This window comes from Phyllostomus hastatus, unplaced genomic scaffold, assembly GCF_019186645.2.
Source record: "Phyllostomus hastatus isolate PE091 unplaced genomic scaffold, TTU_PhHast_1.1 phas_contig_1, whole genome shotgun sequence".
NCBI lineage: Eukaryota > Metazoa > Chordata > Mammalia > Chiroptera > Phyllostomidae > Phyllostomus > Phyllostomus hastatus.
Window position 1 is genome coordinate 31,459,179 of NW_025333498.1, and position 125,507 is coordinate 31,584,685.

Consider the following 125,507-nt stretch of genomic DNA (forward strand, 5'->3'; position numbering starts at 1 on the left):
TATTGGGTTGGCCAAAAAGCCCTTTAGTTTTTTCCATAAAATAAAAGACACATTTTTCATTTTCACCAATAACTTTATTGATTTGGGTATTTTGAGGATGTTGGCTATCTCCTGCGTGTTGTTCTCAGTTAATGTCTCCATTTGGTCCCTGTGAACTGCAGCTGGTCTACTCGACTGTGGAGCTTTGCCCAGAGAGAAATCTCCAGCAAGAAACCTCACAAACCACTTTTGACACATTTGATTAGTCCCAGCGCCGTCTCCATACACTGCACAAATCTTTTTTTACGTTTCCGTTGTGTTTTTACCTTTCTTGAAATAATAAAACATAATATTCTGAAAATGTTGCTTATTTTCTTCCATCTTCAAAATTAAAATGGCTACACAAAAATTCACCAATTTTGATAAGTATTTTTAAATGCACACTGATATGACAGCTGTCACAGTACAATCTACACAATTGTTTCTAATGAAGTTAAAGACAGCTAAGCTCTACTAGTACCATCTTATGGAAAAAACTAAACAAACTTTTTAGCCAACCCAACAGAAATATATTCCCCCATCACCAATCTGTACACTAGTCACAACTAATTTCCTAGTCTATCCTCCTTTAGGGTTTTTGCATATGCTGCTTGCTTTGCCTGGAGTGTGCCCTCCTTTACTTTCCATAAACTTTACCATAAGTAAAGTTTCACTAGGTTAACTACTAGTCATCAGTTGAAGCTCAGTTCAAATATCAACTGCCTGGGGAAACCATTCCCTACATTTCCCCATCTGAGTATAGGCTAGCTAGACCCTTCATATAGGGAAAAGTATGGGTGCTTCTTAAGGGATCCATTCAAAGGAAGATCTTATAAGGGAAATATTCTTCTTTGTCTAGGGTTCTGCTCAGCTGGTTCCTGGGATAGAAGGGACTAATTCACATGAATAAGAGAAAACCCTTAAAGATGTCACAAACGAAAGCTGGGTTAATGACATGGGTTCAGCACAAAAGTCTAGTGGAGAGGAACTGATTTGGGTAAGTGAGTGACTTTAGCTGGAACTCCCTCAGATGCAGCCTTTGTAGCCCAGTGATTCTGATTACACTGTAAAGAATAAGGACTTGATTTTTGAGCTGCATACTTTTTTTCAATGTGAAACACGTTCCACTGGACCTATACCAGCAGGGGCCTGAAGTGTGGGAAAAGCACAGTACCTCCAAAACAGAAAGCACCAGCAATAGTGGACCAGCTTAGAGTTTTGAAAAGATACCAATTCTGGTGATGTTTGCACAATTCTATAAATTTACTTAAAAAATTATTGAACTGTACACCTAGAGTGTGTGAATTTATACCTCAGTGAGGGAGTAGAAAGTATCAAAAATGATATCAATTCTTATCCCCACTCTTCAGTCAGCTGTGGTAGAACCCCTGGAGGTAGGGCTTAGCCATCGATAGGTGTTAAACGCTCCCAAGGAAATTTTAGAAATATCTAACAAAGGTATATAGGCATTTTCCTTTCTGACCCAGTAATCCTGTTTCTAGGGAATTATTCTGAGGACACACCTCCAGGAATACAAATCACATATGCACAATGTATTTTCATTGGAACATTGTTTGTAAATGCAAACTATGGGAAACTGTCTAAATGCCCACACACAGGAGAGTGGTTGAATAAACTATGGTATATCCACACAATAAAGAGCATATGTAGCTATAAAAGAAAATAAGGAAGAATATCCCAAACCAACATATAGGGGTATCCAGGATATACTTCGACGTGAAAAAAAGCAAAGTGCCAAAATTTGTCTATAGCATGGTGCTCTTCAAGTAAATATAAAGGAAATACAAGAAAATATGCATATATTTGCTTATTTATGCAAAAAAGAATATGGCAAGGATAAGTTAGAAACTAGTGTGACTGGTTACCCACAAAAGTGAGTGAGAATGGGCAGAAGGCATGTGGTGTCACTACTTTAAGCACACCTCTTGTACAGTTCTGAGTTTAGAACCAAGTACTATTTTAGATATTAAAAATAGATAATGTTAACCAGGAAGTGTGAGGATCAAAATGAAATATAAATGATAACCAATGAATTTAACTGTACTAAAAATGGATACCACAACCATAACAAATGGGATTAAAAAATAATAAACTTAAGCAATATTGGAAAACAGTATTTTGAATACATTCTACATGGCTGAAAACAAAAGAACTGCACACAAATCTTGCACTCTTCTGAGTAAGTTTGTTTTTCACAGAGATATATATTAATAATCCTGCAAGTACTTTATGCATATTATAAATTTTAGTAAATAAATCAATCAATTGTGTATAATGAGAGCCAATGTATCACTGTCAGAGAAAGGAGTTCCAACATAGGAAAGAGGGAGGCCAGAATGACCTCAATGGTTTACAGTGGAAATTATTTGTTTCAACTACTTGTGTCTATCTATCTGTCCATCTATTTGCAAACATGTACATCTGTATCTATTTGTGTACACATAGCTCTCTATATGTATATATAAATAGATATAGATGTGCACATATTTGTGTATGTACACATGTACATAATTTTTCTCTTTGTTCACTTGGAAGCATTGGCACCCCAGTAGCAATGAGTATACCTAATACCTAGAACTCAAATTCTAAGTACCACTTTTCAGTAGAATGGCTGATTCCAGGGCTGTGCAGAAAGTACAATATAAACCTAGATCATCTTGTGCCAGAAAGTAAGTGTTCAATAAATGATGAGAGCGTACTGAGAAGATTGGACACTCACCTGCAGTAGCCTGCAAGTGCCAAAGCTGGGACAATTTGGACAACAAAACAATATTATTGGATTATAAGCAATAGAAAAAAATAAATAACTGAGTCTGTACTGATAAAAACAGATAGCTGACTAAATAAATAACTATAGGAGAAAGGACTGCTTTTCTTCATAGTAGAATCCCAGTGAGTAAATGTAAAAGGAATGGTTGAAATATAAAACCACTACTGGGCAAATACAATTATAGTCATTGTTCTAAGGAAGATTCGGTGAATGCCAAACTTAGTGGGCAAAAGTATAATTACAAACAAGATATTTGTATAATCTCAGAATATTTTACCATAAAGTACCACTTTCAAAGAGAAAGTAGTACCTTTACAGTGAAGAAACTTAGCAGACACTAATTGGACGAAATGATCAAGGTCATTGCCCATAATGCAACACACTGACATCGTGGGCTTCCTGATAGGACACACTGCAAAGGGCATGGCCACTGTCCTGTGGTGTTCTTGCCATAGATATGTAACTTCCATTTAATCATGATGGAACGTCAGACAAACCAAACTCAAAAACGTTCTACAAAACAACTGACCAGTACCCTTCAAAAGTGTCAAGGTCGTGAAAAACAAAGTAAGATTGGGAAACAGTACCAGATTGGAAGAGAGTGAGGAGACATGAGGAGTAAATGCCATGTGGGATCCTGGATTATGTTCTGTTTGGGGCTTGAGGGAAGCCCTCTGGAGAGCTTGGCAGGATTTTATGCTATTAGAAGAGGTGATTGCTTGAGTAAGTAAAGAGATGAGGGCAAATGAATAATGAAGTGATGTGAGTCATCCAGTTTAAGAATGCTCTTTGTATCACCATGTACTTGGCCAGTGTAGCATTTATCAAATTATAATCATATGTCTGTCCCCCCCCCGGGAATGTAAATTTTGCGAACACACAGATAAGTGCCACACCTATCTCAGGTCCCACTCTGCCACTTTCAAACACACTGGTCAGTTTCCTCTGTGAACTGTGGCATTTATCTTTGCTCCCTTTCATTTTGCACTTACGTGCTACAATCTGGACTAGAAGGAATAGGCTGTAACTCTCTAGATCCAAGACCTGATATAAAACCATGTAGTAGTTCACTTGGTGAAAGTTTCTTAATGTTGACCACTAGGACCGAGATCTCCAGAAAGTTCCTGGAGGAGGTGCCTCCTGAGTTAGCCCTGGGGAGGGAGAGAGGATTTTAATTAGTGGGCATTGGGTCTTTAACCCTTCTCAATGGGGGCTGTGTGGATGGCAGAACAAGGAGTTCTGGAAAACACAGCAATAGTGGGTGTGGGTTGGGCTGAGGTGGGGAAACCAACACAGGACATGTAAGTACCTGCTGTAACCTGAGATGGCCTAAAACTAGAAATAGAAATTCATGTGTTATATTTAAATTAATTTCTCAGTGTAGCCTCCTCAGCAAAATATTCCAGGAAGAGAATTGGAATTGGCTAATGTTCAGGTATCTTCAAAATGAATTACAAACAAAATGGAGGCGCCTCAAAAGCAAAACGTTTTCTGGCATTTCCCAGGTCACGGCAAGGAGCCCTTACTCTCTGCTCAGGCCTGCACCTGTTTGCAGATCCAGGTGAGAAAACGACAATCGCCGTCCTGTCAGAACTCTCCACCGGGGAGTTTCCCCGGTTTGGCTGGCTGTTGATGGGAGCATCCTGCCCTCTGCTGGATTTGGCAGAAAAAGTGAATTTGCACTGCCGGCTAAGGAATTAATAAAGGTTGAAAGTTTTTGGTTTTATCTGAAAATAAATATTTGTGTTTGGGTTGGAGAGGTCTAATTAACCAGGAAATGCATCTCCTAAGTAACATGTGGATTCTTAGGGGATTTCTAGTGTCCAGGGAAAAATATTGTTGTGTGCCATACATATATTTCTTGCTCAGTAAACATGGTGCAAAATATACAGTGTCAGCATTTTTTAAAAATATAAAGAATCAAAGCTGCATCTCTAATGATTTTTAAAATTTTCACTTACAAACTTGGGGTACTGATTGCTGGCATTTATATATTAATTCTGCAAGATAAGAAATTTCTTTGAGACTCAGTTTCTTCATCATACCAACCCTAAAAGGTTACTGTGAGGATCAAATGAGCTGATAATATATGTGAAAACACTTCCCTGCACCCATTAAAAGTGTGAGGTTTTGAACATGTATGCTATGCATGGGTTCACAGAGGAGTATACTCACACAGAGTACACATAAGAAGTTACAGAAAAGTACAGAGCCACACTCTTCAATTATTGACTTTCTGAAATGTATTTTGGATAAATTTAGGAAACAAATATCAATAGTTAAAATTTAGAGAATGAAAGGAACTTTCCTAAACATATTGAAAGAAAGCAGGGTGATATTAAAATCATTTTTGTAAGAAGCTCTAGAGATAGAACAACTTTTTCCCTGAGTAATATTTATTTTTGACTGCCTATTATTACATTCTGTATGACTTATAAGAATGTCTGTATTTGCCACTTTCAAAAAGATGAAAATGCTAAAAATAAATTTTTAGGATAGTCTTTCACAGCAATCCAATCCCTCCCCCCACCCTTTCCTCTTTACTCTAGGTTCTTCCCCATCCCTCTCTTCTGTTCTCCTCTCTGATTTGAAACCAGACCTAAGTAGTATCAATTAGCACTGCCATTGTTATCATGTCTCATTTAGCAATTCAGTATGTTTCCTGTTTTTATTACATACAATTGGAGTAGAATATGGTCCCAGCTCTTGAGTTATTGGCCACTGGAACAGTGAAAAGCCGAATGACAATGGTGTTGGTGTAAATGTAGTAGCTCTTTATTTTAAAAAAATAGATGTTTTTAACTTAATAATTTATTTAATTGCCTTTATTCCCTTCTTAGCAGCTCTGCTGAATAAGGGGTTCTAAACATCCCAATTTTGTGCTTTCAGCTGCAGAGTAAACCCAAGTGTTGTCCATCGTCTGGCCAGCCTCAGTGAGCGCTATATTGATGTTTCATAGAAAATTGAACAACAAAGATTTGAAACTAGTTGTTGAAGATACAAAGGAATAAGATGTGATCATTGTATGAGAGATATTAGGCTTCAGTTAGATACCTATATAAATAAATATGTGATAGGCTAGTGGTGTGGAAATTGGAGAAGAAATAACCAGAAGATGGCATCTGACCTTGAAGAATGAAACATTTTCCAGGGGGACAAAACGTGTGTGCCTGTGTGTGCATGTGCGTTTATGGGGGACGGTGTTGGAGTGAGTGGGAACAGCCTTCAAGGCAGAGGGTACCAGATAAGCATGATATAGTAAAAATTCTGAAAATATGTGGAGGCTAGAGTAATAGGGAGGTGAGGCTGAGGCTGGAAAGGTAGTTTGGGGCCAAATGAAGACGCTGTTTAACTGATAAGATACAGAGCTTGAGTTTCCTTGGGTATGTGTGTTAACCAATACACTTGAGTGGCGAATCAGTATTATACCTCTATTATATTCTGTTTAGTCAGGGATGTATTTATTAAGGAGGGAAGTTGGACTTTAGGTGTGGTGTAATTCTCCAGGACATTTAAAATATGGGCAAATTTCTGAGTGAAAACTGCAGCAGCCTCTATGTTTGGTCCAAACTGGGTTGGGTTACTGGCTCCCAGAACAGACTAGAATCCTTATCTAGCATCTTTAAAACATAACAGCTTAAATCCCTCTTGATTCATCAGAAAGTCATGCAGTTTTACAAAGCAGTCACCAGCTTGGTCCAGTTAGTTGTAAATAACTCTAAAATATCTGGAGCCCATTGCCTAAGGGGAAGGATGTAGAAATGGCATAAGTCACTTTCTACATCTGACCTGACATTTTGTCCAGAAAGTAAAGAAGAGGTCAGAAAAAGACCTGTGGATAAAAGCTCTCTACTTCATCAAATATGCTTGCTCAGTGATTAATCATTTTTAAAGCCAGATTATTTATATAAAGTGCTTGGCATGTTATTTCTGATCTTAACTCTCCTTGTCCACCTCTAGTAATTCTATAAACATTTAAAGAGAAATGATTGCTCACAATAAAGCTTTGTTTATAGCATCTTAAAAGAAAGCACTTTGAATTGATGTTCCTCAATTTCTATCATTGTAATGAGAGTTACAGGTAATTTAAAAAATTGTTTTTGTATGTTTGCTCAGTACTTAGCACAGTATGGATATTCTGAAGAATGGAGCACATTCCATTAAATGATATGGGGTAAGAAAAAGTGTGAATGAGTGTAATAAGTAGTGTAGCCAAGTGCGTAGTGCCCTGACGAGGAGAGTAAGTGGGCATGGACTAGTGTGAGAGCATGTGAGAGCACAGACCTTGCATGTCTCGTCTGCTCTTCTTCCTTCAGTATCCAGCACATAGTAGGTGTTCAATAAATACCTGAGGAATTACAAAACAATGCATAGACTCGCTTCCCTAGTGACTTTGCTTGCAGTGGTTATCTGAAGGGCACAGTAAATTAATAATTGCTCTAAAACTACTTGGTCTCATGAGTTAATGTTTGCTAAGTGCTTGGGGAAAAAAAGGTGTTTGTTTTTTTTTTTTTTTGGCACCATATCATGTTTGCAGTGGCACACAAATGACTCCTTCTTTTCTTCCTCCAGCTGCCAGCACTGTGCCCTCCCCCAGCTCCATGCTGGGCCAGGATCTCCCACAGGGCAGCCACCCTGCTCTTACTGCCTTCTCTCAGTCACCTCCAGCCCTGCAGTAGAGGTAAGGACAAAGCACACGCCAGGCAGACTTCTTTAAGGCCTCTCAAAAAATTCTAGGGAAATGGAATTTAGGTTGAGCTTAATGACTCTTAGAGTGACTGTGTATAGAGGGATGCAAGTTCTTGGCCAGGCATGGAAGAAGCTGTTGTACAGGCAGGCTGATAGGTGAGGACACACCAAACTAGATTCCAAAGAGGAGATGGAGGCTGTTACATAGATGATTGGGAGGATGTGCCAAAGCAGCTGGTTTCTAAAGTGTATATGGTGTGTACACATAATATAAACCTCGACTATAACTGGCAGAAACTACTGTAATTTTGTTAGAAGGAACTTGTAAGGTAAGCTAGATTTCCTCTCTATGGGTAAAAATTTTAAATATTATGATTACATTCTCTACAATTTTTAAAATATCTGGTGATAGCAAATAAAGGGGTTCTATATTACAACAGATAATCATAGGCTGCACTTTTTCCAATGTATTTATTATTATAAAAATTGCCCTTATTTTTAGGAACTCAATAATTAAATAGTTTAAATGTGATTTGGAAAACAAAAACTGGTTTTTTATTAAGAATTGCTGTTCTTTATGCACAAATTCAATAATTTTTTTCCTTTTGAGGTCATATTAGCTTTCAACTGGTTGTGCATAATAAATATCTCACAGTAATACATAGAGAGCTGGCTTCAGGCGCAGCATCATTAGAATGAATATCGGTGGCAGATCTTGTCTTTAAGGCAGGAGCGTGTCATATTTTCCACAACTTTGAAGTGACTTGTTTCCCGAACCTAACCATGAGGTTTTATGTGTGTGGAAACTTTTTCACGATGCACTTTTATGTGCTTATTGCTCTACGTGTGGCAAATTTGCTGTCTCTGTAAACTGTTTCTAGGGACTGGCAATGAATGGTATGTGGACACAAGCTAACATGGTCTTCTGTTAAAATGATAGACCATGTAAATGATGCCTGTTTTGCTTCAAAGAAAAAAACTCAGGTAAGTTTAGGTTGAGCCGAACAGAGGAAGTTAGCTAAGTCTTACGTTTGTTAAAAAAGAAATTATGGAAGGAACCCTCCTTCCAATTAAATTGCACTAGTTATTAATCTGAAAACAAAATCAAGCCTAATAAAATTTGTAGTTAGACTATAGTAAGCTGTACTTGAAATTATGAAAGCTTAGTGTCCCCATAAATGCCACACATGAAATATTTATTTGGAAGTGGCTCCAAATAAAAAATGGTTTGTTTTTCCACTTGATTCATTACAGAATGGAGAACCCTGATTTTTCCATTTGGATAGAGCTTGTGAATCACATAGGCACTATTGAATTTTTGTTGGTTTTTCTCTTTTATTTGTCAGGTGTTTGGTACCAGACAGTTTGTCCATGCCCTCCTGCACTAAATACATGGGAGCCTCCTTCAGGAAAGAGGAGCAGGGCAGCATGATTTAGAGTGAGATTGAATTTCCTTTGCAGAAGGTCAGTGTCCCGTTGCATTACAGGGGCCGTAAATTCACTTAGGACAGAAGAAGCAAAACCTCACATGCTCTGGTTTGGTGACTAGGAATCATTGCCGGCGATTTGCCAACCAAAGTTAGTCTATGGTAAGTGTGGGTTTGCAATGTGCGGGTTGATTCTCATTCTGTGTTGTTATTTTCTTTGATGTGGGAGAGTGGAGGATGTGAAGAAGTTTTAATATAGTGCCATATATTATGATGAATAAAATATTAAGGAAATTATTGCTAGGAATTCTTTATTCAAGTGTTTCAATAGTAAGCTGGTTGGCTCTTAGGGTTCTCCCCCGAAGTGTGCAGGACTTCCACTCATGTTTTTATTGTAGTTACTCTTGGTACTAGAACTCTTCCATTTTTTTCTTATATCATATGGTCAGGGGATTTGATAATGGGCATGCCTTCTATCAAGTCAAATGCTGAGTTTGTGACATCCAGACAATTTTTGATAATAACCAGAAAGGTCCAATAAATACAGGAGTGTGATATCATTGCAAGGAGAAAGGAAAAGACACTGGTCGAGAAAGTTAAAGGTTCTTAGTAAAAAGGAAAAAACAGGGAATTGGTGACAAGCGAAGTTTAAATGGTTTCCGCAGTAAGGCTCAAATGTGATATTCTACTGGAGACAGGTAAGACAGCCCATGGAAATTTACTCTGTGTGTGTGCATGCATGTGTGTGGATGTGTGACAGAGAAATGATTTTTGTTCTTTATCTGTATCTATACCAACCTTTCTAAGAACAGGAATCGTGTCCTTCCAACTCTGCATCACCTGCTAATAGACAATTGATAAATATTTATTGGTTGGAAAGGTATCTTTTTTTGTAGCTGCTACCAAACAAGTCCAGCAAACTAGTTGCTTTGATGTGCTTTCTGTGAGATAGGCCTGAACACGGTGATGAGAGCTCAGCCAGAGACAGCTCAAGCTTAATCAAATAATTTGCTGCCGAAGGCAAGCTGTGCGCGTATCACAGAGTATTTCCTCAAATCCTTGTCGTGGCAGAGTCACAGTTTTGGGTGAGACCACCAGGGGTCAGGGCATTGTTTTCAGAAAAGCTTTATGAAAGGACACTTTTGGTGTCAAAGAGATCAAAACAAAATAAAACAGGGCAGCAGAGCTCAAACTTTGAAGCAGGAGTAGTGCTCAAGGACTGGCTCCCGGGTCTTCTCTCTAGTGATTCTGATTCAGGAGGTGGGGGGTGTCCCTGGAAATCTTTATTTTGTAAAAGCTACAGTTGTTGGAAGACCTCACTTTTGGGGAAAAAAATGTGTGGTGTTTTTCTAGCTTGTTTATCTCATTAGAGGACTGTAGGCTCAGAATCCACCAGGAGCCTGGCTCTGAGACTCAAAGAAGCTTTGATGGAGAGACAGTGCCTGTCGCACAGACCTGGGTTTGGATTCCCTGTGGCTTTGCACAAAGTCCTTTTCTGCTCTAAGATTCCAGTTCCTCCTTTTCAAAAGAGGAGAACCTTATTGCCTACCTCATAGGACTTATGAAAATAATGAATACAAAGCACTTAGCAGAGTGGTGTATAATAAAGCACTTAGCGAATGTTAGCTCAAGGTGGGGCACAAGGGGAAATGTCCATGATAAGCCCTCTGTAAAGCCCCCAATAAAAGTTTGGGGCAGACAGAGACAAGGAGTGACTAACCAGAAGGTTAGTTTTTAGATATGGGGGTGCAGGTCCAGTGTCTGAAGGTAAGTCTTAGACTGGAAGATGAAACAACATGAGGGAGGGAGACACGCCTGGGATAATGAATAACCCAGATGGTATACTTAATTGGAATTATAATTGACTCCCAAATAGTACTTAATACTATTTGGGAATCAATTAAATCAAGAGTTTAATTGATTTTCCTCATGGAAACTATGATGAGAACTTCTAGAAGGGAACAAAGTAGAATGTATCAAATTTGGCGATTGGTTCACATTGTTGCCGGAGGCGATAGGATTCTTCCACAGTATCGCAGGAAATGCATTTCAGGGATACATGCGTAGGAGGGTTTAGGGTATAGTGGCAAGATTTACTGGAGCTAAGACAAAAGACGGCCCTCAGGTACACCATGTGCAATGTCTCATCCATGACCAGGTGGCTCAGCTCTGTCTCACTGTGGAAGAAGTCCAGATTCTGAGGCCGCAGACCCACACTTGTCCCCAGCAAGCCCAGAAAGACAGCCAGGATCTAGAGCTTCCCTGCCATTAGCCTGGCATCCGAAACTCCAGTAGTCTAGCACTGTCACTGTTTCCATGCCACCTGGCCTGTGCCACTGCTAAAGAGTGAGCAAGCGTGGGTGCTATCCAGACTGGCCTTTGTTGAGCTTTGATTATATTTCCTTGGGCTTGGGAGAGAGCAGCCTTTCTTGAAAACTCTCCAATCTCTTTCCAGGGTTTTTGCAGGCTAGTGTATGTGCCCTTCCCCCATCTAGTCTCCTTCCTGGATCTTCCCAGGCTAGTGCTCTTATCCTATTTGATCTTTCCCCCAAGTTTGCCTCCTCCCCTTGTGGCCAGGGTTTTGGCTTCTACTGCACATGCCTCATAGTAAAAGGCCCTCTTCCTGTGCCACCTTGGCTTCCACTGTGCACGTCTCTGCAGAGGAATTTCCCCCTCACTGTTTATCCCGCTCTCTCCCATTCTTCCTGGAAATCTGGGGAAAGGCTGGCTGTTCCCCTGGGGAGAATGGAAAGCCGGTTGGTCCTTCCTGCCAACAAAAGGGTTAGTGTTCCTTTGGTGGAGCACACGGTTAATCCATGGAGGGTCTGCAAGGATACCCTTCCCTAGTTAATCCAGCTTAATTAGCTGTCTGGCTCCTTTCTCTTTTATTAATATCTAACTGACTGCCTACTAACAATATCTGCTACCCACCCTACATGGAATGAGAGAAATATGGTCGAGGGAGGAATGCAATAGGGACCATGATTCAAATAGACTATAATTAAATGAAATCCTTGTCTGGTAATTCAGTGTAATGTTGGGTTGTACTGGATCAGCTGGCTGATTTGTATGTGGCTGTTGTCACGTGCTCTTCCAAGATGAGCAGAGGAAATAGGACTGACACCTTAGCTGCCTTCCTTAAAAGATAAAGATGAAGTTGAGCAGCACTTAACTGTATGCTGCAACTGAAAGAGTCCACAATGTAGAGATGTGGAAATATGAAGGACGAGTTGTGGAGAGGTGGGATCAGACTGTCTCCTGCAAATCATTTCATTTCTTTGCTCTTTGCTTTCCTAAGTCACCTTCCAGTGATACATTGTGGTGAAGTATGGAAAGTAGGCTGAGTCCCAGCCCTTATATTTTTCTCACCTGGGAAGTAGTCACTAAACTGTGATACCTAAGCAAGGCCAAATGCCAACTGTTATGAAGAATTTTGTTTAACCTGAACTATGAATGTTTTAGTGTTGTGATTTTTTTTTGTTTTACATAAGCCCCAGTTTCAACTTAACTATGTTTTTACCAGTGCTGCCAATTCTCTGGTAAATAACCATGACAATAGATGGTAATTATAAATAAATGGTAAAAAAAATAGCTGATAATAGTAACCACCATTTTTAAGCACCTATAATCTGGTAGGTATTGTGGGGGCTAAAAATATTAATGCTTTTCTTTCTACCTTCTAAATTCTTCTGGCTGGACTAATTGTCAAATTAACAGAAACAGAATAACAGGAAAAATCTCAGTTTTAATACATGCACATGGAGAATTCACATAGGCTTAAAAATTCCAAAGATAGTGAGGTAATATGGGGTATATAAGATGTTTTGGGCAAAGGAGAATGGAGGCGGGTGGGATGGGGTCTTGTTTCAGAAGTGAGAATTGGCAAATTGGGACATATATGTTCAGGAAAACCCTTGCTAGGCAACTCAGAAGCAATGGGACATGGAGGGCATCTAGCTAATAGGCACTTGCCTGAAGGCTTCCTTCTTATTTTGATTATTAGTATTTTTATTCCGAAGAAAATTGTATTTTTAAAAAAGATTTTAATATTTATTTTTAGAGAGAGGGCAAGGGAGGGAGAAAGAGAGGGAGAGGAACATTGATGTGAGAGAGAAACATTGATCAGTTGTCTCTCCTACTCATCCCGACTAGGGACAGAACCGACCCGAAACCCAGCCGTGGGCCCTGATGGGGAATTAAACCAACAATCCTTTGCTTTGCAGGATGGCACCCAAGTAATTGAGCCACACCAGTCAGGGCTGAAGCTTTTCTATTTACCATACTTCATTCAAATTAAGCTGAGGCAAACACCCTAAGCTCCTCTTTCTGGAACAGGCTTTTCTGTCTGAATCTCTTGGGTAGGAAAGGGGTAGGGTCAAAGGTTCTCTCTGAGTCCTTCTTCTCAACAAACAACAGCTTACAAAAACAACAGCCCAAAAAGTCACATTTCATTTGTAATCCTTATACTAACTAACCTTGTTAAGAGACATTGCTGTGGCCCTTTTCCATGAGGATTTTGTGAGGTTACAGAGGTAGCAAATAGGAGAGTCAGGATTTGAATCCAGGCCTTCCTAATTCCTAAACCCATGTTTCTCCTCCTTTAGTATACCATCAGTCTGCTGTGCTGAGTGCGTTTGTAAGAATCTCGTATAGTTTGCTCTTTGATGCAGGGTTTGCTACACTGTTAATCAAAAATAAATGCATTGTGTCCTCCTCCTTCACTTTTCACTTGTGACTATTTTAGTGGAGTACTTTTTCCCAACAGTGATATCATATTATTTTGTTTACTTTGAGTAGTGCGTTTACTGACTAGTTTGTACTTGCCTGGGCTTATGAATGAAAGTAACATTTTTTTTTCTTCTCCAAACTACTTAAGCTTTGTCAAATTTCCCTTTTCCCTAGATATATACAATGATCTTTTGGCCATTTTTTTTCTATAGAAAAACAAAAACAAAAGCACAACTAACTCTGTGTTACAATAACTCAATTTCAATTTGTTTTAAACTATCTTATCCGACATCCTAGGCTACATATAAGATTTTGGGATCAGAAGGATAAGGGTAATGTCCCTGGGGTATATCGAATATCTTTCTCTCCCTCTTCTAGGCTGTTACTGTCTGGGAAGACTGAGGCAGGGAGAAAGGAGAAATAAAGACAGGTTTCTCACATTTAACAGTGCTTCCTCTGTGTAAGATTTAGACTCTTTCCTGGGTCACATGACTGGCAGGCTGAGGTCCGAGTGTTCTCAGCACCCTGGGGTATTCCCCAGGCACAGTCATTAATGTGAAAGATCCAGCCCAGAAAGATCTTATTCACAGAACATCCCCAGCCTCCTACATGAGGTCTGCTCATTCGCCAGCCCTCTGGCCTCAGTTGTGGAATGCCGCAGGAAAACACAAATGGAACCACTGTAGCCTGAGTTCACTTGGCCGAGGACTCAGTTTGTGGGTTGTCCCACCTAGGGTTGTGGCCTCTTTTCCATGTCTCTTTTTTCTACTCAGTTCAGACAGGTATAGGGGTTGGACTGTTAAAGCTGCTGTGTATGAAGAGGTTGAAGCTGGAAAAGAAAAGGTGGTGTTCTTGTCGTATAGGTACCCAACCTGGCTTTAAGAATGGCTCTCTTGGCAGCCTCTGTACTTGGCTTGGTGGTGACAGGCATGTCTTTGGGGAGTGGAAGAAAAACCTGCAGCATCACTCCTTTCCACCCTCACCAAGGCCACCCCTCAGCATTGCCAGTTTCCCAGTTCCCTTCCCCACTCCAGCCTTCCCTATAGACTCCATTGGGGTAGGGAAGGCACAGGCTGGGTGACAGTTGAGAGCAGCAGAACCTCTCCCCGTCCCTTAGTAAGTCTTGAAAGAGGTGGCTGCTCCAGTTGTTAGTTTGGTAGCTTCTTTATCCCAGTCTTGGAGCCCTAACGTGCAATTTGAGGTTTACAGGAAAACTTGTACATAATAGACTATTAAGATAATGAGAAGACAAGCCACAGACTGAGGGAAAACACTTGCAAAAGACATATCTGATAAAAGACTGTCAAAAGTTGTCAAAAATATATTTGTCAAAGCTTGAAAGCAACCAAGGTGTCCTTCAGTAGGTGAAGAGATAATTGTGGAGCCTCCAAACAATGGAATATTATTCAGCACTAAAAATAAATAGGCTATCAAGCCATGAAAAGACATGAAAGAATCTAAAATGCATATTAGTAAGTGAAAGAAACCAATTTGAAAAATCGACATACTGTATGATTCCAAACTTTATGGCACCCTGGAAAAGGCAAAACTACAGAGACTATGAAGAGAACAGTGGTTGCCAAGGGTTAGGAAGAGGGAGGGGTGAGTAGGTGGAGTACGATTTTTCAGTGCAGTGAAACTAGTCTGTATGATATGACAGTGGTCCATACATGTCATAATATGCTTGTCAAACCCATAGAATATACAACAGCAAAAGTGAACCCTAACATAAACCATGGACTTGGATGGTAATGATGTGTCAATTATAAAACACCCACTGGTGTGAGAGGTTGTTGGTGGGGGAGGCTGTGCCTGTGTGGGAGTGAGAAGTGTACGAAAACTCAGTCCTTTTTTCCATTGTGCTGTGATCCTAAAGCTGCTCTAAAAAATAAAGTCTATTAGAAATTAATTTGTATTATGAATATTATAAAAAGTCAAATGTAGCCAAAATAGAGAACTGCTTTCTAAATGGATAACACATTACTTCACTTTTGTATGCGACTGAATAACATTTTGTTATATGACTCCATCCCTCAGACAGGGATTTCCTGGCAAATGATAGGTGCTGTTTAGTCTTCTATCTCTTGTCTGTATCTTATACTCGTAGATACTGGTCCTGAGATGACTAGGCAGCAGCCTCTTCCCGGAAGCCTTCTCCTTGATAATGGAGCTCCCTCAGGCTGCATGAACTCTGCACCACAGTTCTGTTGTGGATGATGTAACCCTGCAGTGACTCATTACTACCTAAAAAACAGCAGTCCCCCGAAGTTGTGATTCTGTTTTCTTAGAACACTCTTTTCTGTGTTCACAACTTTAGTTCATCTTTAGACCAGGTCTAAGAAACAGAGGGAGACGTAATTGAAGCTGGCAAATTAAGAGATGGTAGAGTTCTGAGAAATTGAGCTACTTGAGTAAAACTGACATTTATTTATTATGTTATTCTTTCACATGTAGCCACAAACACCCATTCTGGGCCTTGGTGTCTCAGACTACCTACATGTCAAAACAAGAGGTTTTGCACAGCTAACAAAGAGTTAATATTGGGTAACTTTCTACCCAAGTGTTAAGAACATGTATCTCTGGGTGATGGTGTGGGAAAAAAGGGCCACATGTGAAACCCAACAGGCTGAAGGGAGGCCTGAGTGGCAGCCCCACAAACTCAGAGACGGAAAGTAACCACATAGGATAGTCTGAAATGAAAACTCTAACTAGAAGCAGTTCATGGCAGGTAGTCATGTCCTAGGCCTGTATTTTTCCCTAACAAAGGCCAGTCTTCATCTTAACTGAGGCTGTCTGTTGTCTTTTTGTGTCTACACAAAGGTGACACACCTCTTTGGAATGTCCAATTTCTTTTTTCAAGATCCCTCAAAGCATGGGCACCACGCCAGGGGGAGCCAAAAATCCCTTCATTGTGATTGTTGTGTTAATCGTTGACTATTAACTATCCTATACTCACCTATGTAAAAGAAGTACGTGTCTATCATTTTACCTTTTATCCAATCCCTAAGGTTTTCTCACTCTTGTGTCCTCCTGCCTCCCTAATATATGACCAGTGGGTTTCATGGAACTCACATCTCCTCTTTTGATTGTAATGTATAAAATAAAGTGCTAAACTGCCATTTTTCAGATCATTATCTCAACCGGTTGAGGTTTTGCTTCCTGGTGGTAATTGTCGTCAGTTTGGCTCAAATAAACTCATGAAAATTCTCTACAGGTTTGAATGTTTCTTATGTTGACAATGGGTTATAGGTAATTTTAAATTATTTTTATGCATTTTCTGCAAAATGTTTTTATAGTTGACATGTACTTTTTATCACCAGAAAAAAATCTATTTTCATATGAAAATGAAGATTACCTGAAAGAAAAACAATAAAATGTTTATGAAAATCTTGAAAGATTAGATTATAAGGACTTACCCTACTGACATAGAATAATGACAACAAAAATAATAATTAATGAACACTTCTGTGGTAGTTTCTACATGCCGAGTACTCTTCTAAGCTCTTTATTTAATTAACCAATTTAATCTTCATAACAATCTCACAATGGAAGTAATATTGGTATGCCCATTTCACAGATAAGGAAACTGAGTCACAGAGAGGCCATAACTAGCCCATCGTTAGAAAGCTAGTAAGGGGTAGATGTGAAATCTGAAAACATGTGCTCTGGTTCTAGGATAGAAGTCTTAATCATTCTACTGGGTTGCAAAGAACCATAATAGTAAGCACAACACAGTACTAGTTGGAAATTAGAGCTATTGTAATAAAAATAAATAAGCTGGCAATAGAAACTAGATTATAGAAAAGTTTAATAAGATAAATGATGCACCATAAATCAGTGAGACAGAGGGTGGTAATTTTATAATGTTATTTGGGGAAATTTATTATTCAGATAAAAAAAAAATTCAGGTTAGTGCTTTGTCCCCCATGAAAATAATTACCCATTTTACTCCAAGTAGATTGAAGAGTTAAATATAAATAGTTAAACCAAAATAACTCACAAGAAATATAGATGAATATTTATCTGATCTCTGGATGGAAAAGAAAATTCTGAATTTAAAAATAATTAAGGAAATCACAGAGAAAAAGATTGATGGATAAAATCAAAAAAGTTCTGTATGTCATAAACAAAATGAAAAGATAACAATGAACACATTTAAGAAATTTTGAAAAAATAAAGTAGTTTTCAAAGATAAAAAATCTGACTTTAAAAATACATGTATGTAAAAAAATCACAAAAAAGGAAAACGAAGTTGTTACCAAAATATGAAAATATCCTCTTTTATAGTATGAGAAAGACAAATTTTCAAAAATTCAAATCAAAATAAAAATAAGGTAACATTTCACACAGAGCACATATTAACAAACATTTTTAACTGGTAATAAAGATTGTCAGGAGTTCTGCAAGATCAATGATTTCTTGTACAACCTTTCTGCAAATAATTTAGCAATACCCATCAAGAGCCTTAAAAGCAGCCATTTTTTCAAACCAAAAATATTTTTATATAAGAATGGAATCTAAGAAAACATGGACAAAGATCTATGTTCAATATTCATTACACAATTATTTCTAATAATGAAATGTTAGAAACAACTTAATATTTAATAAAATTAAATTAGTTCCCAATAACTAGAAAAGATGGTACAGCTAGCTATAGGATGGGCTATTACATCACAATTAAAATCATGTCGTGAGTAGTTCTCAGTGAGAAAATAAAGTGGTTATTAGATATCAGTTTAACTGGTACAGTAGAGCATACACAGTAACTTAAGCATAATTGTCTCATTTAGTTAAAATTTGAATAAAAAAAAAGGTCATTTGCCATGACCAGAAAGGTCATGGCAAATGTTCATAATGGCTATTGGTGGTGGAGGGGGTCTCTATATTTTATAAACTGCCTAAAACAAACAGATAATAATTGGGAAAAAATGTATATCAAATAAAAAATAAAAGAAAGAATACAAGGGGCCAAATAGAAACTAAAAAGTCAGGTCATTGAAAATGGTGAGGAGCACATGGATACAATCTCCTACCTGAAATGATGGCAAAGCCAAGTGGAGCTTGGCTAAACTAAAGCAAACTAAAATATTAGAACAATTAATGCTCTTGAATGGTACCTTCAAAGCATTAGCGTCAATAGAAGAATTAAAAGGACAGACCTTTGCTTCTTGCTAGATTTGGGAGAGATACCCCTGAGAAATGTTGATAAAAGCCAGTGTTTTTCTGAAAGAAACCAGTTCCATGCCCAAACTCACCTTTTTACAGATGTCACACAGATGTTCAGCACCACCTGTAAAATGTCTGGTTAAGTAAGATGTTTTCAAAGGAATGAGTCTTGGAATTCAGCCTCTAGCATTTTCTCCTTACTTTGTTTAAGTCTGTGAACTTTCCAATTAGTGCTGCAGTATCAGTTTTGGGGAGTAGGGGAAGCAGCAACAAAAGTAAATGTAATTTGTTAATTAGCTGTTGCTTGTATTTTCCTATAGTCTAAACATACAGAAGTTTTCAACTCTTCCTAACTTTGTTTGAATTGGACTTCCTAAAATGTCTTAGAGGAGTTTGAAGCTCAAATTATTTTCTTTAACTGCTTTTCTCCCCTGGGAAGTTGGATGCATTTATCTCTAGCTTATAGGATCTGCTCCATGGCCAGGAGAATCCATTTTCCCACATTTTCAGTTCTCATGTGAACCTCTCTGGTTTGTAGTTAAACGGTTCCAGAGTCCAGCCCTTACATGACTGATCTCAGCATGCTGGATCCCCAGTCCACACCATCAAGTTTATGCTTTCACTCCTTTCCCATTCCTCTGAGCTGTCTCCCTGACCTCCCCGGCACTAGCCTTCCTACCACCACCTAATTCCATATTCCAGCAGTGAGTGACCTCTTAGTAGGGAAGCATGGTAGAAAACAACACTTTTCTTTCCTTCCTTTTTGGGAGGTATTAATGTATTTTGGTTAAAATATGAACATAATGTTTTATGTCTAATACACTTGGACAGAAACAAAGTAATTAAAGTTGTATTTTCCATTGAGTCATCACTGAGCTGTTTTAGGCAGAGAGGAACATGTTCTTTCCCCCTCAGTCTCAGTAAGATTCCATGGGGTTCTCCATCTGCCCAGGAGATGCGATCTGGCTGTTGTTGGATCCACAAAACACGGCATCACTGAGTCCCAGGGCTTTAATCATCATGGCATATGCATTGTGTTGCTGCTGTGCTCTGCTGAGCCAAGCGGATGATGCATATGAATTCACACTCCTCCACTCTCACCTTTTGTCTCCCATCTCCACTTTCTCCCTGAAGGCAGTTTTGGCTGCCACCACATACTATACCCCAAATGCCAAATTTTCAAATGCAAATGTTGTTGTTCCTATTTACAGGAACATCTTGTCACTTGGGCCAGTTCATCTTTCAGTGGGTACATACCTACTGGTAGTACAGCTATGAGTTTGCTGCTTTATAAATATAAAAGTCACAACCAGAATTGTGAAATGCTAATTTAAAATTGGAAGGTCCACAGGTAGGCTCAAATGCCTCGGGAGTCACCGAGTCTCTTTAGAAGTGTGGAGCTGTACCAACCTGGGATTTTACTCTTTGTCACATGAGCCCTTCTGTTCCCCCCTGGAATCCCTGCTGCTGTGAACCTCTACTGCAAACCTTGCCACCATTGTCTCCATCTCTAGCATTCATTCATTCATTCATTCATTCAGCAAATACAGAGAGAGCACCAACCAGGCCGGGCACTCTGTTAGGTGCTAGAGACATAAGTGAAAAAGAGGAAAGAGATGCTGCCCCAAGGGAGCTTACATTCTATTGGAAACTACAGAAAAGAGAGAGCCAGTTACAACATGGCTCTACCAATACTATCCTTACTTCTACTGCTAAGGCTACTACTACTAGTATCACTACTACTTCTACTGCTACTATTATCACCGCCACTGCCACCGCTACTGCTACTACTTATACTACTACCACTACTATTTGTTGTTGTTCTAGTACTAGTACTTCTACTACTGCCATAACTACTATTGTTACTTCTACAGCTATTACAACTGCTATAACTTCTACTACCACCATTTCCCCTCCTCCTCTTACCACTACTACTAATGCTTATTTTTGGGGGATGCTATATTCTGGGCACTGTCCCAGGCATTTTTTCATATCTTTAAAGCAACTCTGAGCAAACAAACATGTTGTCTACATTTTACAGGTGAGTTTACTGAGGTTCATAGAGTTTAAGAAACTTTGGGTCATTGAATATTATTCTTAAGGTATGGCATGCATTAAAAACTAATATATGAAATCTGGTAATTTGTGACAGCATGGATGGACCTGGAGAGTATTATGTTAAGTAAAATAAGTCAGTGAGAGAAAGACAAATACCACATGATTTCACTTATATGTGGAGTCTAAAGAACAATATACACAAACAAACAAAACAGAAACAAACTCATAGATGGTTGCCAGAGGGGATGGGCATTGGGGAACTGGTGAAAAAGGTGAAGAGATTAAGAAGTACAGATTTGTACTTACAAAATAGTCGTGAGGATATAAAGTACAGCATAGGGAATACAGTCAATAATATTGTAATAGCTTTGCGTGGTGCCAGTTGGGTACTAGAAATATTGGGGGAAACACTTTGTAAACTATATGGTTGTCTAACTACTGTGCATACACCTGAAACCAATACAACATATCCATCCTTAGGGCTCCACCTTTATGACTTAATTACCTCCCAAAGGCCTCATATCCAAATACCATCACATTGTGTATTAAGATGTCAATATATATATTTTAGGGTCTTCCTGATGGCAAGTGAGTCCCATGTAGAAGAAACCCAGTTTGTCAGACTCCACAGTCAGCAATCAGTGAGGAGCACTGAATGCTCCGTCCTGGGGCAGCAGTGTCACTAGGCATTAGTTTTCTGTTTTGTTTTGCTTTGTTTTGATTTTGTTTGTACTGTCGGATGAGTATTGGTTGTTATGGGCTTAGAGCCATTAATTGGCCAAAAAAGAAAAAAAAGAAAGAAAATAATCTGAAATACTGTAGTTGAAACTACCCCTTTTGGGGACAGAGAGAGAGGTGCTTGGATTCTCAGATTAGCATTAACATCAGCACTTCCTATGTAACCTGCAAATATACTGATGCTTTGGCATGCTCAAAAGTTTTATTATTTTTTTAAAAACTCATTTTTAATGAAAAATTTTAAACTTGTAAGAATATATAAAATAATAAAGACTACAAAAAAACAAATTGAAATTTTTATTCTCCATGCTAGGTAAGGGGGTATGTGTGAGTGTGAGCGCCTTCGCACATATTTAGGGTGCTTTGGCAGATGGATAAGAAAGTGTAGACTAACTCTACACTTAGAGTTAGTTACAGCATGTGTCCAATCAGTTCAAGATCACTGAAGAGGCACTTGTAGTGGTAGCAAAAGAGGTATGGCCTGGGAGACTGAGAATACAAGGTGTATTTAGCCACGAACCATGGGTTGTGGGGTTCTGTTTCTTGTTTTTGAAATAAGGTAATGTCACCTTCAGTGAACTTTGTCTTTTTCTTCAGCTTTACTGAGATATGACTGACAAATAAAGTTGTAAGATATTTAACTTTATTTAAATATTTAAGATATTTAAAGTGTATTATGTGATTATTTGATACATGTATACTTTGTGGAAGTATCCCCCTCATTGATTTAACACATCTATCACCTCACATATTTACCTCTCTTTTTGTTTTCAGTGAGGACATTTAAGTTCTACCCTACTGGCAAATTTCAGTTACATGATACAGTGTTATCAGCTATAGTCACATGTTATACATTAGGTCCTCAGATCTTATTCATTTTATACTGAGTAGCCTTCTTGTTGAAGCAACCCTTTTGCTAAAGGCTTGTGATAAATGGGTACTACAAGATATCAGAGAGAATCATTGGCTCATTGTTATCTGAACATGGCTTTCCACTTTCTTTTACCAAATGTTGCTGTAGGCAGAGACAATGGGGAAAAAACAAACAAACAGAACATAGTCTGGAGGAAGGCTGGGGGTGACTACTGCATGAGATAAACCTTGTGCACATTTTTTTTTCTGGTGGCTTGAACCAGCTTTCAGAACTCCCAGCTAAGTGTTGTCACAAAATCTTCATAGATAAATTTTTCCCCTTCAAAACTTTCTTATAGAGCTAATTTAGGAATGCTTCATATCCCTATACTATTCTGCCTAATGTATCAGGGAGAATTTTGAGTATGCAATTTGTACAGACCACACTTTATATTCATTACAATTCCCATGAACATTTGTTTATATTCACTACATTATGATAGAATCAGCAGGTTTTGTTATTTAGTCAATCTCTTGGTTTATTTACTCTCACCCAGTTTGTACCCAAAGGGATTTAAAATGGCTAAATTTTAGTGGAATTCAGCAAGTTAGCTCTTGACCACATTTAGCATGATTTCTCTTGTGCTTGGAAGGCTTTTACCTTTTTTTTGTGTCCAATTCACTGTAAGCAGAGAGAGTTCTCTTTGATTTGAGAGGCTGGTAACATCTCTAAGTTAAATAAAGGAAATGGAGCTATAAAATTTTTCCTGAAATGCCTGAAATTTTGATGAGGTGAAACTCCTGGTTTGTAAGAAAAAAAAAGTCAAGTATAGCTACCTTTAAGGAGCTGAAATGATATTTCATGTGTCTCTAAGATACCTGAGTGAATTAAACCAAACAGGAAAAAACAGAAGTCCCTGAGTCAGAGAGGAACTGCTCATTGCTCATTTGACTTTGCAAGCAGAATGATGAAGCCATTACACTGAAATGTACAAAACTTAAGCTAACTTATATCTCAGTTCTGAAGTGTTATGGTTATGCTCCCGCATCATGAATCCCATTGCAACCTTACCTTACCCATTTCCTTTAGACCATGCCAACCCTTCATATCTCTAGAACTAGATCATGCTTTTATCAACTTTTTAGATTATGGGGCACTTTGGGAAAGACAGCCCCACCCCATCTTTCGAATGATGTGCCCCATTCTGTATAATTTGAATAAGAAAAGTGATGTGAGAACAAATGGAAAGATCAGCCTGCCTTTGACATAATTGAGCAATGCCTCCTATGGCTGGCAGTCATCTGTAATATGCAGACCACTGTCACACCCAATGAAAGTCATGAAGGGGAAGCAGAATGAGGAAGTGGGCGGGAAGTTTTTAATTTAGTGGTCTTGTAACATTTTGGAAAATGTAAGTCAGTGTGGTATTTGCAGAAGTTTTCACAATGTTTTCAAAGATGTCGTTTACCGTCTCTTGCAACTTCACCTAAAAATGCTGGTTCCTTTTAATCCTTTAATGTAAGAAGAAGGGAGAATGTTTCTCATCCAAACGCAACAGTCCACATGGGTCCCCAGTCCACATGCCATGCCAGTGCTCAGCAGCTTGGGGTTTCTTAGATATTTTAATTAACATTTATTGTGTGCTTAGTATTTGTCAAGTACTTCTACAGTACTTTAACTTTCACAGAAACCTTATGAGGTTGGTACTGTGTTTATATAGCTATGAAAATAGGCACAGAGGGAGAAAACACAGCTATTGTCCATCGTTTGGGCCATACTGCCTCATGGAGAATGCCTTATGTGGTGCCTGCAGCACTTTTTTTTAGCTCTTTCTCTCTTATTTTATAATTATTTTTAGAAATTTAAATGATTTTGAAGTTACAGAAATACGTGGGTAATGTAGGGTTAAAACATACCAAAAAAGAGACCGAAAGAAGTCTTCTTCCCTTAAACTCAAGGACTACTCCACAGAGGTGGAACTAGTATACATTTTTAATATATTTAGAAATCCTCTATGTATAAACAGTGTATCTATATGTATGTATATTGAATACGTATTTATTTTAGTTTGTGGATCTCTTAAGGAACTTATGTTGTACCTTGATGTATTATAGTCATTTGCAAAAATGACTGTACTCATTTATCTGAATTGACTGCAAGCTCTCTGAGGTCTTGCTATCTATACTGTTCTGGTTATTTGTTATTAAGTAACAAATGATCCCAAGACTTAGTGGCTTAAACTAATGAGGAAATTTATTTTGCTCAAACATCTCATCTTTCCACTCAGCGTCAGCTGGTGGTTCAGATGCTGGGGCCAGCCTCCTCTGAAGGCTCATTTGCTCACATGTGAGGTGTTTGGTGCTGTTCTCAGCTAGGCCCTTGAGTGGGACAGAGACTAGAGCACCTATGCATGGTCTTTCCATGTAGCTGCTTGGCTTCCTCAGAGTATGGTGGCTGAGTTCCAAGCATCCCAATGATACTGGGCAGAAGCTCTACTGCTTTTTAGAACTTACCCTTGGATGTCACATGGTATCATTTCTGCAGTGGTCACAGACTTATTGAGACTCAGGGGGAGAAGGTATATCCTGACTCTTGAAAATGACATTATTAAGAAGAGCGTGTGGGTGGGGCTATATTGATGAGGCCATCTTTGGAAAATACTATTTGCCACAAGTATTTTATTATCTTAGGCTCATCCCTCTACTGTTTAGACCAGGATTTTCAGCCTTTTTCATCCCATGGCACACATACTAATTACTCAAAATCTATATAATATATATTAAAAAATATTTTTGCTGATCTGACAAAAAGTAGGAATAATTTTGATTCATTCACACTGGATGACTGTTGTTGTGTTGGCTGTTGTCATTTTTTATTTGACAGTCTAAAGGAAAAAAGATCAGTGCCCCTGATGAAATAGTCAGGTATTGCATGTTTTAAAAATCCTTGCAGAGCACCAGTTGAAAATTGCTGATTGCTGATCTAGACCTTTATCTCATAGCTTCATATGCAGTAAATGCTCAATTAATGTCCAGGAAATTAAATTGTTGGATCAGGATTAGGTGGAGGAAGCTATCTGCTGAGTTGGGCTAACAAGGGAGGGAAGGTAGTGGCTCATGCTTGGGACGATGTTGCACGTTAACTCAAAAACAAGATCTAGGTGTAAAAGCTCACTGGGAACAATTGCTAGGAGTGACTAAAAATACTATTTCTAAAATAATTCCCCTGGGGTAGCTAGCAGATGCCTTGAGCTTTCTTCTTTGTCCAAGAGGTTTCTGAGAAGTGCCATTTTGATAGTGAAGGGGAAATGGGCTGGTACCATGCTGAGTTTCAGGTTAGCAGGTGCTTTGCACTGAATCTTCTAAGAACCACAGTCAGTGTGTCAAGTCCTTCCCTTTCTGGTGAAACTCACCTGAATTGCTCCCATATCTTTACTGCATGTTTGGCAGTGGTTAAATTATTACGAAGGTGACACTCTGGGTAGAAACGATGAGGGTGGAGTATGAAGGCTGAATCTTAGATTTTATGGGAATGAATTTAATAGGTGCTTATAAGAGCAGGGCCTGAAAAACTGGTAGTTTTGATGTTGGTTCTCTGGTATTGAGAATAGGGCTGTAGCACGAGCTAAGGTTTGTGCTGAAGAACACAAAACAAAGCAAAGCATAAGAGAAAGGTGGAGAGAGAATTAAAGGCCCTGTTCACAAAATTCATTTCAGAACCCATTCCTGTTATATCTCGTTCTTTTTTGGTTTCTCTGTGTTCTCCCTTGTATTGATCTTCATATTTTCTCACTTGGTTTCCTCGGTCAGTTCTCAACCTCCTCGGCTCACTAGGCATCGATTAAAACACGTGTGCTTACGTGGCACTGCATCACTTCAACCTGATAACCCTGAATCAGCCTGGGAATCCTACCAGCCTGTGAATAATCTCCACCACACCCCCACTTCATCCCCTGCAGCATGGACTCGGACAATGGCAATGCACATACGCTTGGTCTCCCTTCACAGTGGTTTTAACTGGGGCATTTGACTCCAAGGGCTCTGCTTTTCTTCCCATTTTGCCCTTGATAGAGTTAGAGCACAGTCATTAAGGTTCAGTGATGATGTGTTTATAGGGTTTAAAACCAAAGATACAATTTTAAAAGAACTTGTGTGCTCATATTTAAGTATTTGGAAAACTTCTATCAAAGAAACAAGGTCAATATCTTTGGCTAAATATTTCTGGCTACTGTCACATTGCCTATACTGAATTCTCCATCCAAGTGGGTATTCATAGTGTTGCTTGAATCCATTTTCCCCTGAATTTAGTTTATTATTTTTAACATTTAAACTGTTTTAAATCATTACTTTTGAATAGGACATCAAAGGCCAACCTTTAGCTGCGTACTCATCACTGTCCACATGCTTTCCCTTCTGATAAGATTCACTGGTAAAGTATGACATCACAGTAACCATTGGGGGTTGTCTGATACAGGAAGAGGAAGCAGCTGAAATGTGAATTTCATGGCAGCCTTTGGTGCTGAGGTCAGATTCTTTTACTGGACATAGGTCTGAAGGGATTGTCAGACAGTTACCTAGTGGAGTTCAAGGAGTACATTTAGTGTCATTTTCCCAATTGTCGATTTTGGAAAGCTACAGAATCTTGGGATTTGTTGAGCTGTCCTAGCAAATGGCTTCTGCAGTGTGGGTAAGATTTTCTAATGTGATTTAATTTTTGGACCTCAGAGTTTGAACACTGTTTGCTGGAGCTTGACTTCAGCCGTGGCAGTGAAATAGCTTTTTGCCATCACTGCCTGTGACATCTTCATCTTTCCTGTTGCCCTGGATGGTTCAGCATCATCAACTCCCTCTCCCAGTTTTCCTTACACCTAGCAGTCACAAAGTCCAATTGCTGATCCATCTCCAGTGCTTCTGGATTTTACTCTTTCCCTCCCTCATCCCGCACTGACATTGCTTTATTTTAAGCCTTTATTGTCTAAGATTATGGCATTAGTTGAACTGGGCGTTAGCTCTCTCCCTTACAGTTATGTTATAATCCACTACTGAATCAAGTTTGCTAAAATTTTCATTTAATTAACTTATGTCTCTGCTAAAATAATTAGTGACTACCCTTTGATTACTTTTTAAATTTAAGTTTACTTTTATTAAACTTGTTGGGGTGACATTGGTTAATAAAATTATATAGGCTTCAAGTGTATAATTATATGATACATCCTCTGTATATTGCATTGTGTGTCCCCCACCCAAAGTCAAATCTTCTTCTATTAGCTTGAATTCAACCCTTTGAACCAGCCCCAGTAAGGTGCTCGGTAGTTACCTATTGCTAAGCAGCCTACACTCCTGAAATACCAGGATTTTATCAATCTCTGATCAGTTTTCTCCTATTGATGACTCTCCTTATACTCTCATTCACATGTGAACTGTTAATTCTTCTGTGGCTGCCATATCTGTTCAAATTATACTGATCAATGGCAACTCTTATCCCAATCTCAAAAAGTAATCAATCTCTGTGTTCTATCTTCTTGAAGTGTTTTGTGCCATTTCTGTACTCTGTGGAAGTGGGCATGTTGATCTTTTACTAGACTTGAACAGGCATGAGATTTTAATAACTTCAATATCTCTGTCCCTTAGCCTAGAGCCAGATATTATAGTAGGCCTTTGGTAAAAGTTGTTGTTTCAAATTTTATTTTTCAGATTCTCTCTGGGAAGAAGTTAAATTTAACTTAGACCCGGAACTCAAGTTTTTCTGTATATGAAGTTTGTAAAGCAGCTAGTGTGGTGAAAGTGTCTAATTACTCTGATGTATTTTCTAAGTAAAAAATGTGATTTATTGAAGGGTATTTAGGAGATAAAATTGTCAGAGGACATTAGAACGATTTCCTTAAAAATTGGAGGCACAGTGATTACTCTTGTGTATTAGACCTTATCAACTCTAACAACTCATGTAGACATAAATGCTACATATATAGGAATGCCAATGGTTGTTTACCCAATGTGTTGACATGAGAATTTTTTTAATCAATAGTTGATTGGCTTTGTTGCCTTTATTTTTTCTTTTGATTTTCAAGGGCAATAAAAGAAATAGTCAAAACATATTTATGACTCATTTTCAATGAATGAGAGCAATAATATTTCCCCCTACTTTTAAATTAAAATTTAAAATGATAAATTTATACAAAATTGGAAAAGTTTTTCTCCTCCTTTTCCTTTTTTTGTTGTTCAAGTACAGTTGTCTCCATTTCCCCCCACCTCTACCCCTCACCCTATTCATCCCCACCTCCCACCCTTGGTCCTACTCCCCAATGGCTTTGCCCATGTGTCCTTTATACATGCTCCTTGACAACCCTTCCCCATTTCCCCTCTGTTATCTGCTCCCTGGTTATTGTCATTTTGTTTTTTATTTCAATGTCTCTGGTTATATTTTGCTTGTTTGTTTGTTTTGTTGATTAGGTTCCACACAAGAAATTTTTAAGTATTTGATTTATATACCTTATGCCTCTATTTCCCTCATCTTTTTCTAGAGGTAAGGTCTATTGTGTGGTATGTTTATGAGAAGTGAGACCATTAATTTGTCTTTCCATCTTCCCATATGCTAACAAGATCCAACTAATGTGTAGGCTAGTTTAAGAATTGGGGTTACAGAAAATTGCATATTGAAGTCATAAAACTGCTATATTTTAAAAATTCTTCTTGTGTTTTGTTGTTTCAAAGTGTTCTTCTCTTGTATTAAAAGTTGTAGCATTCACAACTGATTCTTTTTGCACCTGTAACAATATTTAGTGATCCTGTTTTCAGTTTTGAATAGTGTGTCATTTTTCCATTGCTACCTTCAGGTAATATACACATTTTTGGTAATGTTATTCATAATGGGCCCGCTTTTCAGTCCCCAGTACACTTAACTATGTCTTTTGGGTACAGATCTTCCTTTGAAGCCAGTGGGAGCTTTGTTCACAGATGAAATATGTGGCAGGAAGGGGACCGTTTCCCACCTTTGTCTCTCTGTCTGACTCTTTCATCATGTGTAACAATGTTTTCCACTCCTCTCTAGATAAGAATCTTTTTGTGAATTTTCTATATTTAACATCAACTCTAAAATGCTGTTAAGCAACATCAGCCATTCTCACCACATCCACCCAGATTAAAACTGAGTCAAAGACAATTAGGTTACTCTGGCAGGAACTGTGACCCCACCAACGGATAAATTTTTATAGTACCTTCCAGTCCCTGAGGATATGTGTTCTCGCCTATAGATTCGGAGAGAGGGATTAAGGCAATCTCTTTGCATCTCCTTTTTATTTGAGAAAATATGATTTATTTATTTTTTTCCACATTCTTGGTTTTTTGTGTGACTCATTAGGGCTAGAGGAGTGCTTGATGATACTGAGTTCTCATATGCTCAGTCCTTATACATGGTCACTGCATTTCATCCAACCCTCTTTCCCTGCTGCCTTGCCTAACTTTGTAAAACTTCAGAAAAAGTCACCCCACAAATTCCCTTGACAATACATGTTAATGTTGAACGGCCTTTCCTTTCTGGATAGCACCGCCTCAAGTAGGCACCTGAAGAATCCTAATCAGGTTGTTCTTGTCTGGGCATCTGATGAAGTCAGTTATGCCCTTTCTTCATAAGAAGACTCCTATCACATCAGTCCTCAGGCTCTAGCCAAACCTCATCATTCAAGCCCTGACTTCCCCCTGTTTTCTTCTTTGACTTTTCTTCAGTTACTCACAATCTATGAATAACTAAAATTGGGGCTTTCTGAACTCTGAAGCTATTTTTCATATTTAAATCATTTCTACATGAAAAAAACTCAGTGGGGGAAGTTTGTTTTGTACCAACCAGTTAAGCTCTAGTTCTTCTAGTTAAGAAACCCAAGGACCAGGAAGAGAGACTCCTGTGACAGCTTTAGTAAAAGAACAGTCTTAGTCCTCCAGTCTGAGTGTTTTCACAGGAACGGGGTTGAACACTCAAGGACAGACAATACATATTTTCTAAATATTCCATTATAAATTATTGGTAAGCTGATCTCAAAGGCAATTTCCCTGCCTTTTGTTCAGAATAATTTTGTTTTGGAATCAATGTTTTCCTCTAGTTTATTTAGAATAATTTCCTATGTGTTCTTGGGAAAATCAAATACCCTGATTCTACCCAAGTACCTTGTCCATAAAATGAAGCAGAAGAGTGGGATTGTGTCAATGATGTTCTTAACTCTAAACATATTTTTAAAATTTTGTGATCCTAAATAAACTTTGTTGTGGATAACTTGAAGAGGCAGTTGGCAGAAAGACATGAATTATAAAGTTAATAAAAGTTTGTCCAATAAATTTAATTAAAAAATTTGAAGTCAGATTAGATTCATCTTTCTCCCTCTGAAAGTCTTCACATAACTTGGGAAGAACCTCCAACCTTCTCCTCTTGCTGCTTTCCTTCTGCTCCTTTATCCCCTCATTTTCTCCACATTCCTCTTATGCTCCTCTTTCTTTCCGCTTTATTCTTCAACAGGAAAAAAGGCACAATTTTTCAAGGATGTTTATGTAATGGTTTCTCCAAATTCCAATTGTAATGCAGATTGATATTGAACAACAACATAAAACCTGGGACAATGTCCCTATGTGGCTTTTAAACTGTACTACTTGTTTATTCAATTAACTTTGCATTTCCCTAGTTTTCCACCTGAGATAGCAAGGGCTCAAGAGAAAAAAATAGAGTGTGAGATTCCTTTCATATCCACAACAATTTTCTTTCTCATGAAAAAAGTCATGTAATCCAGTGTGCATCTTAATACAATGGGTTTTTATTGTTTTAATATATTTTATTATTTTTTAAAAATAATAAAGTATATTTTATACATTTTATTTTAATATATTATATTTTATTTTCCAATGAAATTCTAGTAACTGTGATTTTAAAAAAAGATTTTATTTATTATTTTCAGAGAGAGGGAGAGGGAGGGAGAAGGATGGGGAGAGGAACATTGGTCAGTTGCCTTTTTCATGTGCCTGGACCAGGGGTTGAACCCACAACCCAGGCATATGCCCTGACTGGGAATCAAACAGGCCACATTTCACTTTGAAGGACAATGTTCAACTAACTGAGCCACACCAGCCAAGGCCAGTTACCTTGACTGATTTTGTATCGTATCTCCTTTCTTACACCACCTCAAAGAACCAAGCACAAAAAAGTGTCTTATATTTAGAACAGACAAAAAAAAATCAGTATTTGTTTTATCTTGGACTTTTTCCAGATATTTAAAGAATGAAAGGTGTGTTTTTTTTTATGTTTTAGTATTGAGGATTTTTTTCTTGTCAGAGTATATTTCTAGCAATTTGGTAAAATGTTGTAAATCAGTTAGAGTCTTTAAAAAATTTGTTCTGCCAGGACTGTGAATTACATTCCTACATATTCATTTTGAAATGATGGATGCCTGACAAGCAGTAGGCAGCAGGACTGAGTACGAAACGATTCTTGTGTCAAGCTTCAGAAATCTTAGCAATCTGATCTGTAGCAATGAAAAGGAGAAGGAAAAGAGCAAAAGCAGAAATATGTATGAGAATTTGGTCTTAAGTCAGAAAATAGCAGCAAAGAATTATTTTTACTAAGGAAGAACAGAAAGATTGTAAGTTTAGAGAGCTGGAACTTTTGATGCCATTATGAACAAATGAACGGATTATTTCAAGTTTTTTTTTGAAAAGCTGTGTCTTATTTTATGCCATGTCAAAATCTTAAAGATTAGTTGGGAGACCATAAAAATGATTGAAAGTTTTAGCAGGCTGAATTTTTGAGGAAAGATGAAAAAGGGGCAAAGTAGTCTCTAATGATAACCTCTCAATGAAAGGCAGTGTGATTTGGTGGGAAGATCACTGGTCTGGAATAGAAGGCCAGTGACACATTTTACAGCTGCTCCCAATGACCATGTGTCTCCAGGCAAGTCGATTCCCCTCTTTGTGTAAAATTATCCATATCAGTAAAATGTGGGTGTTATATTGGTTGATTATTAAGGTCCCTCAGCTCAAACTTTATAATGGCTTTTTATCTACCAGCAATACAGAATGAGAAGAAATGTGAAGAGTATGGACTTCACCTTGATAAGAAAAAAGTAAAATATTTTTAAAGCTAAGGATAAAACATTCAGAATTTGGGGAAATTTTATTTAATCTATGATGTTGACATTTGGGTTCAATTCTTATCTTCTTTTCCTTCTCTTTTCAAAGCCCATTGTGTCTTGGTTATTCTTAACAGTGTTCAAATATCAGCCATAAAAAGAAAAACAAGAGTATAAATAGAAAAATCAATGCCAAGTACCATTTCTTCTAGGGAGTCCACTGGTTTCCTCTCAACCTGCCCTACTTATCTTTTTTTTAACCAGGTTGGCATGCCAATTTTGTGTGTTTATTTGTAAACCATGTTTTAAAAAAAGAAAAACAATTATAAAACTAAATAAAATTAGCCATGGCAGGCAGATCTGTTGGTTAGAGTATTATCTTGATATTCCAATTTGAGGGTTAGATCTCTGCTGGTCAGGGCACATACAAGAATTAACCAATGAATGAATAAGTAAGTGGAACAACAAATCTATGTCTCTCTCTCTCCTTCTTCCTCTCCCTCTCTACCACTTCCCTCTTTCTCTTCTTCTCCCTCTAAAATTCAATCAATAAAAAAAAATTTAAAAATTAAATAAATTAACAGACTAGAAGTACTTAAAAGGCAATAACATAGAATTGCATTTCTCTCTGCCCCAAATCATTCAGGAGCCAGTGGAATCAAGTAAATAATTAACTACGACTCACTTGGAGAATGATGAAGTGAACTTCCGGGTTTGTTGAGCAAGAACTAGCAGGATGCAGTTCAAAGGTCCCATGTAGTCCAAAGGTTCCAGGACAGGACTCCTGCCCTCAGGGAAATTACATTTCAAAAGTGGACAGAAAGGGAAATTTACACAAAGCCAAGATGGTTCACTGGAAAGTGACAAAAGCCATTTTACCTCCTAGTGTGTCCCTAAATACTCCCAGCATTCCATACAAATTCGCTGCTTTTCCTGTGGGAGTTCACTGATTTAGGTTTTGGTTTTCCAGTTGCTTGAACCACATGCCAAAAGCTAAACTGTTAAGCAAAGAATAGCAAACAGCAAGCAAGGGATACAGTGGAGAGTGACCAGTCCATAATGCCATGCACTTGTAAACTATTGTATAGTAAAGGGAATTTTTACTTTTTGAAAATTCAGAGGCATGGATATAATAAAATCATCATTTTGTAGTAATTGGAATACAAATCAAAGTGAACATCATTGCTCATGTTATCTCTGTATTTTAGAAAGACTATTTTTAAAGCATTTTTTTTAAAGATCTACTCTAAAAGCCAGCTAGTAAACTGACTCTCTAAGTTAGGGGGAGGGGGTAGTCAACAGCCTTGCAAAAAGTCTCCTTGCAACCCCTGTTTCTGGGAGCAAAACCTTGGCTCTGTTTTCTTCAGTGAAGAGGGAAGGAAACATTCTCTGTTTGGCTGTGTGTTGGTGTGTGATATGCACAGAATGTTTTGCCAGGTGTGTGAGTGAGACAAAATATGTGACAAACACACTTGGCCCTTCTGCTAGCTATTATTCAGAAAGATGAAATACAGCAGCATGAGAAAGCTAGGGAATATTAATAATCTGCTTCCTAGGCAGTGGGTGTTGTCCTAACACCGATTATGGAGTTGAATTCATCACCTCGTAGATAGGAACGACAGATGATGCAATTTGGCTTTTCCTTCATTCAGTATCTTAGCTTGCAGCCAGAAGAAGTCAGTTATACATTTTCCTGTCTTTGTTCCCCATTTCACACGTGCTCTGGGAAGCAGTTGTTATACTTTCCTTTCATGGTATAGCATGGTGCGTGGGCTTCTTTAAGTCCATAGTGAGAATTTTAATCAGTTCTGGCCAGTGATGACTGTCTCTCTCCAGATGCATCTCTTATACAGACTTCGTTTTTATTCCTCTCTAGTGTTAGGGAGAACACGAGGTGGTACAGAGATTCTCCCTGTTACAGAGCATATCCGCTCAAGTTGTAACACTAGCAGGAAAGACATAAAATGCTTCCTGTTCTCTTCCTGCAAAGTGGCCTGTTTTCCCTCCTCTCTTTCCTGTAGAATGGTAATGATATCTTTCTTTGACACCAGTATTTTGGTGATTTCATACACTCTAGTGCTCTCCTCCTCATCCCCAAGAATACTTAGCATTTTATCATTTCCACTTTGCACTTGTTCTGCTTGGTCTGAACAAAAGAAGCCAGTCAGGGACAGTGGCTGTTTTACCTTCTTGTGCATCCCTAAAGATGCCCGGTGTCCCTCAGCCCCACTTTTGTGTGTCCCACCAAATGAGCATGTGAAAGAGCTTGAAATAAAATTCTTAATGTCAGTAATTTTTATCTCCTTTGACTCCCTCTGTATCATTCAGAAACCTCTATGTGACATACAATCCACTGAAATATCTGCTCCCCAAATCATATTGATTTACTTGATATATTGTTTTTACTAAACCAAGATGTTGTTTAAGCCTATTACAGTCACAGATACATATTAAATGGGGTTCCCAGCCTAACTGGAGATTGGCCATACAAAGAAATAACTAGAATGTACGGTAATATGACAAGGGCTGCAAGAGGGGGCAGATACTAAACTATATAGGACTTCAATGGTGGTAATAGGACATTCTGGCTGCTGTCACAAGGAATGCTTCACAGAGGAGGTGGATTTTGAGCTCAGCTCTTATCAGTGGAGGGAATTTCAATGAATAAGAATTGGGAGGGGGTTTTAGGAAGAGAGAACAGCTTAAACAAAAATGCAGAGGTATGACAATGTTAGGTATATTCTTGGGAGAAAGGCTAGTACATCTTGGAGCCTCTAAATGATCATTTAGATTAAAAGACTGGAAAGTTAAGTAAGAATTAGATTGTAGGTGATTTCGAATGCATGGAGTATGACATGATTAGATAGAAAGAGTTAGGTTAAGGCTTCCCTATATAGGGAGACCAGTTGCCTGCTATTGATGTGTTGAGGGTCAGACCTGAGGCTTGGAAGATGTAGGTGGTCAGGGAAAGAAGGAGATAGATGTTCAATGTTCTAGAAGCAGAAGTAACAAAATGTGAGGCCCAATCAAATAGAAAAATAGCAGCCTGAGACAAAAGAGACTGGAAGCTGTGCTCTGCTGGGCAGGACTGGCTGGGAGAGTTTATTTAATGTGTGTACATCTTGGGGCACTGGGGGGCTGTTTTGAGAGATGAGGGCCCTAACTGCATTTCTTCACTTCTTATGTATGTTTTTGCACTTTGTATTTCTGAAGTTAGGATGCTTCTTACCACCTATGTGTACATTTAATGTGGAAGTTTTTGTTGAAAAGCAATAGTTAGTAAATTAGTGGTGCATACTGCAATTGATGGCACCTTGTCTTCAAATAACTGAAGTATAAAATGTATATTATTATTGTATTAGTTTTTCTTTTCAAACTACAAATTATTCTATACTCATTGCAATTAAGCCTAACAATCCACTAAACATAAATTACATTTAAATATTAAAACCACAACAAATATCATTCATCCAATAGCTACATTGCCCAAAGTAAAGTATCACAGGGAGAATAAATCATCTGCCAGAGCTTTGGGCAGATTATGAATGTATTCATCAAATGCTTACTGAGCAGCTTTTATGAGAAATTCACTCTTTTAAGTGCTAGAGGGATACAAAAATAAATGACAAAAGAATTCTGTCTTGGAGTGGGAGTGTGAGAGGTGAGCTCATAATTTACTCAGGAGGGAAAGACAGGTACATATGATTTTAACAAGGCAAATTGTGACTCATCATGAGAGAGAACCCCAAGAGGTATTTTGGATGCTCTGGGGAGGTGATGCTCATATCTGCTTGGAGATATCGCGCAAGGCTTCATTAATGATGTAGCATTTAAGATGGGCTTGGCACAATGAGCAGCTGGAGGGCAAACTATGACTACTAAGAATAATGATTACTGGCAGTACTTATTGAACAATTACTATGTGTTGAGTACAGTTGTGTTTTACTTGGTGATGATATTGGTGGTGTATAGTATAATTGGTCCCATTTCATAACTGAAGACTGTGAAGCACAGATTAATTCACTTGATCAGAGATCTAAGAACTCGAGTTGAACCAGTTTGCTTTACTCCCTTCACAAGCATTATTTATATAAGGGGAAACACACAGGAATATGCAGCTGTAAAAAGAGGCTGGACAGAGGTTGGGGAGGTGCTACAAACCATGTGAAGGAGTCTGAAATTTATTCTGTAGCTGAAATGATGGCATTCTCTGGATTTGTAGCACTATGGCACCACCTTTTTGGTGTGCATAATGTCATTGGATTATAATGGCCTTTAGAAATATGGTACCAGGGGAGTGTAGTTTGTGTGTCAAATCACAGCATTCTACAGTGATCTTTTAGAACGCTTAATTTTTTATAATACTTTACATTTTTAAAGACTTTTTCATTTTCTATGTAATTTATTTGATCCTCATAATGATGTGGCATTTCTCCCTGCATTGGGTACTTGGAGAAATGCACCCCAAATTGGCACTGACTTTGCCAAAGCCCCAGGGCTGGTAGGTGGTAGAGCGAGGGAAGGAAACAACAGCTGGAGCCTACCTAGACCATTGCTCCTCTCTTTACTCAATGCTCTATGTCTTTCACTGGTTTTATCTCAACCCTTCTTTACAATTGGAGGTGTAAATGGATGTGCACATGGTAATGGAGAGGTTTGCTCAACACTGGAAATCAGTACTTCTAAGTAGAATTTTTGCCTGACAAGAGAAGTGGACCCTTCTCTGACTGACACTGGCAGGACCACATGGTCAAGTGCTTGCCTGGGGTGGTAGTAGCTTCTGTATTTTTCCATTATTGAAGAGGGAGCAGTCCTAACTGGCTTCCTCTGGAAACTCAGTGTCCAGAATTGATGGCAATTTCCCCAGGCTTCTGTTTTGGGAGCTAGGCCAGCTGTTAAACTCTTAAGTTAAATCATTCATTACACAGCCCTTTTACTCTAGCACCTCCCCTGGTCTCAGTTTATTAGGAAAATACAATGTTCACAATGTTTGACTAAATAGAAAGTATCACTGATTCTGAATTCAGCATAATTCTTTGTCATATATTTGTACATAAAATTTCAATACTTGTTATTTCAGACCTTCCACTGTGTTTTGAGTAAATATCTAGACCAAAATAAGGACCTGCTCTTTTGCAAAGATTTTATTGTATTTATTCCATTACCATTTAACCTGTTTATATCCCTTTCCCCCTGCAATCACCATACTGTTGTCCATGTTCATTCGTCCTTTTTTCCTTTTTGCTCAATCTCTCCACCCCCTAATCCACCCACCAATAGCAGTCAGCCTGCTCTCTATGAGTCTGTCTGTATTTTGCTTATTAGTTCAGTTTGGTCATTTGATTCCACATATGAGTGAAATCATGTGGTATTTGTCTTTCTCTGACTGGATTATTTCATTTAGTGTTCTTCAGATCCATCCATGCTATCACAAAGGGTAAATTTTCCTTCTTTTTTATGACTGAGTAGTATTCCACTCTATAAATGTCACATAGTTGTTCCATCCGCTCATCTACTGATGGGCATTTGGGCTGCTTCCATATCTTGGAGACTGTAAATAATGCTACAATAAACATAGGAGTGCTTATGTTCTTTCTAATTAGTGTTTTGGGTTTCTCTGGATATATTTCTAGAAGTGGGATTGCTGGGTTAAAAGGCAAATCCATTTTTAATTTTTGAGGTACCTCCATACTGCTTTCTACAGGGGTTTCAATAGTCTGCATTCCCACCAACAGTACAAAAGTGTCCCCTTTTCTCCATGTCCTCACCAGTTTGTTGATATTGATGAGAGCCATTCTGACCAGTATGAGATGATATCTCATTGTGGTGAACAAAGTTGGAGGAATCATGCCATTTGATATCAAACTATACTATAAGGCCATAGTAATCAAAATAGCATGGTACTGGCATTAAACAAACACATAATGGAACAGAATAGAGAACCAAGAAAAAACCCCCACATCTTTATAATCAAATAATATTTGATAGAGGGAGCAAATACATATAATGGACTAAAGATAGTTCATTCAATAAATGGTGTTGGGAAAATTGGACAGATATGTGCAGAAAAATGAAAGTAGACCACCTTTTTACACCATGCACAGGGATAAATTCAAAATAGATCAAAGACTGAAATGTTAGACCTGAAACTATAAAAATCTTAGAAGAAAACATAGACAGCAAATTCTTGGACATTGTTCATAGCAATTTTTTATCAGATATATCTCCCCAGGCAAGGGAAATGAAGAAATTAACAAATAGGACTACATCAAACTAAAAAGATTTTGCCCATTAAAGGAGACCACCAACAAAATCAAAAGACAACCCATAATGGGTGGACATATTCACCAATACATTGGACAAGGAGTTAATATCCAAAATTTATAATAAACTAACAAAATTCAATACCACCCCCCCCAAACAATCCAATTAAAACAATGGGCAAAGGGCCTGAATACACACTTCTCCGAAGAGGACATACAGATGGCCAATAGACATATGAAAAGATACTCAACATCACTAATCATCAGAGAAATGCAAATTAAAATCACTTATTCTTGAGATTGACAGCACATTCCAAATTTATCAGTGCCTCTAAATAGAAAGAAGAATGGATATTGTGTGATTTTTGTAGGGATGATGTGACAAATTACCACAAATTTAATATTTTAAAAACAGAATTTTTTTCCTCTCATAGTTCTAGAGTTTAGAAATCTGAAATTGTGGTATCAGCAGGGCCATGCTCCCTCTGAGACTCTGGGTAGAATCCTTCCTTGCTTCTCCCAAGCTTCTTGGGGTGATCACTGATCCTTGGTGTTTCTTGGTTTTTGCCTGCAAGGCTTCCAATCCCAAATCTGCCTCTGTCATCACCCTGTGTTATTCCTGTGTATCTGTCTTCAACATGGCACTTTCCTCTTCTTATAAGGATGCCAGTCATAAAATTGGATTAGGGCCCACGACAAGACCTCGCCTTGATTACATCTGCAAAAAGCCTATTTAAGTAAGGTCAGGCTCATAGGTACCAAGGTTTATGACTTCAGTAAATTTGGGGGGAGTTATAATTCAAGCCTTAACAAATAGAAACCAATAATGGGCACTATTCCTTTTATTATGGTTAACTATCTACAGATTGTATTACTTTATCTAGATTGGAAACTTTTTAGGGGTATGAGGAAGGTCAGTGTGATCTGGATGTGGTATGGCATGAAGTCAAAGGATCTACTAGAACATTCAGGACCTCAAACAACAGGCTAAGTAAGGAGTTTAGATTTTATTCGAAGACCAGGGAAAAATCACCTGGATCTCAGGTGGGTGTTTTGTTGTTCCAATTACTTAACACAGAATTCCAGTCCCAAACAAGTTTCTTGCTTTTTAAGAAGTAACTTTGTGAAGTCCTGAAGCCCTTCCGAATTCTGTGGGGTGGCACTGCCCAGACACATTGAGCAACTTAAGCAAAAGCTGACCAGCGAGGGTGACGCAGGGTGTTAGCTAAGGGAAGTGGAGGGAGCACTGACTGTCACTTGTTTACCTTAAATTTGATAAAAGACTTACATGTTGAAATGGAACTCGGTGTACAGGGTGAGGAGAGTAAAGGCAATAAATGACTAATGAGAAAGAATGAAGCTGTTAAGAACTGCCTTTTTAGAAACAGTGGATTTCAATAGGACAAATCAATGCCCTTGATTTCTGTAAAAATTAGTGGCCCATAATTGTTTTACTCTCCTTTATTATACTATTTTGTGGAGACTTCAGCAGTCTTTTCAGAGGAGAAATTTTACTTGGTTGGAAGAAAATCATGAGGAAATATGAAATAATTACCTAAAAGAATGAAAAAAATCCCATTAAGAAGAATCAGTGGGTATAAACAAACACCAAATATACAGTGGATAGATGAATAATTCTCATCAGTAAGCATAAACAGAAGTATGAAGACCTACAACGTCATAAGATGTTATTATCAACAAATGTGATTGGCTTTTAAAAATTATTTGTGAATTATTGGTATTTTTAAAGTTGACCAAATAATATATGAATGTGTGCTTATTGTAAAGGTTCAAAGCATATATAACATAATTTTTTAAAGTCTCCCTTTACACTCCTCCCCTTCTACAACTCCTTCTCCAGAAGTAAACACTATTAAAAGGTTGATATATATATACATATATATCTGTGAGGTCTTTTTTTATGTGTACACATGTTAGTGTGCATATATATGTGATCTTTCTTTAAGAAGAAAACATAAATGGGATCATGTTATGTGCATTGTTCTTCTACCTTTTCCCCTACTCTGTTTTAAAGTTCTTTATGCATTAACTGTTTATTTTAGATTTTCCAATGGGTGCAGAGTACATTAAATTAAATTATTATAGCTTTAGCCACTTCTGAATTGATATACATTTAAAACTTCCATTTTTCACAATTACAGAGAGTGCCACAGGAACATTCTGTGCTGTTCTCTGCCCATGTAGGAGTACATTTGGAGGGTAAATTCTTAAGAGTAGACTTCCTGGCATGCATGTTTTAAATTTCAGTACGGTCAAATTACCCTACTAATGAAGTTTAATTGATTTATATGTCTACAAAGTGCGAAGAGCCCATTTACTTCTAACTTTTCCACCACTGGAAATCACTAATTTTTATTTTTTGTTTATTTGGTGGACAAAAATCAGTGTCTAACATTTTAGTTGAAATTTTACTTTTCTTCTTACTAATATGTTTGAATATCCTTTAACAAATGTATTGATTTGTATTTCTTTTAAATTATCTTTTCATAAATTTGCTCATTTAAAAACACTTTTATGTAAAGTATAATTTTAAGAACTCTTTATGTATGTTAGCCTTTAATCAATTGTCACAAATAGTTTCTTGCTCTCTTCTAGTTAACTTTAACCTATGTGCAAAGAGCGCTCACTGAATGAAGTTTTTAATCTTTATTTTGCTAAGCACCTCTACATATTTATGTATTGTTAGAAAAACCATTCCTAACCTAATCTTACTAAAATATTCTATATTTACTGCTGTATCTTACATATTTAAAATTATTTTGACATCTATCTCTGTAACATAAAACAGTTCTCTTAGGATGCAAATGTACTTCAGTTCAGTTAAATGCTTTTTACCTTTGTCTTAATAAATTCATAGAAAGTGATTGCTTTAAAATAGTTTTAGACATATTCAGAATTAGAGATCCTTTGTCTACTGATTACACTCATTACTTTGTGTTTATGCTTAAAGAGAATTTTTAATATTAGGATTTTTAGCCCTTCAAAAGAGAGCCATGTTTGCTGAAATCAAGGTTCTTATTAGTGGTGTGGTGCCTTCCTGTAGAGGGACTAAGTAGGATACTGTTCTTTGTACAGTGTTTGTTAATTCAATTTTTATTTTGTAACTCAAGGAAACTATGTAATATGAGGAAGAACATACTATAAAGCAATTAAAAGCAGAACTGCTGTGGCTGAAGTCAGGGCTCAAAATCTCAGAATCCTCCTCCCATGCCTTCTTCTTTGTCCTCCTCTTCCCTTCTTCTCCAGGTAACTCAAAGGATCTCCTTACAGTCTGAGGAGTGCAGTTTTAATATTACTGTGGACTGTCTTCTAAAGACTCGAACTTCTCTGCACCTATGGAGCATTTTGTATAGTCCATTGAGAAGTCCATTAACAAAGGTCCTTTTAAAAACCTATCCACATCCAGATCATCTCCAAGTGACAGATATACTACTGTACTTTATATCTTCAACATGGACCTTCTTAGAGATACCTCTTTCATATGCCCTTCATGCTCAGGGTACTCTCTCTAAATCCAAAGTAGATTGAAAAGTAGAATTTTAAAAAATAGATATCATTTATTTATTTTTAGAGATAGGTGAGGGGAGGGAGAAAGAAGGGAGAGAAATATCACTGTGTGGTTGCCTCTTGCACACCCCCTACTGGGGACCTGGCTTGCAACCCAGGAATTCCTGACCGGGAATTGAACCAGTGACCCTTTGGTTTGCAGGCTGGAACTCAATCCACTGAGCCACACCAGTCAAGGCCTAATTTTAAAAAATTCAGTTAATGAAGATTCTGTGTGATAAGTGAACCAAATGAAAGTATCAAGACATTTACTTTTACATTTAAAGAAGGTTTGAAATTATCTTACTAAGTAGATTCACAAAAAAGTCATCTAGATAATCTGCTTAAGACTTCAGATGAATTCAGTAGCTTAATCTCTTGGATGATATTGTAATGTATGCATAGCTTCATGATTTGACTGGATGGAACTATAATAGTTTAGAAAATTGTTTCCTGGTACTTGTGTTAACAACATAATGGATATGATGTATTATTAACTATTATTTATATTAGGTTTAAAGTTTTGTGTGCATGCCTGCTGTTTTAAATATGTATGTCACAACTCTAAGCTAACATTTGGTTTGCATCCACTTTGGGATTTCTAATACAGGGACTCCATGGCTCCCCCACACCCCCTTTCCTGAGCTGGTTATTTTCCAGAGCCAGTCCTGGTTGTAGGGTTTTAATGTATTCTTTTCTGAAAGGCCACTCCTCTAGGGGGAATGCTCTGAGAATCCCAACAATCTACACTTCATGGGGAAGATGGAAGCACCCATCCATCAGACCAGTCACTCAAACGAAGTGAGGAATAAGACAAAGCCGTTGTCACCGTTAGTGGGCGCTCATACATGAGAGTAACCTTATCAAATTAAATTTACTTTATATAAAATCAAATATAAAATATTCAAATATTATCTGTATGACTTTAACCCATCTTCTACATCAGTCTGGGTAGCTAAATAAAGGCTTGCAAATAAAGGCAAGAAGCCAAAATAAACAGAATAAGCAAACCAAAGCCATAAAGTTCTATAACATTCCAGGAAACCAAATAAAGTCTTCTTATGCAAATAAAGAAAAATAACTTAAAATAAAATGGACAAAAAAAACCCTCAACAACAATTAAAATCAGAAGGACACAGAGGAATCCTCCTTATTTTTTTGAGTAACCACTTCCTCCCCTGTCTACCCTCGTGAATACATGAGTCAGGCTAATGGTAATCCAGGCTCTGACGATGCTTTGCAAGCATACCTTGGTAAACAATAGCAGATTTTCACATGCATTCTTGCCTTTAGACTACTTTGTGGTGAGTGAGAGCATCCTTGCTGTATGTACACACATTTGGTAATGGATAGGGCAGTTTATAGAGAGTTCAAGTCGTTTTCTTTAAAGTTTTTCCTTTTGAATTCTTATTACTTAAAACAGAACTCCATAATAATACCTCACTTTGTACCAAGTGATAAGTGTGGACTATTTTATCTAAAGAACATGTCAACTATAAAGCGCTGTTAACTCAGAAGATTTTACTATTTTTACATTTGGCAGGTTCTGCTTGAGCTGAGTTTACCTTGACTTCCATTTTCGTTCAAAGACTCTCTAACTCTTTTAAATTCTACTATTAACCCTCAAAATGAGTTTGAAAATCATACTTTACTTTTTAGATGATCTGAAACTTCTTTTTGAATTTTGTTTTGATGCTTCCTTCTACTTACATCGCTTGCTCCTCCTCTGAAAACAGTGCTCTTAAAACTACATGTCCCCAACCCCAACCAAGAAAAGCACCTGGATCTTGAGTACTTCATGATAGTGCCTCTGGCCCATATGAACACACAAGGACAACTGGCAACATTCTTGTGCCACCGTGGTTTGCCTGCTGCCTTCCTGCCCTCTCTGTCCCTCCCTGGGGACCACTTGCTGATGCTGCAGCGAAGTCCACTCTAGAATATGGCCAACTCTGTGCCCTAAATGTGCTGGTCTTCTCCTCCCCTTGTTCCTTGTAAAGATGGTGGATAATTTTAACCAGGACAAAGTAGTTAAAGGACAACCAGGAGAATGCTGAATGGTTACAGACCAAGTGGCACATATAATGTCTTTCAGATGAACATTAATGAGCTACAGTGTACTTTGGGGAAAGTACATTACAAGGACTTCATGAGAGAACATTATGATCAGACCCTGTAATTCTTGCTTATATTCACGAGAACTGAATGTTCGCACACCCTGGCTTTTACATTGCACTGCTCGTATTAAATAGGAAAATGGATGGGAAACAAATGGCAGAACTAGGGGAAGTTTTTCTTTCTTCCTTTAGAAAAAAAAAGGGCAGATGGTGTTTTGAACACAACTTGCCATAGAACATGTACGCATAAGAGTTCTGGCTGTTTGAAGAGGGAAAAATAAGTTGATTCTTTTTTGATAGTGAAAAGTAGCTTTAGGTTCAAAGGGAAAGAAAAAATACTGCAAAAGGGGAGTGAACTGCAAGATAGGGTTTCTGTAACAAGTACCTCAAACCACAGAAGTCACATGGGCTCTTTCTGCTTTTCTACTTCTGATTACTTGTCAGAGGGTTTTACTTTTAGCTTCCCCCATCGTGCAAGGCCACTCAGCCATGTACCAGCTGGAGTAATCTTTATTCACAATGTCTTTGCAAAGGCTCATGCAACAGAGCAGCAATGGCAATCTGGTGGACTACTGCACTGGTCCGGCATATAGCTCTTACCCCACACTCACTGGCAACTTTTCCATGGATGATAACAGAAGGCTTCAAATGCTGGCTGACACTGTGGCTACTTTGCCTCGGGGACGAAAGCAGGTATGATTGCTATTTTGTAACTTTTAGAGTGTTCATGTTCTGATGAGAGCAGAGTGATATGTTTGTTGGACTTCATACTGAAACGTTATTTCAGAGGCTTCTAAGAGTAGGAGTGAGGAAGGAGGTGAGGAGCCCAGCCAATACTGGTGTACTAGCTTGAAAATTTAAGACCATAACAAAACTTTGTCATGGCAAAACTTAAAAGAAGATTGCTTTTCTCATTTGTGGAGGTGTTCAGATAAAACAAAAACGATTAAGCACATCAAACTTGAAGCCCAATTTGAGAATTCTTAATTTCCCCCCTGTGTGTGTCCCACTGATTCTTTCCCTGTTAGCCTCACTCCCAGTCACAGATAGTCATTTCAGTTCATCATCAAATGAGAGCACATTTTTTTGAGGACAAGTTTTGTGGAGTAGGTCATCTTCAGCTTTGAGGCACGGGCACAAGGCTTTTATTGGTTAAGTAAGTGCCAGATTGAACACCAGCTCAGTCACTTAATAACAGAGGGATCTTGAGCAAGTAACTTGCCTCTTTAAGATTCAGATTTCTTTTTTTCCACAGTGAAGATAATAATAGAACCACCCTATGGGGGTCTTCTGCAACTTAAGTGGGGAAACATATAGTGCTTAACACAGAGACTGAAATATAGTATATGCTCTATAATTATGTTATTATTTTTATTTTTACTGCAAAGTATTTCCCTAGTGAGAGAAACACATTTGGAAAAGTCCATGTCTAACTGAATTTGTGATTTTTTTTATTCTTTGACTTGCAGTTTCAAAAAAAATTAAAACCATAACACCCCTTCAGTTATATAACCTACTATAATATCCCAAGTGCATATCTAAATTTAGATATAGCAGTTGTACAGAAAATGCTTGAATTATTGAAAAGCATAATATTTTGACCTTAAACGTCGCAAGTGCATCACATGCTCACTCACTTCAGCCTTCTAATTTCAGGATGAGAGAGCTGGAGCAGTGGCATCACTTATCTCAGTGATGTCCATGGCTGGTTCCTTGGGGTTTTTCACACTGATGACAACAAGGACATCATTTGTCCTGCTTTCAATTATCAGTCTTTTCAATCGCAAAATGTTTTTATGATATTAAGTTTAATTTAATGATGAGTGTGTCCATTGATTTACTACCTGTCTGGAAACAAAACAACTCTGGGAAGTACTGAAATCTTTATTCAGTTTTCAGATGAAGAATTGATGAAGTATAGGAGGTACAAAGATGAGAAGAATGTTTCCTGTCCTTATTGGGTTTACGGTGAAGTAGGCAGAGTGAATAGGTGCTGTGCAAAGTGAAAGTATAAATGCGTGAATCAAACTATGTGCTTTTGAATATAGCCTTGAAGGAGAAATATTCCAGATATTGGATATTCCAGAATGAGGGAATAATTAATGTTGAAGCACAGATCTTGGGACCTTTAAGGAATGTTTAGGTAATGGCACGTTATTGGGTCAGGAGGACCCAGTGTCTGTATGAGAGGTGAAGGGAGACCTCAGAGCTGGGCGGCTGCACAAAAACACATGGACATTCCCTCTAGGAAGCAGTGACTTGAGCAGCACAGGGAGCCACTGAATGTGTTTGAGCAGGAAAGGGATTTAGGAAACTTATTCTAGAAATGTGGTCTGTCCGTAAGTGGGTGGATACTAGTGGTAAGAGAGCAACTTTTGCACTAGTTAGAGAAAGGGAAAATGCAGGGGATGGAGAGGAGGCACAAAGTCTTGAACACTGAAGGCAGTGAAGACAGAGGAGTGACATCTGGTCTTTAAGGCTGAGCGAAGCTAGCATGAACTGAAGAAAGACCATCGGGGGAGGTGGTTGGAAGAAGATAATGAATGACAGGGATTTAAGCATATGAAATGCACCCAAGTATGTGTGTCTGTTCATGTGGGTGTAATATATATGCTTACACACATACACACACACATTCCAACACCAATTAATTTATTTGTCTCATCTCTGTTCTCATCTTTTCTAGGTCTTCTCTTCTCCCCTTTTCTGTTCTTTTCCATGGTAGATGCTTCCTAATCAATAGCTTTTTCTTACAGCTGTGGGGATTACTTAAAGAAAATAAAAGCAAAACAAAACTTCATGTACACAATACTTCTGATTCTATACAACTGTCATCAGTGAGACTTGGTGCAAGTCTATCTAAACATTTCACAGTTTTGCAAAAGGGTGTGCATTTCCTTGAACTGGTTTTTAGAGACTAATCACCCATTTGGCACTGACTGAATTGCAGGCAATGAGATCTCTGTGAGGCCACGGGCAGGTGTCTCTCTGCCCATTGTTATTTTCATCCCTTTCAGGGTTGACATCAACAATTCATAGTTCTCAATATTGTTGGCTTTGGTTTCTGCAAAGCTGCATCTCGTTAGCCTGTAGTTTCAGATTAATCTTCAGAATCATTTGGGTGTTACACTCAGAATTGCTTAAAAATAGATTTCTGTGTGTGCATATTATCTTAGCACTTGTATTTGTAGGAGGTGACAGACAACCTAGTGCAGTTCCTATTTCTGAACATAGTTTTAGAAAAAATACCTGCAAAGGAAAACACTGTAGGAAGGAGACTGGAGAGCATAAGGATAGTCTAGAAATGTTGTGATGCCCCAGGATTAGGGTTGCTCTTCCAAACAGTTTTTACCAAATGCTGTCGTAAGGCCAGGGACCTGAAAGGGAAGAAGCTTAAATGTAAATTAGTGCTATCATGCACTGAATCTCTTGGCCTGATTTTCTTTTGGTTATCAAATTACAGTTGATCCTTGAACAATGTGGGGTTTAGGGGTGCTAACACTTGAATATCAGCATATAAATTTTGACTCCCCCAAATCTTAAGTATTAATAGCCTACTATTGATGGGAAGCCTTAGTGAGACCATAAACAGTTGATGAACACATATGCTGATGTAAGTTATATGTGTTATATAGTGTACTCTTACAATAAAGTAAGCTAGAAAAAAAAGAAAGTATTAAGAAACTCATAAGAAAGAAAAAATATGTTTACAGTATTTTTTTTAAAAAATTCACATATAAGTGGACCTGCACAGTTCAAACCCATCTTGTTTAACTGCATTACTAAACACACAATTTCTGGAAGGGGAATTTTATTTCCAACTTCAGATACGAGATGTTGTGCTCAACTCTGTAATGCGAGTATTTCTGGGATGGGCTCTACCCTTGGAGCTTTCATATTATTTGTGGCTGCACACTCATTTGTTACCAAACGCCCAAGTCCCCCTAACTACGACAAGGTATTTTGCTCATTTAATGATAAATCCTTTTTGGTAGAAAACTGTTATTTTCACCACAAAAGAATTTGAAAACTATTCTCTAATCCATATTTTTGCACGCCGGGAGTCAAGCTCTGACAGTTCTTCCTGAAAAAGAGGTTTGCGAGCCCAAATGAGACTTCCCTGGGAAGCCGTGACCCTCTTTGGTTTCCTTAGGGGCAATTGCAAGTCAAGCAATTGAGTTCAGTGCCTTTATTTTGCTATATCTTCAAATCAACTGTGCAGTCTTGCTAGCTTAAGAATCCTCATGTAAAAGGAAAAAGAAAGAAAGCCATATTCATGGAGGAACTGGGGAGAGTGAGGCAGGGGACTGGAAAGGGAGCAGAGCACAAGGTATTGGAAGTGTAAATAAAAACAAAAAACCTCATCTGTGAAGAAGTAACTACTCTCTCTCTCTTCCCCCAACACTTTCAGGAAATGAGTACACAGAGTGGGTACCAGGAAGTAACAATCTGTTTTACTTAACATCAGGAGAATCTACAGTACTGACCTTTGAGCTCCTCTGAGCCTGGCAGACTGAGCTACAGGTCATCCCTCTTTCGCAAACTGACAGCTAAAACGTTTGGTCTTGGTTTCCCACTAAAAAAGGGCATTGTGAATCTCTGGATAGCAGGAACAATTACATCTTGAATATAAATGCCTGATTTTTAAGTCATCTGACTAAAACTGAAAGAAAAGGGATCATAAACTCAACACAGGCATCTTTATATTAGTGTCTAGCAAGAGGTTAAAGAGCTCTGTGTACTGAACAGTTGCAAGTGATTTGCCAAATTGCAAAACCTAGCTTTCTCATATTAGCTAATGTGTAATAAAAGACAGCTGTTGCCAGCATATGCTGTTCATTGCACACCAGTTCCTCATTCATGAGTTTTGGTGCCATCACTACAACCCTGAGAAAAAATGAGAAAGGATTCAGAAAGGCTGTCTGGGAGTAGAGACTCCACTAGTTAGATCCTAGAACAGGATTGCTTCTGTTAGGGAAAAGGCTGCAGGGAAGAGTTTTCCTAAAGTTTAAGACCTTTGATAAGACCTTAGACATACTTCTTTTCACTCAGGCAGATAGTCTTGTGTGTGAACAAGGTTGATCCCTGAGCACATTCCTTTCCACATCACCTCAGTCTGACAGCCCTGATCAAAAGCAAGTAGGCTTTGTGTCAAGATGTGGCACGTGTCAGGGAATTTGATGGAGACTAATTTATTTAAATAGTTTTTTATTTAATGGTTAGGTGCCTGAAACAGGCTCATTGCTTATCTGGAATGGAAACTAATTTATAATTTGACTTAGTCCGATTTTTTTGTGTGTCACTGATAACCCAAATTAGTCAGCCCATAGGAACTGACTGTCTGCTATGCCTCTCACATTGTGCTAAGCAAATATTTTCATTTTCACAAGTCAATTAGCTATATAGGAAAGGTAGCAGGAAAGAGGTGGGGAGATTCCTTCTTTATACCATGTTTCTACTTGTCTTGTGGATTTAAAAGATTTTAGATTTGATCTTTCTAAAATGATTTTTGTTTTAGAAGGCAGGTTGAGGGTGGACCAGCTGAACTCTTGAGGTTCCCATCAATGCTATGACTAATCTGATGAATATTGATAGCAAGAGTTATATTTTCCAATATAAACCTTAGTTATGGTTACAGGTAATTGGATATGACCTACCTAAGTACCTTACAATCTGAAATAAAAATAGAAGCCGAGGATATAAATAATGAAAAAAATTAAGAAAATGAGAGTAACAATATAAAGGAAAGATTGAGAATGCTTGGGAATATCAAGTTTCTTGCTGTGTTCCACCAGAAGTTGGCCTACTACCTAACTGAATGGTCTCCATTCTTTTTATTGACACTTCTCAGTACAAAATCAGGCTGAAATAAACAATATAAGTTGTAGGTCTTCCACAGTCAGTCCTTATAAGTTAAAAACAAATAGTTTTTTGCAACTCTAGAGAATCTTTTTGGGTCTCAGCTTTCCTATCACAGTCTTCAGGATAATATAAATGATTTGATGTTCAGAACTGAAAGAAAAGAAAATGTAATTAATTTGTATTATCTCAGTAGGAAGAGACCAGCTCTCCATTACATTAACTTGACTGACCAAGAGCAAATTCTGAAATCTGAGCCATCCCAGAGAATTTGTCAGAATGTAGGCATTTGGTACTGGGTAATTCAAATTCCTTATAGTGATGCAGGTTTCTCTCCTTACAAAAGCCTTAACAAGGATTTGTTTTGTGCATTACTCTCTTCTATGTGTTTTTCTTCTTCCAGTTTTCATCCTCTACTTATTTTATTTATATTCATCTAGACTTACTATGCAGTGATCTGCTGACATTTTATGTATTAAGTTGACAGTTAAACATCAGGGATCAGCTAGTAGCATAAGCTTATATTTGTGTCCCCTGGACTAGCACTTGAGAAAGGCTAATTCATATTTGTTAATTCCTAAACAAATAAATGAAATACACACAAAAACACACTTTAATCACTTAGAAGAACACATAAAAACACAATGCAACCTTTTGTTAACTTTTACTCAACTTATAATGGTTGATTGATTATATTTTGGAATTTTATGTTTACATGATCTTTTTCCAAAACATGGAGCAAGGGTGATATTTTTTATGTCATTTATACCATTTGGAGGTTCCTTTCCTTTCTTGGCTAGAAACCTCACTGCACTCTTCCTACATTATCACAAAAATACATCATAAACAGAATTCAGGGTTTAAGTGTTTGGTTTTACTTGAGTTGTATTGCTTTATTGGTAAGTATTGCTATTCTTTAGAGATATTTTTTAACCTGCTTTAAAAAGTAACATGTTCAAGTAAGTCTTATAATAAACACAATTATTTCATCAGCATCTCCAAAAACTCTTAAGTATTTGGGTTTTATATGCCATTCCATGGGTGTTATTTTTCTTTGGATTTCAGTGTGATTATAAATTGCTATGGTTAATCCCTCAGAGGCTATTTTTAATACAGATTAGATATGAAGTTCTTTTGGGAAGCTTTGGAGTTTTGCCACATTACCTTAACTCTTGCCACAGTGTATTATTATCAGAGCCCCTTTTAATCTTTTAAACAGAACACTTGAACTTCCCTTTGCCAGCTCTCCTTTGCTATCACTAAAGAATGGGAACTACTGCCTTTACCTTCTTTGAGCTGGGCCAAAGGTGATAAAGAACAAAGTTCTTTGTGAGTTAGAACATTCGCAGATGTGTTTTAAGGACCTTTTGATAACTGTTTGCTTGTTGTATTTTTCAGCTTGCTTTGTCGCGATCAAGTTCTTTAGGTGACTTTTCCTGGTCTCAAAGGTAAAGAGATTCATTTATTTTTTTGGTCTCTCACCAAGATATGTAGGAACACAGTTCTCCAGACTTAGTGATAACACACACACACACACACACACACACACACACACACACAGAGTTACAGTACCACAATTTACATAAATGTCAGCTATTTTAAATTGTGACAGTTTTAAAAATAAGTATGTGACAAATGTGATACGTTGATCTCCATGCATAGTTTTTTATTACATTTTTTATTTTTTATTACAGAAAGCTTATTACTGTGGAAAAGCAGGATAATGGAACATTTGGATTTGAAATTCAGGTGGGCAGTTTTCAAATTTTCCAGACTTTTAATGAAGACAGTGGCACTAGTAGTATCATGATATTTGCAAAGAAAGAAGGAAATCAGGATCGGGGGATGATGGAGACTGATTTTCATTTTATGTGCGGTTGTTTTGGTAGTTCTTTATTGTTTTTGGTACCACCAAGGAAAGAAGACATTGAAACATATAAATAAAATAAAGGCTCCTGAGACTTGCTCAACTTTATTCTTAGTGGCTCCAGTCTTCCTGTAAGTCAGACTAATCAGAAATGCTTGATAACAGCCTGGCCTTAAATAAAAGAGTGAAATACTCTTTATAGAAGTGCATTTTGTATATTTTCATTCCTGATATGTTTGCACAATCATTTTTTATACTGCAGCCAGATTCTAAATCTGTACTTTGATATTCAAGAACCACTTGAAAGCATATGTATTTGTATATAAAGGCTGCATGCATTCTCATATAGCTCCTATTACATTTCAAAAATACTGAAGATTTTATTTTATGAGAAATTTGTACTTTTTATCAATGATGGCACTTTATAATTATTATTTGAAACACTTAAGAACATTGCTTTACTTGCATGTTTTAGGAAATTTGGAAAACAGCTATAGGTTTCTATGTAATAGCCTAATAATTTCATTTCTTACTTGCTGTCTGCTTTTTAATGTCCATGTTTGTAAAGATGGTGAGTTAGGTCAAAGGAAATCTAGTGCAATGAATTGCAACAGTAGTAGCTTAGGTATTAACCATTTTTTTCCATTATACTTTTGTGTTTCTTTTAGATGTATTTTGCACAATCCTATTTTTTTTATTGCATATCATCTCTCAGGTCTTAGCTTTGGTGCTGCTTTCAGAAAACATAACTATCAGCCCCACAATTGGAAAGCCAGTGTGTATTTTAAGATAAGGAACAGGAAGCTGCTAAGTAAAAATGCTTTATAAATAAAGAAACAAACTGGAACTGTATCTTCAAAGAACAGGGAGAAGGCCATAGGAGAAAAGAAGATACCTTCTGCTTTCTGAACTCTTCTACTTTCAAATTTGGGGAAATGTGTGATTCTTCCATCAGGGTTTAAAAGCATAGTACTTAGTCCCCATTCACACAAAACACTCCCTGTTCCATTGTAGAGACTGTACTTTTTGTGACTGCTTCTTTTTAAGTGAGAATTATGCACAAAGATATGCAGCCATTGCTACTAAAAATAGGATCAGTGACTACTCACATACTCTTATTTAAAGTGACAAATTAAGATTTTTTCTCACCCTTCTATGATATGTCACTGCTCCTCTGTGTTTCTCCTCATACCATAAACACTTATTCTACCTGGAGCAAGAGTCAAAGCTATCATTAGTAGGTCACAGGTGACAGCACCATGAGCCTTCATACCACAACATGAGCTAATGGCTTCACCTCTGAACTGGAGCATGCATATTGTCTCTGATGCAGGAACCCACTCCTCTGCACATTCCTTTTTGGTACACACTTTCCATTCCCAGGTCCGTACCATATCTCATCTCTAGTACTTATAAGATTTGCATAGTCATTGAACAGAGAAAATGTGGGAACTTTTGGAAGACTGGATAGAACCTCATGTGCCCATATCGTGCACCCATTTTTAACAACTGTTTGAGTCCTGGTCTACCAAGTGAAGGACTTGTTGGAAACGAACAAGTCCACTTTCCTCTCTGGTTTTCTGTGGGTGCTACTCATATGCTGCTAGTGAGGATCATATAATGTAATAGAAACACAGACTCTAGATTCAGGCACACCTGAGGTTTTTTTTTTTCCCTCCGTGCTTGCCTTATGGGTTTTTTTTTAGGAATTTCAAATTAAATAACACATACAAAATATTTAGTAATGTGCCTGGTACTAATAGAAGATCAGCAAATGACAAGTATTAGAATGACTGTCATTGGGCATGAGAAAGGGCACTGTGACTTTTGTGTCTCTAAGGACTGTTTTGTCATTAAAAGTGAGAACAGAAGAGAGAGAGAGAGAGAGAGAGAGGTTGGGATTTAATTTACTATTTCTTTCTTCTTTCTATAACATTGGGACCTCTGCCTTTACTTCCCTATCTCTAACCCAGGAATTTTAAGCTGCCAGCAAACGTATGCAGGTTCCAACGACATAAATCAACATCTCCACTTCACAGTACTCACTTTGCTCACTGGACATAGACGGGAGGTTCTCACTGCTAATAGAGTTGTTATAACAGTGGTTTCTCAACATGATGACTGTTACAGCTTTGGTTCATGTACCACATAAACTAGGCCACCCTCCCATCTCTGGAAAGGTCTAGGCTGTGGCAAGAAGGGTCCGTGACAGAAAAACTGTTCAGGGTCTCTGACAGAGATGGAAAATATAGTACATGCTCTTTAAAGTTCCATTTTACCTTAAGATATGGGGATTCTAAATGCCTTCTTGAGTGAATAGAAATCCCATGCAAGTTAACAGAGTCAAATTCCTAGAAGTTGCTTGCACATGACTGACTTCTGGTTCTAGAACTTGCAATTCTGGTAAATAAGGAGGAATGGCCATAGGACATTAATTTCTCCATAAGGAGGCAGTACTGGAATGTGGTTTAATTTTAGGAGTCAGATGTTGAAAAGATTTACTCAAACTAGAATGGTAATCTTGAGTCTAAATGGAACTAGACCTCATAATTGTGTGAAAAATAAAAACGTGTTTGTTATAAGCCATTGCGTCAATCTATGTATCAAACATTTATCCAGTGTTCTTGGTACAATTTGAAAAACAAACTGCTTTGCCAAATTGAGGCAAGAGGTAAAGCATAAATTTTTCTAATTTAGTTAGGTGATTAATGAACTAATGAGTATTCAAGGCAAGTGCTCAGAAATGGAGGCAAGTCGATTATAGTACTTTTGAATTAATGGAGAGCAGATTGTCATTATTTGCAGAACTCTAATGTAAAATAATTATGCTGGCACATCTCCATTGCTGTGTACTGTTTTGTCTACTCCTGTAATGAGTACTTTAGCATGGAAGATCCTCATGGACATCTTTCTCTTTGCTCTTGGCTACCATTGTTTTATCCCATTGGGAAATGAGAAGCTTAATTTTTCTCAGTAAATAAGCAATAATGATAGCATCAGGTGGTCTCATAGGCCTGAAAATATAAAAGCTTGAGCCAATCTTATCCCACTTTTTTTTTCTCAAGGCAGATTTTTTTTAAATGACTGGGATTGGCAGCAGATTGTCTGGTAGGATTGTAAAATTGGTATGCTTAATTTAATTTATATTCAGGAAAGCCTTTCCAAATTGTTCTTTGCATTTACCATTATACCTCTTAGATTAACTGACACCATTTTATTTTTTGACAAACAGATTTTGAGTTTTTTGGAATAGTAATTGTGTACTTTAACTTTTGCAGACTTACAGGCTCCAGAACCAGAACACCTGCTCCTCAGAGCTGTGCACTCTGATCTGCAAGATCCAGGAGGACAGCCCAGCACACTGTGCTGGCTTGCAAGCCGGTAACATAACTATCCTTATGTTAAGAATTATTTAAATAGCAAGAAGAAAAAAACCTTTTGGTAGTGAAGGTCAGGAAACTGTCGTTGCTTTGAATTTTCTTAGCACCTTTATGTTGTTAAGTTTTGAGGCTTGCTTGTTTTTCTTCGTTTGCATGTCAGAAAAGATTATTTAATCAACCTCTTTAACACTCATTTTTTTCTTGGCATCTCCCAGGTGATGTCCTTGCAAATATCAATGGTGTGGGCACCGAAGGCTTTACCCACAAGCAAGTTGTTGACCTGATCAGATCTTCAGGAAACCTGCTAACGTAACTATCCGTTTGCTTTAAAAATGTTACAGTCTCTCATAATGCCTGTTGATTGAATGAATAGACTTATTGTTCAGCATCACAGAAGAGCGGCAGTGCACCATAACTTTGGGATTGGATACAGACATTTTTATCAGTTCCTTTTGTTTTTCAAGGTTTCCTCAAACTAGGACATGTTGTCAACATCTGAAGTCAGAGGACATTGATAGCCCAGACATCTGAGTGGCAGGGAGAGCATTTACAAAATTTTGATATTAAATTCAATTAAACTGGTACTCATTTTCTTTGAACAACAGAAAATAGCCCAATTTCCATGGTTGATATAATCTTGTGGTTAGAACAAATGAAAAGGTCAGAAAGGTTGAGCTTTTTCATCTTATACAACAAGCCATCTAAAACTAGAAAAGTATCTAAAAACTAGATGTTTTTCTCATCTAGTGGTCTATTTGGAAAGAAGAACAAAGTCTTCCTACACTTCCTACTCTGCACACACACACTCACACCTGCTACTATTCCAAACTCACTCATAGGACATCATCTTCCCTACTGGAGATTTGACTGACTTTTCAACTATACTATCCCTAGAACTTAATAAGACTTCAGTATTTAGTTAAAAGATGGAATTCATTCATTTGTTGAAATGATAATTCTCAAGCAAATACTATGTTTCCAGTTCTGTGATGGGCTCAGGGGAGATGGAAGGAGATGGATAAGAAAAACCTGCAGAAATAAATATTTTTGATATTTCAATTTTGATAACTGCTATGAAGAAAGTACAATAGTAAATGGGATGGAACATCAACTTGAAAAGCTGATACTTTAGCTTAGGTGTTTAAAATGGTCCTCTCTGAGGGGGTGGAATTTGAGCTGAGGCCTAACTGAAGAGAAGGATGGTTACATTAATTCTTGGTAAGAGAGCATGTAAGGTACAGAGAGAGGTCTCTGAGTTGTCAAAATGGGCTTGGCACATCCAAGGGAGAGAAAGAAAGCCAGTGTAATTGGTGATTGGTGAACTAGGCGTGGTATAAGAAGGGATGAAGACAGGGAGTTGGCCTGGGGCAGAGTATGGGTCTACCAGCCAGGGTAAGTAGTTTAGGATTTATCCTGATTAAGGTAGGTCCTATACTTTCTCATTTGTTTTTCACAGCCACTCCACGGAGGTTAGTTTTATTCCTACTTATAGATGAAGTAATTGAGGCTTAAATGAGGTTTAGTTAGTAAGTCACGAGGTTGGAATGTGACCATTTACTCTGAGTGCCAAGATCTCTTCAGCCACATCACAGCTGCTCATTACAAGCTGCCAGTAGAAAATCTGCTGGACATTCTTCAGGGATTCTAGTCTAACACTTCAAAGGACGTTTTGGGTGTGTCTAGGAGTAGTTTTAAAAGATGACTGATGGTGACAAAGGACTGAGTTTAACTGCTAGCATTATGTCTTGGACTCTATATGGTTTTTACTTTGCAAATTCAAGCTTCCCTTTACCCTGAACTCATTGGATCCATGGAGTTAGAGTCGGTCCTCTATTACCACCAGAAGGTTGGTAATAGTGAGCAGACCTCAGGTGGATAATTAAGAGTTATCCACTCTTAATGGGCGGAGGGCAATGGGCAATGGGTAGAGACAGTTGGAAAGTCAAAGATCAGAAAAATGAGAGACTGTACTAATACTCAAGAGAGTAGCCAGTCTCGGCCTGAGGTTCTGCCTATAGACATTTACTGCTCTGGCAGGTCAGATCGACATTACAGATGTCGATGGAACAGATTTGCAGGGATTCTCACCATTGTCCAGAATCAGGACTGCCCCAACGAGAAAGCAGATAACGTCTTGGCTAGCTGTCATCTCATTATTTTGGGTATGATGTTATTAGAAATTGAGGAAAATTTATCTCCACGTTTAATGCTATTAGTTTACCATGCCTTGAAAAATTCTTGCATCTTTAAAGAGTAACAGCTTAATTGAAGGAATTTGGGACCAATGCTTTAAAAATGCATAGGTGTGTGATTCACACCTGAAATTTATCTTACTCAGATTGATGCCTTAGTAGTCAAAATAAAGGCCTGTAGTTTGTGCCCACAAAACAAATCAATCACTCAGGACAGAACAAGTCTTTTATTTTATTTTATTTTTAATTTTTAGAAAGGTATAGGGAGAAAGAATACCATTAAATTGACAATTGTGGAATTAAAGTTTTTGAACTTAAAAGTTTTTGAGGTGAGACACTCATATGAAGGTTATTATCTGATAGTACTTCTGGTTTTATTTGTTCTACTTCCAAAATTAAGGCAATTTACAGGTATAAAGGCACCTGGCATCATGGGAAGGAAAAGATTTGTCCATTTCAAGAAATAGCACATTGATGCCACTGCTTAAAAGTCCCAGTGCTTGTTGTTGATGCTGTGTCCCTCATGCATAGCAGAGTGTCTAAAGTGTGAACAAAGTGTCCAATAGACATTCACCCAAAAAAAGAGGTGATTCAGCCAGACCCCACAAGGACAGATTCTTGTAAAGAATAAGTATCATTGCCACACAGCGGCTTATATAAAATGAGCTACAGTTTACCAATTAACCAGAATCTTTCAGTGACCCTCTCAAGGGGAGTTGGTTTTTTGCTTGTTTCTTTCTTTTTCCTATTTTCTTTCTTTGAACATTGTTAAAAGATTTGGGCTGTGTCCAGGCCCTTTCAGTGCCAGAATTGTAACATTTAAGGCTAGTCCCTGCTCAAATTGTAGTACTTTCTAAGGATGGTACTTGTTTGAATGGCTCACTCATGCTAATACTCCACCCCCTTTCTTTCTTAAAACAGGGTGGAGACTTTTAATGGAACAACAATTCTCAAAAAAGCCGAGCTTGAAACAAAGCTGCAAGTTTTAAAGGTAATTTAATTTAATACAGTGAGATATGTTTTTCATCCTTGAGCGTATGAGTGATAGAATAAAGATCTGTTTGAGGAATTTCATAGCCCTTCAGGATGAAACATCCCGAGGAGTATAGCCTGCTGAATTATCAAGAGCCACAGAGTTAGCTTCACAGGAAAATTAAGTATCACAAACCAGTGCAAGTCACTTCCTTCCTCCTTCTGAGTGTCTTTCAGGCTCAGCAAGTCAACAGGTGGTCACATTAGTTAAAGAACGTTTCATTAGAGTACCCATCTCTCTTGATTTACATTTTGTTTTGGGAAAAAAAACAAAGAAGGAGGAGCTGGTCTTTTTGTCATTTTGTCAAGTGCTGCATGTGTGGGCAGAAAGGCATGGACTTTTTGCTTTCTATTATCTTCCTCTGTGTCCTTCCTTTCTGCCTCATTCTTACTACAAAAATTATCACCGGTACTCCTGTGACTGCCCTTGAATCTACTTCCATTGGCACGCACACTATCCAACTTTGGAGAAGAAAAATAGTTTTTAGGAGTTTGTGCACAGTGGAGGATGTTAAATAAAAATTCCCTGGGGTGGCTCTTTGAGAGGTTTAAAAATCTTAACAGACTGCTGAGGCTCTGCTAGGCCTTGAAGTCCAGACCACTCCTCCAGTCCCAAGTGACTCTGCCCCAGGGCCGCTCCCTGCAGGGCACTGAGGCAGCCCCTCTGAGCAAGGGTCCCGCACTTTACTACAGTCCGGCGGCTCGCTAGGGCTTTGTTTAGCAACAGCTGCCATTATTAGTTTTCTTTATGAAGAATGCACTTTAAATTATTGAGCCCATGAGGGTGGAGTTCTATGTATTATTTATATTTTATTTTGTATTTGTTTCCCCAACCTCATTCATGAACAAGTCCCATTTTCTTTGTCAACATCTTGTTATGTCACTTATACCTGTGATTTTTTAGAAATAAATTTGTAAAATCCTTTGAAAAAATTTTTCTGTTTGATTTCCACAGAAATTATAGAACAAATGAGATTAATTGACATCCTTATGGTTTTCACTTATCTTATTTCAAACACAGTTGAATAATTGGAGATTAAGGGGCAACACTTTCATTATCTACAGATAGTATTATTTATATCTATACAGAAAAACCTAAGGGAATCTATAAACATTTTATTAGAATAAAGGGAGTTCAAAGACTATTGGGTTTAAAAACTAAGTATAATAAATTTAAAAAAAATGTTAAATTAATAGATTATATTTATTAAGAAAGAAAAATTAGAAGTTCATAAAAATTAACAGAATATATGTAAAATTGTATGCATAAATCAGAAAATGTTTTTAAAGTAAATAAAAGAGTCTACAAATATTTTGTTAGATTTACTTTTTTATGACTTATGGCTATGTTCTAATTATAGTTTCTTTACCTAAAAATTAATATTTTGATTGAGAGAAGTATATAGGTATGTAAAATAAATTTTCTATGCTATTACCCTATTCAAACACCTTGCTAAGCTGTATAATTTCTAATGAATTATTTGTATATATTTTGTGTTTTCCATAAAGATAATAATTATCTGTTAAGATAACATAAAAAAGAACATTTTGTTCTTTTTCTTACTAACTGGCTAGGGTCTACATTACAATGATGAATATACACTATCATTGTTAGCATCCTGGTTTTGTTCTTGACTTTAAAGGGAATTCTCTTGACTCTTTCACATTAGGAATAAGCTATCTCTATGAACATACTTTTCAAGTTAAAGAGGCTGCCTTCTATACCAAGTTTGCTGGTTGTATTTATAGGGCTTGTATACTAAATTTTACCACATACTTTTTTTGCATGTGTTAAGATGGTCTTCTCATTTTTTATTAAAAAAAATCTGTCAATATGATGAGTGACATTTGAAGATTTTCTAATGTAAAACTACCCTAGCATTTCTAAAACAAACCCAATCTGATAATAATTTATAGTCTTTTAAAAATATATTTGTAGATTTGATTTGCTAACATTTTCTTCAGATATTTGAGGGTAGCCCTACTTTACAAGTAGAATGGCCTGTACCTTCCCCACTACAGGTTATTGCTCTTTAATTTTGGTGTCACATTTACTGTACTTTTAGTGTGAGCTGGGGAGTATCTTAATCATCAGGGCTTGAAGTTCTTTTTTGGTGGGGATATTTCTAAATTCTGTTTCAGTTTCTTTATTAGTTATAAGACTGCTCAGACTTTCTATTTTGGTTTTTTTTTGGATCCAGTTTTATTGAATTATGTTTTTGTTAATAAAATTTAAAAATTTTCAGTTTATTGCATGCATTTATAATAAAAATTCTATTCTCAGTTTTTTGTTTTCTATAATAACTGATTATATCGCCATTTTTATTTGTACTACTTTTTATGCCTTCTCATCTTTTTATTTCTTGGTAATTCTCTCTAGAGACTTGTTGAGTTTTTTTTTCTTTTAAACAGTATTTTGGTTGTGGGTTCAATCCCTGGTCAGGGCACATTTAAGAAACAACTAATGCATGCGTAAACAGAACAGCAAAGTGGTCTCTCTCTCTCTCAAATTAATTTAAAAAATAAATAAATTTAAAAAACAGATTTCAATTTGTGCCAATCTTTTATCCTTTGCTGGTTGGTTTTAAGCTGTTCTTTTGTCTTTACCAATCTACAGTTTCACCACAATGTGATTATGCCTGAATTCATTTCTAAATTTATACTGCTTAGAACTTCAAATTTTCAGTGCCCTTTTCATCTAAACACTGGTGACTTTCTTTAGTTTTGGAAAACTTTCAGCTTCATCTCTTCGAATATTCAATTGACCCTTTAACAGCGTAGATTTGAGTTGTATGGGTTCACTTATACATAGATTTTTTTTATCTTGTAAACAAATGATATAAACCTATGGCATCAATAAATATAGCATAGTACTGTAAATGTATTTTCTCTTCCTTACAATTTTCTTAATAACACTTTCTCTAGCTTACTTTATTATAAGAATATAGTATGTAATACATAGAACATGTAAAATAAGCATTAATCAATTATATATGTTATTGGAAAGGCTTCTGGTCAATGGTAGACTATTAATAGTTAAGTTTGGGGAGTCAGAAGTTACATGTTTATCTGCAGATTTTTCACTGTGCCAGGGTAGAAGGGGCTCCCACATTGCTCAAAGGTCAACTATACCTTCTTTACCATTCCCTGAATCATCTTCTGCAGTTCCTGTTAGACATAGTATTTTAGAGTCTCTTGATTCACCTTCCAAGCTTCCTAACAATTCTTTCATATATTATGTATTACTATATCTTTTTGTATTGTTACTACTATATCTTTTTTATATTCTTTTTGAATTCCATAGTAATAATAGCTTCAGTAATGTTGTCCGTGTTCTGTATAAAATGTGTTCTTTCTATTAAAAGCTCATTTTTTATTTTCAAATAGCTATTTTCATGTTTATCTGTTCTTTTTGCTTCAGATTTCTTATTCTTATTCACACTGACATCATTTCTCAGAGAATTATAAATATTCTCATTTTAAACTCTTTATTGACACTTTTATTTTCATTTTTATTTGGAGAGAATCCATGTACTGATTATCAATTTTATTGTTCTTGTTACTAAAGTTTAGCAGGTGTTTTGGAGTTTAGATTGCCTATTTCCCTTGCACGGTGGCCTCTTTCTTCCACTCAACATGATGGGCAATTGCCTCCACGATACACTTCAGAGCTCCCAATCCAGAGCCAGGTCTGGCAGCTTGGTTGCCTTCCCTGGAGGGTCAATGTGCTGCTTGGCTCAGGTCATGAGGCTCAACTTATGTGCTCTTGCCCCTATAGGTACAGGCTCTATGTGAGCCACAGCCACCATTAGGTTCTTTCTCCAGACTCCTTTTCGTGGGGGTGGAGCTTTAGCCAAAGTTCTTTCCTCAAGCAGGAAAACTTGTCTCTGTCCTGTGCTGCATAAGTGCATAGAAACTATATATCTCACCATAAGATCCAAATTCCTCACTACCTCTTTCTGTTTCTCCAAGTCCAGCAGACCTTTGGGTTCATTCCTGCTTACCATCTTGCATTTCTTTCCCTTCTCTAAACTTGCAATTATGAGATTTCCAGTTCATGTCTTGAGCCTCATGTGTCTTGGGTCTGACCTATCACGGGGGTCAGGCTGGCTTGCCTTTCACACAATGACATTTAGTTTGTATGTCCTACGTAAGTGTGCATTCTGTTCCTCAAAGACTCCTGTTTTCAGGAATTCCCTTTCTCATGACCTATGATTCAAATGTTTAACATGAAAATAGTACATCCAATGGGCTATCTGGGGGGGTTACTTTTTTCTAACTCTGTTATTTATTGGGTTTGTAGCTCTTGGGAAATATTTTGCTACAGTGAACCTTTGTTTTCTAATCTGGAACTTTTTTGGACAGTTAGGAAAATTAAATAGCATGTTATCCATGAAAGCACTATAAATATAGCAAAGCGCCATGGGTATATTTAGCTTTATGTGTGTCTCATATAGATTGGACACATTGTAAATATAGCCAATTGAAAATATCCAGTCTGTGATAGTTGAAAATTGTTTCAGGAAGCCGTTCTTTTATAGGCTCATTCAACCAATATTTACAGAGCTGTGCTAGGTACCAGGCACTGGCCTCGACACAGTGAGGGGATGTGGCCAGTATGGTTAAATCTCCCATGCGCTGTAATTGTCTTCTAGTGGTGAGAGATTAAATTTGTCCAAATACACAACTGTGATGTTAATATCAGCCAGAACCAGACTCTGAGAAAAATAGGGAAGCTTAGATACAGACTAAAACTCTTAGTCACTTCTACATATTTGCTCTTTACACTGGTATTTTCTTGGTTTAAATGACGACATACTTAGATGACTGGGCCAGATCAAGAGATTAGATATTTTAAATGCTTTATATATTTTTCCCCCAAAAGTTAAGTATGTGGCAAGCCCTGACTTTGTATTACTGGATAAGTAGGTGCAAAAAATTATACAACTTGCTTGTTTCTCTGTATTTAGTTTTGATTGTCAGGCTAGCTTTGTGTTCCCCTAATTGACTATACACTTGCAGGAGAGAAACCTCTCTAAGAAAGAAGAAAGGAGTTGGTATACAGGCCAGATCTTGTTAGTTCTATACTCCTTGGTTCCCTAACTCTGACCTCCATGTGACTGATGAAAGCTTTACCCAGATAACAGCTGTGATGTCGGTAGCCTGGCAGTCTTATAGCCATATAGAGACTTCATTGTACTGCAGAAAGAACAAGAAATTAATAGATCTAGGCATTTTATGGCTTGAATTTATTGCTTGCATATTATATTTGCAACCATAGGATTGCTGCTAAATGTTACTGTTATCAAGGATTGGAAAACCCTGCCCTGTGATTGTTTAGCCCCTGAATTGAGACAACAGCTATTTTCCCTTTAAACATTCATTTTCTTTTCCTTAGGCCTTCCCCTCCCAAATGCACTTCTTTTTCTATTCCTTCTCATACCTTATCTGCCCTTTCCAACAAGGCTGCCTTTCCTCTGGCACTGGTGTCCACAGGCAAAGCTGAGCTGTGCCTGACTGCTAGGCTGGCTGTGGGCACCTGAAATAGCAAAGGAAGGGGTGGAGTAGAGAACAAACAGAAGGAGAGAGAATGAGCCTTTAGCACTGCCTTGTGAGTTGCCTTTGGCCTGTTTGGCTTTCAGTTCCCATCACCTCAGCCCAGTCTGTGGGCTCGTCCAGGCCTCACCTCCCATCTTGATCATCACATCAGCCACTTCATTCCCACCCTGAGCTACTGCTCTCATGAGTTGAGCCGCCAAGGAGGGATGCTTAGCCGTGTTTTAAGTTTAGCCTTCCAAGGAAGCCTCTAAGAACAGGTTGACTTCCCCTTTTTGGTGTAGAAAATAACAAGATGTCTAACAGAAAAGACTTTTGGTGTTCCAGGCTTAGAGGATGAGGATGGTGTTTACTGAGCAATTACTAAGATCTAGTCACTGTTCTAATTATTTTATAACTACTGACTCATTTAATCCTCATGATAATTCCAGGGATTAGGTTCTGTTTTTGTCTTTCTCTTGCATTTCATCGTGCCTATGAGGGGAGCCTAGATTGGAGATCCTTGTCTGAACAGAGAGTAAATGGACACAGATCCAAGCAATCTGGTTCTATAATACTTTTTAAATGAAAAAAGAATAAATGTCAGTGTTTCTATTGTCTACTGTTTTTATTGTTTCTGTTGAAATGATGTCATCATTTCAACTTGTTGGTGCTACTAGATTATTTCTTGAGAAAATAGTATTCCCAGTATCCCGCTTTTATACAGAAAAATATCTTTCAAATGAATGGGAGGGTTTTTTAGTGCTAGAGAGAAAGGAAAAATTTTAATGAAAAATCTCAACACCTAGAAGTAAATTGCTATCTTCACTGAGGTTTCCTAATAATTTGCAAAATTTTTTTCCTCAGCAAAACTTGAAGAAGAAATGGGTGGAGTTCAGAACTCTGCAGTTACAGGAACAGCGCCTGCTTCACGGTAAATATGATTTCCTGTTCAGAAACCACACTAACATTTCACCCTTTCAGTAGTTCTGCCTCTAAATTGCTTTGAGATTATCATCATTACAAGAAAAGTTGTCTAGCATGGATAAAGCATACCAGGTTGTGTTTCTTTGTAATGAAATACATAATGAAATGTACATATTTACAGTAGAATAAGGCAAGTCACATCCCCTCCTCCATACACATAACACACGTGCATAACCACGCACACACACACCTGTGTGCCCACGCTTGCAAGAGTCACCTAGGGATTGTAGACGAGCAGTTGGAACAATTGTCTGATTTCAACAGATGAATGAAATTCCTGAGAATGTTCATGGCTCAGGGGCTTCATAGTTCTGAGAAACTCTTGAGGCTGGAATGGTAGCACACATCTTAAGTAGAGCTCCTATCATTTGTTCAAATTGTGTAGTTTACATTAAGGCAGAGAAATTCTTCTTCATGGCCTCCAAACCCAAGACAGAAATGTGAATGATCATTATAACAGTAAATTCATGGTTGTTGCTATGTGTACAATCTAAAAGGAAGAGGTAAATTTAAAATTTGTTGATTTTACATTAGCTATGTGAATAGTGTAACCTGAAGAATGAACTTATATGTACAAATAACTTATTGAAACCACTAGCTAAGTGGGTGTAAAATATAGGTTTTACTTTCTTCATATAATACCATGCCTACAATCACTATTTATAACCTAGGTGTCTGTCAAAAGTAAAAATCTGTTTACAGAAAAAGAGATACATTTAATTTTTAATTAGGCACTAATGTTTGTCTTGGAGGTTTGTGTTGAAGTTGTTTTTTAATCAAACACATGTATGAGCTATTTCTCTTTTTATGTATTTAACTTATTTAAAAATTTTATAATAGATATTTTTTGGGGTGTGAACATTGCTAGTAAGACAGAGGTACAGCATTTAGCTACCTCTTGGATTTCTGTAGACTTGAAGGTTTGGAAAAACTTTGCTTCCACTTTCAGAGCATTCTGGAGTAAAGATGGGCTTTGTCTGGGAGTCTATAGAAATGGCCTTGAAGAGATGAGGTCCTTCATTCAGAATCAAGGAGACTGTCTCCTCATGAAGCCATTGTTGTACATGTTTTTTGAGAGTTCTTCTTTAGTTTACTTTTTTCTAGACCTAGACTAAATATTCAGGGCATGAGATTTTACAAAACAGCTGCTCTCTAATCAACTCATTGCAAGATGAAATAAAGTAGGTTATATTAACAAAAAGGAAAAAATATGATTAGTCACTGAGCACTGGCCATACTCCACCTTACAGATCAAAAGGAAAATAAAATCTCCTTTTATATTGTCAACCAAGGACAAAGGAGAGCAGCAGTATAAACAATCAACACAAAATGAAACTGTTTCTGAATGAGCAATATTCTATTACTTTTCTTGAAGTAGTTACAGTCTAGTTACAGTCATCCCTTGGCATCCATGGAGGACTGGTGCCAGGATCCACCCCTGTGGATACCAAAATCTGGGGATGCTCAAGTGCCTTCTATAAAATACTATAGTATTTGCATATAATGTATATTTACATATAGGCTCCAGCAGGGTGTGCCTATATTCACTTCATTTATGTGGGTTCAGTATAGTGCTTGGTGCAATGGCAAATTCAAGTTTTGCTTTTTGAAACTTTCTGGAATTTTTTTTCTCCAATATTTTAGATTTGTGATTTGAATCCAAGGGGCTTTCTCAGACCAGTATTACAGACACTCTCCTTCCTTTTAGCAGTACACCAGCCAGTATAGGAGCAAGAGAGGACGGGATGTTGGTATGCAATTAAAATTTAAGTTTGGAGAACCCAGATGTAGGTTATGAAAACATTCAGCTAAGCAGATACTAAATTTAATTTCTTCAAATGAATGGTTACTTTTTGAGGGCAGGGCTGTTTTCTGGGTACAGTATCATTCCAGAGCATTCAAGTATTACAAATTCTAATAAGAAACATGGAGTATTGGGGCTGGATGATATCCTTTCTGTTTTAAGCACCTTTAGGTTCTCTATAATGAGCATACAGGTGCAGGTTTTATAACTGTTTCCTCTATACTTCAAATGATATAACTTTACAGTTGTTAAAAGATAGTAGTTAAAAATCAGAGGAAATAAATGGAGAAAATCCATAAGACATCATTTCCCCAAGGATATTCTTTGAAACTCCATTTCTGTAAATTTTAATCAAGGGTTGCAGAGTCACTTCAGTTTAAGGTATGATCTTTTAAAAAATGTATAAGTCACACTGGCATAGAGTCAGAAGAATCAAACTGTTGTCATATAAAGATGCTTGTTTAAATTTATTTAATCTAGCATTACCATTTTCCTGATCGTAGAACTCTTTTACATGGCAGGTTCGCCATGAACAATAGTTTGGGAAATCCTACTAAAAGCTTTATCAGATGGCCTCATAACCAGTCACTTACTCTTGCAAGTTAAGGCTCAGTGAAAAATATTATTCACCGTTACTATTTCTTATATCCTTTGAAGAGAAATGTTGGTGTATTTCCTTGTCGAAGTGATGGCAGAACCATTCCACAGTAGACTTTGTTTTCTGCATTCTAGGTGATGCAGCTAACTGCCCAAGTTTGGAAAACATGGACATAGATGAGTCACTTTTGTTTGGGAACTTGCCAGGGTCAGGCTCAGCCCTCCCGGACCGGAACCGCTTTTCCAGTGAGAGCAGTTGTAAGAGCTGGCTGAGCTCCCTGACGATGGACAGCGAGGACGGCTATCAGACATGCATGTCTGAGGACTCCAGCAAGGGCGCCTTCAGCCGGCAGACAAGCACAGACGACGAGTGCTTTGTCCTCAAAGATGGGGATGATTTTCTGAAGAGGTCATCTTCGAGGAAGAACCGGAACATTAGTACCGCCAGCAATGGGTCCATGTCTCCCTTGTGGGAAAGCAACTTCTCAAACATGTTCGGGACCCTGCCCCGAAAAAGCAGGAAGGGAAGTGTCCGGAAACAACTCTTGAAATTCATCCCTGGCCTTCACCGCCCTGTGGAAGAGGAAGAGAGTCGCTTCTGAAGGCTGGGATGCCTTCCCTATGAGCTTATTTCATAAATATTTCTGGAGTTGTTTAGGTCAACTCCACCCAGCTTAGTGGGAAAGTACAAATGAATTGCAAAACTGACATCCCTTTTCATGGCAATAGTGACCTTTATTTAAACTTTTTCTATCATTACTTTTGCTTCTTAATTTTTCAACTAGAACAGCTCAAGTTCTAGGCAGACAGTAGGGAAATAAAGTTGTAAGTTAGATCAAATGACAAACCAACACAAGTGCTTGCTCACTCTAATGCTGCCTGTGAAGACAAGAGTCATATTTATTTTGTAGGTTACCCATGTGAAAAAATTGAGAACTTTGGAGTCAAGTGTAAATAAGAGAATGACAATATAATTATTTGGAATACATTATGTAGGTTAATAGGTAGGTATAAAAACTTTATGTAAGCTTTAACTCAGTAACCTCTGGAGAGGTTTAAAAATAGGCAATTTTGAATGTTTCTGTTGAAATCTATCAAGGATTATAAACAAAGATGATCATCAGCCCTTTTCATATCCACAGTGACAATAAAGCAGGAACTATATGTAGAATGAGGGTTTAAGTTTCATGAGATCCTTGGAAAGATATTGTCTAAGGCGGGTGCTGAGGAAAACTATAATAAAGTTTGTTTTAATAGGTAGCCTAAACAAAATGGATGGAAATGGTATTCTTACTCAATTCACTTTTTATTGTGCCTAAATATTTGATGGCAAGACTAGACCTCTCAAGATCCTACAGCTTTGTGATATTTTTAAAAAACAAATATAAAATTTGAAAAATTAGAGTCAAGGAAAGGTTTTTCCTCCTGTAGATTTTTTCACCACAATCCTTACTTTATGTTATGTATTTTAAATAGTTTTTGCCTTAACACTCTGTAGACTATTAATTATGTTAGTATTACATTACTTCTAACATTCAATCACATTTTTGTTCAATGCCCATTAAAGTCCATAATTTTTCTCTTCTGGTGATACAGCTGCTCATTAGGTATACTCTAGAGTAGATAAACAGGACAATGAAATAAATAGCCCTTATTGGCTTTAAGTTGTGTGTGTGTGCACGCACATGCATGTTTGGGAGAAATAGAGATCTCATAGTTGACTTTGAGTAGAACTGCTGCACTTAAACAAACTGAGTGAAAAATGAGTCATTTGAGAATAAATGGAGGAGAGGGTAAGGAAGCCTGTAGGGTAAGAAATAAATAATGAAATAAAAATGAAAGAGATTTCTAACCGAGACCTGCTCTCTTAATTCTTTGAACTCATAAACATCCTGTGGTCTCTGCTTGAGAATCATTCACATGAAAAGCAGAGTGCACCACGTTTCACAGAAACAATGCCTAGTAGGTTGAAAATGATTTTCATGTGATCCCTGAAATAACCCTGTAGATAGGGGTTAGGCTTATAGATAAAGGAGCAGGAATTTGGAGAAATTCCCATGGTCATGCCAGGGCTGAAATTGGAAGCCAGTTTTTCCTGGCTCTAGCCTGTTATCTCTGTCTCTCTAGATATTGCTTACTCTTTTGCTGGTTATGTGCAGTTATCACCATAGGCCACAGGACTCCTCCATACCACCCCTGTAAGAAATACATAAAATGTACAATTGTAGATACGGCATGGACTAAGGATATTGTCTTTGGTAAACAGGAAAACAGACACACACTTAGGGTGACTCTCCTGGTCTCCAGAAACAAGTTTTCAGATACAGTCACATTTATAACTGCATGGTTAGCGATACATTTATTTTCAACAAGGGCTTGCAAATGGGTTGTGCTGACTGTCAGTGCTTATTTCTTATCATAGACTAGAATTATCATGTTAAAGATATGCTTGCATGAATGCAGCATTTTCTGTTAATCCTACCTCACGGAGCTCAGGGGAAAGAAATATCACATATATGAAGAAAGATGACTTTAAAGTCTTCTACAATGGAACAATGATTTAAGAACTACCACAGGTCTGGGAGAGCAGACCATAGGGCATTTACTTTTCTTGTGGCTTTTAGTATTGAATATAGTGTGATACTTGTTTCTTACAGTAAACATCAAACCCAAAGAGGCACAGGAAGGGGGCAGAGCAAGTTCCACTATAGTCTGTGATACATAGAATTAGTGTCAAGAGTTAGCTTTGTTCTGGAAATAAAGAAAAGCACTTTTTAAAACCAAAGTACAGGAAGGAAGGGCATGATATGTTTTGTGTGTTCACAAGTTGTGAGAAAACTAGTTATTTAGTGGAAATGTGGGTAAATTTTCACAACATTACTTTTCAGGCTGAATGTGGTCTCAGTAGGGCTTTGGCTTTCATTTCTCTGATCTGATGAAACAATGACATGCTTTGATGCAATTTGCTAAGAAAAGAATTGAAAAGTGAAGTGTTTTTCTAACCCTCAAACTTGTCATACATGTAAGATTGGTGAATTTCATTAATTGACAATTTGTTATGAAAATGTATTTTCTAGTACAGCATTGCTAAACAAGATTTGAATCATGGATATTGGGAATTGCTTTTGTCATGTGGTTAAAGGAGCACTGCCATGTCAAACAGGTGGAAATAATATTTTTTGAAATACAATTTTATTCTTCACTTTCTACTCTGTGATACTTTTATGTCTTAGTTGCTTGATGCAAGAGTATTAAAATTATAGTTTATAATTTTAATGTTTGATTTCTTTGCACTGAAGAAATCAAATGTGGACACAGTTTATGTGTACTGATTGTAAAGTATAAGTATTTATGGATGTATATAATCTAAGGACAGTAAATAATACATAATAATGATTGAATTATTTAGATCACAAAATTACTGGTAATTTATATCAATTTCCTACAGAACTATGGGCAATAAAAAATTTGATATGTTTCTGAAATAAAGTGTGCTATTATTCAGTGTCAGAACTTTTTCTCTCTCTGTCTCCATCATCTGTATCTGTATCTCTTTCCCTACCTACCTTAAATGAAATGATTGTTTTAAATGCAAATTTCTAAAAATCTGGGGTAAGCCCTGGTTGGTGTGACTCAGTTGGTTGGGGGTCTTCCCACAAACCAACATGTCAAGGCTGGATTCCTATCAGGGCACAGGCCTGGGTTGTGGGTTCAGTCCTTGGTCAGGGCACTTATGAAAGGCAATGGATCAGTGTTTCTCTCCCCCTCATTCTCTCTCCCTTCCCCTCTCTCTAAAAAAATAAAATAAAATAAAAACTAAAAATCTGGGTTGAACGCTTGATACTTCTTTGAACCTCTCAAGGTTCTTAAGAGGTACTGCCTACTATTTGAGGTTTTGCACTTATGCTAGCTCACTATTGTTATTTAACAAATTAGTACAAACTTAGAGGCTTAAAACTTGTCTCAAAGCCTGTGGGTCAGGAGTATGGGCCAAGAGTAGCTCAGGGTCTCACAAGGCTGCAATCAAGGTGTCACCCAGGACTGAGTTCTTGCCTGGAGGATTGACTAGGAAAAGGATTTACTACTAAACTTCCTCCAGTTGTCAGAATCATTTTCTTGCACTCATAAGATTCATAGCAGCTTGTTATAAAACCAACAATGGAAAGAAAGGCTGCAAGCAAGACAAACTCTTAAATAATAGCAGTGTAACTACAGGAGTGGCATCCATCACTTTTGTCGTATAGCAGAACATAACTGCAGAGGGACATCCTATTAACTGCCATGTTCTCTTTGTTAGATACAAGAAGCAGGAATCATGCAATGGCATGAATATCAGGAGGTGGGGATCAGCACCATCCAAGGAGTTCACAAATTTGATAATGTAAAGATAAGAAGTGTCTCTAAACTTTTTTAAAAAGATTTTTTATTTACTTATTTTTAGAGAGGGAAGGGAGGGAGATAGAGAGAGAGAGAGAGAAACATCAATGTGCGGTTGCTGGGGGTTATGGCCTGCAACCCAGGCATGTACCCTGGCTGGGAATCGAACCTGGGACACTTTGGTTCTCGTCCACGCTCAATCCACTGAGCTACGCCAGCCAGGGCTTAAACTTTTTTGAGTAAAAAGAAATTGTGAATGTTACCATTTTAAATTGTTCTATAAAGAAATGGCAAGACTATAGATCTTTGAAATTAAATAGCCTGATCAAGATTGTATAACTAGCCAAAAAGCTGAGTAGGAAACTGAATCCAGATCTATTAGTAACTCCCAACTTTGTCTCCCAGGTGCATGAAATGATAGAAGATTTTAGGGGAATATTAAAGAATATATATGCCTGACCCCTAGGCAAAGACAACAATGGTGTGGTGATAGCCAGAGGAAAGTAGGGCGAGGGGGACATGGGCAAAGGGGAGGGAAATGGGAACCTCTATAATAGTGTAGACAATAAAAATAAAGCAAAAAAAAAGAAAAAATAAAAGAATATTGAAGAGTTAACAAATAGTTACTTGCTTTCAAATTCTGCTCAGGGAATATAAATGTACAGTGATTGGCATGCTGGACTTTATCATTTCTATATTAGTGCATCTTTGTGAGCAGAGGACAGGAATTAAAAAAATGAAACTCATAATCAAAATTATAAAGCATAAAAGGAAATCAATCATGATGAGCAAAGTTCTAGAGATATGGCAAATAACAGAACTGTCATAACTTGAGAAATAAAGCAGTTTGGACACGTATAAATATCCCTTAAGAATAGAGGACAGATCTCTCAAAGCTTGATAAAGAACATCTACAAAAAAACGATAGCTAATATCATGTTAGTAAGAAACTGGATGCTTTCTTTCTAAGATCAGGTACAAACCAAGGATGTCCTCTCACTATTTCTATTTACCATTACACTAGAAATCCTAGTTAGTACACTAAGACAAGGAAAGGAAATAAAAGGCATATAAGTTGAGAAGGAAGAAATAAAACTGTTTTTCATTGCAAATGACATGGTTCTCTATGTGGCAAACCCTGAAGAATCAAAAACAACAAAAATCCTGGATCTAACAAGTAAGTATAGCAAGGTCACAAGATACAAATTATACAAAAGTCAAATGATTTCTTGTGTACTAACAATGAACAAGTATGATTTGAAATTAAATCATGCCATTTACCCTCAAAATGAAATACTTAGATACAATCCTAAATATATATATATATGCAGGATCTATATAGGGAAATCACTAAAACTGATGAAATAGATATAAGAAAATCTAAATAAATAAAGAGATACTCTATATTCTTCCAAACTTAACCTATAGATTTAGGAAAATGCTAATGAAAATTCCAGCAAACTGTTTTGTAGATGTTGACAAACTGATCCTAAATTTTTTATGGCAATACAAAAGACCTTAAATAGCCAATGTAAAACTCGAGGAGAAGGTAGAAGAAGAGGTTGGAGAAATCACAATGCCCAATTTCTAGACTTTCAATAAATCTACAAAGTTAAGGCAGCATTGTTGGGCAAAAAATAAATAGATATGTAGATATTTGAAACATAACAGAATGCTTTGAAATAGACCCACATAAATATAGTCAGTGACTGATCTTTGACAAAGGAGTAAAAGCAGTTAAATGAAGAAAGGATAGGGTTTTCAACAAATGGTTCTGGAACAATTGGACATCCATATGCAAAACTTTACACATTTCACAAAATTAGCTCAAAGTTGAATCATAGACTTATATGTAAAACATACAATTATAAGACTTCTAGAAGATAACATAGGAAAAAGTCTAGATGTCATTGGGATTTGGTGATGAATTTTTAAGTACAATGAAAGTATGATTCATGGAAAAAAGTTGATATATTGGACTTTATTAAAATTTAAAACTTCTGCTTGGAGAAAGATACTGCTAAGAGAATCAAAAGAAAAGTCATAGACGATAGAATTTTTGCAAAACACACTTGTAAAATGACTTGTATTCAAACTATGAAAAGGAACTTTAAAATAACAAGAGGACACAAACAACCTAATTAAAATATGTTCAAAAGACATGAATAAACACATCTCCAAAGGTAATAGATACATAGATGATATAGATGGCAAATAAGTTCATTAAAAGAGCTCAAAAGAGTTCATTTGTCATTGGGAATTTTCAAATTAAAATAACAATGAGATATTACTACATGGCTGTTAGGATGACTAAAATTTCAACAACAATAAGAAAACTATGTACACCAATTGCTGCAAAGATGCCAAGCAATAGGAAAGCTCTTTCATTGCTGTGGGAATATAAAATAGTACAGCCACTTGGGAAGGCATTTTGGCAGTTTTTTTAAAAAGCCATATGGTTAGTATGATATAGCAATCACACTCGTAGCCATTTAACTGATTTGAAAACTTATTTTCACACAAAACCCACACACAAATATTTGTGTCAGTTTTATTTATAATCACCAAATATTGGAAGCAACTAAAATGTCCCTTAATAGGTTAATGAATAAACAAACAAACTGTGGTATATCCATACAACAGTATATTATTTAATCACTAAGAAATGAGCAATCAAGCCAGGAAAAGACATGATAAATCTTAAATACCTGCTGCTAAGTGAAAGAAGCTAGTCTGAAAGGGCTATATATTATATGTTTACATTCATATGACATTCTGAAGGAGACAATACTATAGAAGAGTAAAGAAATCAGAGGTTTTCAGAGGTTTGAGTGTAGGGTGGAATGGTGTGTGTATGTACGTATGTGTAGAAGGTTAAATAGATGGAACACTGGCAAGTTTTACAGAGTTGTCTTAGTCTGCATGGGCTACTGAAACAAAATATTGCAGACTGAGTGGCTTGAACAAAAGAAATTTATTTTTTCACAGTTTTGGAGGCTTACTGCCTAGCAGAGTCTTTAGGTTAAGGATGGCCATTGGAAGACACAGTAGCCATTTGAAAGCCAGGAAGAAAAACCTCATCAGAGACTGAACTCTGCTGGAAAGCTGATCTTGGACTGGAACCCGAACCAGCATCCAGATCTGTCAGAAAGTAGGTTTCTGTTGGTTAAGCGATTCAGTCTGTGGATGATATGGCAGCATAAAAGGACTGAGAAGAGAGTGGTAAAACTATTGTGTATAATATTGTAATCATGTATACATAACCCTATGCATTTGTCAAAACCTATAGAAGTTTGCGGCACAAAGCATGACTCTTAATAAATGCAAATTACCAAAACCCACTTAGTAGGTTGGGGGAATCCCAGGATGGAATGCAGAATGTGAAAAAACAAACTAACTGTATTACTAATTATGAAACAACCTACTTAAGAAAGTAGAAGGAAAAGGAGCTGAGCTAAGTAAATTTGAAAATGATTGGAGTCTTTTAAATTAAACATAAACATTGTACTCTATTGGAAAAAGTTGTTTCCCATGGGGTTCCAGTTAACCATTCTGATCCTGTTTTACCTGTATACTGGAATCAAACTGTTGATAAATGAATGACTGATGATGGGAGCCAGGTTTTTACTGTTGGAGTGGAAGTTTACAGATAAGCAATGGGAGAGGCTAGAATAATCCACGTCGAAGTGGATTAGAGTTGAAAACATCAGCGTGCATTCAATATTAGCTTAATGTAGATACAGACTACACAGAAAAATATCTGTGGATATGTTATATATATGGGATAATATATACACATATATTAATTTGTTCTGTCAGCCGAGAAGTCTTAGAAGCATTGATACCCTGGTAGTAATGAGCACTCTTAACAACAAGATTTTGGTTTCTAATTCTACTCTCCAATAAAAGAAACAAGGGTTCCATGGAGAAATGACTGATTCTATGACTGGGGCATAAAATGTACAAGAATAGCATGGAGTATTTTGTGGTGCCACAATATAAGGAAGTATTTAAAAAAACAAAAACAAAACAAAATTTCACAATGATGGGAATGTAGCAAAGGGACACAGAAGCCAACTGAATGAGCTTCCAATGGCCATGTATGCCACAGTTTGAGCAACAAAATAAATAAAAGAGCATTAGATTGTAACCCAAATATAACATAAATATCCATGCATGAGTCCATGTATACTGCTATAAATAAATGATTGAATAAATAATAAATGGGGCGAAGAGACAAATCTCCTATGGAGAAGAATTCCAAGCAAGTTTTGTAGATACTGCAGCCTCGAGGAGATGGAGTATAGTTCCCCATTCCTTAAACATGGTGACTTCTTTCCATGAAGTGTATCATAGAAAGGGGAGAAAGAAGGTACCTCCACAGCAGAGATGCCCAGCAAACACTATTCAGACAGGTGATCAAGGTCAACATCAATAGTGCAGGTCATGTTGATAATATATGTTCGATATGATGTAGAGAGAATGGCATTTTATCTCTGTGGTCTTCCTTCCTAAACCCACAACCTGTGTCTAATAACAAGAACATATCAGACAAATCACAAGAGAAATTCTACAAAATACCAACCAGTGCTTCTTAAAACTGTCAAGGTCATCAAACAAGTAAAGTCTGAGAACTGTTACGGCCAAGGGAAGCCTAGGTAGACATGATGCCTGAATATAATGTGGTGCTTTGAAAGGCATCCTAGAGCAGAAAAGGACATTAAGTTAAAAAAATTAATAAATAATTGACTTTAGTTAATAATAATGTATCAATATTGTTTCATTAATTATAACAAATGTGCTATACTAATATAATAGGCAAAACTGAATGCAAGGTATATTAGAAACCCTCTGTACTATCTTTACAAGTTTTTTGTAAATCTACAGCTTTTCCAAATAATTGATTTGGAAGTTGATTAAAGATAATAAAAAGAAGTAATAGAAGCCAGAGTGGAGTAAAAAATATCAATATTTATTGGAGAATTTAAATAAACATAAGTACATTTTTATTATAAATACATTGTCTTGAAATTAAATTTAATGATGCAAGGAACAACATATGACACATAGATAGTGAGAAAATTTGTAAGCTGAAAGATATCAGAAATTATCTTAATGTAGAGAGAAATAAAAAGAAAATGAAAGTATTAGAACAGGTAGAGAGTGTGGAGAAGAGAATGAAATGGTCCAGTATACATATGATGGACATTCCTGGAAGATGAAAAGGTGAGAGGGAGAAGGAGAAAATGAGAGAGAGGTAATATTTAAAGAACCAATGATTGAGAATTAGCAGGATTGGTAGAGACCCATGCATTATTATAGTCAGAAAGTTTATGTCTTGAGCTGGGAAAATAAAAATAAGCCTACACTCATGCATTATAGTAAAACCATGAAAAGCTTAAGTCAACAAGAAAATCTTAAAAGCTACCAGAGAGGAAAAACAGGTTACAATGAACAATAATGAGCTGACAGAATCAAGTTTCTAAATGTGTAACAGTGAGGAAGAAACTTACCGCTACTAAATTCCTCCTGGTCAAGAATGCCATTGTGTGATATATTTTGTGAGATTGTCTACTAGCCTTTCCTATGTGCACAACTTAACTTACTATTGGTGGCATGTTCAATTCTCCTTTTTATATGTATGTAGATACTAGATAAAGAAAATATTTATTAAAGGGACAAGACTTTTGGTGGGCAAACAAGTACATATGTTCAATTTTTTTTGTTTGTTTCTTTAATCATCCAAAAGTCAATGAATGATTTTGAACCAATTCTAATCAGTGGGAACTGTGTTAAAAACTCAAAACAAATAAAAATTCCTCATGACAATACTTAAGAGTTCTGTCAGAAGATAAATATTTATAGCAGCATATGGTAAATTCTAAGGTAAAGATATGCAATGTAGCCCTCATGGGGTAGTTCAGTTGGTGGGGGCATTGTCCTCTACAGCAAGAGTTTGCAAGTTTGATCTTGGTCAGGGCACATACTAAGGTTGTGGGTTTCATCCCTGGTCAGGGTGCATACAGAACAGAACCAATCAATGTTTCTCTCTCCATCAATGTTTCTCTCTCCATCAATGTTTCTCTCTCTCTCTAAAAATCCTTACAAATATATCCTGAAATAAGACAGCTTTCTGGAGGATCCAAGATGGTGGCAGATTAACTGGCAGCTCTGTTCATCTGCTCAGACACTGACTAGATTTGAAGTCAGAACACAGAGTGGAGAGTGAGGGAAAGCATCTGTGAGTGAGCATGTCCACAGATGAGAGAGTGGGGAGTGAGCAGAAGTATGCAGGAATCAGCCCACCAGTGGGGCTCCTGGGGGGATGATGGCTTGAGCTTTCTAAGCAGACCAGACTAAACAGCTGCCTAGTCCAGGATGCTGGCTGCACAGAATAGGGGAAGCTGTAGATCTGCTCAAGACCCTCGAGCTACTGGGGTAATGACAGAAGGCCTGGTAGGTACAGGCTCCAGAAACAGCATGGCAGGACCAGGCATGCACAAGGCTGAAGATTTCTGAAGGTAGGGGTCAGTACCTGCCACTACATTATGTAGTGGATATGCTACATTGTGTTAGAGTATACTGTGAGGTTCTTCCCAATGCCATTTGGGGAAGGTTCAAGAGAGAAACTCTAAAATTGTCAGAGGTGCTGAAAGGAGTGGCCAGCCCTGACTATGAGAGACCGTTTTGTGGGGGAGGGAGAGCACAGGGAGAATAGAACCCCCAGAGACTGGTGCTAGAGATTGGGAGCCATACAGAAACTCTTTTAAAATGTGAGCTGAGGCAAGTCCCAAGGCTTGTCAGGGACCAGGGTTCACAGATCTGTGCATACAGGAGGGGCACAGTGGTTTTGCTAACCAAAAACTCAAGAGGCATGTGGGAGGGCTCTGCCTGCAGGGTCCCCTGGCCACCATGGATGAGAATAAATCTACCAAGACATGATCTGCTTGGGGAGGAAACGTGGCCGATCTCTCAAAGGAGAAGGGCCAGGATTTTGTTCCTCAATGGGCTTTTATTGGGTTCATTTGCACAGGAATACAGATAAAGCTCATTAATCATTGTCAGGCAGTAGGGTTCAAACAATAGATAACAAAGAACTCTGAGGACCTATTTTGAGTCAGGGTCAAATAACTAAAGAGCTGTAAAACTTTGAGGAACAAACTTACTTCTTGCTTGAACCCTTATCATTTAATTGAGAGCATTCTAAACAAAGTTGGTTTCACAGGATTTTACATATTCTTTCTTAGGCATGATTGCCTGGGGGACCTTCCCTTTCCAGCACAGGGCTATACCACCCTCTGTCATTGTTTCAGGCTTAAGTCAGGCAGGGAGGGAAAGTAAGGCAGCCAAGAGATTAGGAGACTTCTTGCAGACAGAATGAGGATTCAGGCTTTGTCAAAGCCGAGGGGTGAGGGTCCATCACCCCCTTTTGCTATAGCCCCAAGTCGTTCCTTGGGGGCCTCCCACATGATCGTGCCTGTCTTAGATCGTTCCCCCCTTGGGGAATCTTGCCTGTCATTGGCTAACTGACCAAACACTGGGGCCCAGTTATGGATGAAGTAAAAGGAGCAGAAGTGGTGCTCCTGCCAGGGAGATAAGCTTTTGTCTCCTTACTGGCTTCCAGTCCCAAGGTCGCTAACCCAGCCTTAGCCTTGGTGGGGGTTATAGTTTATGAAACCAGGCAGGGCGGTTCCCAACAGATGCAGAGAATACAATGAAGGAAGGGGAAGACCTGACCCAGCATGGCTCTGGAGTAGAAAGCAGCTCAGAGTGGAGAATTAGGGTCAAACCTGTGAGAGAGCAGCAGGCTCAGGTCTGGAAGGCAGGAGCTGAATGCCTGAGATTTGCTGCAGCCAGCCAGAACCTTCACAGACAAACCTGACCCCCCACCTGTTGGATTACAGAATCTGGCTTGGTGAGGCCAGGTTCAGGAGTTTCCTGCTGTGTACATTTCCTCAGGGGAAAGAAGAAAAAGCATTGATAGGGCCCTTCTTTAGACACTAGTCTCCAGATACTACATGCTGCAGACAACTCCTTAGGCCCCAATTAATGAAACCCAGCAGAGCAGAGAAAATAGAGATAGGCACAACAAGGCACTATCTTCTCTCTGGCATAGCTGTTTAATGTTCATTTCATATCCTTCAAGTCTGGGCATAACATAGCATCGGGTTTTACAATATAGTTTATTTCAAATCTCATATATTGCTCTTCTCTTGCTCCATACCTTTGTTCCTCTCTCTTTGTATTTGTTTTAAATTCTATCTTCTCTCTTGCTATGATATTTCTATTTTGCACTCTTACTATTACTTCCCCCTCCAGCCTCTCAAAATGATTTGTGATTGTCATTAGTCCTCTCACATTATTTCTCACATTCTTAAAATACATTTATTCTCTCTCCACTTTATCAATCTTTGCTGGTAGCTTGTGGATAAGGTGGTTGTTGTTGCAGTTCTTCATTCCTATTTCTAGATAGTGAGTATCTTTGTATTTCAAATCTCAAATTTCACTGTTCCCCTCTCCTATTCCATTTTGCCTTCCTCCTGCCCTTTCCTTTTTTCACTTTAAACATCAATTTTTCCCTGTCTTAGCTTGATTTTCATCTTGCACTCTTAATATTCCTTCTCCCTATATCCTCTCAAAACAACTTCTCTTTCCTCTACACATTTCTTAAACTCTTCTGTCTTTCCTTTTGCCCCCTTATTCCCATCCCACCTATATAAATCTTAGCTCATTGGTTGTCAATATTTCTGTGGTGGAGCTTTTTCTGCAATTTAGTATATATATATATACACACACACACACACACATATATATAATCTGTTTGTTGTGGTTGTCTGTTTCCCTCTCTTTTTCTGTATATATCTATATGTATATGTATGTGTATATGTATATCTATATCTATCTATATCATCTCTATATAGATACATATAGAGAGAACATAAATATAATATACAAATATAATATATGAAATATATATTATATATATTTTGAAATTTCAGTTTTAAAACCTAACAATATATGCTTCACTTCTCTTACTCCATTCCACCTTTCCCGTTCCCTTTTTTAGTTATTAAGTAAATTTTATTTTTTTTTCCATTTTGCCTTGTCTCTATTCCCTACTCTTATTATTGCCCCTTCCTCTACCCTCATAAAATATCTTTTCTTTCAGTTAGTCATTTCATACTTGTTTTCCTTTTCTTATAATAGTTTTAATATCTTTACACCTTTATTAATATTGGCTCATTTGCCATTGACAGTGTAATTGTGGGTGGGGGTTATTTTTTCAGGTGTGAGTCTTTTTCCTGGGCTGTTTGGTTTTTTGTTCTGGCAGCACCTGGACAACAGTATACAAGATGTGGAGGGAGGAGTGAATCTCAGTCAGTCAGCTGGAGGGAAGAACCCACAAAAGAATGACCCAACAACAATCAAAACCCAATTACAACCAGAGAGCCCACATAAAGGGCAGTGCAAGAGTATCAAGCTCAGCTGAGCAACTGAGCATCACTGAGTCCCACAGGTCTCCTACCACAGAAGATCACACCATGAAGACAGGGACTGAAAGCAGATCAATATAACAAGCTGAAACAAGCAAGATGAGTCACCTAAAATGGGGAGACAAAGAAATAACCACCAATCAGAAGGAAAGGAGGAATAAAGACTGATAAATGAAACTGAGATAACCAAACTATTAGACATTGAGTTAAAAAATAATGGTTATAAGGATGCTCAAGGAGCTCAGTGAGAACTTCAAAGAACTCCAAGGAACATTCAAGGAACTTACTACAAACTACACCAGCATGAAAAAGTACATAGGAACTATCAATAAGAGCAAGGAGGAAATAAAAAACACAATATCTGAAATGAAAAACAAAGTGGAAGGAATTAAAATCAGGTCAGATAAGACAGAGGATCAAATCAGTGAGCTGGAGGAAAAGATAGAAAAAAATTCCCAGAGTGAAAACAACAACAACAACAACAGCAACAACAAAAGACTCAAAAAGAATGAAGAGGGGTTAAGGGAGCTGAATGACAACATGGCACATAATAATATCTGTATAATAGGGGTACCAAAAAGAGAAGAAGAGCAAATGATAGAGAACCTGTTTGAAAAACTAATGACAGAAAATTCCTAACTTGATGAAAGAAAAAGTCATTCAAGTCCAGGAAGCACAGAGGGTCCCAATAAAGATGAACCAAAAGAGGCCTACTCCAAGACATATCCTGATTAAAATGGCAAAATTCCAAGACAGAGAGAGAATCTTAAAGACAGCAAAGGAAAAACAGAAAGTAACATATGAGGGAGCCCCAATAAGGGTAGCAGCTGATTTCTCAACAGAAACAGTATAAGCCAGAGGGAATGGCAAGATATACTCCAAGTAATGAAAAGCAAAGGCCTGAAACTGACTACTCTACCCATTTAAATGGAAGGCCAAATAAGGATCTTCCTAGACAAAAGAAGGCTAGAAGAATACACCTCCACCAGATCAGCACTGTAAGGCATGCAAAAGGGACGATTTTAAGAAAATGAAGAAAAAAAGTGAGAAAGAAGAACACAAGTACAAAGGAAAAAATGGCAATGAATAACTACCTTATCAATTAAGTACCTAATCATTTAAGTACCTTAAATGCTCCAATCAAAGACATAGGGTACATGAATGGATAAGAAAACATGATCTACATATATGTTGCCCATAAGAGACCCACCTCAAAACAAAAGACCTATACAGGCTGAAAATGAAAGGATGGAAAAAAATATTCCAAACAAATGAACAGAAAAAAAAAGCCAGGGTAGCAATACTTATATCTGACAAAATAGATTTCAAAACAAAGGCCATAAAAAGAGACACAGAAGGACATTTACTTAAGGCATTCTCATAATACTCAAGGGAAGAATCCATCAAGCAGACATAAACATTGTAAACATATGTGCACCCGAAATAGGAGCACCCAAATATATAAGGAAAATCTTGGAAGACTTCAAGAAAGATATAGACAGCAACACACTTACACTAGGGAATTTTAACACCTCACTTTCAACAATGAATAGGTCTTCTGAACAAAATATCAACAAGGCTATTGTGGCACTGAACAACACTCTAGACCAAATGGACTTAACTGATATCTAAAGAACCTTTCATCCCAAAGAAGCAAAATACAATTTTTTTCAACTGCACATGAAACATTTTAAAAGATAGACCACATGACAGGACACAAAACAAGCCCCAACAAATTCAAGAAAATCGAAATCATATCAAGCATTTTCTCAGATCACAATGGCTTGAAACTAGAAACCAACCTAAAGGAAAAAACTCAAAAACAGTCAAATTCATGGAGATTGAATAACATGTTATTAAGCAATGAATGCTTCAACAATAAGATCAAGAAAGAAATAAAAAAATTTCTGGAAACAAATGAAAATGAACACACAGCAGCCCCAAATCTGTGGGACACAGTGAAGGCAGTGCTGGGAGGGAAGTTCATAACAATACAGGCCTACCTAAAAAAGAGAGACACATTTCAAATAAACAACCTAATCCTACTACTTTAAGACTGGAGGAACAAGAACAAACAAAACCCACATGGAGTAGAAGGAAGGATATACTCAAGATCAGAGCAGAATTAAATGACATAGACTAAAAGAACAATTCAAATATCAATGAATACAAGAGTTGGTTCTTTGAAAAGATAAACAAGATTGACAAGCCTTTAACCAGACCCATCAAAAAAAAAAAAAAAAGAGAGAGAGGACTCAAATAAATAAAATCAGAAATGAAAGAGGAGAAATTATAACCCATACCACAGAAATGCTATATTTTGTCATGCATAAAGAACACCCATATTTTTGGTCCAAACTTTCAGAAAAAAAATCTTTCATTTTAATTTTTTAATTCAATTACTTATTCATTTATATTTAGAAACAAAATCAATGATCATATACCAGGGTATTAGTTTGTTTACAGATATTGCTTTCTAGAAGTATCCTTTTAGTGCATAAGCATAAATAAAAGAATTAAAAACATTTATATAGATATAGAATTAGTACTACCCATGTATACTAATTTTTTCCCTAAAAAACTTGGACAAAAAACACACATTATGCATGACAAAATACTGTACAAAGGATTGTAAGAAAGTACTACGAACAACTGTATGCCAAGAAATTTGAAAGCCTTGGAGAAATGGACAAATTTCTAGAAACATATAATACTCTAAAACTGAATCAAGAAAAAGCAGAAAGCCTGAACAGACCAATAACAGCTAGTGAAATTGAAGTAGTAATAAAAAAACTACCAGCACACAAAAACTCTGGGCCAGACAGCTTCACAGGAGAATTTTACCAAACATTTAAGGAAGAGCTAACTCCTATCCTTCTCAAACTATTCCAAAAATTCCAAGAAGAAGAAAGACTCCCAAATTCTTTTTCTGAGGCCAGCATCATCCTAATTCCCAAACCCGATAAAGACACAACAAAGAAAGAAAATACAGGCCAATACTCTGATGAACAAAGATGCTAAAATCCTTAATAAAATATTGGCAAACCATATCTGTCAATATATTAAAAAGATCACACACCATAATCAAGTGGGATTCATACTAGGGATGCAAGGATGGTACAATATTCAGAAATCACTAAACATAATATATTACATAAACAAAATGAAACACAAAAAACACACGACCATATAAATAGATACTGAAAAAGCATTGGATAAAGTACAACGCCATTTACAATAAAAACACTCAGCAAAGTGGGAGTACAGCAAGCATACCTCAACATAATAAAGGCCATAAAGAAGAAACCTACAGCCAACATAATACTCAACAGGCAAAACTAAAAGCTTTCCTCCTAAGAACAGGAACAAGACAAGGGTGTTTGCATTCACCATTTCTATTCACCATAGTATTGGAAGTTCTAGCCACAGAGATCAGACCAGAAAAAGAAATAAAAGGCATTCAAATTGGAGAGGAGGAAGTAAAACTGTTATTATTGCATATGACATGATAGTGAACATAGAAAACCCTATAGACTCCATCAAAAACTGCTCGACCTAATAAATGAATTTGGCAAAACAGTGGGATACAATGTCAATATTCAGAAATCAAAGGTATTTTTGTATACCAACAAGCTATCAGAAACAGAAATAAGGAAAAAAACCCTTTTACTATAGCAACAAGAAAAATAAAGTACCTAGGAATAGATGTAACCAAGGAAGTAAAAGACCTATACTCAGAAAACTACAGAACACTGAAGAAGGAAATTAAGGAAGACACAAATAAGTGGAAGCATATATCATATTCACAGATTGGAAGAATTAACATCATTAAAATGTCCATACTACCTGAAACAATTTATAGATTCAATGCAATCCCTATCAAAATACCAATGATATATTTCACAGACATAAAACAAATATTTCAAAAATTTATATGGAACTACAAATGACCCCATGTACCTTCAACAATTTTGAGAAAGAGGAACAAAGTAGGAGAGATCACAATACCTGATATCAAACTATATTACAAGGCCACTGTAATCAAAACAGTCTGGTACTGGCATAAGAATAGACACACAGATCAATGGAACAGAATAGAAAGCCCAGAAATAAACCCATATCTCTGTGGTCAATTACTATTTGACAGAGGGGCAATTGCATATAATATTGCATATAATGGAGTAAAAATAGCCTCTTTAATAAATTGTGCTGGGAGATCTGGACAGGTACATGGAAAAAAAACTGAAACTAGACCACCAACTTACACCATACACAAAAACTCAAGATGAATAGAAGATTTAATTATAAGTCATGACGCCATAAAATCCTAGAGGACAACATAGGCAGGAAAATTTCAGATATTCCATGCAGCAATACTTTCATTGACATGTCCCCTAGTGCAAGGGATATAAAGGAAAGAATAAACAAATAGGACTATATCAAATTTAAAAGCTTCTGCATGGCTAAAGAAAACATCAACAAAATGAAAAGGGAATCGATCATATGGGCAGACATATTTGTCAGTTACACCTAAGACAAGGGTTTGATCTCAAAAATATATAAAGAACTCACATGACTCCACACCAAGAAGAAAAACAACCCAATTAAAAAATGGGCAAAGAACCTGAGCAGATACTTCTCCATGGAGGACATACAGAGGATCCAGAGACAAATGAAAGGATGTTCAACATCACTAGCCATGAGAGATGTGAATTAAAACCACAAAGTGATACCACTTCACATGGGTCAGAATGGCCATCATTAACAAATCAACAAACAAATGCTGTTGAGGTTGTGGAGAAAAGGGAACCCTAGTGCACTGTTGGTGGGAATGCAGACTGGTGTACTCACTGTGGAAGACAGTATGGAATTTTCTTAAAAAAGTAAAAATGGAAAGGCATTTTGACCCAGTGATTCCACTGCTGGGATTATACCCTAAAAATCCTGAGACATCAATTCAAAAGAACCTGTGCACCCCAATGTTTATAGCAGCGTTATTTACAATAGCCAAGTGTTAGAAACAGTCTAAGTGCCCATCAGTAAGTGAGTGGATCAAAAAACTGTGGTATATTTACACGGTGGAATACTACCCCTTCATTACAGCACAAATGGAATTGCAGAGCATTATGCTAAGTGAAATAAGCCAGGCAGTGAAAGACAAATACCACATGATCTCACCTATAAGTGGACCCTAATCAACAAAACAAAGGAGAAAAATAGATCCACAGACCTGGAAGTAAAGAACAAACTGACAGTAACCAGAAGGGCAGGGGAAGGGGGAGAATGGGGGAAATAAGGGAAATGTCCAGTCAAGGAACATGTATAAAGGACTCATGGACATGGACTATAGGGTCAGGACTGACTGTGGGAGCAGAGATGTGTGCAGGGCAGGGGAGAGCAACTGAGGAAAAATGGGAACAACTGTAATTAAACAAAAGATATATATATTTCAGGATAATATATATATTATCTTATATATATCTTATATATATCTTATATATATGGGTATATATGTTATATATAATATATTATATATAATATATATCTTAATAGACTGTCAGGATAATATATATATTATCTTATATATAAGATATATATTATATATTATACTGAAATGAGGGTTAAAAAAGGATATTCAAATATTTTAAGTGCCTATATAAAGGCCATCTAACTCAGACAAGATTTAGAAAAATGTTCATTATTTTTCATAAACCCTTTTGGAAAAAAGTGCAAAGAACTTCACTTATGACATTAAATCAGACATAATAAATGAAATTGCATAATTGTTAATCTAAGCAATTCACTTTGATTTGAAGAAATATTTCCTTTCCTTTTCTTTTTTTTAAAGATTTTATTTATTTATTTTTTAGAGAGGGAAGTGAAGGAGAAAGAGAGAGAGAGAGAGAGAGAGAGACATCAATGTGCAGTTGCTGGGGGCTGTGGCCTGCAACCCAGGCATGTGGCCTGACTGGGAATCGAACCTGCGACACTTTGGTTCACAGCCCGCGCTCAATCCACTGAGCTATGCCAGCCAGGGCAAATATTTCCTTTTCTTTACAACAGTGTCAATTTGCAGATTATGGCCCAAGAGCATCCCAGTTGGATTGCAAATTTATTGCTGATGAAATTGTTCATGCTCCAATTAAAGAGCAGAGAAGATTGGATGGTACCGAATTTCTTTCCCAATGGCCATTTGAAGAGAGTATCTTGCATTATTATCACACTTGTTTCCTTTCTGAATCTGCAAACACTAATGAACTGGCAATGCCAAAGAGAAAGTGAAAAAAGGGATTGCATTTGCACTTTTTGGAGGGTGAAATTCTGTAATTGCCTTGACCTTTTAATGCACAGAACTAAGTTAATAGGTCAATATATTTTCAAATCTCATCACTACTTCAGCTAAATAATACATAACATGAGAAAGAAAATAATTGACTAAACAATGTTGTTTATAATCATGCAATTTCTTCATTATAGTAAGTCTATATACTATTCTTGACCATCAATAACTAAGTAAATTTTAAGTATTTTTTTTTAAAAAATGGTAAAACATCAAAGATGATAATGGGTATGCATCTGATCCTTACTAGCTGTCCTTGCAGACACAGTTGTCATTTCCTCACCACAGTGTGCGACACTTTTATTTTAGTTTTAAAACTACACACAGAACCACTGATTAAAAACAGGATGTGGGTGAATAGTCATGCTTAAACCTCACTGGACTAGACATGAGCTCAGATAGTGGTTCTGAAACAGCAGTCTTCAGACAACTGCTGGCTTGCTGCATAATAATCACCTTGGCGGGGTGGTATAAGGGGACTAACTGGTAATGGAAAAATATATAATAAAGATTAAATTAAAAAAAATAGAAAAACAAAGAATCACTTAAGAGACTTACTAAAAAGCAGATCCCCAGGCATCGAATTTCAAAGAGTCTGTCAAACAGACCTGGGCAGGGTTCAGGAATTTTCCTTTTTAATAAACTTCCCAAGATGTTCTCTCAGTCAAGTGTAGCCAAGGAACCACACTCTGAGAAACACTGCCCTAGAAGCTTACTGTTTCTTTGCTAGCTCTGGTACTGGTAAAGGGTTGAACTCTGAATGATAAGGAAAGAAGTATAAGAAAATTGAGAAATGTCAAAACTATTAAAAGTGTCTTTGGAAGAAAGCCACCTCCTAGTAACTTTCTGTTAGATTTTCCATCATGGTGTGTGAAATCTTTACTCTCTCCAACCTTAGCTACTCTTCCATTTCGGTGAATAACTCTGACTCTTACTCCAATAAAATGTTCTTAATTCTCTTACCCCCAAGGATTTTTGTGTGTTTTTTTTCCCTTTGCACTGTTTCTGAATAGAGGTATTGACTGTGATAAATCCATGTTTTTCGCACCTCTCACATATTTTTTACTTATCCACAACCATATTCTGCCACACATATAAAGTATTTTTTATTTTTCTCATTTGGAATTTAACAAGTTAGATCTGCTTTACCAGCATAAAAAAAGAAGATTATACTTCTTCAATAGTTAAATTAATTTATGAGCTTCTGATTTGTTCAACTTAAACAAGAGGAAACTATTATTTATGGACCTTGTTCCATCTTCATCCCTAAATCCTCGAGAACTTTGGGGACCTATTTTGTTCTGCTTCCAAACTTCTGAGAAGAGAAATGGAGAATTTGGAAAGCCACTAGTTGGCCCAGGTTCACTTTACTTCTGTTGCTGTCACAAAATGTCATCACTGAAATCCTGCCCTGCAGAGTTCAAGGCTCTGGCACAGTTTCTAGTCCTGAGCTTTCAAAATCTTGGTATTTCTTGGAAAGAAGCCAGTCTAGGCAAGAGAATGTGAGCTCCCAAGATGGCAGGATTTTTTTGTTTGTTTGCTTTTGTTTTTTCTAGTTTTCATTCACAAGTGCAGTCTTTTGTCTTCAAGACCCCTTTTGTGATTGGATGGCTGAATTGGAAGGAGCTGTAGTCTAATTTTCACACTGGAGCAACCCCTCTTTGCATGCTTAGCAAGGTTCTGGTCGTGAGCAAAGACCATGAGTTAAGACTACTTCCCTTGTGATGAACACACCTTTATGAGATTTTGCTGTTAGTGGAACTAATTAAGGACAATGCCATTTCTTTGGAGGTCTTGAATAACTAATTTTAGAATTTAACAGAGGGCTTGGTGTTTCATTTTTGGCTTTTTGACTCTCATCCAAAGGCGTCCAACTGTGCATACCAAGGACAGCAGTTGTAAGCTGATGAAAAGTCCTGTAGTTACGTCTAGGACGGAAGGTCACCGTGTGTGTTACATTTAGCTAATTGAAGAGCTGCTCTAGTGATTCTTACCTTAACAACAAAATAAGCCATTTCTAGACTTAGAGAAATCTGTCATAATTTTATATGCCTCTAATTTGCATGTATATCTACATGTATATATGGACACATATGTACACACATATACACACATATCTGTACGTATATACATATGTCCATATATACATACATCTGTGTATGTATACATCTTTTCTTCACTGATTTTCCCTTAAATCTGCTGTTGCTGTATGTTTTCCCCTCTCTTAGCAATCAATCTTCCAGGAAAAGTGTTTCCCCCATTTAATGTCCTCACTTTCTTCTAACCCAATTACTAGCTGGTTCATCCTTTGTGATCAAGTTTCTGCACCACCACTCAAACAGAAGACATTCTTGTCATTGACAACCTCCTAAAGAACAATGCTAGGGCTTTTTATTAAACCTTCTCTTCTTCAGCCTCTTTCTAACACTTAGCTGATGATATCTGTGTTAAGACTCTTTTCTTTATGAAATACTCTACTCCTGCCTTCTTGATTATTCCTTTTCTAACTCTTCTTTCTGCCACATAAATGGAGACATTTCTTAAGTTCTGTGCCCTGCTCTCTAATTTTCCCCTCCATATACCCTTTCCCTTGGGATTCTCATCTTCTGCCACCACTTCAAATATCATGTCTGTGTACCTTAGCCATTTTCTTAGACCAGAAATTTTTGCTTCTAATCTCCTTCTCTAATCCTTCCTCTCCATTTCCCCTACATTCTCTGTACATCAGTTGTTCGAATAAACAAACTTTACTATCTCTATGATTACAAAGATTAAGGAGAATGTACAAATGAGTGGTGTGGGCCAGGAAAAAGGCAAAGCATTTTGTAATCAACAGAGCCTCAGTGTGAGGGCAACAGTGAGAGGTGGCACCGAAGAAGGCTGCATGGCCGGAGGCGCACGGGTACTCTGCTCCAGTGAATTTTTCTCTAGGTTTTTGGTTTTTATTTGTATTTTTTTATTAAGTTGTACATAGTCTCCTGAGTTCTAAAATGTAGACAACTAAATCTCAAAATTTAGAAAACACAGTGCAAGCCAAAAAAATGTATTTACCAGCTATATTTAGCTCAATCATTTGCAACTTCTGACCTAAATCTCAGTTATAGAAGAAACTCCCTGAACAATCCATTTTCTCACTCCAGAATCTGCCTATTCCCACTTGTCCTACATGATTGATAAATTAATCTTTCTAAGGTTAAAGTGAACTGCAGATCATGTTATTTCCCAAGCAATAATATTTCATTATTGATCAAATTGACCATAAAACTTTAGCAGGGTTCTAAATGTTGTCCTCAACATAATCATGATCTTCCTTTCAGCCTTATTTTCTGTGCTTCTCTACATGTACTTCATGTCTCTTGGCTGCAGTAGAGGCTTTCTTAACAGATCTGTGCTGATCTGTCTCACAAGACTACCTCGAGCTCTCCATTCCGTCGTTCATTCACGTCTGGTGTGCTTGCGACTTCTGCTCCTTCTAGATGAGGAGTATGCTATTCGAGATTTGGTTGTTTTTATTCCCAACTGTACTTGTTATTTAAAAAAAGTTGTGGCTGAAATTGGGCAGGATGGTATAAAAGATTGAAAGAAAATAGTAAAAATGGTCTGAAGATATTTATTGACATTTTGCCTTAAAAATAATAAAAAATATTCTGTATGTATCACAAAGCATGGAAGAGACAAAAGCTTGGCTAACAGGTTAGAAAACAATAGAAATATCCATGTCCTCTGGTTTTATTTTGGAAATAAAGAAGAATTTGAAAATGTCAGCTTTATAAGAGCAGAATCCCTTTGGGAGGTGCCAGAAGAGAGAACCTAAGATGCCTAAGAGCAGTCAGACATGGATTACTGAATGTCCTCAAATGAGAAAGTTCATGAGCCTTGCAGTGACAAAACAATTTTTATGTTCTTATTAAGTCAAATTAAAAATGCCCCCAGTTTACTCTTAGTTCCTCAGAGGATTGCTGTTAACATTTTAGTGAGTTTTGTTATTGGCCTTTATCTGGTACTTTTAAAAATAATGAAAAATTATATATTAAATTGTAGGTGTGAATATCTAAAATCCCTAGTATTTAATATATTTACTTAAACTGAATTATGCCAGATGTGATACTCAGCTATATGATGTTTTAAATTTGATCAGGATTATATTTTCTGAGCCTCTGACATATGAAAATGTCTCTGTTTTTTCAGGTGAATGCTGTACTGGTAGCAGAGTGCATTGTGGGATCTCAGTCCTTTCTCAAGATGGTAATAAATATTTGCTTTTTGGCTTCTAGTTTTGAGGGTAAACAATCCAAAGGCCTTTTGTTCTCCTTTGATGGGTTTTTTTAAACACATGTTCCTAAAATTAAAAATTTCTGCCTATAAATCAGACTAGGAGTATGACTGGTAGGTGTTTTTATAAAACTTGTCTAAATTGATCTTTTGATCTTAAAAATTCATCTTCTTTTTCATCTCAGTAATGGTGTGCTTCTTCTTTTTTTCTGTGGTTATTGCCTCTGTTCCAGCTCTTTTTTCTCTTTTTCTTAAATTTCCACTTTTTATAGTTTAAAAATCTGAGTAGTTTCTTCTCCAAGTCTTTTTTCTTTTTTCCTCCCAATTTCTAGTTTTCTTCTTCATTTTTGTTTTGTTTACAAAGGTGTTCCTTTACAAATCAAGGTTTATTTTTCTTTTCAATAATCCACTTATTTTTGTAAAATTCAGAATTAGGTTTCTAATATCTAAAACCTGTTAAATTTAATGACATTACCTTGAAATTAGTAATTATATTTTAAGTTTTTCTTCTAATTAGTATATTAACTTGATCTTAATGAAAGTCCCCTATTCATTGGGATTACCCTTGCTCATGATAATGATTTTCTGATTTTCTTATTGCTTGCCTGTTGGTTACAGATGCCTAGTCACTCCACTACACTCTGTGCTCCCTACCCCATTTGAAGTTTAAGGTTATCCAAACTTTCCAGTACCAGTGAAGGTCCTTATTCTTATCTGAATCATCCTCCTTTTTCTTATTGTAGCTCTGTGGACTACCAAGGTAAAAGTAGCCTTAGATTTGAACTAAGTAGTGTTTATTCTTTTTCTATTCTCCTGAAGAGTTTAAAAAATATTATTATAATATCTTATTTTATTTTTTAAAAGATTTTATTTATTTATTTTTAGAGAGAGTGGGAGGGAGGGAGGAAGAGAGAGAGAGAGAAACATCAATGTGTGGTTGCCTCTCCCATGCCCTCTACTGGGGACCTGTAGGGGACCTGGCCTACAACCCAGGCATTTGCCCTGACTAGGAATCGAACTGGTGACTCTTTGGTTCGCAGGCCAGCACACTCAATGCAGTGAGCCATACCAGCCAGGGCTATTATTATACTTTAAAAAAATTTTTATTGTTGATACTACTACAGATATCTCCCATCCCCACCTCTCCACCCCTGGCCTTCACCACACTATTGTCTGTTTCCATGGGCTATGCATGTATGTTCTTTAGCTAATCCCATCACTTTTTTTTATCCAGCTGCCCCAACGCTTCCCCTCCAACGTTTTCAGTCTATTCCATGTATCCAGGCCTCTGGTTCTATTTTGTTCATTAGTTTATTTTGTTCATTAGATTCCACATACTAGTGAGATTATATGGTATATGTCTTTTTCTGACTGGCTTATTTTGCTTAGCATATTATTCTCTAGGTCCATCCATACTATCACAAAGGGTAAGATTTCCTTCTTTTTACAGCCATGTGGTAAGATTGACCAGGATCTATTCCTTGAAGGCTTGGTGGAACTCAACTTTTGCAAATTTGCAATTTGCAAAAGAAGTTCTAAATTTATTTTTCATTTTCTCATAAGTTTATTCAAGTATTGTGTTTCTTGTTCAAACATTTTTTAACAGTTTATGTACTTCTAGAACTCTGTTTATGCTGTTTAAATTTTTAAAGTTTTTAGCAGAATATTCCTCATAGTCCTATTTTATTTCATTTTTTAATCTCTGCTGAATTTTTAGTTGTTACCTCTGAAAAATCCTAATATGTTTATTTATGTCTTTCTATTTTTCTCCATCTTTGGCAGAAGCCTGTCTATTTTATTAAAAAGTAAATTTTATCTTCATGAATTTATTGTATTTTGTGTTTGAATTTATTAGTTTTTGCTCTTTTAAAATTTCTCCTTCCTACTACTTTCTTCAAACATAGTATACTAAAATGTTTCTAATTTCTTATGATAAATTTGTATTTTCTAAAGTAATCATTTTAGGCCATGCAATCCTTTCAAATTACTAGTTTGGATGCATCCCATGAGGTGTGAAAGACATTTGATGTGTATTTTAAAAAATTATTATTTAGTTCTAAATACTTTAAATTTGTATCATGATTACTTATTTTATAAATGAGCTACATAAAATTGTGTTTCTTTCCAAATGTAAGGGATACTTTATTTAACCTTTTTGTTATTTATTTTTAACCGATGGCAATGCAAATGATAAGGTTTGCATATACATATTGTTTAAAAGTAGCTGAGATTTGCTTTTAGCTTGTTACACACTCAACTTTTTTTGTTTTTACTTCACGTGTATTTGAACAGATGCGTATTCTCTAATTTCTGGCTGCAGATTTTTATATAATTCAATTTTTTATTCTTGGCCATTAAATTGAGACAGGTATTTAGATTTGTCAATTTCTTATGTTTAAACAAAATTTTGGTTTATGCATTTAAAAGCTATTTTATGGTATGTATAAATGGTTAGAATTATTGTATCTTTCTGATGACTGGAAAATTTTATCATTATGAAGAGATGTCTTTGTCTCTATAATACTTGTGTTAAAGTTCAGATTTCTAATATTAATATGGATATTACAGAAGCTTTTACTGTTATTATTTACCTGACCTATCATTTTCCATACTTTCAATGTTTTTGAATATTTATTTTCTGATGTGTCTCTTATAAACAAAATATAGCTGGATTTTAAAAAGTCCATTCTTAGCCCTGCTGGGTGGCTCAGTTAGTTAGAGCATCATCCTGATACACTAAGGTTGCAGGTCCAATCTCTAGTCAGGGCACATGCAAAAAGCAACCAATGAATGCTTAAATTAAGTGGAACAACATATCAGTGTTTCTCTTTCTCCCTTTCTCTCCCTTCTTCTCTGTCTTTAAACCTAATACATTTTAAAAAGTCAATTCTTAGAAAGTCTAATTTACATTTGGAATATGTAGTTTTATTTTATTTACTGGTACTTTGATTATTCATTTATTAGTATTTGCCCTACTATTTTATATTATGTTACTGATTTGCTTTTTCTATTCTTTTAAAAATACTTCTGTTTAAATAAATGGATTTTGCTCTCGTTTTTCACAGTTGGGTTGGGTTGAAGGGTATATATGCTATTTCTGTTCTTTTAATGGACACCCTCAAACTTGTAATATATGAACTAATAACCCAGAAATTTCTAAATTAATAAAAACAGTTACCTCCTCTTTTGAAGGAAGCAAAGATATACCCATTAACTCTCTAATCACCCTTCTACTGACTTGTATGGTGTTGTTTTGCAGTATTTTATTCCTGTCTTCTAACCACACAAGTTGAATATAACAACAATGATTATTTTATAAAGACAGTATTTATCCTCAGTATTTAAAGACAGTATCAATAAAGTAAAATGATTCTTTATTAATTTCTTACTATTTCCCTTCCTAATATTGATTCTTTAGAAGATCCTTTATGAAAGTATGATGGTAAACTCTCTTTTTTACCATAAAAATATTTTTTCCCGTTTTTTGAAATAAAAACTTTCTGGGTTCATAATTATAGGCATGTAGCATTTTCTCTCAACACATGAAGCTTTTATTTCATGTTTTTCTTTATTTGATTTTTGCTCTTGAGATATCTGCTATCAGTTTATTATTTTTCTCTGGGAAGTTTCAGCTATATATCTTGAATATCGCTTCTTTTTCATTCTCTTTAATTTTCTCCCAAATATGTACTTAGATGTATGTTAGATAATTCCATTCTATGAGTCTGTGTTTTAGCCTTTATTGTGCATTTCTCATCTTCTAGTTTCACTGTGTTTCCTTGATTTCACTGTGTTCAACTTGATTTCTTCACATTTAACTAATTCTTGATGATTTCTTCACATTTAACTAATTCTTGATAATTTCTTCATATTGTCCTTTCAGCTGTGTCTAATCTCCTATTTGATCCACCCACTGAATGTTTAATTTCAGTGCTTATATTCTCTAAATGTTTTACTTGGTTGTTTTTAAAATTTTCATCATTTCTCAATACTCTCTCATTTATTGCTCATTTAAAACAATAATATTTTATTTTGAAAAATACCTAGTACATAGTTATTTTATATTCTGTATCTGATGGTTCCATGATCTGAGGATCTTAATGATATAATTTGTTGTTTCTGGTGACTCTTACCCAGGGTGAATTGCTTCCTTGGTGTGCTCTTGATCCTTTGTTGCTCTTCATGGAGTCCCTTAGAGTTCCTGATGCCATTAATTTCATAAGAGCATAGAGTAGTGTAGCTTAATTTTCTTCTAGTTGTTAGTGTATTGCTTAACTTGATATTCCCTGCCCTTTTTTCATTTAAACACTTTTTGTAGCTTGTGGTTGAGTCTCACATTGGAGTCTTTTTATTAGCCTTTTTGAATGAGGAAATTAATGCACACCTGCACTTTGACTAAGAGCAGTGTGTAGCCCTGGTTGGCATGGCTCAGTGGATTGAGTGCGGGCTGCGAACCAAAGTGTCACACGTTCGATTCCCAGTCAGGGTACATGCCTGGGTTGCAGGCCATGACCCCCAGCAACCGCACATTGATGTTTCTCTCTCTCTCTCTTTCTCCCTCCCTTCCCTCTCTGAAAATAAATAAATAAAATCTAAAAAAAAAAAAAAAGAGCAGTGTGGACAAATAGCACTGGCTGGAGCTGGGGCCATGGACAGCTTTAGATCAGGAGCGTTACCTCAGAGATCCTCATCAACTCAACATTGCTTTCAGCTCTCACAGCACATTAAACTTCAGGGTGGGTAGGTGAACTTGTCAGAGGTCATCTTGGGTTTCAGCAGAGCCTCTTGGTTTACCACAGTTTTAAAAGTGATCATTCCAGATTTATTTCTGCTCAGTTGCGTTTGTCTTTAACTGCAAGTTTAGGATTTGTTCCCATTTTATTTTTCTCCTCATGTTACCTCCAGATGGTGTTTTGAGGTCAAATATTCAGCTTCAGTGGCAGTTCCTCTTATGCTATTTACAACAGGTTGACTTTGACATTTTTAGGGCTATACCTCGAGGTTTTTTGTGGCCTGCCATGCCCTATTCCTCCTTATTTTGTACAAAATTGCCATTGGAAGAGCCTTCAGTGATCCTCCAGCTTATTTTAAGATGTATAAATTTATAGCGTTCTCTCTCATTTTGGCTCACATTTTACTGAATTGCTAGAAAATCATGGGTTGTGCCCCACGACTCTTTGTTTGTACATTTGTTTTAGAGGCCTCTTTAGGAAATTGTAATGTTCTTCCCCATTAAAATTTTTTTTTTGGTATTTTTGGTGGATTCCAAGGAAAAGTGTGGTATAAATATGCCTTTAATGTGATATATTTTCCTGAAATTCTAAACCGAACAATTTGAGAAGGATAAGGCTAAATGCAAGGCCTCCTTTTTTTTTTTTTTCAACATAGCCCTGCAGGGTAGCCCTTTGATGTGGTGCGATCGAGGATGCCATCTAAGGTGGCCGATCTGAACCACAAAGTAAGATAAAAAGTGAGTGCACTATTAACTTTTTCCCAGAAAAACATTTTTAGAAGAATCTTTACCCCCATGTTACTTCGATAATAAAAAAGTGACACCTTGCCTTTTTATTTCGATCCAAGAAAACCTTACAGGTATTTTAGGTACAGAAACACTGTAGGAGCTTTCAGGAATAGCATCCTCTCTCCATAGAATGAAGACACCAGTTTACATGGAGAGTGGAGTTTGTGCCAATGGACAAATCCAAACAATATTAACCACCAACAGCTGTAGCCTTTTAGTAGTATGTAATCGGGCTTAGGTCATTCTACAGAGCTCCTCTGACCTATCATTATTGCAGCCTGGGGCTTCATGAGAACATTGTTGGGTAAAATTAAAATTTTATTTAGCATTTATGTAATACTTACTATGTGTGCTCTAGCACTCCTCAAATTCTTCCATAGGTCACTTCACATGGTTCATCTAACTCTCAGAGCCAGTTGTATCATTACTCCCATTTTTCTTGTGAGCAGACAGTGGCTCATTGAGCTTATATGTCTTGCCCAAAATAGCTAGTGAAGTGTGATATTAATCCAATTTTATAATAATTAAAAGTTTGGGTTTATAGCCACATAACTGGAAACAAATCTTGTCCCTTTTTTCTAACATTGTGATGTGCAGTAAACCTCGGTTTCTTCAGCCATATATGGAGATGATAGTAGCATCTACCTGTAGAGATCTTGCGAGGATTAAATGGTATAAGTTATGTATAGAGCTTAGCACAATGCCTGGCACATAACAAGCACTCAATAAATGCTAGCTATGGAAACAATAAATAATTCTTACCTTTACTAAAAGTGAGAGTCAATTGGACAGTTTACTGAAATTCATACCTAGAGCTATTTGCAAGAGAAAAAGAAAATGGAGTAGTTTTGTTTACAAATTCATGTGGGGAAAAATAGGAAGCCAAAATAGAGACTTTCATGGGATCTTTAAGAAAATAATAAAGTATAAAACTGCATCCCATATCATACTTCTCCTTTTGAAGAATTCAATTTCATAAAGTATGGCTAAACCCCAGCAGGCTGTGATTGGTAGGTGGTAATGTTGGAGCAGAAATTCATGAGACTTACCAGTGTTGTTAATGAGTGAATTGAAGTAGTTGAGAGCTTGGACTTTGGAATCAGATGATGGTGTTCTCTTTCTAAAAATTGTATAATTTTGGCCTATTTTCTTGTCTTTATTTTTTATTATATTTTTCATTACCATTTGTCCCCCTACTTTCCCCTGCCCTTGCAATCACCACACTGTTACCCATGTCCATGAGTCCTTTTTCCTTTTTGCTAGATTCCTCCACCCCCCAGAGATGTCACCTTGCTCTCTATCTATGAGTTGGTCTCTATTTTGCTTGTTAGTTCAGTTTGTTCTTTGAATTTCACAAGAGAGAAGTCATATGGTATTTGTCTTTCTCTGATTGGCTTATTTCACTTAGCATAATGAGGAAGAAAACACAAACAATGGACTAAAGATAGTTTATTCAATAAATCATGTTAGGAAAATTGGACATATACATGCAGAAAAATGAAATTAGGCCACCTTCTTACACCACACACAAGAATAAATTGAAAAGGGATTAAAGACTTAAATGTTAGACCTGAAATTATGAAAATCCTAGAAGACATAGGCAGTAAAATCTTGGACATGGCTTTTTACAATATCTTATCTGATATATCTCCTTAGCCAAGGGAAACAAAAGAAAAAATTGACAAATGGTACTACATTAAACTAAAAAACAATTTTTGCACAACAAAGGAAACCGTCAACAAAATAAAAAGACAACCTACCGAATGGGAGAACATATTCACTCATACATCTGACAAGGGGTTAATATCCAGCATTTATAAAGAACTTACAAAACTCAACATCAAAAAAAAAAGTACAATCCCATTAAGAAGACAAGCAACCCAATTAAAAAATGGGCAAGGGACTTGAAGAAACAATTCTCCAAGGAGGACATACAGAGGATCCAGAGACACATGAAAAGATGCTCAATATCGCTAGCTATCAGAGAGATGCAAATTAAAACCACAATGAGATACCACTTTACACCAGTCAGAATGGCCATCATAAACAAAGCAACAGATAACAAGTGTTGGAGAGGTTGTGGAGAAAGGGGGACCCTAGTGCACTGTTGGTGGGATTGCAGACTAGTACAACTGCTATGGAAAACAGTACGGAATTTTCTCAGAAAACTAAAAATGGATCTGCCTTTTGACTCAGTAATTCCACTGCTGGGACTATATCCTAAGAACCCTTAAACACCAATCCAAAAGAACCTATGCATCCCAATGTTCATAGCAGCACAATTTACAATAGCCAAGTGTTGGAAGCAGCCTAGATGCCCATCAGTAAATGAATGGATCAAAAAACTATGGTACATTTACACAATGGAATTCTATGCAGCAGAAAGAAAGAAGGAGCTCCTACCCTTTGCAACAGCTTGGATGGAACTGGAAAGCATTATGCTAAGCAAAATAAGCCAGGCAGTGAAAGACAAATACCGTATAATCTTACCTTTAACAGGAACCTAAATAACAAAACAAAGAAACAAGCAAAATATAGCCAAAGACACTGAAATAGAAAACTGGCTGACAGCGTTCAGAGGGGAGAGGGGAGGGAATTTCAGGGGAAAAGGGGAAGGGTTTACAGGAACAAGTATAAAAGACACATGGACAAAAACTAGGGGCGGGTGGAAATGGGAGGGAGGTGGGGAGGGCTGGGTGGGTGGGCTGGGATGGGAGTAAAAGATAGAAAATTGTACTTGAACAATAATTAAAATAAAAATAAAAGAAAAAGAAAAAATAGGCAAAGGATTTGAATAGATACTTCTTCAAAGAGGGCATACAGATGACCAATAGACACATGAAAAGATGCTCAACATCACTAATCATCAGAGAAATACAAAGTAAAACCACAATGAGATATGACCTCGAATGGTCAGAATGGCCATCATCAATAAATCAACAAACAACAAGTGCTGGCAAGGATGTGGAAAAAGGGGAACCCTTTTGCACTATTGGTAGGAATGCAGATTGGTGCAGACAATGTGGAAAGCAGTATGGAGGTACTTCAAAAAATTAAAAGTGGAACTGCCTTATGACTCAGCAATTCCACTTTTGGGAATTTATCTAAAGAAACCCAAACCACTAATTTGAAAAAACATAAGCATCCCTATGTTTATTGCAGTGTTATTTATGATTGTCAAGATATGGAAACAGCCCAAGTGCCCATCAGCAGATGAGTGGATAAAACAACTATGGGACATTTTCACAATGGAATAATACTTGATTGTAAAACAGAAGAAAATTTTACCCTTTGTGACAGCATGGATGGACTTGGAGAACTATTTCCTTATTTTTTAGTTAGAGATAAAAATGTTGCATCCTCACAGAGTTGTTGGATGGTGAAATGAAATCCTTAATGTAAACTCTCAGTATAGTGCCTAATCCATAGTAAAGATTCAATAAATGTTAATTATGCTTAAAACTGCCACATTTGTCACCTATCTCCCCAACTCTTTTAAAAAGATAAAGGTTGAGAAATTATTTTATTAGCTCTAAAACTTCTCTTTATTTCTTTAAAGATTTTATTTATTTGTTTTCAGAGAGAGAGGAACATCAATGTGTGGTTGCCTCTCCTACACTCCCAACTGAGGACCTGTCCCGCAACCCAGGCATGTGCCCTGATTGGGAATTGAACTGGTGACTCTTTGGTTTGCAGGTGGGCATTCAGCCCACTGAGCCCTAGCAGCCAGGGCTTCTCTTTATTTATAAATAAGCCTACTTGAGTTCCTATAACTTAGATCATTACTTTCTTATTTTTTAAATCTTTTTCAATTACAGATGACATTAATATAATATTTTTAAAAATTGTTAAGTATATTTTATTGATTATGCTATTATAGTTGTCCCATTTTTTTCCCCTTTGTCCTCCTCTGCCCTGCACCACCCCCCACCCTCCAGCATTCCCCACCTCACCCCCTTAGTTCATGTCCATGGGTTGTACATATAAGTTCCTTGGCTTCCCTGTTTCCTATACTATTCTCAACCTCCCCCTGTCTGTTTTGTACCTACCAATTACACTTCTTATTCCCTGTTCATTTTCCCCCCTCTCCCTCTCCACTGGTAACCCTCCATGTGACCTCCATTTCTGTGGTTCTGTCCCTGTTCTAATTGTTTGCTTAGTTTTTGTTTTTTAGTGTTAGTTGTTGATAGTTGTGTTTATTGTCATTTTACTGTTCATAGTTTTGATCATCTTCTTTTTCGTAGATAAGTCCCTTTAACATTTCATATAATAAAGGTTTGGTGATGATGAACTCCTTTGACTTGACCTTATCTGGAAAGCACTTTATCTGTTCTTCCATTCTAAATGATAGCTTTGCTGGATAGAGTAGTCTTGGATGTAGGTACTTGCTTTTCGTGACTTTGAATACTTCTTTCCAGCTCCTTCTTGCCTGAAAGGTTTCTTTTGAGAAATCAGCTCATAGTCTTATGGGCATTCCTTTGTAGGCAACTCTCTGCTTTTCTCTTGCTCCTTTTAGGATTTTCTTTTTCTCTTTAATCTTGGATAACTTAATTATTGTGTGTCTTGACGTGTTCTTCATTGGGTCGACTTTCTTTGGGACTCTCTGAGCTTGCTGGACTTCCTGGAAATCTATTTCCTTCACTAGATTAAGGAAGTTTTCCTTCATTATTTGTTCAAATAAGTTTTCAATTTCTTGCTCTTTTTTTTCTCCTTTTGGCACCCCTATGATTTGAATGTTGGAGGATTTAAAGTTGTCCTAGAGGTTCCTCTGCCTCTCCTCATTTATTTGAATTCTTTCTTCATTCTGTTCCTGTTGAATGTTTATGTCTTCCTTTTGTTCCATATTGTTGATTTGAGTCATGGTTTTCCCCCTTCACTATTGGTTCCCTGTATATTTTCCTTTATTTCACTTTGTATATCCTTCATTTCTTCCTTCATTTTGTGACCAAACTGAATAATTTCTGTGAGTATCCTGATTAGCAGTGTTTTGAACTCTGCACTTGATAGGTTTTCTCCTCCTTGCTTAGTTCTTTTTCTGGAGTTTTGATCTGTTCTTTCATTTGGGCCATATTTCTTTGTCTTGGCTCACTTGTTATGTTTTAAGGGATTCTCCAGGGCAGGGCAACCACCTTCAGTGCATTGTGGTGCTGTATGGGGAGGAGGGGTCCAAGAGGGAACAATGCTGCTTGCTCAGCGCTTGCCCCACTTTCCATCACTTCCCTTACTACCCACAAGTGGATTGTGCCCTTTCAGGTGCTGATTCCCAGGTGTGTGGGTTTGTGTATGTTCTAGGACCCTGTGGGCTTCTCCAACAGACTCTCCTGTGAGACTAGGAGTTTCTGCTGCTTTCACAACCCCCACAGAATTTTACAGGCAGAGGTTTTGAGGCTTTATTTCCCTGTGTCAAAACACTGTGTTCCATGGTCTGTCTAGCTCCCCTGTTGTTCCTCCAAGTTTATCCGCATGTGAATGTGGGAGTGCCCTATCTGCCAGCCCCCACCTCACCTGCATGGTCTGCCACCTTGCCCCATATTATCTCTACCTTGGCTGTCCATCTCTGCCCCTCCTGACAGTCTGGATGAATGTTTCTTCTTTAACTCCTTGGTCATTGGAGTTCCATGCAGTCTGACTTTCTGGCAGTTCTAGTTGTGTTTTGTTTTTAAATTGGTTGTTATCCTTCTTTTGGTTGTGTGAGGAAGTGAAGCATTTCTACCTATGCCTCCATCTTGGCTGGAACTCTTATAATGTTTCTAATATAATATTATATTATATTGCTAATAATGTATGTCAGGTCATTATTTTCCAACTAATAAAATTTACCTAAAATAAATCTATATTTAGTGCTCTTCTGTAGAAACTCTGATCTTTTCTCTAAAAATTTCTTTGAGAAATTGCCTGTCTCATAAACCCATTACTCTAACTTATTCTTTTTTATCTTTAAGCCTGTAAAAAAAGGGCAAGTTTCCCATTATCTTCTGCCCTGACATTCAGGCCAACAAGAAGAAGTGTATTTGTGTCAAGAGGTGGTTAATTCATTGCCACCTAATAAAATGGCCTGATGTAATTACAGAGGGGGATGCAGTATTTAAAAGGAAAATAAATAAGAAATACTTTTCATTCTCTTATTTCTTGAATAGAGTCTGATTGCCATTACATACAAAGTGATAAAGTTTTGCTACCTATACTAGTAATGGCACTGTGAATTAGATGTGAAGGTCCTCTAGATATTATCTACCATAGGTCAGGTGCTTTGAAGGTGACATCTTATGTCCTATAATAGCTCCATGAGATAAATTTTTTAATCTTAACTTTACAGTTAAGGACACTGAGAGTCAGAAAGGTAAAGTAACTGGCCTAAGATTATCTGGCTGGTAAGTGATAAAGTATTTCTACAAATATGTCATTTTTTACTAAGATGTTTGTGTTTTTTAATACCACATGACTTTGCAATAAAGCAACCTACTTACATGAATTAAGCTATAATGCATGATATATTTTTGACATTATTTGTATACAGATTTCCTGTAACCATCCATATATACCAGTTCTTTTTCCTCTGTTAATGAAAAATATTGTTTCTAGAGGTGCTCACTGATACTTGCTGATTATCAGTAAAAAAGGAAAATGTGTTCTTTACTTTCATATCACCAAAACTAATGTGTCCCTCCCTTCAGACCCATTATCCAATTTACTTTAGCCATTTACCATGAAAAGTTCTATATAAATACTTAGTGAAGTAAGACCTCCAATTTTAACTCAAGTGCCACTTTTATTTATTCATGTTGACAAACTATCTTCCGTAAGCATTAAAAAATAAGTTAAAAGAGTTTAGAACCTGAAACTTTAATTTTTTTCTGCTCCTTATTCCATGGTTAAAATGAGCTATTTCTTGTAATGAGCTGGTAAAGTTGGATGCTTACAATTGCCTTGAGAATTATAGAAGTAAAGCTTTATAAAATTTTCTGCAACCTAAGTCTATTTTCATGATGTTTGTATTGAAATTCCCTTGCATCATTTATAAGGTTATGAATCTAGGTTCACCAAAATACCAAGGACCATGAACTTCAAGGTGGAAGCTTTGCATGGAAGGCCTTGTGTAATCATATTTGCACTTTAAGGACTTAGCGTTGAGATCCCATACTATTTTTCCACTAAGTACAAAGGGTCCTGGGTATTTTCTCTGTAATACAAATACAGGTTGTGGACTTTTTCTCTTGATTGTTACTGTTCACCTCCATGAACACAAAGCTTTGACAGATGTAATGTGATGATTTCAGATTCCCATTGCAATGAATTCAGACTTTTGCATTGCCTGTCAGCCTGGTATATAGTTCCTAGATTAGTCAACAGAAAGGATGAAGCAAACTGAGGGGAAAGGCCTGACGTGCAGTGGTTGGGAGCCCGGAATTTTTGCAGAGCTTTTCTTTCAGCATTCCATAAAAGCTGGTTCAGTCAACTTCTCTTTCACTAAGAGAACTAACTTATTAAACCAAAAGATTAAGTTCATATTTTTTTCCCCTTACTGAGCAGCTCATTAGAGGACTTCCAAATATGCCTCCCTCGAGTAGTCAATTCAAGTTTTTCTATTAACAAGGATACTTTATCAGCTTGGCCACCTTTTGAACTCATTCAATTCAAGACTTCCTGCATTTGGGGGAGCTGGTGATTAGAAATGAACTTTCTTTGTAATTCCAGGCATGTTTCAGGCTTTTCTCCTCTATTTCATTTATCCTCTTTGCCTCTACATATGTTTTCACTTTGATTTTGTTTTCTCTTGTCTACATCTATGTTGCCCAAATTTTATTGAAATTAAATAATAGGGTGGTGGTGCTTAATGAACTATTGTGCAAATTTTGTAGTCTTGTATAAAATGTAAAGATAGAAGTAGGGCAACCTGTTATAATAGAGGAAGGAGGTGGAACATTTCACAAACCCAGAATCCTTGGTCTTCCTACATTGACCGCAGGGCCAGAGACAGTACTTCTGTTTCTGCAGGGATCACCCAATCCGTTGCTCTGTGATTTTCTAATATCTAGTATATCCTTTCTCATTCTCATATTTTCTGTTACATGGAAACTCAGTTTTTAAGATCAGCTTTGAATTCTTACCATGCAATGGAGAGATGAGTACAAAATAGACTGAAAAAATAAAGAAGTTGCTGCTTTGCTTCAATTTTTCTTTTTTATTTCACAATGTCGTATCAAAAAAAATTCTGGTTTCACCTCCAAAACACAACCTGAATCAGACCACCTCTCACAGTCACCATGTCTTCTCTCCTCCTGCCTGCAACAGTAGCCCAAACCATCAGCAGTTTTTGTCTTTATTACCGCACGTTTCAAAAACTTAGATGATTTCCCTACTTCCATTTCCACCTGCAAAATACCCAGCATACGCTCTTAAAAATGTAAATGAAACCCTATCATCCATTTCTAAAAAACTCTCCAATTGTTTCCTATTGAACTGTGAAAATCAAACTCCTCATGTTGGTGCACATGTCCCTGCAGAATCTGGCTGTTGTCTATCATACTGACCACATTTCCAACCACATTCTGATTCTGTGCTGCAGCCACCCTGGCTCTCTTCCTTAAACAGGTCATGCTCACCATTGTGGTTCCCTCTGCTTTAACCATTTAACGAAGGAAGTTCTAGTGTTTGAGTGGTAAGCTTCTCGTCACTCAGTTCTTTACTTCTCAGAGCCTACCATAAACACCCAATCTAACTAAGCTCTTCCTCATTCCCATCACTGATGCTTTTCTATATTTTATCACCCATTTCTTCTTTGTAACACTTATCTCCATCTAGAGTTATCTATTAATGTATTGCCACGTTTACTGTCTGCCTTCCTAAAGCAGAACTGTGTGTTTGTGAGAGCATGATACTCATCTGTCTTGTTGACTGTAGTGTCTTCAGCCCTGAGAGCAGTGCCTGGCACATTGTAGATGCTCAATAAATGTTGAATGAATACCTAAAAAGAGCCATGCACTGAGGGGAAAAAACTGTGCAGGGCATCTTCCACTTAGATCATGAACTCTTTATGAATTAGCCACTACAGAAAGATTGGTCTCAAACAAATTTATTGTTATGAACATAAAGGTATTTAAATAAACCATCCACTTGTCATTTTAGTAACCAAGAATTTACTGCAGCTTCCCAGGTACTCAGCGAAATGAGTCTCAGAGGCTAAATATGTAGTGCATTAAAATAAACATTAACAAAAAAGGCTTAGCTACGTGTATGACAGAAACCACATAGGAAATCTATTTTAGTGATATGTCATGTGATCTTAATTATTATCTTTGCTTATGCTAGAGAACAAAAAATGACAGACTCTTAGGTATATCCTCTAAGATTTATTGAATAAGCTGTAACTCCATTTGGTTTACAGAGATTAATATGAAATATAGAATAATTGGTGATTCTATACTCATGAATCATTAAGGGGCATCAAATAATAGAAATGTGGGGAAGGAAAAGATGAGAGTCATGGCTGTAGTAAGTTCATCAGTGAGAAGGATGACTGAGATTTTTTGCCCCTTTGAAAATTCCAAATACTCAGTTGTCTTCTGAGCGCCAAAAAGTACTCAGTTGCTTGAGAGAAACTACTTTGTCAACCTAAGATAGAGAGGCTCTGTGATTTTATTTCTGAATTATTGGTTAAAGGTATTATAGATCTTTTTGCAATGTATAAAGAACTATCATACTTATGTTAGAAGTTTTTATTCCAACACCCTGAAAGTCAGGTAATGGTCTCTCTATTTTTCAAATGAGGAAACCAAGTCTGAAAAAGATTCAAATCTGCTTCAGTTCAGCAAGTAAGAGCCAGGGTGGAACACGTAAAATTGATTCTTATGTCTGTGTATATTTATATCTTATTTTCATTTCTCTTTTTTTGTTCTCACTTGTTAACAAATGATCTGGATGAGAGGCTGCTGTTGAAAGAAGTAATATTATATTCAATTTTGCCCAGTACTAAATATGGTACCAGTCAACCTATTATATCCATAAGACCTAAGATTTAATGTATTAATATGAAGCAAAATAATGGTTTAGAGTTATGTTTTAATGTAACAGAATATTAGTATTGGAAGGGACTATTGAAGACATCTCATTTAGCCTCTCATGTAAAACGGAAGCCCCTTTCTACAGATGGTGGTATGGGATGGGCCATTTAAAATGTCTGCCATTTGTATCCCTTCTTAAGAACTTTTTTTCATCCAGGTTGTAATGTTTTGCACATGTGACTACATCGCTCTGGTTCCAGCTGAGCAGACTGGGGCTGGGTGGCTGGCCCAAAGGCAGCTGCCTGGAGGAAGCAGTCTGTAAGACAGCCTTGTGAGAGAAATCTAGCAGAGATGCACTGTGCTAGGCACTGACAGGCCAAGCCAAGAAGATGATCTCCCAGGAGGTCTTATGTTAAGTTATAGAGAAAATCATCAGATGGCAGAGATGTCAGAAGCCAAATCCCGGAGAAAGAAACTAGCGAGCAGAAGGCATGGACAGGTTTTCTTGCCTTAAAGCATAAGGAGCCATGAGTAGGTGAGGCCATGTAAAGGAAAGAAGTTAGTCAGTGGAGGGACAGGTGACAGCCACAAAGCACAGTTCTGAGCAGTCAGTGCTGGGTCAACAGAGCAGGTGTTTGATAACCAAGGATGTCATTCAATTCTAGACACCAGTAAATAAACTTCTATTTCTTTTTTAAACACAGCTATAAGATTTCTGAGACCGTCTTTTTCACTAATGAATTTTCAGAGTGAAGCCTGTTAAGTGAGGAAACTGGAAAAATGCCTGGTTTTTTTTTTTTGGCAAGTTCTAAGAGTTTGTCTAACTAGCCTACTCTTTCATGAGCCATTTTCTTCTGAGATAGCTCATTGAATCATTTGATTATCTTGCACCTAAACTTAATTTCTTACAATTTGTTAATCTTAGTTTAGGACTATAGAAACACATCAATTAAGTCTACACCATTATATTTATGACAATCTTTTAACCCTGGGAAAATACCTACCACACCCTAGCACCCCAAAACTCCAGCTAACTAATTATATTAATAAAAATATGTCCAAATTCCCCAGTAATGTCATGTGACACAGTTCCCAGACTTTCAACTTCATCATCTGTGTCTGGTTCTCTTTTAATTTGCCAGCATTCTGTTTCAAGGTTTCATCTAGAGGCAGACTTATACCTTAACCTCCTTTGATATAGGCAGTATACCTCTATTAATGTAGCCTAGGGTTTCATTAACTTTTAACTTTATCCTTTTTTGACTCATGGTAGTGCTTCTCTTAAGCATTTTAAGATACTGTGGGATTGAATTTTGTCCTTGCATAATTAGACTTTCAAAGTATCTAATGTTAGATTTAAATTCATCTGTATTAAATTTAGTCTTATTGGTTTAGCTCTACATATTACAGCCTTCTTATGTCTTTCCCGAAGCGCTTCCTGTGGAACATTCATGGACTCATGAAGGTGGTAAGAATACACACACGCTTCCCATAATGTTATAAGTTTGAGAAGTTACATGTTAAAAAGTGGCTAAAAGTTTTATCTCTACATGAGTTTCAGGACCTAATCTCTAAAAGAGAGAAATAGAATAAACTGCATTTCAAAAATGATTTACCATACAACTATTTTTGTAGACTATCCATCAACATTTGGAGGAACACAACTATGTTTGTGACCTCAGGAACATTATGAATCTTCCAGAAGTACAGTCTCCTAATCCATAAATTAGAAGTAATAATATTTATCTCATAAGGTTATGATGACTATTAAAGGAAGTGATGCATTTGACCCCTAGAAAGGGCACAGTGTTTCCTCTTTTTTATTCTCTTTTGTTAAGAATTTTAGTTCACTGTTTATAACTTTACTTGATATATTGTTTTATTTAGTCATCTAAATCCAAAAAAAGTTTATGTTTGTCTTTAATTTTTCAATGGAAATACTAGACACCTTCTCTGATTCTTTCTCTATTCTTCACAGCATGTACTCTTATCTAGAATTATTTTAGTTTCTATTCAAATACTAAAGTTCTACTTTGTTAGTTTTAAGTTCAATTCAACAGCTGTTTCTTGAAATTTATGCTGACCCTGGCCTTCTGTGCTGTGTGTTGTGAGTCACCATGCCCCTCTCCACCCCCTTTCTCTCCTCTCTGAGAGCCCTCACATGGGGTTTTCACATTTTCTCTGACCCTCTCAACCCAACCTCTAAATCAGACACACAGCTTTGCCTACTGAGATGAATCACTGTTCACAATAAAGTGATTCTTTCAATTGATAACTCAGTCTCAAAGTGATTTTAGATGATATTTGCAAAGCTACTCAGATTTTTTATTTGCTTGTTTTTTCCTATTTTGCCTGTGGTAGAAATTGGAAAGAGCATTAAAGAAACACATGAACATAAAACAGGGATTAGGATCATATCTGTAACTTCTCTGGTTTGCTGGATCCTCTCCTCACACAGAAGTAACAGCACCTCCCCTGTGCCTCCCTGCTCAGGTGTCTGAGGCAGTCCCAGATCATGTCCCAGCTGCCTCTTCGGGCTGTGATATGCAGTGACCCAGAAAAAGAGCAAGGTGGTGAAGGGAAGGAAGCTAGTGTGAGGGGAAGATGTGGTGAAGCCAGCAAAGCGACTTCAAAATAAGTTCTAATTATTTGAACTATTACGATCTATTTTACTTCATTTTCTCATTGCTCTCTCCCCTGCCCTGATAATAATTAGTCCATGAAAAGTGCTATGTTAGGAACTTATGTATTGGCAAAACTTTTGAAATTACTGAGTCTACCCTTATTTGTGCACAATAGCTGTTAGCCCTTCACCTGCCAGGTAGTGGGTGGAGGTTATACAGGTCTTACTCAACATACATGGGGAATTAGTATCCCCACCTTCATGTCACAGTTTCTTTGTCCACTTAGTCCCATAATTTCATACCCATAAACAGACATGGTTTTGATAAATAACTGGCATGTGTATGTGTGTATGTGTGTATGTTTGAATTACATTGGCAAAATTTTGAGAAGATAGAATTCATCTTTAGGATGCCCTTCTGCTCCTAATTTTCTCCATAAGGTGCAGGCTCATCCAGATTGTCCTCCTTTTCTCAGCAAGATCCCAAACTTCCCCCTTTTGCCTTTAGACCTAGGATTCTTTCTTTCTGTGTGGTGACATGGAAGTTAATAGGTTAATCAAATACATTTCTTCCTGTGACTCAAAAGATTTGCATTCACATTGTCACTGTGCTGCTTTCTGTCTGGGTGATTTTGGGAAGTCTCTTAATAATGCTGGGCCTCAGTTTTCTCATCTGTGAAATGAGGACGTTGGACTAGAATGACTTCGCATGTGCCATCCAGTGCCAAGCTAAACTTTAATTAGCCAAAGAGAAGTATATGTATCCAAGGTAGCGGGCATTTCCTTACCTTCACAAGTGTGCCATTTATTTCTGGGTGGAAAGTGCTTGGAGCACAGAGCTGGATAGCCCATGTCCTCAAAGTCACTTTTTATTATGTTATGTCATTATCTGCCTAAGAAAATAGAAACCGCTGTTGGGGACATAGTGACTCCCTATGACTTCAGACACACTGATTCTCTTCAGAGAGATGTGGAAGCTTGTTCTCAATGGAAATTGGAGAGTGATGATAATAAGCTGTCCTACCAAATGAAAATAATAATGGACTTTCTTTCTCTTTAATATTTCAATTGTATTTCTGAAAACTGTAGCTCAAAGATGTCTAAAACATCACAGAAACATTACTGGGTTAGAGAATCTTATTGGGGTCTCTTCTAACAATTGGTTTTTGGGAGAATTCAGAGAAGAGGGGCACAAATGCAGAAGAGGGCATGATTTGGGAAGAGTAAATAGGAAGAGTTTTGGCCTAAAGCCCTGGTGAAGGAAGAAAATACTCTTAAGAAATACAAAGAAGAAAATTTTCTGGATATAAAATTCATAAACTGCAGGCTGCCTTTATATGTAAAACACAGATGCCAACATGCATGACTGATCAGAACATTTGAGAATCACAGACTGCCCTATGGAAATGTTCAGCAGGCAGCCAGTTGTCCCAAGCTTTATTTTTCTCTGGATAAAAGCTTGTGTTGTTTGAGAAAGCTAAACAGCTCATAAAATATTTTCCCAAGGATTGGCTATCCATACACAGGAGGAGGGTTACTTGGAGACTGCTCATGCTTACTACATTTCCAAGTTCTATAAGAAATGCTGTTAATGAGCACCAGAGGTATGCCTTTCTTGAATATAATAAAAAAGCAACAGTCAAAAGTTATCAGTGGTAAAAAAATATGGAAGATAAAAAATCAAAATGTAAACAGAAACTTGGAGTCTGAATGGTGGACAAATTATAAGCATTAGGAAGATGTGGGAGCCCGTTTATCTTCTGCGTTTGCTGAAGTGGGAATAAGGGCATAGTAGCCACCTTTGATTCTAATCAGACATATATGAAGTAACAGTAATAGCATTTGAACAGAGGAGATATTTTATCATCAAAAGTTGCTAGAAGTGATACTAAATATCTGTTGAGAATTAAATTTCTGATTGGACAGATGAAGGAATAACAGTTGCTTTTTAAGGCAAGTGATAAACTCACATTGGATGTAAGTCAATTGAGATGCTTCTTTTAATATTCTAAAACATTCTTAAGATTGACATTATGAACAACACTATTATGGAGCTGGCTGGTGTAATAGAAAGAGAATGGATTTTGTAGTCAGATAGGCCTGGATTTTAACCTTGCTACACCCTTCACAAGTTCCATAACCTTGAGTAACTTATTTAACTTTCTAAACTTAGGTTTTCTACTCCATGCAATGCAGACAGCATGACTGTTTCATTTGGGTTGGTGGGAGGATGATCAAAGAAATCATATATAAAAGGAAAAATGGAGCTTGGTCTTTCACAGAGTAGTTACAGCAGACTCCTTGAGGGCAGATGGAAGACTGGTGGAATGCTGTTATCGGCTAACAGTCAGCCAGCCCAGCGTTGAGAAGATTCAGAAATCTAGGCTCCCATGAGCAACCTTGCATGCCAGATAAATGTCAGAATTTTGGCAGTCATCCTTGTTGCTTTTTTTATAAAGGACCTGAAGGCCAAGAGTCAAAAGTAAAGGAAAAGCTTAGTGCTAGTTAAAAGGATTACATAGGCTTAAAGAAGCAGCTAAACAAATGGAAGTGGTGTGAGCTAACCCAGCTCCAAGGGCACAAGATTTTAAATCTACGTTTTGATGGTCTTCCTCTGCAGCCTTTTTAAAGAAGACATTTTAATTGTAAATAATGGTTCTCATGAATATGAAGACATCGGCCAGTATGAGGGTTTTGAAAACATTTGCACTCAGTGTGGATTTAGGACTTGAAGATACCTTCTTTGTAATGAGAATGTAGAGGTGCCATTTTTCTTTTCTTATTCATTATATAGGACTTAGGTATTCCAGACATTAAAATGTCAGGAGCCCACAGGTAGAGGTTATGGATGTAGATGAGATCCCTGAAGAGAAACATCAAAAGTTCTCACCTTTTGGCTGTTGATAAAGGCACTATTTATAAAACACATTCTTATGGTGATGGGGAGCAGAGACTGAACTGGGAAGGGATTAGAGAAGACACTATAGCATAGTAAAAGGGCTTAGTAAAGATACACTTTGGAGAAAAGTACACTTCCTAGATCTAGTCTTGGACATTGTACAGCCTGCTCACAAGGTACTGGCAAACATTACAGAATTGACAAACAGGTACGGGTTCTGTGAGCCAGACTGCTGTCTCCACCTTACCTGAGCTGTAACTTCAAGTGTGAGCGGGAGTTGGGTATAGAAATTGTCCTGGTAGTTAACATCTGGAGGTACTTTTGAGAAGAGTTGGGGGAGCACTAATATCTTAAACACAAACTTCTTGATACACCTAAGTGTCAATTCAACACATCTGAATATTTACTTAGCATCAGCTATGCACTCAGCACCCTGGTAGTTACCTTAGCACATGCAAAGGAGGAAGGATATTACCCCTAATTTACAGGAGGTAAAATCAGGTATGGAATGCAAGTTGCACCTTTATTATTTATTCATGAATCTTTTTGAAATTCTCTATAAGAAACTTTGGGAAGCTGGCTTAGGAATCAGTACTATGCACCAGTTTTTCAAAGAAGTATTTTTTCATAATAATAATTAATAAGAATAAAACTTCACTGATACCAGCATAATACATTAAAACATATTTTTATAGATTATTTTCTCAGTCTTTTATATACTAAGTTTATGAATTTTACTAAACTTTAACCCACCTGTACTAGTTTTTCCTTATTTAATATAAATTGAATTTCTCTCTATTTAAAATATTTGAAAAAGAATGGGAAATTGAAAACAAATATTGCTTGTTATAAATAGAAGATAAGCAAAAAATAAGTACAATTTAAAAATGCAATTAAATTCTAGATAAATGCTGTTACCCCTGAAAGGAAGGCCTGCCATCTATTCTCTTTCTGTTTAAAAGGGAGATTAACAAGTTCTAGAAAGGTGGGAAACCATACTAGCACCAAACAAACAGATTTCTTTTCCTTACGTAATTAGAAGAATTAAAAGAGAATTGCATTTTTTTACTGTGCGATTTAATGTTATTTACTACATGTACAACAGTCATCCAAAATCACCATATTCCACACCTTAAAATTCACTGTCTTGAGTCTCCAAGGTCATGTTCATATACTATATTGCACTTACTCTAAAAGAACCATATGCAGTTGGTGTTAACAGCATATTCATTTAGTTACCCAGTTTTACAGATGTGGAAGCAACGGCACAAAGAGGTTAAAAGACCCCCTGTGTTTAGTCTGTGTTAGGTACAGACACAAACCAATATTTTTGAAAACCAAATCCCTTTTCCAATATATAATCAGCATATTATATTATTATGTTATATACTATTTTATATTATACACTATACAACTATCATTTCAAACTTTTTCTCCTCCCCCAGCTTCATTTACATATAATTTACTTGTAACATTGTATAATTTTAAGGTGCACAATATATTCACTTGATACACATACATATTGCATAATGATTACCCCCATAGGGTTAGCTAACACCTGCATCACATCACATAGTAACCATTTCTTTTCTGTGCTGAGGACATTTAAGATTTACTCTCTTATCAACTTTCAAGGATTCAATAGAGTATTATTAACTGTAATCACCATGCTGTACATCACCCCCAGAACTTACTCATCTTACAACGGAAGTTTGAACTCTTTGGACAGCACCTCCCCATTTCCCTCAGTCCCCAGCCCCTGGTACCTACCATTTTACTCTCTGTTTCTGTGGGTTTGGCTTTTTAAGATTCCACATGTAAATGATATTACACTTAAATCTGTCTGACTTATATCTTTGAGCTCTTTTGTTATTGAATAGCTCATATAAATAACAATAGAAATTATCAAATATTTTTTATCAAGAAAACAGGACATTGATTATCCTCATTTCAATACCCTGATAATAGGCATTTTATTAACTAGAAAGGTATTTGAGATCTGCTTGTGGTTTATTTCAACAGGGATCTAGATTGGTAGGTACATTTTATTCATCTGCATTTGTATATAGTGTAATAGATGTTTGGAGCAAAAGAGGTCTGACCTGGGTGACAGTATAGAAAGTGAAGTGGACTCCCCAGTGAGCTCAGATTTAGAGCAATGGGAAACAACAGCTCCTGATGTTGAAAAATGTAAGGTGTCAGCAGAGAAAGAAGCAAAGATCTGAGGTGATATTTGGAAAGTCTAAGTCAGAAATGGGTTTCAACTTATGATAAAACCAAGGGTGATCGAAAAGATCTTAGTTACATTTAGTACGAGAATATGATCGTCAAAAGAACAAGCTCAAGAATGGGGAGGCAGTTCACCATCAGGGTGTGAAGGTGGTTGGCATAGAAGAGTAAGACTCTGAATTCCTTTTTGCTTTGTCTTTTCTGTGAAAGAGACTGACTTCTACACTAAATTGTACAGAGTAAACATTGGTAAGAAAAATAAACGACAAAGATGGGGTAAAATGGTATAAGAGATCATCTTGTTGCTAAAATGAGTTCAATTTCCTTCAGTGGGAAAATCAAATCTTAGGGTGCAATACCTTAGTGTGAAAATAAGGACACTGATATGTCAAGAAATTTGAAGGATAAAGGGAAAATGGAAGACAAGAAAATGCAATTGTAGATTCACATTTTAAAAAAAGAAACAAGAAGTATATCCTGGCATTTCAGATTGGTAAACTCCAAAGGAACACTGGGTAAGGTTCCAGAATGAATTATTAAAGAGATGACTCATAAGTTCATAATGAGCAGTTCATGACAGAATAACATCATTTTGTTATTTAGCAAGACATATTGTCTGTTTTATGACTATGTCTGATAGTCCATCAGCATGTTGGAACTTCTTTCATAATGTTTCTGGGGAGAGGATGGAGAAGAATGGATGTACTACAACGATCAATACCCTATTGCGAGATGGTTAACGTGTATATGAACAGGGCTGCTTAATAGAATGATGTCACACAAACAGGAGATTCTTAATGTTCTTTCACAAGATTCTTTCATGTTTAACATTTCTTGAAGGACAGGTCTGCAGGTGACAAATTCCCTAAGTTTTTGTTTGTCTGAGAAAAGTCTTTGTTTCATGTTTATATTTGAAGGATAATTTCACAGGATATAGAATTCTAGGTTGGTAGATTTTTTTCTTTCAATCACCTTAATATTGCACTGTACTCTCTTCTCTTATGTGGGGGCTAAAAAGCCCAAAACTTTTCCCACCTCTAAGTTCTTCTAGCTAGCTAATAATCCAAATGACAAACAGCAGTGGTCCCCAACCTTTTTAGCACCAGGGACCATTTTCATGGAAGACAATTTTCCCATAGACTGGAAGCGGGAGGGATGGTTTGAGGATGATTCAAGCACATTACATTTGTTATGCACTTTATTTCTTTTTCTATTACATCGTAATATATAATAAAATAATGACACAACTCACCATAATGCAGAAGCAGTGGGAGTCCTGAGCTTGTTTTCCTGCAACTAGATGGTCCCATCTGGGGTGATGGGAGACAGTATGTTGCTTATGTCCAGTCTACTCTGTAACCTTGTTTTGGTTGTGGTCACTGCAGAAAACCTGCTTCACAACGATAGAATGTTGGAAAAGGAGGCAGGCTTTTCAGTGCTTTTGTGGCAATCTCGGTACATTCCACCTTAACTTTAATCCAGAACATATGGAGATTTGAAGTTGTCTCAAACATACTTTTAAGGCCACCATCATTTGCGATCTCAAGTAGTTGGTCCTCTTCTAGCACGGACAAAGTCAGTTCACCTGGTTTATTCACAAATGGGCCTCGGATCCATTCCTTCCCAGTTTTGGGGTCTTTTGTGGTTGGGAAGTAATGCTCAAACTCTTTTGAAAGCTGATAGATTATCACACACCAGCTGGGAGGAAGAAGGCCCTTGCTCAGTTTCTTTCAAAATCTCTGCTAATGTTTGAAACATGTCAAACATCCCAATGTTCACTCATCGCCCCCATAATTCCAGTTTGGCTTTGAATGCAGCCACTTTATCTGCCAACTTGAACACATTGTGGTTTTCCCTTGAAGTGACAGATTGAGTTCGTTGAGCAGGTTGAATATGTCACACAAGTAAGCAAATTTTGTGACCCATTCTGTGTCACTGAAATGTGCCGCCAATGGTGACTTTTTCTAAAACAAATCTCTGGAATGGGTCTCAGAACTCAAAAACTGACCAGACCAGTCATCTACCTTTAGAAAGCCATCTCACTTCTGTGTATAAGAGAAGACATGTGTGCTTTGCATCCATCTCCTCACAGAGCTGGGCGTGAACAGACGTGAGTTAAGTTTAATGTGTTTGATAATTTTAATCACATCCTGCAAAACATTATTCAGATGACATTTTTTGGCTAGCTAGCATTTCACTATGGATGTCACAGTGTGTAGACTCATATTCAGAAGCGACCTCTTTGACCCAAGTAGTGAAACCAGAAAGTCATCCATCCAGTCATGGCAGCCACTCCATCCGTGTATATACTGACACAAAATGACCAGTTCAGGTTCCTGATATGTAATCATTCAAAGACTTGAATAGCTCTGCAGCTGTGGTGTTGGTTGGCAATGAAAGTTTACATAACATATTATCACGCACATCCTCCTGAAAAATATATCTCACAAAAACAAACATTGTTGCCTTGTTGTCAACATCAGTTGACTTGGCAACCTGGATAGTGTAGCACAGTGACTCATTAATCCTCTCCAACACTTGTGCCTCAATATCCTCTGCTATTTCACCAATTCATCTAGTTAGGTACTGGCCGAAAGAGGAACACATGACACCTTTTTAATTGCAGCCTCTCCTAAAATTTCACAACAAATGTCCTTTGCCGCAGGCAGGATCAACTCCTCACCGAGTAAAGGGCTTCTTAGCTTTAGCAATGTAGTTAGCCACTAAGAATGATGCTCTCTATGCAGATACATTTGATGAAGTGGTGGACTTCAGTAATTGCTTCCATTCTTCATGTTCACATTTCTTTTTTCTTTTGAAAAATGCCGAAGACTTATCTTTTAATTCAGGGTGTTTGGTCTCCATGTGGTGAAGTAGTTTTGAAGGTTTCATGGCTTCGTTGGATAGTTGGTCACCACATATTATACAAAGTGGACTTGGAGAATGTGAATCACCTGTTGCAATAAACCCATAATTTAAGTAGGACTCTTGGTGTTTTCTGTTAAATGCAGCTTTCTTTTTGTTGGCACTCTTATAGTTTTGTGCTGCATCATCATTGGGTCTCTCCCTTTTTGAACAAGCTCTCCAGTGACATTTGTCTTTACTCATTTTGGCTAGGGTTAGATTGTGGGCTTACTGAAACTGTGACTGAGGCAAGTGGGCAGTGGCGGTTGGGGGAGGGGTGTGGGGGTGGGAAGAGGCATGGCCAGAAGTAGTAAATAAAACAATGGGCAGACCACACTCAGACTAAAATAAGTGTTGGATTCTGACTTAAAGCCAGTCACCAGATACAGCTTCATTGTCATTGCCACTTACTGATAAGGTTTTGCTATGTGTCTACAAGTAACTGATTTATTATGGTCTCTGTGCAGTCAAACCTCTCTGCTAATGATAATCTGTGTTTGCAGCTGCTCCCCAGCACTAGCATCACTGCCTCAACTCCACCTCAGATCATCAGGCATTAGATTCTCATAAGGAGCGTGCAACCTGAATCCCTTACACATGCAGTTCACAGAAGAGTCTGCACTCCTATGAGAATCTAATGCCCCCCTGATCTGACAGGAGGCAGAGCTCAGGTGATAATTCGAGTACTGGGGAGCAGCTATAAATGCAATGAATCTTCACTCACTTTCCCACTGCTTACCTCCTGCTGTGCTGCCCAGTTCCTAACAGGCCAGGGACCAGTACTGGTCCATGGCCCAGGTGCTGGGGATGCCTAGTATACAAGAAATTAACAGGAGAAAAATCTCATTTTAATGTGTGTATACAGGGAATTCATGGGAGCATGAAAATTCCAAAGATAACAAGCACAATTAGGCATATATGTCATTTTGGACAGAGGAGAAAAGGTGGAATGAGATCTTAGATTTCAAAACTGAAAGTGGATGATTTACAGACAGCTGAAATAGAGGCAAACGAATTCCTGCTAGACAACTGAGAAAATAATGGGACACAGGAACGGAGGTGGGGGGTGGAGAAATCTAGCCAGTAGGCCCTTGCTTGGAGTCTCTCTATCTACCAATACTGAGTTCAATTAGGCTAAGGTGAATAGGATAAGATGAGGCACAAACATTCTTTCTGAGTCTTTTGTTTCTTAATAATCAGATTAAAGTCAATATTCCAAAAGATAGTCTTAGGGTGGCAAAACTTTTGTCTCCTTCACTTGCATGGTTTCTGATTCTTACTCTTGTTCCTTCATAGGTAAGGTGGCTTTTATTCCCCTCTGGCTTCTTTCATGATTTTTCCTTTTTGTGTTTGGTTTTCTGCAGTTTGAAGAAAACCAATATGATATGACTAGGTTTTTTAATTTTATTTTCTTTTTATATCCTACTTGGTATTCTCCGATCTTCCTGGGTCTGAGATTTGGCATCTGTCATTAATTTTGGAAAGTTTTTGGCCATTAATACTGTTAATATTCTGTTTTAGTCATTCTCTCTTGGTTTGGTGGTATTTCAGTTATATATTATGGCTTTTGAAATTGTCGCACAGTACTTAGACATGTAATTTTTTTCTCATTACTTTTTTTGCTTTTTAGTTTGGGAAGTCACTGCTGACCTATCTTTGAGCTTGCCCTTGCCTCAGCTGTACTGAGTCTATCAATGAGCCCATCAAAGGTATTCTTTATTTCCATTACAGAGTGTTTTATTTTGAAAAATTTTATTTGATTCTTTTTTAGAGTTTCTATTTCTCTCTTTGCATCATTCTGCTTCCATCACTCATCTGTTCTTACATGTTGCATACTTTTTTCATTAAAGCCCTTAACATATTAATAATAGATACTGTATTATAAAATCCTTGTCTGTTCATTTCAATATCTGTGTCATATCTGAGTCTGGTTCTAATGATTGCTTTGTCTCTTCAAACTGTGGGTTTGCCCCCCCCTCTTTTGGTGTGCTTTAAAATTTGTTTTGAAAGTCAGACAAGTAAATAGAAAATAGACCTTTAGTGTAAGCACTTCTGCCATCCTGGTTAGCAATTGGGTTGTGTTTAATGTTCACTATAACTTTATGTGCCAGCAGCTTCAAACTCTTTCTTATTTTGTTCCCCCTTTGACTTTGGGTTCCCTGTGTACTTCTCCTTAAAGAGAGTCTATGTCTTGCAACTCCCCCAGCTGTCATCCACTGTCGTTACCACAGAGCCACATTGCTGCGCTGGGAAGATGGGGCAGGGATGTCAAAAAAGAATAATTAAATCTCATTCTTTTGGGGGCTTGTGTGTCTGGGCTTTCACCTTTGCCGCAGTTTCTCCAGTGGCGCAGCATTTTATGTTTTCCTTTAGGTGAGACGGAAGTCTAAAAGGGTCTGGAGTGGGGAGTGCCTTCCCCTCGCTGAAATAAGACTCAGGGAAAGGTTGTTCCTCCCTGGACAGTAGACCATTGTTGTGGAGAAGAGGCTGGGGATATTTCACAAGGGTTATTCTTTTCCATTTCTTGCCACAGCCAGTAGGGGTTATTTTTTAGATCTTCATTATGAGAACCTGGCTGGGTTCCTGGAGGTGAAGTCCACAAGTGTGTGGGGCACCTCTGAGATTGTGGCCCCAAGGAAATTTACCTCACACACTGGTCCTCACTCAACCTCTAGTCATTTGTCAAACTTACTGTGTAAGTGTCCCCAATGGTTTTTGAGGTTTCAGTACTTTCTGCTCTAAGTAAACTTATCAACTGTGTCCTCCAGATGGTCCTGTCTCTCCAGATTTAGGGGTAACTTTTTTTTTCCGCAACTTCAATTCTCTGATGGGTCCAAGAAAAATCACTGATTTTCAGTTTATTCAGATGGTTTAATTATAAGGATAGAAGCGATGACTTCCAACATCTTGTTGCATGTTGGAGCTGAAACTGGAAGTCCTCAATTCTTCTACATTTAACATTTACAATCTTCAGTGTAGGTGAAGATCTGGAGGTTATGGCCAGCCAGTCTGAGAATGAATTAAACCAAGAGGAACAGTGGTTATGTAGGATGGCCGAATTGTGATATAAGAGGGATAAAATTAAGTTCCTGCCCTTGGATTCAAAACACATTTTTCAAGGATGGGAAAAGGGAGCTGATCCTTAACAATGAGATTTATAAAAAAATATGTGAGGCACTGAGTTATCATTTACCAAGCTGAATAAGGATCCACTTACAAAATAATTTAAGCTTTGGTTCGTCAAAGTGTTTATTGGTATTAAACAAGAAAAAGGTCAAACTTCAAATACTCTGGGTTAAAACACTTTTTAAATTGAAAAATATCTTAGAATAATTGATGTGCTCATGATTTTCCAAGAGGATAAAGAACCTGTAGAATTTCTCAAATTTATTTGATTACCAACCTGTTTTTTAATTCTAACTCTGCCATTTAAGAGTTGTGAAACAATAGGCAAGATATGTAACCCCTGAGGATCTTAGTTTTCTCATTTATGGAACAGGAATAATGATGAGTAATTCGTAGTAATGCTATGGCAAGTACACGAGAATAAAGCTTGGGAACACTTGCCATAGTGCTAGGCACAGAAGTGCTGAATAAGTGTTTGTTTAAAAATTTTTTTTTCTAGGCATTACCTTTAAAAAGACACTTAAGAATGGATCATATTTAAAGTGCTGAACAATTGATATGATTTGATCAGTTACTAATCAACAAGATATTGGTCTAAGACCAACCCTTGGTTATCAGTTTCAGAGATGTCGGGAGGGTCCAGGTGTGGTGTGAGGGAAATGGCAGGCACTGACAGAGGGACTTGGAACAATGGGTTTTTTATCAATAATAGTGAAAATATTTCAATATTTTAATGCACAGTGTGTTTATAATAGTATATAGCTGCTTACTCTTAAATATGAACATAGGCAAATAAGAATATGTTCATAGAGGAATGTTAAACAGTATATACATCCCAGTACAGTGTTATGTGAGGAACAGCTAAAGGAACCAGAGGTATTTGTCCCAGAAGGCAGGGAAAGGAGGAGGGCCTGAAAGCCGTCTTCAAATATCCTCAGGATTGCCAGATGGAAAACAAATTAGACTTGTTCTGTGTGGCTCCGCAGGGTTCAATCAAGAACAATCAGTCTGTATTATATATAGGAAAGTTGCTAAGAAAGTAAATCCTATGAGTTCTCATTGCAAAAAATGTTTTTCCTTGTTTTCTTTCTTTTCTTTTTATTGTACTTATATGAGAAATGAATCTAGTTAAACCTATTGTGGTAATCATTTCACAATATATGTAAATTAAACCATCATGCTGTAAAAACCTTAAACTTACACAGTGATATATGGGGGTTAGGAAGCATAGTATTGCTTATGAGGCTGTGTACCAGAATCACCTAGATTTTTATTTTTAATGCATATTCTGTGCCTAAACCAAATCAGTATATCTGGGAGTGTGGTCTAGAAACCTGTGTGTGTTTTTTTTTTTGAGTTTTCAATCAAGCTTTTAATGAAAAGATCGTAAAGTAACAGCTTCTTATCACCGTACATTAAGAATGTGTACTTCTGAATGGAGAGATCAGTCTTCTGTAAATTGCTTTTCTATGACACTTGAGGGCTGCAAGTTTGCAGCTCTGACCTGAATTTACCCAAACTGTCAAGGGAAGTGAACTCAAAGTGATGACTGACAGAGGCAGTGGCCAGTACAGGAGTGTAATCACAGTCCCTCCCCCTTTCTGGGAAGGACATAAAGTAGGACACGATCCCTTTTCCAGTTCCAATTACACAAAACAGCTATAACTCATCCTTCCCCTCGAGGTATTTACGAATGGGCCAGTGCCCAACCTGGGGTCCCCCAAGGGTAAAGCAAGTGATGGGTAGGTACAGAGAGGCTCCCCTCAACACCTGGCCCCACAGGGCTCCATCAAGTGGAGAGTCTCCCCCTTTACTAGAAACTTGTGTTTCCAACGAGTCACCCTGGAGGTTCAAGGCCAACTGTAGTTTAAAGACAACTGAGTAAAGCAAGAAAAAGCCCACTTTTCCTTATCAGAGCAATAGGTTCATTTCTAGGGCATATATTTTTAGACACCAGCCATTGAGCTCTGAAGAGGATCATATTTAACATTCACAAGGGCCCTGAGAGGGCAGTTTCTATCATGGTTTCAGTTTCTCAGATTAGGAATTATAGCTTTCATGGGTTCAAAGATTTGCCCAAGTTCTCATGGTGAGGGGTGCACCGAGGGATGGGATGGGGTCTTCCCGGCCAGAATCGCGGTGTGTTCCGAAACAGGTCAAGCAAGTCACTTCCTGTCTAAGCACATACTTCTTTGCTGAGGCTTTCTGTCCTGGTAAACCTCTAAGTTAGTCAGAGCTGATGTAGAAATCCCTCTACATAAAGAGTATATTAGCAAGTGTATACAAGTATTCTACTGAGAGGCCCTGTCCGGAGGGTGGGTGACGAACAGAACACTTTGAGAACAGTCTTCTGTGGGTCTGTGGAGCTGTGTTCATTTATTTCTCTGACTTAAATTCTTCCTATCTACCAGTAGGTGGCGTCTTCCATATCTATACCACAATTCTACAGTGTAGAAAACAACACCACTTTGATCCTGAATCCCTAATATTTAATTAAAATAGATTTAAACAGATTTATAAAGGAAGGATGAAAAATGGGGTCAGGGGATATGTTCAAATGAATTTCACTGTCACATTCTATTGCCAGAAACCTCTGTTGTTAATTCAAATCGTATGTATACAGCCTAGACAACAAATTAGGTGCTATGCTTGTCTCCACAAAATCGCAAAAATTAGTCACACAAAGTTCTCAAGGAAGGACCCAAAATATATTAATAAATAGCATTATTACTACTGCTCAGCTCTCAGTATATGTCAGACACTGTAGCAGTTCATTATAAGACATACCTAGGTTTTAGAGGAGGAAAATAGGGGAAATTTTTGAAGCAAAAAATGTGGTAAAATATTTAATAACCTGTGACTGCACTCCACTGCTGCCTTCGCACAGTGAGCCAGGTAAGCTACATTCAGACTGTAAGACACACCCCCTTTTCCTCACAAATTTGGGGGGAAAGTACATCTTATAGTCTGAAAAGTATGGTATATGTATTTTGTTGTGCAATTTAATAAAAACTTCTATGAGACAGGCATTTTCCACATGCTGTAAGATTCTGAAAGTTAAGTAATTTGCCCAGCTTTTCAGTGGCAGGACAGAGATTTAAATTGGGGTCTTTAAATTACAACATAAGCTTTTCTGATAATTAGGTAAGACAGTTGCCTAAATAATGCAAGGAAACATGAAAAAACATAAATTGCTAAGGTGCTCAAAGAAAAGTAACAGTAGAGCATTTGGGTCAAAGTGTCATACAATACTTTGTAGCAGACGTAATACTTGAGATGGGGCTCTGCCTTCACAGAGAGAGTGAGGAGAATGCTAGGTGATGTGGGGAAGCAGGTGTTCCAGACATAGGGAAAAGAATAAGCTAAGACATGGGCATGGAAAATTATGTTTGGTAATATGGAATAGTTGTCTGTGGTGTGGGGAAAAAAAGAACTGGGTACTTTGGGTGACAAACCTGAAAAGTCACTGGATCATATTATAAGGAGTTTGTACTTAATACGACAGCAATGGAGCGATGGGCAAAAGCTGAGTTTGTGTGTGTGTGTGTGTGTGTGTGTGTGTGTATGTAGGAGATGTTGGCAAATCTTTTAAAATTAATTTTTTTCATTGGACATGTACTATGACCATGTGATGTACTATAGGATTTACAATATTATCTCAGTTTGGGAGTGGGGAACAGAGGATTGGAGACTGGAGGTGGGAGACTGGTTTGAAGACTATTCCAATGGCCCACACAGACAATTCCGAGAGGCTGAATTTACTTTATTGTGTGGACTGCATTGTGTGAGCGTGTGCTCTACTCCCCACATTTCTCTGAGTTGCAAGACTCCTGAAGTACATTTCCTGTCTGGCCTTGAGTTCTTGGGGATGAGTTAGCTAATCAATAAATAGAGCTTTAAAGTCATTTCTCTCCTCATCTAAAGGTCAGGAGTACAGCTGTCCAATATTCC

The 125,507-nt window shown here is 37.2% G+C and overlaps 1 protein-coding gene across 5 annotated transcripts; it reads left to right on the forward strand.

Moving 5' to 3' along the window:
* Positions 1–7,383: 7,383 nt before the first annotated feature.
* Positions 7,384–71,280, forward strand: LOC123813229 (cytohesin 1 interacting protein). Of its 5 annotated transcripts, none has more exons than XM_045830234.1 (10): positions 7,384–7,490; positions 8,845–9,087; positions 45,051–45,210; positions 51,775–51,824; positions 52,071–52,125; positions 55,522–55,624; positions 55,839–55,932; positions 58,737–58,806; positions 65,250–65,316; positions 67,906–71,280. In XM_045830234.1, exons 3-10 carry the CDS (start codon positions 45,055–45,057, stop codon positions 68,370–68,372), a joined length of 1,062 nt encoding a protein of 353 aa, XP_045686190.1. In that variant the 5' UTR covers positions 7,384–7,490; positions 8,845–9,087; positions 45,051–45,054; the 3' UTR covers positions 68,373–71,280. The 5 variants fall into 5 exon arrangements, with proteins under 5 accessions (XP_045686190.1, XP_045686217.1, XP_045686208.1 ...); XM_045830252.1 differs by having other exon boundaries at positions 7,476–7,490; positions 8,986–9,087; XM_045830243.1 differs by lacking the exon at positions 7,384–7,490 and adding an exon at positions 7,656–7,827.
* The last annotated feature ends 54,227 nt before the right edge of the window (positions 71,281–125,507 follow it).

Coding starts and splice junctions, on each gene's coding strand:
- LOC123813229 (XM_045830227.1), top strand. CDS start 45,037: ATGTCTTTGCAAAGGCTCATGCAACAGAGCAGCAATGGCAATCTGGTG. Junction 52,126..55,521: donor CATTTGGATTTGAAATTCAG/GTGGGCAGTTTT, acceptor TAACTTTTGCAG/ACTTACAGGCTCCAGAACCA. Junction 65,317..67,905: donor GGAACAGCGCCTGCTTCACG/GTAAATATGATT, acceptor TCTGCATTCTAG/GTGATGCAGCTAACTGCCCA.